This window comes from Culex pipiens, chromosome 3, assembly GCF_016801865.2.
Source record: "Culex pipiens pallens isolate TS chromosome 3, TS_CPP_V2, whole genome shotgun sequence".
Taxonomy (NCBI): Eukaryota; Metazoa; Arthropoda; class Insecta; order Diptera; family Culicidae; genus Culex; species Culex pipiens.
Genome location: NC_068939.1, coordinates 164,847,801 through 164,968,484, shown reverse-complemented (window position 1 = coordinate 164,968,484; position 120,684 = coordinate 164,847,801). Strand labels below are relative to the sequence as shown.

Here is a 120,684-nt window from a genome sequence, read left to right as displayed (position 1 = left end):
ACACCTACTAGACACATATAACAATTGATGAGGGCGCGATTAGTGCATTCTGGCCCCGTGCTGTCCTCACGTGAGAAGGTGTGCGGTGGCTTTTTGTAGGGGATATTGGTTCTTTTTAAGGATTTTTTACTTTAAGAGATTGAAAAATTAATATTCTAGTTAGTAAAATCATCAGAAAACACAGATTGGCCCGGTTTACTTCATTTTAAAGCGTCCAAATTCCTGGGGTTACCACATTCGGAAATATTACAATAAAAAATAAGTTTTGAAAATAACTTGACATGACACGATTGTGGTAACAAGTATTTGACAGTCCATGTTGAAGGTATAGGAAAACCACCCTTTTTACAATCTTCCGGACTTTAGTTCGTTTTTTAGCAATACTTTTGAAGTACCGTAAACTGGGGTCAATCGGGACACTTGGGGCGAATTGGGACAGCAGTTTTAACCATGTTGGAGCACAATAACGTCATGATTCGAAATCCGGACACTTAGTAGCATATCATTTTTGTTATAGCTCACAAAAAATCATGCAATAAGTTGGAAATGAAGAAATATCATCAGGATGTAGTATAAACAGTCAGTTTCAAGAAAATACATGCAAAATATGTCTTTTCTAACAATTTTTCCTCAGAATTTTAAAATTAAAATCACTTGTTGTGCTTCGAATCCCGGACACTGATAAAAGCTGATTCGAAATCCGGACACTTTTGCTTCGAATTCCGGACACTTGATTTTACTTATAAATCGCACAAATTTGGACTGAAATGTTAGTGAATGGCATTCTTTAGGTCTCAAATAAGCTGTTAACATCAAAACAATCGATAGTTTAAATAAAAATTTGCTAGAATTTAAGGAAATCGAAACCATAAATTTCTGCTTTGCCTTCTCGGTGCTTCGAACGCCTATGAAATATTTCAAGTGAAATGTTTCGCATTTTTGGTAAACTTATAATTTTATTGTATTTAATTGTTTTGGCATTAACAACAGCGTTCAAACAAACTTGAAATGAAAGTTGATGTTAGAATTCATCAAATAACACAGTTTTGACATTCATAATGCAAACTTACATCTAAATAATTGATAAAACAAGATGAAGTGTCCGGGTTTCGAAGCGTCCGGGAATTCGAATCATGACGTTATTTTGATTTTTATTGTTGGTTTCGGTTAGAACAGACTCAGGCCAACCAAATGTGTACATCCATTTCCAAATTTAAAAGCTTTAAGTTGTCTAAAAACTGCTGTCCCTATTCAGACTGTAGTCCCAATTCACCCCAGATTACGGTACTTAACTAAGCTTCATAATTTTTAAAAGCAACTGAGTCCGAAACCAGTTCAACATCCCACCACATGCACAGATGTTTGCTCAGCATTTGATTCTGAGTCGATTTGTATACGAGAAGGTGGATTTTGGAGGTTCATTTTTCAAGTGATTTTATAGCCTTTCCTCAGTAGGGGAGCTGGGGGTAAGACGGCCAGGCGGGGTAAGACGGCCACCCCACTGTTTTATTAAGTATACTTATGAATATTACTAAAATGTTTAGCAATACTGTTCCTCATGCTAAATAATGCATATGGAGTCACCTTTGCCAGAAATATTGTTTGAAATAGTATAAAAATAGCTCAAAATAAACATATAATTTTTGAACTTGAAACTGGATGTAATTTTCATGAATTACAACTTAGGCATTTTTGTTAAATAACAATATGTTTTCCTGTCTTCAAATATTTTTTCATGTTAAATTGAAGTTTTCCCTAGATTATGTCCCTCGAAAAAGTTCAAAAAGTGCGATGAGCTGTTTACAAAAAATGTTTAAAAAAATAATTTATTTGGGGGCAAGACGGCCACCTCCTCCGGGGGTAAGACGGCCACCCGTAATTTGTAGATTTTATTTGATAAGGGTTATATTTTTGACGGTTTTTGACTATTAAGACATATTTGTAGATAAAGGAAAAGCATTTTCAATAAAACTATCCATTTTTAATCAAAATGCTGTTAACTACCGTTTCGACAACATTCTTTACTGTGATATAGCAAAACTCATTGAATAGTATGAAATCCTATCAAACTTTTCATAAAAATCGCTAATTTAATATTGTTTACATAATTTTGGTTTACTTATTCTAATCGAAATACACAAACTAATTTTTTTTGTATCAAATTGTGTTTGTTTTGTAGTAAAGATTCATAGTTTTTCATAAAATGTGGTCGCAATAATATGAAATTCACTGAGCCAAAATATGAAATTTTTTAAACAGCATTTTTCTTCACATTTGAAACCTGATTTTTTTCAACCAAAATAGTTATGATGTTCAGAGAAGTCTGTTGAACCAACCATGTAGGTGTTTGGGTGGATTTAGCAAAGTTATTAAGTTAATTCATAGCACTGGCCGTCTTACCCCACATGGGTGGCCGTCTTACCCCGCGTATTCCATATATATACGATTTCAATTATTTTTTTAAAATTGCTGAAAAGTATTGAAAATTGATTTTTAGACCAACTAATTTATGTCATTTCTATAATGGACTAGTAGTAGAACAATATGTACGTAATTTGAGATCAAAATAATCTGTTGTGTAAATTTTATTAGACTTCTCCCTTAGGGTGGCCGTCTTACCCCCATCCCCCCTAAGGTTGGGAAGGCAAAAATGGTAGTCATATTGTTATTACACGGAATTAAGCTAGTAATCGAACAAAAGCCGATTAAATACAAAAATAATTGCATTGTTTACTAATTTTTTTTAAGTTTTTTTTTAATTTTTTTTGTTTTTCCTTCTTGAATGTTAAGGCCAATTAAGAGGGGGTGATTTAAATACTTAAAACATAATTGCAGTGGCCTACAATAGAATAAAAAATATGAGCAATTTTTTATACACCAGTAGTTTTTAAAGAAATTTGTCATTGGTTTGGATTGACAGAATTTAAAATTTTAAATTAGGCCTAAAGATTGAACTCACCTTGCAAATTAAGAATTGTATAGAATTCTACGAATTTAAAATTATTTTTTAAAGAAATTGGGCAAGAATAAATATTAATGATTCTTTTTTTTCCAATATTTCGGTATGAATATTTTGGGTTTGTTGAAGAATAATCAAGTTAAAAGATAAATTCCTTCAAGCTGTGAGTTATATTCTATTCCATTTTGGAGCATCTTTTGCTGTTCACTGAGGCATCTTAAAAAGTGAGAAATGAAATATAAAAAAAAAACTTACTAAAATTAGGAAAAAACTAAAAAATTCTATATCAATGTTTGTTTTAGTTTAAAATTGTCATGATTTTGAACTGAAAATGGATTGAACATTAAAATCTTTACAAATTATAAGCTGTCCGAGAAATCTTGGAAATTCATTAACCCTACTGGTAAGATATCCCAAGACCTAAGGAGCCTTTTAATTTAAGTGCACTAGTGATATGCTGAATTGAGTATTTTTTAAAATGTTTATTAAATAGCTGTTGCTGTTTTCTCATAAAAAAATACATCACATTCTTTTTTTTTTGAAATTTAAGAATATTGCTTGAAAGAAAAGCAACTCTAGAAAAAATATTTTTGAATAGCTGAGAAAATACTGAGCCATTCCAGCTCAAATCAAAAATTTTTCTGGTACTTTTGTACCCGACCCTCTCCGTTTTCAATGGAACTTTTTAGACATGTTATCCTGTGGCAGTGCGTGGCCGAATGGTTACGCTGTCCGCTTTGAAAGCGGATGATTCTGGGTTCGATTCCCATCTGCTCGAACCTTCCATCGGATGAGGAAGTAAAATGTCGGTCCCGGCCTTGGTTGTTAGGCCGTTAAGTCTTTCCAGGTGTAGGAGTCGTCTTCATGCCATAAGTACAAACAACACACCAAACCAAGCCTACTCCGGTGGAATCGCTGGCGGCGGTTGGACTCGCAATCCAAAGGTCGTCAGTTCAAACACTGGGGTGGAAGGTTCCTTGGAGTAAAAAGAGGTTTGGGTGCTCTCCCCATTCAAGCCTTCGGACTCCTAGGTTCGAGCAGAAACTTGCAATAGAGACCACAAAAGACCTGGGGGTCGTTAATGTGGATGGCTTGATTGATCCTAGGCCTATATTAGCCATTTTTGTGTATATGGAGCCAGTTGCACTCGAAAATGACATTAAGAAGTTCTTAAGTTATTTTAATATTTTTGAATTTTGTAATTTAAAAATTACTGTAACTCAAGGCTGTTGCATCGTATCAAAAAGTGGTCAATGACAAATTTGTAGGAAATTGAACGGGCTTTCTGAAAAAAATACACTGAAAGAATAATACACGTCATTTCTATAAGATTTTTCAATTTTGACAAAGAACTTTGTCCTAAGGGCACTGTCTACGGGTGTCAATCCAAAATTTCGCGAAGCGAAAGTTTAACGATTTGTCTAATTGTTTAAACGCTTATACAGTGGACTCTCTGGCTGTCGATCTTCTCGATATCAATATTGCTCCAGCTGTCAATAAATTTTTCAGTCCCTTTAAATAGATTGCTTTGATTTTCCGTTCTATAATTTGATCACTCCCGCTCTCGACGGTCCCTTCAATATCGACAACGAGAGAGTCCACTGTATCTTCCACCCAATTCAAGCAATCTGCATGCTTTATCCACCAAACGAAAGGGGAAGTCTTAAATTGCAAGTAGACTGCCTCACAAAGTTGATAAAACTTTGTTAAAGTATTCAAAAGTTAAGATGAAAATAAAAAAATGAATGCAGGAAAAATCCCGGCTGCTGATTGGCTGACAGCACTTAGCAAATTTTGCCTTTTCTGCTGCTTTCGTGGAACTGTCACGCGAGGATGTTGCACCACTGTCGCCACATTTCATGCAAACTATTTAAGCTAGCACTTTTTCCTCAGAAAATTTCAGTGCCTATGGAGGTTTCGTCAAAGACGGATCCACGGTGGTATTTTTATTGCTCACACACACACACGCACACATTGAGAGACACAGTTTGTGCACCAAATTGGGAGGAATTCTGTTCTAATGAAGATTGTTAGGACGGTCACCGGAAAACCAGAATGATTTTGGGCAATGGGGTTGGGACCACATTGGTAGGATATTGGCCACACCCTGAGTGGCCGGTGCCCTGCGGAAGGTTCTACCGGGGGGACATTAATCGAACCATATGACTTGGGGCAATATGGGTATCAAAATTCATGGTTTTTGAAACTGGTAATGAAAATGGCCATTTTGATAGTGGTGGCCACAACCTAGAGTGGCCGGTTCCCTCTGGGAGGTTCTCCCGGGGGGACATTTTCCGAACCATACTTGTTTTGGCAATATTTTCGTGTTTTGGCAATTTATTTCCTCAGAGGTGCCAAAGATTGAAAACATTTAATTGGAATAAATTATTTAGGATTAAATAAATAGGCAATGATTTAAAAATATATACAGTGGACTCTCTGGCTGTCGATCTTCTCGATATCAATATTGCTCCAGCTGTCAATAAATTTTTCAGTCCCTTTAAATAGATTGCTTTGATTTTCCGTTCTATAATTTGATCACTCCCGCTCTCGACGGTCCCTTCAATATCGACAACGAGAGAGTCCACTGTATAAAAAAAGCATAATTTTTTAGGAGTTTTGTATAAAGTTCTTTGTCATATTGGTCATGTAGAACATAACCACCTGCACCTTTTTGAGTATAAAAGTTAAATTCAAAGGTGATGTCACGATTTTTTTCCGTTCAAATTTTTTGAGGAAATAGCCTAAAATGTAACAAAAAGACTCACGAAAAATGCAGGATGGTATGTCTTTCCTAAAAAAAATCCAAAAATCATTTACTAAAACTATTTTTTGGAAAAGTGGTCAAAACGTCAAAATTTTCAAAAATCGATTGCAGGAATCGATTTCCCAGACAATTTTACATAAAAGTCTCCATATTGACCATTGTCCTATGTCCAATCCTTGTGAAGATACAGCGGTTTAAAAAAAATGTTGAAAAAATAGTTTTTTTTTTGTGGTTTTTGGCAATTTCTATATGACAGACTTGATTTTTCAGTCTCGAAAATATTTTTAATCATAAAGCGCGTCCAATTTCCTATAAGTCCTTTAAGTTTTACAAAAATCGTGACAGCACCTTTAAATTTAACTTTTATACTTAAACATTGAAAAATCTCATAGATATGGCGTGTATTTTTCTTTCAGTGTATTTTTTTCAGAAAGCCCGTTCAATTTCCTACAAGTTTGTCATTGACCACTTTTTGATACGATGCAACGGCCTTGAGTTGAAGTAATTTTGAAACTATAAATTACAAAAATATTAAAATAACATACGCCCTTCTCCAATGTCATTTAAAAAAAAAATTGGCTTAGGGGGTGAGGGGGTAATATGCACCCCCGGGGCAAAATGCACCCCCTGCTTGTCTCGGTATTTGGAAGAATTTTCCGGGGAAAAATCATAGAAATTGGAAGCTTAACATTACTAAACCATGCTGGAAAAATTTGAGCATCGCAGTATAAAAACAGCTCAAGTTATTTGCAAAACTTAAAAATGTTGTGTTTTCATCTAATTTTCTTTGCACTTTCATTATGATTTTTGGACAATATAAAAAGCCTTTATTGATATTGTAAGTTTTGAGGTAAATAGTTTTTGCCATAATCTTCATTATTCTGTAGATAGATGAGTCCAAAAACATAAAAAATGCATTTTTAATTAAATTTTCTGCAAAAAGCGTGGTCGGGGCAAAATGCACCGCTGTGAAGCTCCTTAGTAAAAACAGCGGTGTCATCTAGTGGTGACTAGTGAAAACTGATTTTACTCGGTGCATTTTGCCCCATGTTGTGGTGCATTTTGCCCCGTTGTTGTAGTGCATTTTGCCCCAATATTGCGGTGCATATTGCCCCGCATGGTTGTTTGAAATGAATCAAAAATGTTTTTAGAAATTTGATATTTTCGAACAATTTTGAGGTTTTTTAAGTCTTTTTTCACATAGATGACGAAGAATTATAGTTGTTTTAGAACATCGAACAAAATTCTTCCACAGTAATGCTATAATGGTTGAGAAATCACAGTTTTCCCTTAGGGGGTGCATATTACCCCCTCTCCCCCTATATAGGCCTAGGATAACATGTCTAAAAAGTTTCATTGAAAATGGAGAGGGTCGGGTACAAAAGTACCAGAAAAATTCCTGATTTGAACTGGAATTGCTCTACTACAATTATCAATCTGAGACTTTGAAAATTGGAACTTTAGTTTTTGAATTTCACAAAGAATTCGAATCTATGAAAATAAGTTCTTTTTAAGGGGTTACATACATGTAAAAAATCACAAAATTTCATATTTCAGAAAATTTATTAAATCATCTTAAAAGATGATTTTCAATCACTCCTAAAAGTTTCGTGAAGATATTTTATGATTTAAGTAAGTTAAAGACGATTTAAGCTGAAAATTTTGCCATGCGCAAAGAGAACTGTTAAACTTCGCGAGCGGTTTTTTCTGAACATAGAGTTGATTTACGGGTGCCACGATATCTCGAGATGGGATGGACCAAATTGGTTGAAATTTGGGGTGAAGACTCGCAAGACAGATCCCGTGTGCATGACGAAGCCCAATTTTGAAATTTTGCATTTTAAAAAAATACAAAAATCGAAAACTTTCGATTTTTTATATGAAAAACATAAAAATATTTTTATCTTTTTTTAAAATAAACTTTTTGAAAATCGGCCTTCGTCATGCACACAGGACCGGTTTAACGAGTCTTCACCAAAATTTTGAGCCAATTTGGTCAATGCAGTGTTGAGATATCGTGGCACCCGTTTTTTGAAAATGCTAACTTCATATAGCTGTATCTCGGCAATGATACAACCAAATGTCTTCAAATTTATTTTGTTAATAGTTGAAAATGTATATTTTAATGTCCTGAAAACAGATTTAAAAAAAAGTTTAAGTTTGTGCTCAAACCAACCTCTGACATTTTTGCCGATTTACATGTATGTAACCCCTTAAGTATCAACTAATCAGCATATAATTTTCAACTGACGATATCTCAAAAACTATTGGTTCTATTTTAGTTTTTAATTTTTTTTTGTCATGATTCGATTATCCGAAGTCCCATACAAACCTACGGATAATCGAACTTCGTATAATCGAAACTTCGGATAAGCGAGTCTGGACTGTACTCAATGACAGAAAAAGTAAGTATTTTCTTACCGGAATTGCAAGAATATGTTTACTGAATTTTATTTATATAATTTCACCTTCCTCCAAACAAAGATTTCTTCGCTGGTTGCTACTCATAAAAAGCAACAGTGTAATAATAGAATCTTGTGCAAATGAAAATTCATAGTGAATGATTCTCTTTTTGTTCGATCCACTAAAATGTGTATGGAATGAATCACATATAACAGGATGGAAAAAAAAGTCAAAGTGTTGGTCGCCATCCTGTGGCGCAGACAGAATTGTATCTCCCTCTATTTCAATCTATGGTCAATGGCTAGTCCTGCGAAGTATGTTTTCCCCGGAACAGGTGGGCGATGCATTTCTGTACTCTATTACTCGGTTCCGGAGCATTCCGGTGCAGAACGAGCAAACGTCCAGCATGCGACCACATTTGCACAGTGTTGACGTTATTTCCTGTCCAGTGAATAAATCTTCAAAAGTCGAACGTGAATGCGATTACTCGGTCATTTGTGGTTTGCTTTGTGTGGTTCTTTCCATTTGGAATTGACTTTTTATTCTTTTGAAACGTCATTAAATGTATTTCTGCTATTTGATTCAACTTATCGAGCAAAATATGAAGGCTTTGCTGTTTAATGATTATATTTAACATTTTAGGGTTAGGCCATTATCCATGAAATTATTGTTTTAGTATGTGTACAGATTGCAGATTGAGATAGCGTTCCGGATGATTATTCTGTAAACATCACTTGCAATAACTTTGCAAATCAAAGTACCGTACCACAGGGTGTCTTTGGAGTATTTTGACAAACTTCGAACTTGTGTTATTTTGCTGCATAAACCTTCCCCAGCGGCACGGTTTATAATTGACAGTTAAACGAATCAGTCGATCTGCAAAATTACTAACATATTGTGAGCCACCGCATAATAATTACTGTCATTTGCTTCTATATCGTTGGACACCAGCAGAGAGTGGTATTTGGATGCACTTTAGACAGGTAGCTTTGTCTGTGATATTTTGTATTTTTATTCCGCCTTTTAATGTTTATAGACAAATGATTTTGAAAATTCTGAGTAACATTTCGAAATTCTATAAATTTGGCAACCTTAGTCGTGAGTCGTGAGTTTGATGTTAACCACAACTTTGTAGGTGTACCCAATTCATCGGACAGACTGAAACGGATGAATTTATCATATTGTTTGGGCTGTGGACAACACATATTTCAGTAGTTACATGACACATCCTGTTGTTAAGGTACCAATCGTGTGCAGCGATAATATCGATACAGAAAGAGGGGGAGGAAAAATGATTAAATGTTGTTTGTCAGAAAAGTTTATATCAATGGTGTTGCACGTGGGAGCTTCTCGTTACAGTCAGAAACACGATTTGATTCGGTTGATGGGGGACAAACGAGTAAAAAATAATCCCGAAAATAGAGTTTTGTTGAAGAAACTATTCTGTGGCTCTGTGGGAAGGAAAGGAATCTTAGTAAACATCATTGACTTAGGTTTTAGCAAGACCAAAAATTATAAACATATTTTTATTTTTATGAAGTATGAATTTTCATCCTTTGAATTTGAATTTAAAACTAACAGGCCACTGTGAACTTGACTTAAAGCTCAAAACAAATTAATCAGTTTCAAACTTCAAGTTCACAGTGACATGTTTCTTTATACAAATAAAAAAAAATAAGTTGCTAAGAATTAATGGCGAAAACTTTTATCATTTCTAATGATACCAATTTGATACACAAAAGTATGACATAAAAAGTTTGTTTCCAGATTGCATTAAATACATATGATAGTGGGCCGTCCATAAATAGAGTGAAAATAATAACTTAATTTTCAGTAAATTTTTGTTAATTTTCGGTTTAAAAACATGCCAAAATCAGTGAGAAGCATTTAAACAAGAATCACATTGTTTCGTGGGTTTTAGAGAATGTAAATTTATAATCTAATCATCAGCTCAGCAATATTTTTAAAACGTGGAGCATATTTAATTCTTAAATATTTATTTTCAACTCATATATGGGTAATTCTCTACCAACCCACACGAAATCGGGCAAAGTTGCCCCGACCCCTCTTCGATTTGCGTGAAACTTTGTCCTAAGGGGCAACTTTTGTCCCTGATCACGAATCCGAGGTCCGTTTTTTGATATCTCGTGACGGAGGGGCGGTACGACCCCTTCCATTTTTGAACATGCGAAAAAAGAGGTGTTTTTCAATAATTTGCAGCCTGAAACGGTGATGAGATGGAAATTTGGTGTCAAAGGGACTTTTATGTAAAATTGGACGCCCGATTTGATGGCGTACTCAAAATTCCGAAAAAACGTATTTTTCATCGAAAAAAACACTAAAAAAGTTTTAAAAACTCTGCCATTTTCCGTTACTCAACCGTAGAAATTTTTTGCAACATGTCATTTTAAGGGAAATTTAATATTCTTTTCAAATCTACATTAACTCAGAGGGGTCGTTTTTCATTATTTTAATTTCGTGTTTTTACTAACTTTGCAGGGTTATTTTTCAGAGTAAAACAATGTTGTATAAAATTGTAGAGCAGACAATAAAAAAAAATTATACACAAACATAAGGGTTTGCTTATAAACATCACGAGTTATTGCGATTTTACGAAAATAAAGTTTTGAAAAAGTTAATTGTTGCGTTTTTCTTCGTTTAGTCATCCGTGTCTGTCCATAAACGGCCATGATCAACGACGACCAACTTTTTCACAAAAAAAAAAAAAAAAAAAAAAAAAAAAAAAAAAAAAAAAAAAAAAAAAAAAAAAAAAAAAAAAAAAAAAAAAAACCTAAAATCGCGATAACTTGTGATTTTTATTAGCAAACTCTTTTTCGTAATTATATGTTCTACAACTTTGTACAACATTGTTAAACTCTAAAAAATAACCCTGCACAGTTCAAAAAACACGAAATTTTTAAATGAAAAATTTGTTCTAAATGAAAAATGACCCTTCTGGGTTTATGCAGATTTGAAAAGTACATTAATTTTCCCTTAAAATGACATGTTCCTAGAAAAATTTACAATTGGGTAACGGAAAAAGGCAGAGTTTTAAAACTATTCTAGTGTTCAAAAATTAAATGGGTCGTACCGCTCCTCCGTCACGAGATATCAAAAAACGAACCACGGATTCGTGATCAGGGACAAAAGTTACCCCTTAGGACAAAGTTTCACGTAAATCGAAGAGGGGTTTGGGCAATTTTTCCCGATTTCGTGTGAGTTGGTGGAGAATTACCCATATCATTTCCACGTGAGAACAATGGATAGTGACGTAAATAGCTCTGAACATCTAAATTCAAATAATATTTCACCTGTGACATTTTTAAAAATTGTCGAGAGAATGCGAAAACAGAAAATTAGTTGTTAAAGTTAAATCGTCATTATTTGCATTGAAGCTTCGTTTTTTTTTTAAAACGCATTAAATTAAAAAAAAACTTCATCATCCCGGTACGAGAATCGAACTCACAACCTCTGAATTGGAAACCCAGCACGCCGCTAGTCGAAACCCATCCCCTACCGGTCAGTATTCCCAGTGAGCATATTTACTCTTTTAAGGGATCTGACTTTGCCGAGCCAGACAGGAATCGAACCCATCACCTTCCGCTTACAAGGCGAAACCCGTAACCTCACGGCCACGGAAGCTCGGCAATTTTATTTTTCACTTAGATGAACTTATGGGATGTGGGCTACACTAAATCCCCTAAATACGCTCCCCCCGATTGCGCCTCCCCCGATTTGCGCCCCCCGAATTGCGCTCAAACCCCGAAATAACGCTCTAATAAAATGGGGTTTTCTTTTTAAATGTACCGTAAACTGGGGTGACTTTGATAGCCCGGGGTGACTTTGATAGGTTTTTCAAAAGCCCGTCAAATTAATTTCTAAACATTTTTGAGAATTTTGAGTATGTAAGCATAAAGGGATAGCTTATTATCGAACATATATGCAAAAATGTGACTGTTACATTGGATGTATCAAAATTAGTGGCCAAATCAAATTTCTATCAATGTCACCCCGTGCTATCAAAGTCACCCCAGTTTACGGTACTTTATTAACATATAAATGAAACATTTGTATAAGGGGTCATCCACAAGGTAGCTTCACTGAACCACGAAGGATACTCTGAGGTACGTTGGATTGCTATAGGTCGTCCAGGAACTATTGGTCATAAACTTTGAAAAATATTTGCAACGGCCTAAATAAAATTTCAAAATAAAAGAAAATTACCGATTATTTGATACGCATATTATAGAAAAGTTATAATTTCAGTACATTCCCAAAAATACATAGTTATCAGAAATGTTTAAGTATTTTCAATAAAGTTTTTTGCTTTCGAATGGTTCGAGTACTTTTTCGAAACAAAATTGAGTAGTTAAAAAAATCGAAAATTGTTCAGCGAAACATTTTTAAAACTTGGTTTTGCAATTAGTTTTAATAAATATTTTAGGCAAGGTTTATTTTTTTTCAAAATGAGATTTTTGCGAAAAAATATTTTTTTATGCCCTGTTCCTGAGGTAAAATATACTTGTTTTATTATTTGGGAAAGTGAAACATTACCCAGTTTTGAGCATAATCCGAACACCTTTAGTTATTTTTCTTGACCCTAATGAGGAATTGAAGACTGAAATTTCTTCACTCTCTTCTGGCAACACTTGCTGCTCCTGCAGAAAAGATTGAGGCAGGCGTCGCGACGTTCATGCAACCAAGCAAGCTGATGCACAGTGGGAAAAAAGGGCCCAAAAAATTACCGCAACATGATTTCGCGCAAACCATCGATTGCTATACACCAAAAGCTTCGTTTTTGCATCAGGAACAATAATCCGATGAAAAATCGCACTGCACGGACCGGTGGCCGGAATACAGGCCACCGGAAGATCCGGATTTTTGGAAAAAGTGTCAGATTTTTCCAAACGTAATCTTTTTTCTACCATGAATAGTCATGCAAAACAATCCTAGAATAATATTAAATACCATAGGACCCATCGGAACCGGTTCCACCAATTTCCGGTGGCCACATCCGGAACCGCATTAGGAAACAGCGTAAACTAGTCATGCGACGTATCAAACTTCTTGATTTTGGATGGAGAGTATCCTCGAAATGTATTTTTGCCTCCGGTGACCGGTTCCCAGCTTCTCCGGTGGCCACATCCGAAGATCATATTTGGCAAATTCCTGAAACCACTCTTGTGACATATCAAACTTCATGTTTTTAAAAGAGGAGTGTATAACTCATGTCCCCATCCAAAATCAAGAAGTTTGATACGTCGCATGACTAGTTTACGTTGTTTCCTAATGCGGTTCCGGATGTGGCCACCGGAGATCGGTGGAACCGGTTCCGATGGGTCCTATGGTATTTAATATTATTCTAGGATTGTTTTGCATGACTATTCATGGTAGAAAATAGCTTATCAGTTCACATTTGGAAAAATCTGACACTTTTTCCAAAAATCCGGATCTTCCGGTGGCCTGTACTCCGGCCACCGGTTCGTGCAGTGCGATTTTTCATCGGATTATTGTTCCTGATGCAAAAACGAAGCTTTTGGTGTATAGCAATCGATGGTTTGCGCGAAATCATGTTGCGGTAATTTTTTGGGCCCTTTTTTCCCACTGTGTGATGGTGCTGCACAGAAAAAAAAACATGGTAATATTACATCTGGAAAGGGGTACATCTTTTATGTCAGAAAAAATGTGTAATTTTACCTCTGAAAATATGTAATTTTACCTCTATTCTGGTGTAATGTCGCATTTTCAGTCAAAATTGAGGTAAAATTACATCATAAAAGAGGTAATATTGAAACTTCTAAAATTACACCTTCCAAATTTATACTTTTTTTTTGCTTTGTGCCAAATGAGCTTGAAGAAAAAGTTGATGTTTTCAGCGACGGTGTTATGAATTCTGTAACATTTTAAATAGTGGACGAATCTTTTCGCACCCTTCGGCAAAGTTGTTCCCTGGAACACAGACTATGAGCTCATAAGGTTTTTGAAAAATCCAAAAATCTGTAAGGGACTCAAAACTGGCAAAAACCAAAACGCACCGATTTTACGGGTAAAATCCCATTTAAAATTTAAAGTCAAAGCGCCAGGTCCGGTCGCAACCAATCGGGCTCATAATTGGGATTCGGGCTCAGTACACCTAGGGGATCATGCCCTGAAGTGCCCGCAAAAATGACCCGTTATGTTACATCCTAAGATACATATTTTTTACTGTTAATACTATTTGGCACAATGAAACAAATTGTCTTTATCGAAATTTTGAAAAGATAATTAAATGACTTTTTTTTTAGATTTTTTATTTGGTTTTATATGATTTTTGTTCAGCAAAGTCGCTGAAATCGATGGATTCATGTAAATATCCATGAAATTTCTTATGAATTTGCCATATTTCACCAATATTTGACCCGCAATTAAAAGTGTCCGAAACCAAATTAACCAGATTTCTTGCATTCTTTGAAATTACCCAAAAATCTAAGGGGGAAGAACCAAGTGAAATATTTTATTTTACCTGGAAACAAATTTGAGATTCAAACTTTGCTCAAAGCAAGGGCTCGGTCCACAGTCTTCAGATCCCCAATCAACACAGCTGAGCAGTTCTCTAGGATTTCGGTCATTTGATTTTTTTTGTATTTTTTAATCCGACTGAAACTTTTTTGGTGCCTCCGGTATGCCCAAAGAAACCATTTTGCATCATTAGTTTGTTCATATAATTTTCCATACAAATTTGGCAGCTGTCCATGTCCATACAAAAATGATGTATGAAAATTCAAAAATCTGTATCTTTTGAAGGAATTTTTTGATCGATTTGGTGTCTTCGGCAAAGTTATAGGTATGGATACGGACTACACTGGAAAAAAATGATACACGGTAAAAAAAAAATTGGTGATTTTTTATTTAACTTTTTATCACTAAAACTTAATTTGCAAAAAAACACTATTTTTAATTTTTTTTTATTTTTTGATATGTTTTAGAGGACATAAAATGCCAACTTTTCAGAAATTTCCAGGTTGTGCAAAAAATTATTGACTGAGTTATGAATTTTTTAATCAATACTGATTTTTTCAAAAAATCGAAATTTTGATCGCAAACATTTTTCAACTTCATTTTTCGATGTAAAATCAAATTTGCAATCAAAAAGTACTTTAGTGAAATTTTGATAAAGTGCACCGTTTTCAAGTTAAATCCATATTTAAGTGACTTTTTTGAAAATAGTCGCAGTTTTTCATTTTTTAAATTAGTGCACATGTTTGCCCACTTTTGAAAAAAATATTTTTGAAAAGTTGAGAAAATTCTCTATATATTGCTTCTTCAGACTTTGTTGATACGACCCTTAGTTGCTGAGATATTGCAATGCAAATGTTTAAAAACAGGAAAATTGATGTTTTCTAAGTCTCATCCAAACAACCCACCATTTTTCAATGTCGATATCTCAGCAACTAATGGTCCGATTTTCAATGTTAAAATATGACACATTTGTGAAATTTTCCGATCAAAAAAACAATATTTTGAAAATTTTCAAATCAAGACTAACATTTTAAAAAGGCCAAACATTCAATATTACGCAGTCGAAGGTCATGAATTTGGTTGAACTGTTTTGTTCACATAAATGATTGCTATACGATATTGAGAAACTTTTTTGTTTCAGGAATTGAGGTTATAATTTTCAAAATACCAGTCACAATAACAAATCGCCGGAAAACCCAATAGAAGAAACATCGAAAAAGGGTTATCCCAGGACGAGGTTTCCCCCTTTTTTCCGTTAATTGGCTCGTCGGAAGAAGTTTCCCCTTGACGACGGAAGCAACAAGCAGTCCCTAGCCCCTTGCAAGAAAGTACCGCGTTGATTGCGATTGAAAAGTGAAAAATGTACCGGGGCGATAATGAGGAAACTTGAACGGTTGACTGGACCGCGTGGACGCAGAAAGGAAAAAGGGAAATAAAATTAAGGAAATTGTGGGGTGGGACAACTCAATGTGGTTTTCAAGTCAAGTGATTTTGAAGAAAAGAAAAAGTTTATAGTTTTTCGACTGAGACAATGATTTAGTTGTTTGAAAGGATCCACTCCACTTGGACTGTCTGCTTTGTCCGAAAGGATTAATTACATCATTAGGTTGGCTGGCGTCCTCACAGCAGCGGTGATTAATTTTGCGTAGGACAGTGATTAATGGTTGGCTTCTGGGAGTTTCAGTGGCTCAATTGCTTTCAAATTAACGATATTTATTCCGTGATAAGGAGTTCAGTCACTTTTGTCGGAAAATTTGGTTCATCAAATAGCAGGGACATTTCTTCCCAATCCCAATCTCAGCGATGGATCGCAATCGTTACGATCTGTATTTTTTTGTGCACTATGCAATCTTATTCCCAGAAGCAATACCTGGTGACACTAAGGCACATGAATCATGGATGGAAAATTGGAAAAGCCGATTCATTTCCTAGTACGTACCAATTTGGCCACACGTGGAATGATAGATTGCCTTCGGATGAATGTATTCCGAAGGAGCAAAAAACCCAGTGATGTCGAAATCAATCACTTTTTTTGTGTGCTGTAGCTTCCGCTCTGGCTCTGTATTGGAGTGCAAGTGGCTTGAATCGCCAGGCGCAGGCAGGTGGCACATTGTGGAGTATTAGGCAAATCAAAAGGCTGAACAAATATAACGAAATTAGTGCCGTTTTATGTGACACGAGGGAAATCGGTGGTGGTGATGAATCTCTGTTGATTTTTGCTTTGCGTTTATGTTTGAATCCTCAGGACGACAGTTTGTACAAAGTTTTTAATCAAATCCCTGTCGCAAATTGAGGAGCTTTCAAGAAATATGACGCTATGGAAATTAAAATCAGCTCTCAAAATTCGTTTTCACTCGGCAACAATTAATAGATCAGTCGATGCAAGTGAACGAAATTACCAAACTAACACTTATGTTTGAATTTTTATTGAAAAAGGGCAGTTTTTGAAATTTTGTATTTTTGAACCGCAGATCAGAAAAAAACATTAAACATTAGGAAAAAAATATTTTTGCAATTCAACTGTGAAACTGTCAACTTTTCCTGCCCTTCTGGAGAAACGAAACGGCCTACTTTTCACTACCAAAAATAACAGAATGGAAAATTAATACCTTTCAATAACAGTGCTGAAAAGTTCTACTTTTCAGCACTGAAATGGGTGCTAAAAAGTTGAACTTTTCAGCACTAGTATCGAAAAGTAACATTTTTCAATATTGTTTTGTTTTGAACGATGAATTTACTAAACACATGAATGTTTGACATAAAATTCCATTAAATAAGCGTTTTTCGGAATTGCAAAAAATGTTGTAAGCAACTCGTTGCAAAACTTGATTTTTTCAGCACTCGTCGTATTTATCCAACTCGGTAAACCTCGTTGGATAAATGTACAACTCGTGCTGAAAAAATCTTCTTTTTGCAACTTGTTGCATAAACTACTATTTTGCAACTCCGTCGTGAAACTACTTACTTTTCCTGTCATTCTTGAACGACGAAATAGCCTACTTTTCTGTACCAAAAATAACAGAATCGAATAGCAACACTTTTCAAAATAAATGCTGAAAAGTTCTACTTTTCAGCACTGAAATGAGTGCTGAAAAGTTGAACTTTTCAGCACTTGTTTCGAAAAGTAACACTTTTCAACATTTTTTTGATTTAAACGATTTATTGACAAAATACATGAAAATTCGACTTGAAATTTCACTCAATGGGTGTTTTTCGAAATTGCAAAAAATGTTGTATGGAACTCGTTGCAAAACTTGATTTTTTCAGCACTCGTCGTATTTATCCAACTCGGTGAACCTCGTTGGATAAATGTACGACTCGTGCTGAAAAAATCCTCTTTTTGCAACTTGTTGCATAAACTACTATTTCACGTTATTCATTGCTATTTTGCAAATTTTTGGCAGTTCCGTAAATGTAACGATGTATTAAGCATTTTTTGATACTTTTTGCTTTAATATTTTTCAATAAGTATCAATTTTAAATCACCCTCCCAAATATATCACATCCACAACAACCTTAATCCATCATTATTCCAAACACCACTTGATTATAAGAAATTCAAACGAACTTTTTACGATTAAAATCGCGCTACTCAAAGCTCCATATACACAAAAAACCCCACCCCCCCCTTACCAACATCATAAAATAATCACCAAAAAACCAAAACCACCAAATCCCCCAAAAACAAACCTTCCAAAACAACACCACCAAATATCCCCCCAATCAAAAAAATACCAAATCCCCACACCTTACATCCTTAATAAACAACATAAAACCCAACACAACATAATAACCACAAAACCTTCCCCCCTAATTATACTAAACAATAATTAAAAAAAAACCCAAACTTACATCCACCACACACCACACAATTAATACTTCACCACACCATAAAACTCACTCCACACTCATACCAATACCATTTACCAAATATTAACAACAAACAAACACAAAATAACCTCCCTAACTCAACACCTCATTACTCACAAAAAACACCCAAACCCAAACACCTCTACTATTAAATACCTTCACCTTTAAAATAATCCTTAAACAATCACTCAAACAATACCATCAAATACTTTTACAAAAAAACATATCCAATATATTAACTTATTTAACTTAATAACAATTAATTTTAAAATTTTAAATATTTAAAAATTAAAATATTTTATTACATCTTACATAAATTAATTTTTAAAAAAAAAATTAATTCAAAAATACAATAAAATATAAATAACCTTTTACAAAAATAAATTTAACACTTTTTATATTAATAATTAATTCTTAAATTACTAAAAATAACAATCGTTAATATAACTTTTTATCTACTATACTACACCACTTTTTCACTTTAATCTACCCATTTAATATACTTTTTCAACATAATTACACTTTTATAATAATTTACATTATATTTTATATTTACAAATTTTTACTAATAATTTAAAAACATTTAATAATAAATATTACCCCATTTTTTTGGCAAATATTTTTGAAAACAAAACTAGCCTTAAAATAGTGTTGCCTATTTTGCAAACCAAACCAGTATCCGAAAGGCCTGAAAAAAAAAACTTAACAATAAATCCACGGTGAGTTTTTTCTACCAAACTAAAAGATAACAATTCGGTAAGTCTGATATTTGGCACCGTGCCCGCAGGGCTCTTATTCCCAGACAAAATGCGGGTAATACGAAATCAATCGTCGGGGCCTCTAGGAGCACAACATATTTTTTTTTGACGATATCTTATTTTATTTTGGCTTATAATCTGGAAATTTGGTCAAAAAAAGTCACAGAAAATCAGTGCAATATTCATGTAAAAATCACTCACATTTTCTTATGAATTATCCTTGGGGGACTCTAAACCACAACCATATTTGACAATATTTGACCTCCAATAAAAAAAAAATAATCGAACCAATTTTTTTATTTATACCCAGATTTCCTTTCCCTAGCTTTCTTGAAATTTATAAAAAAACCACCCTACCCCGAATTCCAAGCTGGAAATATCCCGATACGGAAGAGGCGACGGGAAGACACGAAAATCAATCTTTTCTTTGTATAATAATTGGCCCTGAAAATACAGCCACCACATGCCCGGGAATACGAATTGAGCAATAAACAAAGCAAAAACAAAACATGGATTATTAAATAAATAAAGCTGTTTATTACCCAATAGGATCCGAAAATTATTTTTTTTCATTTCCCTTTTCACAAAAAAAAAAAAAAATTTCAACCCTCTGCCCCAACATTAACAAACACCATTACATTTTCAAAAAACAGATTTAGAAATCAATCACAATGTAGAGAAAAAACAGTTTTTCTGAACAAGTTTTCCAATAAAATAGAATCCAAGTTTTGGTTTCAATAATAAGCCAGATTTTGCCCAATTTTCTACTGAAATAAAATATTGTGCCTTTCCCCTCCTCCCAAAATTTCTTAATTTAGTTACCTTTCACATGATGGGCACTGCCTACTAAGATATTTTTTATGATGATAATATTTTATTGAAACATTAAAATTATAACAAGTTTTGACGAAATTCATGAAAATCATTCTATAGTATTCATTACAAAACTCAGTAGGCAGTGCCCATCATGTGAAAGCTAATTAAATTAAGAAATTTTGGAGAAAGGCACTATTTATTTCAGGAAATTGGGCATATCTCTGCTTATATTGAACCAAAAGTGATACTTTTTTATGGAACTTGCTCAAAAAACTGTTTTCTACAATGTGATTGATTCTAAAATGTTTTAAAATTTAATAGTGTGATGTGGCAGAGAATTGAAAAAAATAATTTTCAGAACCTATTGGGTAATAAACAGCTTATTTATTAAATAATCCATGTTTTGCATTGTTTGATGCTCAAATTCGTATCCGGGCAATGTGTTGTTGTATTTTCATGCCAAATTGTACGAAGAAAAGATTTATTTTCGGTCGTATCGGGATTTCCAGCTTGGATTTTGGAGTAATTTCAAAGAAAGCTAGAAATCTGGTAAATCTGGTTCGTTTTTTTTATTGGAGGTCAAATATTAGTCAAATATGGTTGGTTAGAGTCCCCAAGGCATATTCATAAGAAATGTGAGTGATATCAACATGAATGCACTGATTTTCTGTGACTTTTTCGAACATATATCTTATAAAATCGAAAAATAATCTTCAAAAAAAAAGTTGCTCTAGATCCCCCGACGAAATTTTTCGGTATACCCCGCAAAATGTCGGGAAAGAGCCCTTCTTTCACGGTGCCAAATATCAGACATACCGAATTTTTTATCTTTGAGGTCTCGAAAAAATACACCGTGTTATGCTTTTTCAAACTTTGTTGATACGGCTTTTGGTTGCTAAGGAAAAATGAGATTTCCTCAGTGTTACCCAATTAGCCCTTGTTGTTTGATCACCGATATCTCGGGAACTAGTGGTCCGATGTTCAACCTGAAAAAAGGAAAATTTGTGCAATCTTCAAAAAAAAAAAAAAAAGGTTTGAATATTTTGGAAGCAGATTCATTCAAACTGGCGCATTATAGAATATAACTTGAAAACGTTGCACTTTATCCAAATTTCACTTTACAGCATTTCTCTGCATACAAGTCTCCATACAAATTTGGTAACTGTCCAAAGAAAAGTGCTGTGAGAACATATCGTGTCTTAAAAATGAATTTTCTGATCAATCAATGTGTTGGGCAAAGTTGTAGGTTATGTTAGGCACTTAAAAAAATATTACACTCTTAAAAATTATCGATTTATTTGTAAAACTTTTTTCACAAAAACTAGATTTTGTCAAACTCTTTCCATTTTTTTTTTCGATATGTTTCAGTAGTCAAAAAGTACCAACTTTTGAGCGTGTGTAGACGTTTTGTTTTTGACCAAGCTATTATTTTCAAAAAGTGTTTTTTGAAAAGCATTGAAAATGTGAAATTTAATTCCATACAAATTTTTTGAAAGTGCACCATTTATTGCCATTGAATTTTTTAATCAAAATGACATTTTTGATTTAAAAAAAGGTTTATTTTTGGTATTTTTTTTTTAATTCCATATCTCAGAAACCAAAGGTCGGTTCAACAGTATCTAATAAAGTATATTGTAGAGAGCTTTTAAAATTTACTAATATATTTAAGGGGTTACATACATGTAGAAAATCACAAAATTTCATTTTTCAGAAATTCACTAAATTCACTTAAAAGATGATTTTCAACCACCCCTGAAGTTTCATTAAGATATTTCTTGACTGAACTGAGTAAGAGACGATTTAGGTTCACATTTTTGCCATGCGTAAAGCGAACTATCAAAATTTGTGAACGTTTTTCTCTAAACACCGAGTTGATTTATGGGTGCCACGATATCTCGAGTTGAGATGGACCAAATTGGATGAAATTTGGAGTGAAGACTCCCAAGATATATCCCGTGTGCATGGCGAAGCCCGATTTTAAAATTAAAAAAAAACGACGATTTACATGTATGTAACCTTTTAAGACGGATAAGGATTGACACTATTTTTTTTAAATTATAAATAGTCAACGAAAAGTGTATTTTCAGAATTTGTATTTTTCAATAGGTTGTTAATTGAAACGTTGAAACGCCAAGAGTCAAGGGACAAACCATTGAAAAATATTTGCATCGGCCCAATCATGACCTAAAACTAGGGCGATAATCGGTCATAAAATTCCTTCGAATAAAACATATTTTTGAATTTTCACTACCATTTGTGTATGGACACTGCACAGCTGTCAAATTTGTAAGGAAAATGGCATTCAAAAAAATTTGCGATAGCTTCATGTGTAGGGAATTGTGATTTTCGCAAAACTGAAACAGATTTTCGGAAATTCAACATCTTTAATTAAACATAACATAACATAACTTCAGCAAGACTGTCCTCATTAGCAGGTGCTCGGCAGTGATTTGAAGCGTGTAATAAAAACAAAACAAAAAACCAGCATAGATAACCATACAGAGACAGTAAAATAGCTTGAAGATGAAATTCATATCCTGAGAACGCACTCTCTTCTTATCGCTCGGTCATCATCATTATCATCTATGAAGGGGGCGCATGGGGTCAGTACGATCTTTGGCAAACCATTGTCCTCGTTCGTGGCCTTAATTTACCATCCGTGGTATCCTTCGAATCCGTGATATCCACCGTATCCACCATAACCTCCATAACCTCCAAGTCCGTACTTGACGACCGGTGCCGGGGCAGCGTGGACGTAGGTCGGAGCAGCGGCCACCTTGACCACCGGAGCTGGCGCGGCCTGGACGTACTGCACTACCGGAGCGGGCGCGGCGTACTTGACCACGGCTGGGGCGGCGGCCACGTGGACGGGCGTGTGCACCTGGTGGATGGTGGCGTAGCTGGTGGCCGCCGGAACGGCAGCCTTCACGATGGTCGGAGCCGGAGCGGCATGAACGGCGTGGACGGCCGGGGCCGCGTGGACATAGGAAACCACCGGAGCGGGCGCGGCGGCATACTTGACCACCGGAGCTGGAGCGGCCACGGCGTACGAGAGGCCATGGTCGTCACCGAAGTAACCTCCGATGGGAGCGGGCTTAGGGGCGGCACAGGCAGCGGCCACCAAGCAGGTTAGTACGATCTGGGGGGAAAAGCATTAATTTTAGTATTTTTTTTTAATATGACCGTTTTACTTATAATTGTCCAATTTTCAAAAAGTTGCATGTGAGAAAGCGGTTTAAAATTATTCATTAGGATGTTTCAGCTAACAAAAAAAGTTCTAAGATTACGGCAAACCGAGGTTCCCCTTTGGTTGAGAATTGGCCTGGCAACTGTACACAGAAAAAAAAATGATGATAATATTCATCAGGAAATGGTGACAGATTTTGTGGCAAAAAAAATATTTATTTTACCCCAGAAAATGATGAATTTTCATCAGTTTTTGATGAATATTCATCAGGTTCACATTTTAAAAACATTTTTTATGAAATATTACTCAAAAAAAAGAGGAAATATTCAACCTACAAAATTTTCAACATTCCAAAATTCAACTTTTTTTCTCTGTGTAGGTAAAAGTTTACATGGAAATTACTAAGGGATTTTCTTGATTTTCGTTTACTGATCCTACAGGTCTGGTGACAACATGAATTCACTCGGAATAAAGACAGGTGAGTATATGACAGAAGGTCGAAAGACATGAGGTCGAATGGACAAAAGGTCGAATGGACAAAATGTCGAATTAAAAAAAAAACATTATACAAAACAAAACTTTTGATGTGAGCCTAAATCCACAAATATTGAAAGGTGATTTGAACATTTTTCTTTAATTTCACTTCTATATTCTTTAAAATTCAGAGGTCTTCTGAATAAAAACTTTCCCCTGAATTGATGGAGAATTTTTGAAGGGGAGGTAAGAGGGGGTTTATCTTTAAAAATATAAATAAACACGATCGAGCTATGTTTTTGAAGTCGGATTTTCTTCGGATCTATTGTGACCATGAGGATAGATTAAAAAAGGAGAGAAAACTTGCAACAATTTTTAAGAAGCAAAACTTTTTAATTTTTCGAAACTATTTTAATTTGAAAGAATGTAAAAGTCTCTAAAATATTCCAACGATTTTTATAAATAAAATAAAAACTTACAAAATATTTAAGAAGTCGTATTTGAGCAGTTCTCTACGGAATCCGTATTTTTCTTTAATTTTAATTTTTGTATTTTTTAATCCGGCTGAAACTTTTTTGGTGGTATGCCCAAAGAAGCCATTTTGCATTTGCATTTTAATTGATGTCAAACGGGCGCAATATTGAATTTTGGTCCTTTTGAAATGTTAGTCTTGATTTAAAATTTTAGAAAAAATTTTTTTCGAAAAGGTTAGAAAATTTCACGAATGTTTCATATTTTAACATTGTGAATCGCAGGGCTGCGGAGTCGGGTCATATTTCAAGCGACTCCGACTCCGACTCCGACTCCGGCTTTCTGAGATTAGACGACTCCAACTCCGACTCCGGCTCCGGCTTTCAGTCCCAACCGACTCCGACTCCGACTCCAACTCCGGCCTACCAACTCTAGCCGACTCCGACTCCGACTCCGACTCCAGCTTTCTTCAAATTGTTGGCTCCGACTCCGACTCCGACTCCACATATTTTGAAATGTTTCAAAAGTTTGTTAACTATTATTTTGAAAACATTAATAAATAGGTTTATTCAAATACTCTCTAAGTGCTATGTTTTTCTCAAGGAAGATTCATCGGAAAAAAGTTTCTAGGTTACAAGTTTTATACGTTGTTGAAACAGAATTCAAAAACTATCTCCAGTTTTGAAGGCATTTTCAGAAGAACAGTTTTGTAATTAAATTGGGTTTTATTTACTTAACCTCAAATTAGCTTGTTTGTTTTATTTACATTTATTTTAATATTAAATATATATTTTATTTTATTTATATTTAAATATATATTTTTTAATGAATCATTAAAAGAAACCTGGCCTTAATGATCGATTTAACAAATAAATTCAATTTGCACACTTTTAAGCTGACATTTATAAGAAGCACATTGACTATCAAAGTCACCTTGTTTTTTAAATAACAATTTTAAACGAAACTGTTTTTTTTTTTTGCAATTCCGCTGTGAAACTGTCAACTTTTCCTGTCCTTCTGGAGAAACGAAACGGCCTACTTTTCCCTACCAAAAATAACAAAATGGAAAATTTATACCTTTCAACACCAGTGCTGAAAAGTTCCACTTGAAATGGGTGCTGAAAAGTTGAACTTTTCAGCACTAGTATCGAAAAGTAACATTTTTCAATATTTTTTTGTTTTGAACGGTGAGTTTACTTAACACATGAATAATTGACATAAAATTCCATTCAAAAAGCGTTTTTCGGAATTGCAAAAAATGTTGTAAACGACTCGTTGCAGAACTTGTTTTTTGCAGCACTCATCGTATTTGTCCAACTCGGTAAACCTCGTTGGATAAATGTACGACTCGTGCTTAAAACAACTTCTTTTTGCAACTTGTTGCATAAACTACTATTTAAAGATTATGATCGCAAATCAAGGTATCTAAAAAATGTCTTCGTGGAAAAGATAATTAAGGGGTCCTTTTCAAATATCCGTGACCTAGAAAATATGTTACCTGGGAATTATTGATTTATTTTTATTTTAAAATTTTCAATATACATAGAAGGAGGCGCGCAATACTTCTTGAATCTTCACCTAAAACGAAGCTTTATGAATGATCGTGCGCCTCCTTCAAAATATATGAAATATCAAAATATTGGATAAAAACCGAAATCCACAGGTAAAATATTTTCTAGGTCATTTTAAAAGGACCTATAAGAAAACTATCCAAAAAACATTTTTTTAGGCACATTGATTTGCAATGATAATCACCTTCCAAAATATTGGCGTGGGACATACAATATGAGAAAATTATTACCGGTTGAATAATATTTTAATTTTGTGTACTTTTTGGTACTGAAATCTTGAGATTTGTTCAACGATTTTTTGCAACGATATCAAAATAGTTTGTCAAGGATCAACATGCTCATATTTTAGTAGAAAAATAGTAAACATTAAGATAATCGATATATTTAACATATTTAATGATTATTTCAAAATAAGTTGCAACTGTATTGATAATTTTTGTCAGTTTCAATTATTTGAAATGCAACACTTTGATTTTTTTGTACTTAGTTTAAAACAAAATGCACATGTTGATTTCTTAGAAATAGATTGTTATAACGATTGAATATTTGTTGGAAGAGTTATACTGTCAGTGACTTTTTCCGATTTCCAAAAACAGCAATTGTTATTTTGAATTTTTTTTGTACCTCGTATTTTTTCCCTGAAAAGTGATTTACTTAAAACCTCCAAGACATTCGCTATCAGGGTAAAAGATGACTGTGTGTGTACTTTTTCAGAGAGAACAAGATTAAATTTGGTCAAATTTGAATTGAAAGGGATGCAGACAAGAATCAATTAAATATTTCTGAGTTATAATACTAAATACTTGGGTAAGAGGGAATAAACAGGTTATCATTTAGTATAATAACACAATAAGAGTTTTCCAATCACAATAAAAAGCTTCAAAAACATAATGGCATCTGATAAATCTTTTAAAAAAAATGGCAATTCAGTGCATACGACTTAAAAAAACAGTTAAAAATATAAGAAGTTTTGTAAATTAAGCTGTTTTATAGCAAATACTGAACAACAAGAATTTTTTTTGCATTTAAGATGACTCCGACTCCGCATCCGGCTCCGGGTTATCAGAAATTGTCGGCTCCGACTCCGACTCCGACTCCAGCTCATAAAATTTAGCCGACTCCGGCTCCGACTCCGACTCCAGCTGTTCGAGTTTTGACGACTCCGACTCCGACTCCGACTACAGGTCCCCAAAAAGACCCGACTCCACCGACTCCGGCTCCGACTCCGACTCCGACTCCACAGCCCTGGTGAATCGGACCATTAGTTGCTGAGATATTGACATTAGAAAATGGTGGGTTGTTTGGGTGAGACTTAGAAAACATCAATTTTCTTGTTTTTAAACCTTTGCATGGCAATATCTCAGCAACTAAGGGTCGTATCAACAAAGTCCGAAAAAGCAAAATATAGAGAATTTTCTCAGCTTTTCAAAAATATTTTTTTCATAAGAGGGCAAACATGGGCACTGTTTTTAAAAATCAATAACTGCGACTATGTTGAAAAAAGTTACATAAAAATGGCTATAACTTGAAAACGTAGCACTTTATCAAAATTTCACTAAAGTACTTTTTGATTGCAAATTCAATTAAACGTCGAAAAATGAAATTGAAAAATTTTTGCGACCGATATTTCGCTTTTTTGAAAAAAATTGTATTGATTCAAAAAATCATAACTCGTTCAAAGATTTTTTGCCCATTCTGAAAATTTCTGAAAAGTTGGCATTTGATGTCCTTTAAAACATTTCAAAAAATAAAAAAAATAAAAAAAAGTGTTTTTTTGGATAACAAGTTTTAGAGACAAAAAGTGAAATTAAAAATCACCAAAAATTTTTTTACCGTGTATCATTTTTTTCCAGTGTAGTCCGTACCCATACCTACAACTTTGCCGAAGACACCAAATCGATCAAAAAATTTCTTCAAAAGATACAGATTTTTGAATTTTCACATATCATTTTTGTATGGACAGCTGCCAAATTTGTATGGAATATTATATGGACAAACTAATGATGCAAAATGGCTTCTTTGGGCATACCAAAGGCACCAAAAAAGTTTCAGCCGAATCGAATCGAATGACCGAAATCTCAGAGAATTGCTCATTTTTAAAGAGAACCGCTAATATATGAAAGAATGGAAAAATTCACCAAATCATTACGACAGCCAAAAATAGGTTATTTAATTTAAATAAAAATATTAAAGAGGTCAACCTTTTTTTTAAAAGAATGGCTCATATTTGAAAAAAATGGAAAAAATCACAAAAATATTATGATAGTCAAGAACAGGCTGTTTTTAAAATTAAAAATAAACTTCCAAAATATTTTAGAAGTCGAACATTTATTGGAAGAACTGCTCATGTTTGAAAGAATAGAAAAACTTACCAAAATATGTGACAATCAAGAATAGGTTGTTTTTAAAAATAAAAATAAACTTCCAATATATTTTAGAAGTCGAACTCTTTTTTAAGAGAACTGCTCATGTTTGAAAAAATGGCAATCTTCTCAAAAATGGTTTGGAAGTTATTTTGTTTATTTGAAAAAAAAAAAAAGATCATTACAAAATGGATGGATAACCCAAGGATAAACTTACAGAAAAAAGAATAAGATTTGTTTGAAAGAAAGTATTTATTTCAAGCATTTTTTTAAGAAGTTTATAACTTCACATTAACCTTTTGTCCTTTTAACGTTTTATCCATTCGACCTTTTGTCCACTTTCGACCTTTTGTCCATTCGACCTTACGTCTTTTGACCTTTTGTCATTAGAAAAATGAATCAAATGTAAACTCAGTTGATGTAAACTTGAGATTCGACGTTATTACGTATAATTTGCTGAAAATTTACATCAAATTGCATTTAAATTGAAATGTGCAATGACGTGCAAATATGTTACATCATAATTGATGTAACATTCGTAAATATTTTTTTTGTGTGTAGGTCGAGTACGGATAAAAACTTTTTTTTAAATTTCTTGAGAAATTGTCTGCTCTTTTCAACATTAATATTTTTATATTAAATATCAACCAAGTTTAACATTAAAAAATTTGCAAATAATTGTTTTCTCTGCCTAAAAATGTTATGCATGATAAAAAAATATTGGAAAATATCACAAAAGTTTCGTTATTTAAACGTAGAAAATTATACTAATAGTTTCCAAGATATCGTCAGTTAAAAAATGTAGACTGTTTAAGTCCAAAAAAAAACGAAGTCTAAACTTTTCAAAATATTTGCATCGGCTAAGCTAATTAAAAATCTGTTTGGGGGGTAACAGATTCCCAAAAAAGTGTCCACGTGGTTTATGAATGGTCCCATCGTGGGAAAAAGTTTTCTGATTGATTAGGTGTCTTCCGCGAAGTTGTAGGTGAGGATTAATAAGGATAGACAGTTGATCTCTTTAAAAAAATCAATTATTAATATTAACTTTTTAGCACTTACAGTCAAATTTCTAAAATCAGTACTTTTGATATTCGATTATGATTTTTGTTATTTTTTTGGGCATATTTTAGGGGACCAAAAATGCCAATTTTGAGCCACAGTTCAGTATGAGCTTGATTAGAATTTTCAAGGAATATAAGTCTTTGGGATAATCGAATTTAAGTTAATGTCACTTTCAGTTCATTTTGAGAAACAAATCTTTTTTAAATAGTGCTCATGAGTGCCCATTTCTGAATGTTTTTTTTTTCCAAAATACTGATAAATTTTCGTATAAATTTGTTTTTTAAACTTTTAAGATTGACTTTTCCGTTCCTTAGTTTTTTAGGTGTCACCAAAAAGGACTCAATTTTTAAATGCCGATATTTCTGAAAAAAAATGATCCAATTTACAAAACATAAAAAATTAAAATTTAACCTAGTTTTTGAGAAATACAGGTTCTGAAGAAAAAACCTCATCAAAGCATACAAATCATCAAAATTTTTATTTTGTCTTCTGATTCAAAATGTCAAAAAATGTATCACACGTAAAATTTTCCGATATCCACGAAAAAAAGTTTGAATGATTTTGATTTTGAAAGAAATATACAAATCCAAGATTAAAAAGTCAAAGGGTAAAAAATTCAATGCAACGCCATTTTAAAATGTTAGTCTTCATTTTTAAATTTTAAAATATTTGCGAGACACTTCACAGTAAAATCAAATTGAATTTTGGAGGGAAAAGAATCGGTTGGTTGAATGTTTTTCTGTTTTCTATAAGTAATTTTACCTAAAATAATGTTTAAAAATGTGAAATTTATCAGAAACTGATGAAAATTTCACCAGTTCTTGATATAAAATAACACATTTTTTTCTGACACGAAATTTGTTAACATTCCCCGATGTAATATCATCATATTAACTTTGTTGGAAAACTTAAATTTTATTGTTTCTTTATTTTATACTTGGGAGACAATAATAAAGAAAGAGGCAATATTCAGTTTTTAGACGAACTTGCATGAAAAAAAATATTTTTCGAAATAGACACTTATGGACTCTTGCCGAAAAAAATATGATTTTTTCTCAAAATTTAATTTTAACTTTAAAATGATACACAGAAAAAAAAATATGGTTATATTACATCTGGGAAGGGGTACAACTTTTATGTCAGAAAAAAGGTGTTATTTTACCTCTGGAAATGTGTAATTTTACCACTTTTCTGGTGTAATGTCACTTTTTCAGTCTAAATTGAGGTGAATTGAGGTTGTACTGTGTAGGCTTTGTTTCTAAAAACATTTTTTTATAGCATTATTTTTATTAAGTCCTTTTTGTACTGAGACCTTGTTATTATCGAGTAGGATTTAGTAATTACTGTTATAAAGCTACGAGTAATAACAGAGGATATTTAGTATAAAATTTTAGTGGTAAGCAATATTAAAGTTTTGGTATTAATTTTGATTTTGCATAAAAAAATTGTTTAACTTAGAACAGTTAGAAAATTTATAACATGTCTCAAGATGCCTTTTTAGTATCAAACAATTCCAGAAGCCGAAAAAAATCTCAAAAGATATTAAAATTTCGCTGGAAATAGGAGTCTAACTAACATTCAACAATTTGCAATGCATATTCCTGCGTTGGAAGTCAATTACACATATTTAGATTTTTTTTTGTTTAATTCGAATTTACAGTACCGAAAAAGTTTTTTTTGCGAAAACTTTGTTTCGTCAATACATGCATTATTTAAAAATTTCTGACTGCAAAGCAACAGGGCTGGGTCATTAATTTTTTTCCCTCCCTCGAATTTGGCCAGAGTCAAATATCCAAACGGCCTCAATAAGAATAAGAAAAACAAGTATATTTTATAGTATCCCTCTTCATTCCCAAAATGCAAAAAAAAAAACAAAAAATTGGCTGATTTCTGAATTGAATCTCAAATTACAAAAAATCAAACAAAAAATCACAAATGATTACTTTCCTTGATTTCCTTTGCTTTGCTTTTCAAATTTGATTCAGCAATAAATAATTTATTCCTTGGATTAACTAGTTTTTATTTTCACCACAAACCCATCACCACAGCTTGAACTGCAACTGTTGGCACAGCGACTGCAACACTCACCAGAAATTTCATTTTGAGAGAAACGGTTTAGTTGAGATCTAGGTAGAGAACAGCTTAAGCCTAAGTTGATAAATTGCACTACAAACCACTACTGCCACTGTTTGCGGCTAGTCGAAGCCATTTTATAGCTGCTCCGTGTTTTTCTTTTTTCCGAAACCCAGATCCGTGTGTCCCTTTACAGCATCAGAACCTCGTTTGCCGGCCTCCCCAAATGTTGGGGACCGCTAGAACCGCACGTACGCACATGTACGAACCATCCAAGTAAGCATGTCAAGTTAGATGGAAGTCGTCGCCGACCAGCGCTGCAATGAATGCAGCCTACCTCGCGATGACCTAATGGGGAGAATTAGTGCGAAATTTTCTTCTTCAGTGACGACCGGTCGAGGCCAACTGCGATCGGATCAACCTAGAGCAATCATGAGTGGCGGACTCCAAAAGAAGCACGCGCACGCAGGCAATAAATCTTTGAGTCAATGAATTCGAGCCTCGGCTCGGTGGTTGAGCATGCGGTCACTAGGGATTACCGCCGCCACGTGGGCTGAAACGAAGAATGTTGGGCATTCGAGAGCGGTCCACTTCTAAGGGTGAATTCTTGCTGGGACGGAATGATATCAAGCATCCCTAGAACAGTTCTCGAGAGCTGCTCTATGGTGAAATCCACAGCCCTGACATGAGCTTAGTTTGCAGTTTTTCCTTGGTTTTTTTTTGTTACAATCGAAAAAGAAGAAAAGTGCAGAGGTCCAAAGTCGTTGTAACATCTTGAAGTGACTCATGTTAAAAGTTTGATCAAAAAGTGAAGAAAGTTGACGACAACTGTCAGAAGTCGGATCATCGAGGGATTACTGTAGAGGTCGATACGCCACTTTGTAGAAATTCAACATTGCTGCACTTGTACCGGTGCAATTTATTTACATTCCACTCGGACGATTGACAGTAATTCCTGCTGGGTATAAAACTTATTTTACTCTTCTCTTTATTACTTACAAGTGAACTATTCAGTATACAAAGAGGGCAAGGGTACGTTTGTTTGACGGGTTTAATTCTTTTTTCATATATTTTGTCGATTTTCACAAATATTTATTCTGAACTTATTCTATTGGTTATAGTTAAATCCTCTTTCTAGAAGCTGAGCTTTATATACCAGTTGGAAATACATGCTTTTACCCTACTTTGTATCTTGCTTTGTCGTTTCAACAGTTTGAATTGCTCCATCATGTTCAGCAAAGCTGCAATTCTTATTCCTGTTTTTTAGGTAGAGAGCATTTATATTGAAGATGCGAAATTTGTCCCACTGATTCCAACTCCGTTTGCCGCTCCAATGTAGGTTCCCTAATCTTACAGGGGATCTTCAAATCTAACTTGGCCACGTATGGACGAGGAAAAGTGTTCTCTTCAAAGTGTATGCGTGTGAGTGGTTCCTTTGAACTCGTTAAACATTCATAGCAAGATTCATATTCGTTGCTCGGGACAACCTTGACAATTGCAACCGTTGAAGAATTGCAATATCAAGTGCGTGTATAGGGAAAAGCTACCGATTCGAAAAATGGCCTAAAAACTACCTTTTCAATCTTTGGAAAGTGATTTCATTGATACCAACACCAGGCTCGTCAATAGTGTGGAGCAGGGACCTGGGCTGGGCGAGCTAGCTCAGAAAATTTTAACTAATATCAATGTAATCTTATCGATTGATTTTTTAGACGTTCAAAAACAATTACAAACTTTTTCAAAAACAATTACAAACTTTTGTTTTGACTGATTGTTGTCTCGAAATTTGGGTGAGATTTTTTAACTTCCAAACTATTTTTCTCCTGAAGCTCAATAAATCACCTTCCATTTAGGACAGCTTAAGGGTGCACAGCAACGAAGGAAGTTGTTGTCTTCTTATTCCAAAATTGTCAAACTTACGGACCCAATCCTGCAATAACGGGATTGTTAAATTAATCAAACTTTGTTGTAAATTGCTTTGTGGACAGTATTTTAGGGGATGAATAAAAAAATATTTCGATAGTACCCGTAGTTTTGAAGATACTAAAATGTCTGTAACAAAAATCTGGGTGCAAAAGCTCTGGTTGATGTGCACCGTTAAATCGGTTGAAATGGCGCGGAGTTATGATTTTTTGAAAAATGTGTTTTTTTACGAAAATCGACGAAAATTTACATTTTTTGGACCACCCTAACAAGGCGTAGGTCACCATAAGGGCCAAACAAAACGGGTCTCATTATTTCAGCCAAGGAACCCCCGGAAAAAAATTGAGACCGATCGGACAACTTTTTTTTTCATATCATGCTGTTTTCGTGAGGAATAAAGGAGGAAAGCTCGGAACTTAACCTCAATGGTAAATAAACCAAATGAACTTTTTTGACAGGTGTCAGTAGGGTTACCAGGCCAAAATTTTAAAAATCTGGTAAAGTATCGATAAAAGATCTGGAAAAATCTGGTAGACCAAACGCTAACCATTCAGAATGGTGAATTCAGATGGCGTAACTGATTGTAAGGCCTCAAAAATAATGAATTTACATTTTATTTAAGAAAAAAACATTCTTAATTTTATGATTTTCAATTACATTCGTTCAAAAAGATGTTCAAAATGAGCATAAAGTGAAAATACTGGCAAAATCTGTCAATATCTGGCAAAGAATCTTTATTCTTGAAAAAATGAAAAATCTTGCGTTCCCAGATGTTTCTGGCAAACTGGCAACCCTGGGTGTCAGTGCCGGGAATTTGAATTTAAAATAAAAAAAATGTTCCGTTTCTCATGGACACAAAGGTCAAGAGCACGACAAGGACACGGCCACGGGAATGGGCAGGAACAGGAACCTACACGGCCAGGGACCCCGCCTCCATTTTATTAATTTTATTTATTTAAAAATATTTAAATTTTTTTTATTCATTCGTAATAAAAATTGACATTGGGCCCGGGGGTGAGATTGGGACATACAAATTTCAGCGTTTTTATATGACCTTATCTCATCCCCCAGACCCAATGTCACCCCTTATGACGGTATTTGGAAAACAAATGATAGCAAAACAGAATTACTGGTTAAGTGTGAGTTGGATAAGCTGCTTTTACATTCAAGGTTACTAGTGCGTCCATCCTGGGAATTCCCGGGATTTTTCCCAAACCGGGAATTCCCGAATCCCGGAAATTTACATAATTTGTCCCGGGAATTCCCGAAACCGAAAAAATCAATTTTTTGTCTGTAAATTCAGATTTTGTTGTAGAAATAGATGAACAGTTGAATACATAGGGGAAAATACCCATTTTAAGCCTAATAAGCGGTCGTGTTTGAATGATGCTGGATAATCTGGAGTGTTCCTTGAAATTTACTAAAACCAAGTACAGCAACGAGTAGAGCAACTTTTTGAGAACATTTCTGTTTATTTTCACTTTTATTAAAAGTTAGGCTATTCCTTTTACAAGCATTTGAAAAAAATATTTCCCAAATGCATTCTAAACAGTCGAGTGCATTGGGCCACGCCCATTTTCCTATTTTCAGCTTAGTTCTTTTTTTCTTCCAGCGCTCTTTTGGGTCTGCTTAGTGCTGCCAAAATTGATGAAATTTTAAGCGAACACTCATGAAAAATTGCATTCATGGAGAAAGTTTCCTGGCATCACTGGCTTACTCCAACAGGCTCTGCTGGTGGTATTGGTGGCCACCGTTTGTTCTTTTTTTGCCTTCGCTTCTCGCTCGGTTTTCTTCAGCCTTCGATTGGAATGGGTCGTCAAAAGGCAAACGTCAAAAGACTTGGCGCGTTTGTTTTTTTGATGGTGCTTGCTTATTATTTACATGTTTCGGGATTATTTTTCAAGTGAGTGACTAACTAATGTGCAAAAGAACATGATGCCGGTAGTTGGAAGCAATTTCTTATCTTAAGAGCTTTGAAAACGTTTGCGCAAGTGAACAGATTTTGATAGCGACTTTTGTTAAGCAGTTAAGCTGTGTGTGTGCCGTGTGCTTATTAGGGAAAATTTTAGTTCAGAGATCCGCAAATTTGTATTCAATTGTATGTATTTTTTTTAAGATTGAGTATTATATTTAATATCATCTTAAATTATTTTTCAGCAAACACCGGAATCTGGGGCAAATCACGACAAATGTAACGAACAGCTATTTAAGTCAATTTTGCATCGTGTTTTGAATAATTTCGGTTAAAACAGGAACAGAACAAAACAAAACAATACTTACACCGATTTCCAAATTTATTGCTCTGAAATCTCCTGTACCTTTTTAGCCTGTAGTCCTGATTCTCCCCAGTTGGCGGTAGTAACTTGAAGATAATTTTTAAAATATGTTTATTTAAAATAAGGCATTCAAAATTTATCTAAAATTTTACATTGACTGGTATCATTTTATTTCAAAAGTTTTTTAAAAAGTCTTTAAATATATGCAAGACAATAGCTTATAGGACCTTTTGAAAAAACACTGGCTTTGTTGTCGCTCTTCGTTTTTTCAACATTTTAAAGACATTTTTCAAGCTTTTCTAGTTATGGCATATAAAAAATATATAAAAGAAATATATTTATCAAACACTTATTTAATTTCAATAACATTGAAATTGAAATTTGTAGTTTTTTGAAATCCAAAGTACAGCAAAGAACATAAAAAATCAATTTTTAATTTATTTTCATTTATTTAAAAACTTTCGTCCTTGTTTAGATTGAAGTTTAGATTGTCATCAATTATTATTATTGAGCTAATTCTATGATTTTAAGCTTGAAAACATATTAAATATTATGAAAACATAGGTTTTATGATTGCTTCCAAAATTTTCCGGGATCCCGGGAATTCCCGGGATTTCAAAAATATTTTTCCCGTTTCCCGGGAAATTCAAAACCCGGGAAATTTGACGTCCTAGGTTACGCCCTTTGAAAATTTACTACGGGCATTAGATTGGATTTTTCTTCTATTTATTTTAGCTTTGAAAAATATTTGCAAGGCCTAATTAAAAGAACAAACAACTCATGAAAGCATAATAAACCTGTATTGCATTAGTTCCAGCGCTTTAAGTCATTTAATTTATTATTTTTGAAAAATATTCACTCCTGAGAGAACCAAAGTTTGTTAACATCTGAAAAAAGTGTTCCTAATTTGAGGACACTGTCAAAACACTGATCGATCTCTAAACTATTCCGAATATGAGTGGTGACAGTAATATTATCTTTCGATTTCTACGCAATGGAAGACCATCAAGGTTGTTGAAATTGGAAAATTACTGATTTGTACTATACCTTATATTTCAACAGAATGTAAAAAAAATCATGCAACTTCAATTTCCTGAAGTAAGTTTCTTAAGCCGGATAATTAATGCGACTGGTACTGTTTCACGCTCAAAGTTTAAATTTTTCATTTAGGGCGGAAAAATTCAATTCCCAAAGTAGGGCGCGGGGTTTTCCCGCTGTCCACGGTCAGCAGCCCAAGGGGGCCTTAATTAAAGTCTTGAACCTGATCGCTCGCACAGCCAATTAGTGACAATATTGCCACCAGAAACATCAAGCTATCTAGTTTGCTTTGGATTTCCATATCCAATGCAGCATCCTACGATTCAGTTTCGTCAGTAAACCAGGTGATCTGGTGATTCGGGTAATTTGGCGGTGGGTGAAAATTTTCGGTGAACTTTAAAAGAAATCGTTCATTTTTGATTTCAGCTTGTTTTTTTTTTGAGAAAAATTGGAATAAATTCTTTAATTCTTTATTTTCAAAACTGAATAAAACTCACCCTTTTTGACTCCAACCGTCCAGCGTGGACTTGTTATCCGCTCAGAAAGGGGGAGGCCATCATTTAATTTGGACATAACGAGCAAAATTTCAGCAAAGCAAGAAACAAAGGTAGCAAACTGGACTACCTTTTCGAGCGCCCAGCAAAGGACACAAAACTTGAAGTTTTTGAGCAAAATTTTTGCCCCGCCGCCGCCGCCGGCTACTGTGTGTAATTTATTCAACAACTCAAATTTAATTAGTCGCGCACGGTGAAGCACTAATTGAGGCATTTCTTGCAAAAGCAAGATCCAGTCCCCACCTTCCCCCCGTCTTCTGAAGTAAAGTGCTACTTTGTGTCGGGTTGTGAATTTAGATGGTTGATTTTTTTTCCCTCCGTTTTGTGGTAGTTCTGGGTCGGAAAAGCTTGTTTTACAGTTGGAAAATGACAGTGTCGCATCGGGTTTTGGTTTTTTTTCAGCTGCCTCATGTGTGCTCAGAGTTAAATGGGACCTTTTTATGGTTTTGAACCATGAATTTTAATGCATTTTTGGTTAGGGGCACCCAGGTTGAAATTATAAGTACTGATTTAGCTAAAAATATAGTTTTAATCTTAATTTTCCACTTTTGATCAAAACATAATTTCAAAAGTTTGAAGCAATCCGTTTTTTATGTCCATCACAGAATTCTCGGGGTTTTTTTTTTATTTCATGGTGTCTCTAATTCATTTATTTTTGTTTGAAAAAATGCTTATTTAATTTAGGATATTTTTCACTGTAATCCAGTAAATATTATCCAAAGCTTGTAGTAAATCTCATCACGAATATTTTCTCTTTAAAAAAGTTTAATTTGTTACTCCAAGGCCGAGTTATTTGATTTTAAAATTTAAAAAAATAATCAATTTTCAAAAATTTCTCAAAATTTACAAGCATAACCTACTAATTACACGAAGTTTAAAGCTTATGTCTCAGAGGGCAGGATATTTTTTCGTGTGGTAATTTTGGGTGATCAAATTTTCATGAAATTAGTGAATATTTGAAGGCTCGACTCAGGGTTACTAGGTTGCCAGATAAATTGCCAGATTTTTCAAGTGTATGCCAGAAAAAAGATTCACTCTTCTCTATGCCAGATTTTGCCAGATTTTTCATTTTATGCGCATTTTGAACAACTGTTTCTTTAAAATTAACGAATTTAAATGAAAATTAAAAATAAAGAATATGTATTTCTTAAAGAAAATGCAAATTTATCATTTTTTAAGGCCAAAATTGATAAACCATCTGAATTCTATAAACTTTTTTAACTAATTTATATATTCCCTACCCTACACCATTCAGAATTGTTAGATTTTCGTCTGCCAGATTATTCCAGATTTTCAATCGATACTTTGCCAGATTTTTCAAATTTTGACCTTGTAACCCTCGACTGTTTGTGGTGCTCCAAACAAAAGGAAAACATGTATTTTTTCTCGAGGAAATCAGTAACTGAAATTTCATAGTGTTGACTTCAATTTATTTTCAAAAATTTGTTCAAATATGAGAAAGTTTTTTTTAACTTGTCTATGAAAACATTGATTCTGACATCGTGGACATTGAACAAAAAATTTAAAAGATCAGAAAATACTCAACACTTTATTTTATTTTTTTACATTCTTAATCCGACTTTTTGTTGATGAGGTATGGCCTTGCAAACATTAAAAATTGTGAAAAAAGAGCTTCCTAGGTTTTATTATATTGTAAACTGTAGATTGAATTTTCAATGTTTAGTAATGAAAATTTATGAATTAATCTCTGTTATCAATTAAAAATATTTTAATACCCGAAAAATTATAACAAGCAAATGGAAATGCACTAAATCCTATAATTTTGCCTTTCTAAATTGGTTTCATCCATAAAGTACGTCACGCTAAAATCAGCCAAAATAAACTCCCCCCCGCTCACCCTTTGTCACTTTTATCCTATACTTATAACATGTAATGTCACGGTTGCTCGGAACTTGATTGAGCAATTCTCTTAGATTTCAGTCATTCGATTTGTTTTGTATTTTGTTATCCAGCTGAAACTTTTTTGGTGCCTTCGGTATGCTCAAATAGGCCATTTTGCCTCATTGCACAGTGGGCGAAATGGAACCCAAAATCGGACTTAATTGAACGCGGCTGGTTCCCTGGTATGAAAAATAGTGTTTCTTATGTAAAAAAATCCGGGGAATCGATTGGTGATGGTTTCATCCACCGCACGAAACGGCAAAGGGTCCATTTTGCCCCAATTCCCCATTTTTTTTACATTTTTTCTTGAAAATCGGTCTGTATTTAGAGCGGAGGCTTTATGCGGCCATCCAAAATGCACTTAACTTATGTGAAAATGTCCCAGGAATCCAGTAAAAATAACCACTTGCACCGCAAAAATCATCTAGGGTCCATTTAACCCCAATTCCGCTATAAAAGCATTTTTGGCCATTTTCAAATTTTAGGTCAGATTTTACAAATCTGAAAATATTTTTATCGTAAAGATCGGACAATTTTACATAAGAATTAGGAGTTGGACTTGATAGTTTGACACATTTATGTTGATAAAAATAAAAATTATTTAAAAGGCAGTTTATTCTGCGTTTGGGAAAATTGGCCCAAAACTGATTCTTCAATCTTTTTATTTAGTTTAATTTCTATATCAACATAAATGTGTCAAACAATCAAGTGCAAATTGTCATTCTTATGTAAAATTGTCTGATCTTTACGATAAAAATATTTTCAGATTTGCAAAATCTGACCTAACATTTGAAAATGGCCAAAAATGGTTTCATAGCGGAATTGGGGTTAAATGGACCCTAGATGATTTTTTCGGTGCAAGTGGTTATTTTTACTAAATCCCTGGGACATTTTCACATAAGTTAAGTGCATTTTGGATGGCCGCATAAAGCCTCCGCTCTAAATACAGACCGATTTTCAAGAAAAAGTGTAAAAATATGGGGAATTGGGGCAAAATGGACCCTTTGCCGTTTCGTGCGGTGGATGAAACCGTCACCAATCGATTCCCCGGATTTTTTTACATAAGAAACACTATTTTTCATACCAGGGAACCAGCCGCGTTCAATTAAGTCCGATTTTGGGTTCCATTTCGCCCACTGTGCATTGGTTTGTCCATATAATTTTCCATACAAATTTGGCAGCTGTCCATACAAAAATGATGTGTGAAAATTCAAAAATCTGTATCTTTTGAAGGAATTTTTTGATCGATTTGGTGTCTTTGGCTAAGTTGTAGGTATGGATAAGGACTACACTGAAAAAAATGATACACGGTAAAAAAAAATGGTGATTTTTAATTTACATTTTTACAATTTACAACTTGATTTGCAAAAAACACACTATTTTTATATTTTTTTAAATTTTGTTATATGTTTTAGGGGACATCAAATGCCAACTTTTCAGAAATTTCCAGGTTGTGCAAAAAATCTTTGACCAAGTTATGAATTTTTGAATCAATATTGATTTTTTTCAAAAAATCGAAATATCGGTCTCAAAAATTTGTGAACTTTATTTTTCGATGTAAAATATATGTAAATTTGCAATCAAAAAGTTATTTAGTGAAATTTTGATAAAGTGCACCGTTTTCAAGTTATGGCCATTTTTGTAACTTTTTTGAAAATAGCCGCAGTTTTTCATTTTTAAAAATTAGTGCACAGGTTTGACCACTTTTGAAAGAAATATTTTTGGGATGCTGAAAATAGGAAAATTGATGTTTTCTTAGTCTTACTCAAACAACCCACCATTTGCGAATGTCGATATCTTAGCAACTAATGGTCAATAAATCAATGTTAAAATATGAAACAATCGTGAAATTTTTCTATTTTTTTTAATCAAGACTGACATTTCAAAAGGGCCAAAGTCTTGGTTTCAATATTGAAAATATTGTTTTCGGAAAGATCGGAAAATTTCACGAATGTTTCATATTTTAACATTGTAAATCGGACCATTAGTTGCTGAGATATTGACATTAGAAAATGGTCAAACATGTTCACTTATTTTTAAAAATAAATAAATGCGACTATTTAAAAAAAAGTTACCTAAAAATGGCGCTAACATGAAAACCGTGTACTTTATCAAAATTTTACTAAAGTACTTTTTGATTGCAAATTCGAATTTACACTGAAAAATTATATTGAATAATTTTTGCGACCAACTCCTCGAGTTTAAAAAAAATCAGTATTGATTCAAAAATTCAAAACTCGGTCCAAGGATTTTTGCACATTCTGCAATCTCTGAAAAGTTGGCATATAATGTCTCCTTAAGGTGGTAGATGGTGTCTTTCACTTTTGAGGCAATGACTGTCAATGATGATTCTGAATTCAGATTTTTTGCTTTAAAATAATTTCAATTTTTTGGCGCGCAAAAATGTGTGAACAGATGTGTTAAAGTGTATTCAACTATTTTTATTGATTTTTAACAGACTTTCTTGCCAAATAGTCCAAATTACCATCTTTTTCTCAATTTACAGTTTTTTCATAGAAAAATCAAACAAAGATTGGAAAGTTGTACACCAAATTGTTGAAAATATTTTTTCTCATCCGAATCCGGCATAAGTTTTATAAAAATGTTAATTATGAAGTTAATTATTTGTTTATAGGTGGCGACATGTGTCTTTTAGCTTTGCTGCAAATCCTCTATACCGAAGGCCCCAAAAAAGTTTCAGCAGGATTAAAAATACAAAAATTAAAATAAAAAAAAGACCGAATTCGTAGAGAACTGCTCAGAAGTAAAATATTTGTATTTCTGTAAAAACACCTTTAAATATTGATTTTATCGTGAATCGATTATTTTCCCGCTTGAGTTTTATTTGCCGTCAAGATATAAGGCAAGCTACAAAAGTGGAATATTCAGCATACATTTGAGTGTTTTTTTTGTTGAATGTTTTGAATGTGCTGGGAAATAGTTTTACGTCTGTTTGTCTATGAGTTTACAGACACAACTTAATAACGATTTATCGTTCCTCTTTTTACAGATAAACAAATTTCTCGCTCACTTCTTATCGACTTCTAAAATAAATCAGGTCAACAGTACCGGTTACCCGGGCAGACGGTAATAACAAAATTCATGCCATTTCAGTAACAAATACTGTTAAAATAACAGAAAGTGTTATGGAATCTTCTTGAAAAATCCATTTTTGCATAAGGGTTTAATAACAGTTTATGTTGTCATAACAAAATTTGGTATTGGTCTGATATTGGTTGAAAGTCAAAACAACTTCGAAATAACATTTTTTGTTATGGAAGAATACCTCCAACTGTTATTGGGATGATCGGATTAGTTGTTAAAATAACAAAAATAATGACAAAGATTTGTTCGAAAAATAACTTAAAGTGTTATTAGTCTGTTATTACAATAACAATCCAATAACAAAAAAAAATCATAACGACGAATAACAAAGTTTGTTATAAATAACATAAATTGTTATTGGCCTAGTATTTTAAAATGTCAAAAACTGTTATTCCCAAGTTATTTCCGTCTGCTCGGGATACAAAAATCATACATCTTAGAATGTTAACAGATTTTGTGTTAGCTCTTAAAGATTGCGAAAAAACAAAATCAAACATCCCTAGTAACATTTTTAAACTTACAGGTTTTATCATGGTTCTGAAAACCCTCATACGGCCTAAATAAGCTTTTATGGCCTACTTAAAACCTAAAATGTTACTTGGGATAAAAGGATTAACTCGTTTTAAACAGTTACTTTATAACTTTTCAAAAATTATTTTTTTATGCTGTGATATTGTTTTAAACTGTGATGGAAATACCGTAAAGGAGTTGTGTTGATTTCAACACTGCTGAGGTGAGCTTCAAATAATTCATCATCAGCTTGTCTGTGCTCTTTCCAACCTATATAAAGTACAAGTTCATGTTTCTTTCCTTTCTATATGCTTGTTAATACAACAGCTGGAATCCTACATCCAGAATCTACATCGAATCACAGTTTTGTGTTGCTGCTGAAGTATTGGCCAAATGTCAGCTCAATATGTGTCTACTTGTCGTGAGCCATGTGACACCTTCCGGATCAAGGTGGGCTTGGACGGGGGAGGAAAGGGGTCATTTCCTATTTCTTTTCCGCACCCAAACCAATGACACGACAGGTAGGTGAGTTGGTGACAGGTGAAGGAACGGAACAAATTGGTTGTTTATTTTAAATTGTAAATAATTAACCTGGAATAAGTAAGTAAGTAATATTTTGGTCAGGTTAAAAATCAAACAATCCGTTCTGATTATCTTTGATCGGTTGATGTTATTTTTTATAAATTTTATTTCAGCTTTCATTCTGACTGATGATTTGAGAAAACAAATGGTTTAAATTTATCGACCAAACTGGATCGTAATAGCTGCTTCATTCCATTCAAGCCATTCAACGGGATTGTCACAGCTTTTTGAATTATTCGTGATCTGCATTGCTTTATTGACTGACCATTATTCCAGTGCAATCATATCAAATAATAAACCCCGGGTGCAACATCAGCACTTGCATGAATGGACAGTCCCATAAACGATAACCTTCGCAGAAATTGTTCACTCGGAAGATAAAGGTAGTAGTTCTGTAGCGACCCTCACATTTATCATTGTTTTTATGACGGTGGAAAAAGAGTTACATTGAAATCCCAGGAAGACACAAATTACATTTATTGTTCACAACTTCAGTTGAGAACAGAAGAATGGTATTTGGTGTTCTTAGAATTTTAACCGATGTACCTTTCTCCCACGTAACAAAAATAAAAATTCGTTATTAAACAAAAGAGAAGCCACCTAGGGCACTCGAGGCCACAAATATTTATGGCCATAGGAGATAGGGATCACGAAGGAAAACAAACATAACGAGAGGGACATCCTTCCATATCTGATTAGTTCAGATGTGGAAGGTGAGAAAAATGGAATAAAATAATAATAATAAAACGTGAAGGAATGCCAGCTAGGAATAAAAACCGTGGGAGCAGGAAGACAGAAAAAAATAATCAAGTAGAGACCTCTAGGAGGTGATACAAGAATTAACAAAAAACTTGAGGGCGAAAAGCTCACAGAAAAAAGAAAGAGAGAGAAGACAATGAAATTAATCGGGGCGAATAATAGATTGATATAAAACTAGAAGTAAGATCGGAGCTCGGGGTCAGTCCTGAATGGTCTCGAGTTCGTTTAGATTGTGTATCTGAATAGGAATAATATAATTGTCTTTATATTTAAACTATTCCATGCTTACAATTTAAATGAAAGAAAGATTCCATTTCGGGCAAGGCAGTACAGTTCTACCTCATTTGTGTATGTTATTGTGGTGTAAACAATTTCAAATAATTGACACATGCTTATAATTAGCTAAGATATAATTTCGAAAATTCAAACTAACCGTAATTTTCCAAATGCAAAAGTAACTTTTTTTTTTCTTTTTGTCTGTGCAGGTACTAGAGGTAGGAGAGTAGAAATTCAAACCGATTATTTTGCAGAACTGTTGATGGAAACTTGCTTGCTCGCTTCCTCATTTACTATTTACAACTCGATTTCAGGTTAAAGCAGTTAATTAACGTCAAAGTGCTGCCAAATGAGAACATTCAGTGCTTTTGCATACTGTTGTACTGCTCACTTGGGAGGAAGAATCTCTGAGACCAAAAGGCAAAAGGAGCTAAATGATGACATTTAATTGATCGATTCCATACCTCACGTTACGGTAAGGGAGCGTTCTTTTATTATGTAACGCAAAAATTTGGATTTTTGGACCCCCTCCCCCTCGTAATAACATTTTATAACAAATTAAAACAATTTTTTTTAAATTCGCGTGAAAATTTAACTGAAAATTTATCTTTATAATTGTAATAAAAAAATCATTTTGCATTCATGCGATTTTTTAACAGCTCTTAATGTTCCGGTAACGTCAGAAATACACTATTTTTAACTTGAGAATTAAATTATAACCAACAAGAACTCAATTTTTGTTTTCTTGTTGAATTCACTTAAAAATGATTGTTTGAATAGAATGTGACTCACATTAACATCAGAACTCGTTTGTTTTTTTTTAAAGATCTAAAATTTCCTATAAATTTTAAACTACAATTTATATGAAACTAAAAATTATTTATGTTTTATTTTGATATTGAAATTTAAGTTTTCAACATGCTTTGATGGACATTTCACTGTAAGAAGTTCAGGAAACCGTTTATAAATCACATTGACCCTTTTTTGCAATCTCAACTGCCCCCTCATCTAGTAGACAATTGTCCATACAAAAACAAACAAAAAAAAACAAACAAAAACAAAAACAAAAACAAAAACAAAAACAAAAACAAAAACAAAAACAAAAACAAAAACAAAAACAAAAACAAAAACAAAAACAAAAACAAAAACAAAAACAAAAACAAAAACAAAAACAAAAACAAAAACAAAAACAAAAACAAAAACAAAAACAAAAACAAAAACAAAAACAAAAACAAAAACAAAAACAAAAACAAAAACAAAAACAAAAACAAAAACAAAAACAAAAACAAAAACAAAAACAAAAACAAAAACAAAAACAAAAACAAAAACAAAAACAAAAACAAACAAAAAAAAACAAACAAAAACAAAAACAAAAACAAAAACAAAAACAAAAACAAAAACAAAAACAAAAACAAAAACAAAAACAAAAACAAAAACAAAAACAAAAACAAAAACAAAAACAAAAACAAAAACAAAAACAAAAACAAAAACAAAAACAAAAACAAAAACAAAAACAAAAACAAAAACAAAAACAAAAACAAAAACAAAAACAAAAACAAAAACAAAAACAAAAACAAAAACAAAAACAAAAACAAAAACAAAAACAAAAACAAAAACAAAAACAAAAACAAAAACAAAAACAAAAACAAAAACAAAAACCAAAACAAAAACAAAAACAAAAACAAAAGCAAAAGCACAAAAGCACAAAAGCACAAAAGCACAAAAGCACAAAAGCACAAAAGCACAAAAGCACAAAAGCACAAAAGCACAAAAGCACAAAAGCACAAAAGCACAAAAGCACAAAAGCACAAAAGCACAAAAGCACAAAAGCACAAAAGCACAAAAGCACAAAAGCACAAAAGCACAAAAGCACAAAAGCACAAAAGCACAAAAGCACAAAAGCACAAAAGCACAAAAGCACAAAAGCACAAAAGCACAAAAGCACAAAAGCACAAAAGCACAAAAGCACAAAAGCACAAAAGCACAAAAGCACAAAAGCACAAAAGCACAAAAGCACAAAAGCACAAAAGCACTAAAGCACAAAAGCACAAAAGCACAAAAGCACAAAAGCACAAAAGCACAAAAGCACAAAAGCACAAAAGCACAAAAGCACAAAAGCACAAAAGCACAAAAGCACAAAAGCACAAAAGCACAAAAGCACAAAAGCACAAAAGCACAAAAGCACAAAAGCACAAAAGCACAAAAGCACAAAAGCACAAAAGCACAAAAGCACAAAAGCACAAAAGCACAAAAGCACAAAAGCACAAAAGCACAAAAGCACAAAAGCACAAAAGCACAAAAGCACAAAAGCACAAAAGCACAAAAGCACAAAAGCACAAAAGCACAAAAGCACAAGAAACACAGTTGTTTCATGCAGCAAGTTTTTTTTAGTTAAGGAAAGCTGTGATATTTTAAGTGCATGAAAAGATTTTACTTTTACACTCGATTCAGTTTTATTGACTATATTGTTCAAAATAGATTCTAACTCTGCCACACATAGATTTACGATATCGGAAATTAGCTTTTTTGGACTATTTTCAAGTTTGTGTTTTTACCTTTTCATTTTTTTTGCAACACAGTCTCGAGAAGTCTCTTTGTGACTTTTCATATTTGCAAAAAAATACATTCTTAGTGCTGCTCTTTGCTTCGATACATAAATTCGTTGCGAAAAACCCTCGTAACAAACTGCTCCGGTAACTCTAGTAAATATGCACGGTCGGCTCATCTTCGTCAACTACCTCAACTCTTCGTCATCTCTGCCAATCGCAAAAAAATAGTTCTAAATAGTTTATTTTTAAGCTTGAAACAATTTAATTTACACACGACCACATGTTTCTCATCATCGTTTTTTTTCTTCTTTCTCGACCGATCGATGGCTAGAACGTTCATCCTAATCGTATCGCGTTTGGTTTTGTCCAACTTTAGTTTTTAATATCACATTTACGAGGTTTTGTTTTTAAGAGTTGGGCTACCTTTTCTGTTTTTGTTTTTCGTTATGCAATTTGCTTGGGCAAAGAATTATTATTTTTTCAATAAAACATTCAGACTCTCTGCTGGGCGGTAAAGAGTGAAACAAATCCTAGTGGCTATTATGTTTTAGTTGTTGTGACATTGATTTAAGACTATTGTAAAAATGTTAAAAGTTCATCGGAAATAATAACTTAAAAAATGTTTAAAATATTACCTTTACACATGAATTAATTTTCTTGTTTTATAATCACGGTGATATTTTCTAAAGAAAAAAATAAAAAAACAACAACAAATCAAGAAATAAACATGAAGAAACAATTAAAACATCACTTCTGTGCTAAGATGGGACGTGTCACAGGATAGCACACCAGCGACGAAAAGTTGAAATCTAAAATAAATTCGTCTTCTAACATTGTATCAACAATTCATATTTTATTTCTGTTTGCTGCTAACAATGGTTTCGTTATAACGATATCAAGAATATAGCTTTGGAGTAGTTGCATTGCAAATCAATACTTGGCTAGATCTTAAATGTAAACACAGATATAGTAACAAAATTCTATAGTTAAAAGCTCATTGTTTTGATGTTTTCGTTTCCACTCTCGGAATTTCGGAATCTTGGGCTCATTCATGAATGCAGTCCTCGAAGAAAGTGGGCTCAAACTTTCTACGATGAATAATTCTTGTTTGCCATCACGTGATTCGATTCCTAGCGTTTTTTTTTAAGGTTTTCCTAACTTCAATTCACTACTTATTGTTCCATGCATAGTTTTAAACTGCTGCAGTTCAAATGCAACATTGTTTCTCTTTTCCTAGCTAAAATTAATCATTCGTTTTTGATTTTATTTATGTTGTTAAATGAACTACTCTCTAGTACATCTATATTAAAATGTTTTATTTTTCTGCTTAGATTAAACACTGCTCACTAGTTGTAAATGCGGTTTTGTTTGTTCATCACATTTCATTGGTTTTGTAAATTGCTGATCTCCGGGTACTTTGCTGGTCCTAAAGTGATCAACCCTACAGGGAACAGTTATACCTCGCGAGAACCTGTGCTATACTGTGTTTATAAACATAATTTTGACAGCATGTGATTTTAGAATAAATGGAGGGAAATGTTGCGATGAATTGCGAACAAAAATTCAAAAATATTTTCAAGAAACCTGGGTGAAGTAAAACCACAGATAATAAATATCAGAAATCACCAAACAGCCAACTTTATGACAATGGTTGTTATTGTTTTTCAAAAATGTTTCTGGGTAATTCTCCGCCAACTCACACAGCAGTTGCCCCGACCCCTCTTCGATTTGCGTGAAACTTTGTCCTAAGGGGTAACTTTTGTCCCTGATCACGAATCCGAGGTCCGTTTTTTGATATCTCGTGACGGAGGGGCGGTACGACCCCTTCCATTTTTGAACATGTGAAAAAAGAGGTGTTTTTCAATAATTTGCAGCCTGAAACGGTGATGAGATAGAAATTTGGTGTCAAAGGGACTTTTATGTAAAATTAGACGCCCGATTTGATGGCGTACTCAGAATTCCGAAAAAACCTATTTTTCATCGAAAAAAACACTAAAAAAGTTTTAAAAATTCTCCCATTTTCCGTTACTCGACTGTAAAAATTTTTGGAACATGTCATTTTATGGGAAATTTAATGTACTTTTCGAATCTACATTGTCCCAGAAGGGTCATTTTTTCATTTAGAACAAAATTTTTCATTTTAAAATTTCGTGTTTTTTCTAACTTTGCAGGGTTATTTTTTAGAGTGTAACAATGTTCTAAAAAGTTGTAGAGCAGACAATTACAAAAATTTTGATATATAGACATAAGGGGTTTGCTTATAAACATCACGAGTTATCGCGATTTTACGAAAAAAAGTTTTGAAAAAGTTGGTCGTCATCGATCATGGCCATTCATGGTCACCCGCGACAGACACGGACGACGAAACAAAGAGAAACGCAAAAAGTAACTTTTTCAAAACTTTTTTTTCGTAAAATCGCGATAACTCGTGATGTTTATAAGCAAACCCCTTATGTCTATATATCAAAATTTTTGTAATTGTCTGCTCTACAACTTTGTAGAACATTGTTACCCTCTAAAAAATAACCCTGCAAAGTTAGAAAAAACACGAAATTTTAAAATGAAAAATTTTGTTCTAAATGAAAAAATGACCCTTCTGGGTCAATGTAGATTCGAAAAGTACATTAAATTTCCCATAAAATGACATGTTCCAAAATTTTTTACAGTCGAGTAACGGAAAATGGGAGAATTTTTAAAACTTTTTTAGTGTTTTTTTCGATGAAAAATACGTTTATTCGGAATTCTGAGTACGCCATCAAATCGGGCGTCTAATTTTACATAAAAGTCCCTTTGACACCAAATTTCTATCTCATCACCGTTTCAGGCTGCAAATTGTTGAAAAACACCTCTTTTTTCGCATGTTCAAAAATGGAAGGGGTCGTACCGCCCCTCCGTCACGAGATATCAAAAAACGGACCTCGGTTTCGTGATCAGGGACAAAAGTTACCCCTTAGGACAAAGTTTCACGCAAATCGAAGAGGGGTCGGGGCAACTTTTCCCGATTTCGTGTGAGTTGGTAGAGAATTTCCCATCTTAAAATTTTGAAAGCAATTATCTTAAAAAAAATTTATTACCTTGATTTTTTTTGATTTTCTTTATTTTTTTTGATTCTCTCGATTTTCTTGATTTACTTGATTTTCTCGATTTTCTTGATTTTCTTGATTTTCTTGATTTTCTTGATTTTCTTGATTTTCTCGATTTTCTTGATTTTCTTGATTTTCTTGATTTTCTTGATTTTCTTGATTTTCTTGATTTTCTTGATTTTCTTGATTTTCTTGATTTTCTTGATTTTCTTGATTTTCTTGATTTTCTTGATTTTCTTGATTTTCTTGATTTTCTTGATTTTCTTGATTTTCTTGATTTTCTTGATTTTCTTGATTTTCTTGATTTTCTTGATTTTCTTGATTTTCTTGATTTTCTTGATTTTCTTGATTTTCTTGATTTTCTTGATGTTCTTGATTTTCTAGATTTTCTTGATTTTCTTGATTTTCTTGATTTTCTTGATTTTCTTGATTTCCTTGATTTTCTTGATTTTCTTGATTTTCTTGATTTTCTTGATTTTCTTGATTTTCTTGATTTTCTTGATTTTCTTGATTTTCTTGATTTTCTTGATTTTCTTGATTTTCTGAATTTTCTTGATTTTCTTATATTCTTGATTTTCTTGATTTTCTTGATTTTCTTGATTTTCTTGATATTCAAATCAAATTTCAGGCTAGAGTTATATTGAATTTTCCTCTGTAGATCTTTTTCTAGAAAGAAATTAAAGATATTTTTATTTTATTTCAGAAATTCAACCAAATCCAAAGTTAAACAAAAAAACAATTTTGGAAATTTAGAACCTGAAAATTTTAAATTATTTTATTGTGTTTTATTGTGAATTCATCTTCTCAATTTCTCTGATTTTTATAATGATTTTTTTCAATTTTGTAGAATATGCTCATTACGGTGTTTTTAATTTTTAAATTCCATGATTATTTCAAGTTTTTTTTTAATAGGTCCTAAACATATGAAAGACAATAGCTTATTGGACCTTTAAAAAAAACTCTAGATTTATTCTTCATATTTGTTTTAATAAAAAAAACATAGTTTTTTAACAAACGTAATTTTTTTCTTCAATTCACAATTTTTAAGAACTAAAACACGTTGAAAAAGAATTATGAGAATTTATAGAAGTTTTAGAATGTCTAGAATTTTTAAAACCTCAAATTTCTTGATTATGAATTACTAAATTTCTAGAAATTTAGTTAGTCAATTTGATATTTTGAATTTCCTGAATTTATATTTTCATTCCCCAGGAAACAAGTGCCAGGGAAAATAGAAGGGAATTCAAGAAATTTAAGGAAGAAATTGATGATTCTGAATTCTTTGAATGAAATTTAGATCGAAAGATTGCCGTTCTCTTAAAGTTAAGTCCGATTTTGAGTGAAATTTAAGCTTAAAAAGTTGTCCAGGTTTCAAATCGTACCTATACATATAGCGTCCGATAATTGACTGAAATTGCCATTATCTTATTTTGCACACATTTTCTTAAAATTTAAAAATGCAGTTAAATGCCCAGTTTTCGACCATGACGTTATTGCTAATAAATGTTAAGGAACTAGTTTCCCGAGTGGCAAAAGATTTCGTCTGTCATCTGTGGTGTAACTTCGTGGTGGTTAAACTTTAATCGATACACTTTTTAATGATAATGATTTTCGGAATGATACACGTAAAAGGGCTTTTTAAATCTATTTCATCGAAAATTCGTCAGTTTATCGTTGTAAGACGGAGACAGTTTGGTAAGAAGAAGACGTTTCTAAATAAAGAGTATAAAAAATTATAAATACGCTGGGAATATTTTTTGCTACATTTAATAAATTTAGGAGAAGTACTTAGAATTCAACAGTAATTTAAACTACACTATGATCGATTCAGTCGACTGCCCAATCCGACCATGCGTCCTCCTATCTAACCCGAGGGATCCTGTAAGCAGCCCTTCGTTACACCAGATTCGACCGGAACGTGTTGGATTTAATAAGGATCGACTTACCGCTGTTGATAACGGACAGCTCAAAGTCGGACTTCATCAGTTTGGCCGTGCTGCCACTAATTGACCTCGAGTCAACGGTGGCGTTCAGCATGGTCTGCACCCGCGTCGATCGCTCCTGGGTGGCCCCACTGCTGCTCCGTTCGCTTTCGGAATGTGGCGACGGCGGTCGACCCGCCTTGATGGCCGCACTCCGGTGGATGCTGTTGTGTAGCTTCATCTTCAGCCGGTTCTTCTTCCGACAAAAGTCAAAACTGCAGTCCACCGCCACGTCCCGACTGCTCCGCGTCAGTTCCTTCTGGTTGGTGGTCGTGTTGGCCAAGTCGCCCGGGTCGTGGTTCCGAACCCGGTTGAATGCCGCCCGAAACTGCGTGTTCATGCCGACGTAGATGATCGGATTGTAGCAGATGCTGGACTTGGCGATCAGCGCTGGCAACACGGCCAACCCAGGTCCGATCACATCCGGTGGTCCGAACTGCTCCACCAGGGCAAACACCGAGTACGGCGTCCAGGCCACCATGAAGGCGATCACCATTACGGCCACCATCGTCGTGACTCGCTTCTCCGCCCGGTTGATCCGGCCGACGCGGGCTGCGTTCTGAAATGTATGGGAAATTGAAACCTTTTTTATTTAGCATTAAAGTGCTACAGTTATGCCCCGGTTTTGCACGCCTCGGTTTTGCACTGCCCGGTTTTGATTCGTTCAGCTGCCTTGGTTAAAGGGTTACATTAGAGTGTAACAAAAATGACTTTTTGGCGGGCATTCAGGGGTTTGTTCCGGTGGGCATACTGAGCCCAAATCCCAAATATGAGCTCGATTGGACGTAACAGGAGCTGGCGCTCCGCCCTTCAATTTTAGATGGGATTTAACCCGTAAAAAAGATTTTTTCAAAAATGTCAATTTTTGAGGCATTTTGGCCACTGAAGCGTTTACCAAAAACATCACTGGCGTGTAGGCCAGATCCTTGCGCATCTTTTGGTATATATAACATTGAAGTTTGGAGCACCCTGGAGTTCGGTACAGACCTTCAAAGTTTGGCATTTTTTCGAAAAACCGGTCCCGGCAAAAAAGATATGCGTCGCGCCTCGCGACGCCCGAGACGCCATTTGATTTTGCTGGGACCGATTTTTCGAAAAAATGCCAAACTTTGAAGGTCTGTACCGAGCTCCAGGGTGCTCCAAACTTCAATGTTATGTATACCAAACCAAATACAAAATTTCATATTACAGAAAGTTTTTTAAATCCACTTAAAATATTATTTTCAATCACTCCGGAAAGTTTCATGAAGATATTTCATGATTAAAGTGAGTAAGAGACGATTTAAGTTCACAAATTTTGCAATGCGCAAAGTGAGCTGTCAAACTTTGTGCGCGTTTTTCTCTAAACACCGAGTTGATTTACGGGTGCCACGATATCTCGAGATGGGATTGAAAAACTGACGATTTTTTATATGAAAAACATAAAAATATTTTTATCTTTTTTTAAATTACGTTTTTGAAAATCGGCCTTTCATGCACACAGGACCGGTTTAACGAGTCTTCACCAACATTTTGAGCCGATTTGGTCAAAGCAGTTTTGAGATATCTTGGCACCCGTTTTTTGAAACTGCTAACTTAAAATAGCTATATCTCGGCAATGGTACATCCAAATGTCTTCATATTTATTTTGTTAATAGATGAAAATGTATATTTTAATGCCCTGCAAAAAGATTTAAAAAAAGTTTGAATGTGTGCTCATACCAACCGCTGACATTTTTGACGATTTACATGTATGCAACCCCTTAAGCAAGGTCCAGTGCATAACTGAAAAGAAAAATCATGCAAACATAAAAAAATTACAGTGTTTTGGAATCGGCATGATGGCAGCTATCCATTGCAATTATAATCACATGAAAATTGTCACAAAAATACGTATTTTCCTGTATTTTGAAAATGTCATGTTTCTAAAAAAAATATTCAAAATAATTTTAATTGCAATATGGGTATCAAATGGTCGAAATTTTTTCATACAGTTCGAATGTAATAACAAATTTTTTGAAAATACTCAAAATTTTCACAAAATCACGTATTTTAGGAAAAATTACACAAAAAATCATTTTTTTACAATATGGGTATCAAACGATCGGGATTTTTCATACAATTCGAATGTAAAGACAACATTTTTTTTAAATACTCAAAATTTTCTCAAAACTACGTATTTTCGAAAAAATACTCAAAATTTCGGTTTTTACAATATGGGTATCAAACGATCGGGACTTTTTCATACATTTTGAATATAATAACGATTTTTAAAAAAAAAACCTGAAAATTTTCACAAAACCAATTATTTTCGAAAAAATACTCAAAATTTCAGATTTTTACAATATGGGTATCAAACGATCAGGATTTTGTCAAACATTTCGAATAAAAAAAAAACATTTTTTGAAAATTCTCAAAATTTTCACAAAACTACGTATTTTGAAAAAATACTCAAAATTTCAGTTTTTGCAATGTGGGCAACAAACGATCGGGATTTTTTCATACATTTTGTATATACTTACAATTTTGTTTGAAAATACTGAAAATTTTCACAAAACTACGTTATTTTTAAATAATACTCCAATTTTCAGTTATTACAATGCGGGTATCAAACGATCGGGATTCTTTCCTAAATTTTGAATATAACAACAATATTTTTTGGAAATACACAAAAAAATCACAAAACTACGTATTTTAGAAAAAATACTCAAAATTTCAGTTTTTTACAATATGGATATGGAGCTCGAAATTTTGAAAATACTCAAAATTTTCACCAAAAGCTTTTTTTCTAAAAAAAATACTCAATCGAATGCATTTTGAAAATGCCATGTTTCTCGAAAAAATATTCAAAATTATTTTAGTTGCAATATGGGTATCAAATGATCGGAATTTTTTCATATATTTCGAATGTAATAACAACATTTTTGAAAATACTCAAAATATTCACAAAACTACGTATTTTCGAAAAAATACTCCAATTTTTAGTTATTGCTACCCATGTCGTGAAAACTAAAATTTTGAGAATTTTTTCGATAATACGCAGTTTTGTGAAAATTTTGAGTATTTGAAAAAAAAATGTTGTAATTACATTCTAAATGTATGAAAAAATCCCAATCATTTGATACCCATATTATGAAAAACTGAAACTTTGAGTATTTTTTCAAAAATACGTAGTTTTTTGAAAAAATTTAGTATTTTCAAAATAAGTTGTTATTACATTTAAAATGTATGAAAAATCCCGATCATTTGATACCAATTTTGTAAAAAACTGAAATTCAGTATATTTTTTGGAAAATACGTAGTTTTGTGAAAATGTTGAGTATCTTCAATAAAAAATGGTATTACATTCGAAATGTAAGGAGAAAAATCCAATCATTTGATACCCATATTGCAATAACAATTATTTTTAGGTGTTTTTTAGAGATTAAAATTGCATTTTCAAAATGCAGGAAAATTACGTATTTTTGAAATTGGCTTGTAATTATAATTGCCATCATCCCGATTCCAAAACACTATAATTTTATGATGTTTGCATGATTTTTCATATGATTATATTCAATGTCTCCCATATAGCCAAAATCTCATAAACTCAGTGCTCGGTTTTGCATGACTGTACTTTTTTTTTTAATTGATTTTTTTTTCTCTTCAGCAAACTCATGCAAAATTGGTCCTCTTACCTTTTTCATGTTGACAATGATGTTGGTGTAGCTGTACACGATGATCGTCAGGGGCACCACCAGGCCAAACACAAACAGATAGATGATGTAGGTGGTGGCGTTTAGGGTTTGCGTTTCCCAGTTGACGGAACAGCTGTCGGAGTGGAAGAGAATGAGGGTTAAAATTGGTGTTAACCCTTGATTGTTTGTATTGTTATGTTTACAAGAAATGTTTGTTCTCGATTTTTTAACATTCAAATAAATTGGCTTCCCAATGTTTCAAAATTTTAGTGCTGAGGGTTAAAACAGCAGAGATTCATTCCATCATAACACATCTATAGCGCTGGAATCTGCAGAGAGCTGTAAAATACACTTTCAACCACTCCGTCATAACAAAGTTGGCAGCAACAGGACGTGCCAGCCGCTACAAGTTATGCTCACATTTTCCTCGAAATTCTACTGGGCGTATAATCGTAAAGTGACGAAACTTGTTGCCGTTCACAACCTAACAAAAAAAAAAGTGTCTCCATTATGCAAATATTGAAGTACCTTTTCCAATTTTCTCGTCGCGCCCTAATCAGATTAGGGCTGTGCTTTTTACCTGAATAAACAAAGTCATTTTGAATTCTTCCTTCTCGCCTAAAAATTTAGTCAAAATCATCAAATTTTTACCCGCAACATAATTAATGCCCAATTTGCTTCACTTTCGCAAAAGAGACGCGAATTTAGAAGTGGCACGCTTCATTTTCCTCCAAATTAAACCCTATATTATTGGCGGTTGTGAAAGATGCTCGCAGATTTTTAACGACTTCATTACTGTCGAAATAGAAAAAAAACGTCAGCTCACTGCAATCGAGCCAGCTGTGAAAGAGCTCGATTACACGCCCACCCACTGCAACCTTGATGTAGAATTTGGCACGCTGGCGTTCAACAAGTGAAATTTTATTATTTGCGTTTCGCGGGTGGAAATTCGTGGAAATATTCATTTCTCAGACCATTAATTTTTGAACGTACGTATTGTATGGTGACAATTATTTTACTTTAAAATTGATACTTAAAAAAATATTACAGATTTTAAGCAAATTAAAAAGAAAAAATAGAATGAGGTTAATTTAAAAAAAAACATCACGTTTCGTGATATGTCCGCAAAATTTCAAGTTTTACAATGTTTGAGCACTTAGCCTAAGTACGAGTATCAATTGATCGGATTTTTTTTTATGTTTTCAATAGTATGACTATCAAAAAAACCTAAAAACAATTTTTGTAGACCACATATCAAAAAAGATAAACGTTTAATGTTTTGTAACATTTCAAAGTGATCGGGAATTTCTCATAGATATCGATAGAAATTGCGTAAAGTACTCACAATATTCACAAAAATGTTTTTAAAGTACTTATATTTTAAGTTTCCTTAATATGGTTTTCAAATGATTGGGAATGTTTTATAGATATTGATAGCAAATGCAATGTTTTTGGAAAATACTAAAGCTTTCATTAAACTAGGTTTTTTTGAAAAATTTAAAATTTTGTTTTATTGCAACATGAGTAGGCTTAGTGCAAATTTCACGGGGACCTCAATTTCACTAAATTTCACGGAACGTGAAAAATGTTAAAACAACTCTTTAAATCTTATGTTTAAATCACAGAAACTATTTTTTATGCTTCATTATATGTATTATTCTTTAATAAACTTAAAAAATCTTCACTAAATTTGAACGTGACCCAAAAAATCTCCTCAGTATCAAAAAAGTTGCCACCTGTTTTATGAATTGGCTCTATTATGTTTCGAAACAAATGTAGGGCATGCGTAGTCTCATTTACTGAACTGCTTTTTTTTTATATTCGACTAATGAAGCTAAAAAGTTTTCGTTGGTTTGCTTCTGTTTTATCATTTTACATTTTATTTCATGAATGTCAAAGCAAGATTTTACAATCTTGTCCAGCCAAAATGAGTAAAAAATATGAATTTCCTGCTATATTTAGCCCATTGAAAACATGTTTTTAGGTTATTATCTCACTTTTCACTAACTAAATTTAAAATCAGTAGGCAAAAACAATATTATTTGTAGCTAAATCGAAATTTGTATTCATAATGGGAACAGAAAGCAAAAAAAAGTAGTATTTTTATCTTTCACGGGAATCATCCTCCCAAATAATCAAATATCGTTAAAATTAAACAGCACTCAGAGAAAAATCTGAAATGTTTTTGAAAGGTGATTTCAATGATAAAAAATACTCTTCATTTTATTTCGAATAAAAAAAAATTGATCCTTTTTATTTCTTTTGAAATTATACTATTAAACCTTTCAAATAAAAAAGCAGTAAAATTTGTATTACAGCGAATGAAAATATTACTGAATTTAGTTTCTTAACATACTGAAAAAATCGGAACAATTCTTCAAATGGTTTACATCAAGCTTTTCAATTGAAATCTAATAAAATTTAGTCTTTAGTCTTTTTGGACGATATATTTATTATTTTGCTATTAAAAAAAATATTTGAAAAAAAAAGATAAATTTCACGAAATTCACGCCGTCCACGAAATCGTCAAAATCCCTAACCCTATATTAGTAATTAAACCAGGGTATTACCTCGCTTAATTCTACAGTAGTTCATAAAATTATTACTATTCCTATTTGAGTTTGATAAATAATTTTGAGAAATATCATTACAGTTTCATACAAACATAAAATTTCGCGGATTTTACGCTGTCCGCGAAATCGTGAAATTTCACTAACCCTAAATATGAGTATCAATCGTACAATAATTTTTTCCTTAATTTCGACAGCAAGTGATTTTTTTTTTCAAAATACTCAAAATTTCCAAAAAAGTGTCAACGTGTTTTATGGATGGTCCCCGAGCAGACGGAAATAACTTGGGAAGGTCAGTTTTTGATTTTGTGAGAAGATCGAAATATGTTATTGGGATGATCGGATTAGTTGTTAAAATAACAAAAATCAATAACAAAGATTTGTTCGAAGAATAACTTAAACTGTTATTATGTTGTTATTGCAATAACAAACCAATAACACAGACGGAATCATGAAGGAATAACAAGATTTGTTATTTTGTGCGGAGAGGTGGAGCAGCATAATAACAAAAAATGTTATTGAACTGGTATGTCTCCATAACAAAAAAAGTTATTGTTTTGGTTTATTTGTAATTTGCAAATAAACCTGCAGTTGCCATAACTCCTCTGTACTAGTCAGGGCTGCAGAGTTGGGTACCTCCAAGCGACTTTGAATCCATACTTTGAAGACAACTCCGACTCTGGATGCAGGATATGACGTCAACGACGACTTTAGCTCTCCAAAAATACCCGACTTCACAGATTCCGACTCCAAGTAAAAGTTGCTGAAAAATAGATGAATCCGATGCAGTCTCCGAGGTCACACTCCAGCTCGAACTTCAACGTCAGCTCCGACTTCCTGGCTCTGTGAAAATAATAACAGTTTTTGTTATTCACACTTCAAAAATTCTCAATAAATAAATCAATTCCGTTAGGGAATATAACAAACTAAAAAAAAAGAACTCTCAAAAGTTAATTTATCGGATTAATTTTAGCTTGAAACCCCATTTCATGGTGAAATAATGACCCCGATGAAATTGGTCAAAATTATTTCATAGTTCTAGCCAATTTTAGTAAAATCCCTTAGGGGGTATATCAAATAATTAAAAAAATCAACTTTCAAAATTTCAACTTTTTAGAATAATTTTAGCTTAAGGACCCCATTTCATGGCCAAAATAATGACCCCGACGAAATTGGTCAAAATTATCCCATAGTTCTAGCCAATTTTAACAAAGTCCCTTAGGGGGTATATCAAATAATTTAAAAAAATCAACTTTCAAAATTTCAACTTTTTAGAATAATTTTAGCTTTTGGACCCCATTTCATGGCCAAAACAATGACCCCGACGAAATTGGTCAAAATTATCCCATAGTTCTAGCCAATTTTAGCAATGTCCCTTAGGGGGTATATCAAATAATTTAAAAAATCAACTTCCAAAATTTCAACTTTTTAGAATAATTTTAGCTTAAGGACCCCATTTCATGGCCAAAATAATGACCCCGACGAAATTGGTCAAAATTATCCCATAGTTCTAGCCAATTTTAACAAAGTCCCTTAGGGGGTATATCAAATAATTAAAAAAAATCAACTTTCAAAATTTCAACTTTTTAGAATAATTTTAGCTTTTGGACCCCATTTCATGGCCAAAACAATGACCCCGACGAAATTGGTCAAAATTATCCCATAGTTCTAGCCAATTTTAGCAAAGTCCCTTAGGGGGTATATCAAATAATTAAAAAAATCAACTTTCAAAATTTCAACTTTTTAGAATAATTTTAGCTTAAGGACCCCATTTCATAACCAAAATAATGTCCCCGACGAAATTGGTCAAAATTATCCCATAGTTCTAGCCAATTTTAACAAAGTCCCTTAGGGGGTATATCAAATAATTAAAAAAAATCAACTTTCAAAATTTCAACTTTTTAGAATAATTTTAGCTTTTGGACCCCATTTCATGGCCAAAACAATGACCCCGACGAAATTGGTCAAAATTATCCCATAGTTCTAGCCAATTTTAGCAAAGTCCCTTAGGGGGTATATCAAATAATTAAAAAAATCAACTTTCAAAATTTCAACTTTTTAGAATAATTTTAGCTTAAGGACCCCATTTCATGACCAAAATAATGACCCCGACGAAATTGGTCAAAATTATCCCATAGTTCTAGCCAATTTTAACAAAGTCCCTTAGGGGGTATATCAAATAATTAAAAAAAATCAACTTTCAAAATTTCAACTTTTTAGAATAATTTTAGCTTTTGGACCCCATTTCATGGCCAAAACAATGACCCCGACGAAATTGGTCAAAATTATCCCATAGTTCTAGCCAATTTTAGCAAAGTCCCTTAGGGGGTATATCAAATAATTTAAAAAATCAACTTCCAAAATTTCAACTTTTTAGAATAATTTTAGCTTTTGGACCCCATTTCATGGCCAAAATAATGACCCCGACGAAATTGGTCAAAATTATCCCATAGTTCTAGCCAATTTTAACAAAGTCCCTTAGGGGGTATATCAAATAATTAAAAAAAATCAAGTTTCAAAATTTCAACTTTTTAGAATAATTTTAGCTTAAGGACCCCATTTCATGACCAAAATAATGACCCCGACGAAATTGGTCAAAATTATCCCATAGTTCTAGCCAATTTTAACAAAGTCCCTTAGGGGGTATATCAAATAATTAAAAAAAATCAACTTTCAAAATTTCAACTTTTTAGAATAATTTTAGCTTTTGGACCCCATTTCATGGCCAAAACAATGACCCCGACGAAATTGGTCAAAATTATCCCATAGTTCTAGCCAATTTTAGCAAAGTCCCTTAGGGGGTATATCAAATAATTTAAAAAATCAACTTCCAAAATTTCAACTTTTTAGAATAATTTTAGCTTTTGGACCCCATTTCATGGCCAAAATAATGACCCCGACGAAATTGGTCAAAATTATCCCATAGTTCTAGCCAATTTTAACAAAGTCCCTTAGGGGGTATATCAAATAATTAAAAAAAATCAACTTTCAAAATTTCAACTTTTTAGAATAATTTTAGCTTAAGGACCCCATTTCATGACCAAAATAATGACCCCGACGAAATTGGTCAAAATTATCCCATAGTTCTAGCCAATTTTAACAAAGTCCCTTAGGGGGTATATCAAATAATTAAAAAAAATCAACTTTCAAAATTTCAACTTTTTAGAATAATTTTAGCTTTTGGACCCCATTTCATGGCCAAAACAATGACCCCGACGAAATTGGTCAAAATTATCCCATAGTTCTAGCCAATTTTAGCAAAGTCCCTTAGGGGGTATATCAAATAATTTAAAAAATCAACTTCCAAAATTTCAACTTTTTAGAATAATTTTAGCTTTTGGACCCCATTTCATGGCCAAAATAATGACCCCGACGAAATTGGTCAAAATTATCCCATAGTTCTAGCCAATTTTAACAAAGTCCCTTAGGGGGTATATCAAATAATTAAAAAAAATCAACTTTCAAAATTTCAACTTTTTAGAATAATTTTAGCTTTTGGACCCCATTTCATGGCCAAAACAATGACCCCGACGAAATTGGTCAAAATTATCCCATTGTTCTAGCCAATTTTAACAAAGTCCCTTAGGGGGTATATCAAATAATTTAAAAAATCAACTTCCAAAATTTCAACTTTTTAGAATAATTTTAGCTTTTGGACCCCATTTCATGGCCAAAATAATGACCCCGACGAAATTGGTCAAAATTATCCCATAGTTCTAGCCAATTTTAGCAAAGTCCCTTAGGGGGTATATCAAATAATTTAAAAAATCAACTTCCAAAATTTCAACTTTTTAGAATAATTTTAGCTTAAGGACCCCATTTCATGGCCAAAATATTGACCCCGACGAAATTAGACAAAATTATCCCAAAGATCTAAACATATTTAACAAAAGAAAAAATAATAACAGATTGTGTTATGGACACTTAGAAACTTTTCCATTTGTGCGATTTGTGGTAATTTTATTTCTAAGTCAGTATACCGAACGAATAACAAATTTTGTTATTAGGAGAGTTTTTGAAATGTATAACATTTCCTCTTATTGGCGTGTTATTAAACATTTTCAATATAATATCACTTCAATACCAAATTTGGTTATTTTATCAGAAACTGTTATTATTTTTTCTTCTTGAAGTTGAACTTCAGGTTAAAATAATAACACTTTTTGTTATTTTAACAGGATTTGTTATTGAAATATTATTAATTTTGTTATTACCGTCTGCCCGGGTCCCTTTACAAAGGAAACAATTAATCTAGACCGACGGAGTGATTTATTCAAAAAATGGTTTCTTGACAGTGGAGCTTCTGGTAAATGAGATTTTGGAAATGTGGACCGAAAACGAGATAAAATTTTAGTATTTCTGCAGTTTCCGTTGTGACAAAGCTCTTTGTCATGAATTTAAAATTTTGAAATAGAAACAAAACTGCTGATAATTGGGTAACTCTCCGCCAATTCACACGAAATTGGAAAAAGTTGTCCCGACCACCCTTCGATTTGCATGAAACTTTGTCTTAAGGGGTAATTTTTGTCCCAGATCTCGATACCTCGTGACTCCGAAAAAACGTATTTTCCATCGAAAAAAAAATCAAATATAGTTTCAAAAATTCTGCCATTTTTCGTTAGCTGACTGGAATTTATGTTATGACATGCTATTTTATCTGCATGAACACAGAAGAGAAGTTTGTTTTTCATTTTTAAGTTTCTTATTTTTTTCTTGCTTTGCAGGGTTATTTTAAGAGTGTCTGTTCTACAAGTTTACAATTACACACTCTAAATGCAAAGTTAGAAGAAATACGAAATTTTGAAATAAAAAAAAACAGTTCTAAATGAAAAAGTGACCTTTCTACGTTATTGCAGATTGGAAACGTACATTAAATTTCTTTTAAAATGAAATTGAAGTAAAAAAAGGAGCAAAAAAATTTACAAAAATGGCTGAATTTTTGAAAATATTTGTGTATATTTTCGATGAAAAATACTTTTTTTTCGAAATTCTGAGTACGCCATCAAATCGGGCTGCAAATTATTGAAAACATGTCTTTTTATACAATGTTTCAAAATAACAAAAGGCTACGATTTCTCGTAATTTATGTTAATTAAAAAAAAGCATCTGAAATATCAAAATATGTACAATCAGTGACAAAATCATAAACATACCCCGTTCAAAAAGAAGTTCAAAAAATTTCTTATGCAAATTGTTCAAGGAAAATCTTCAGTCAGTGTTATAATACCTTCACGAACAACCCACATTCCTACGAATTCGGAGATTCCGGATCTCAACCCGCCGCCTGCCAATATCTGTGTGGCACGTGCATCAACAGCCAGCAACTTCTCACACGCTGCGTACGTGAGCTCGAAATTCCAATTAAGAATCCTGAAATGTTCCCACCCATAATCCGCTTCCCTTTCTTCGCCGAAACGATTGTTGGGACTGTAAAAAGCAGCGCACAATGTATAAACCATGTCGTAAAACACGTGTTGCACATGTCAAAAAGAGTTTTCGTTTTGGAGGGAGCAGAACAATGGCTCGTTACGGTTGTAACTTTTTATTTGCTAAACTAACTTTTTATTTGCTAAAATTGAACAGCTCGTTACTTCCTGGAAAATTGAAAACTTTAAGCTACAGTTTTAAAACCATCCCTATTGAATCCTTATGTTTACCTTCTACCATTCGTCTGTGGCCAAAGAATGCTAAAAAAACCATTTCTAGTCACTAAATTATTTCCAATGGGGGATTTTTAACGATGGACTTTAAATTGTGGCCAAACGATGCATCGTAAAATTGACACCAACTGGGGGTGTTTTCCGATGTTGTTCGTGGAGCCTCTTTGGATGGATGCTTAAAAGCTTTGCCACAAGGATTAATAAACGATTAAAAGGGCTTACGTGGAAGTTGGTGTAGCTCGAAAGGGACGTTTTCACTCGAAAATGCCTTTGATGGGGAATTAATGATCGTTCATCGAATGAAAGCAATCAGCTTGATTCCGGAAACATTCAAATCAATCAATTTAAGGTTAATCTTAATTTAAATCTTTAAATCTTTAAATCTTTAAATCTTTAAATCTTTAAATCTTTAAATCTTTAAATCTTTAAATCTTTAAATCTTTAAATCTTTAAATCTTTAAATCTTTAAATCTTTAAATCTTTAAATCTTTAAATCTTTAAATCTTTAAATCTTTAAATCTTTAAATCTTTAAATCTTTAAATCTTTAAATCTTTAAATCTTTAAATCTTTAAATCTTTAAATCTTTAAATCTTTAAATCTTTAAATCTTTAAATCTTTAAATCTTTAAATCTTTAAATCTTTAAATCTTTAAATCTTTAAATCTTTAAATCTTTAAATCTTTAAATCTTTAAATCTTTAAATCTTTAAATCTTTAAATCTTTAAATCTTTAAATCTTTAAATCTTTAAATCTTTAAATCTTTAAATCTTTAAATCTTTAAATCTTTAAATCTTTAAATCTTTAAATCTTTAAATCTTTAAATCTTTAAATCTTTAAATCTTTAAATCTTTAAATCTTTAAATCTTTAAATCTTTAAATCTTTAAATCTTTAAATCTTTAAATCTTTAAATCTTTAAATCTTTAAATCTTTAAATCTTTAAATCTTTAAATCTTTAAATCTTTAAATCTTTAAATCTTTAAATCTTTAAATCTTTAAATCTTTAAATCTTTAAATCTTTAAATCTTTAAATCTTTAAATCTTTAAATCTTTTAAATCTTTAAATCTTTAAATCTTTAAATCTTTAAATCTTTAAATCTTTAAATCTTTAAATCTTTAAATCTTTAAATCTTTAAATCTTTAAATCTTTAAATCTTTAAATCTTTAAATCTTTAAATCTTTAAATCTTTAAATCTTTAAATCTTTAAATCTTTAAATCTTTAAATCTTTAAATCTTTAAATCTTTAAATCTTTAAATCTTTAAATCTTTAAATCTTTAAATCTTTAAATCTTTAAATCTTTAAATCTTTAAATCTTTAAATCTTTAAATCTTTAAATCTTTAAATCTTTAAATCTTTAAATCTTTAAATCTTTAAATCTTTAAATCTTTAAATCTTTAAATCTTTAAATCTTTAAATCTTTAAATCTTTAAATCTTTAAATCTTTAAATCTTTAAATCTTTAAATCTTTAAATCTTTAAATCTTTAAATCTTTAAATCTTTAAATCTTTAAATCTTTAAATCTTTAAATCTTTAAATCTTTAAATCTTTAAATCTTTAAATCTTTAAATCTTTAAATCTTTAAATCTTTAAATCTTTAAATCTTTAAATCTTTAAATCTTTAAATCTTTAAATCTTTAAATCTTTAAATCTTTAAATCTTTAAATCTTTAAATCTTTTAATCTTTAAATCTTTAAATCTTTAAATCTTTAAATCTTTAAATCTTTAAATCTTTAAATCTTTAAATCTTTAAATCTTTAAATCTTTAAATCTTTAAATCTTTAAATCTTTAAATCTTTAAATCTTTAAATCTTTAAATCTTTAAATCTTTAAATAGGGTGATGGTCCACGATACATAAAACAAGTTTTTTTTGTATGGACAATTGTCCACGAGGGGGGGGGGGGAGGGGGGTAACAGATCCCTAAAAAAGTGTCCACGTGGTTTATGGATGGTCCCTTATATCGATTTTTGAATATTTTTTTTTTACAAAAACAAAAAAAAAGGAGTATTTGCATAGTTTGATATAAAAAAATGATATGCTTCATGGGACAAAAAAACGCTGCTTTGGAACTATAGAGAACAAAAAGAAAATTGAAGTTTTTTAGGTTTCATTCAAACATTCCCACATTTTCTAATGCAAAAATCTCAGCAAATAATGGACCAATTTTCAATGATGAAAAATGATTTTTTAAAAATATTTTCTAAAAAAAGATTATGTTTTTTTGGAATCATGCTTAATATTTTAAAAGGGTCAAGCATTCAATATTAAATTCTCATATTAATCGACTGTTAATTTGATTTAATATCTTTGTATTGAAATATTGACCCACAATTTTATCGATTTTTCCAACAGAGCAATTCCATGTCAAATAGGGAATCGGTTGTACCCGACCCTCTCCGATTTCAGTGAAACTTTGTAGACATGTTATCCTACGCTTATATAAGCCATTTTTGTCTATATGGAGCCAGTTACACTCGATAATGACATTTGAAAAGGGCGCTAGTGTTTTAAATATTTTGGTTTTTCGTAATTTAAATATTGCTGTATCTCGAAGCCGTTGCATCGTATCGAAAAGTGGTCAAAGACAAACTCGTAGGAAATTTGACGGGCTTTTCGGAAAAATACACTGAAAGAAAAAAACACTCCACTTTTATGAGATTTTTTGTTTTTTAAGTTTAAAAGTCAAATATTTTTTCGTTCAAAATTTTTGTGAAAATAGCCTAAGATGTTACAAAAAGACTAACGAAAAATGCAGGATGGAGCAACTCACCTAAAAAAATACAAAAATCATTTAAGGAAACTGTTTTTTTTTCAAAAGTGCTCTAAACATCAAAATTTTCAAAAACCGAACGCGAGAGTCGATTCTCCAGACAATTTTACATAAAAGTCTCTATATTGACCTTTGTCATAAGTCCAATCCTTGTGAAGTTACAGCGGTTTAAAAAATAAAAATGTTGAAAAAATAGGTTTTTTGATGGTTTTTGGCAATTTATATATGACAGATTTGATTTGTCATCAGTCTCGAAAATATTTTTACCGGAAAGCTCGTCCTATTTCCCATAAGTTTGAATTTGACCACATTTCAATTTGATGTATGGGCTGTAAGAGCCCATACAGCAATATTTAAATTACGAAAAACAAAAATATTTAAAACACTTACGCCCTTCTCAAATGCCATTCTCGAGTGTTACTGGCTCCATATACACAAAAATGGCTTATATAAGCGTAGGATAACATGTCTACAAAGTTTCATTGAAATCGGAGAGGGTCGAGAAAAAAGTACCTGAAAAATTCATGTTTGGGCTGGATTTGCTCAACAACTTAAATTTATTTTAAAAATTATACCTCTGTTACTAGATTTTAAATCCTCCAAGGCTGGTACACATTTTATTTAAAGTTTTGTCAATTTTGTTTCCGTGTAGGTGCAATCCATAAACCACGTGGAAACTTAGCCGAATTGATGTCTTCGATCAGAAATTACCATTTTGTATAAGTAGAAAAAAAAAACTTTTTTTTAAATGTCCTGCACCAAATGCACTAAATTTAAAACCTTCAAATCAAATAGGGTATTTTAACCATTAGTGGACTCCTTAGTAGAGCCGTATGACATTTTTCACAAATTTTTAAAATGTTAATCACTTTTTCATAACCCTTTGTACAAAACAATGAAATCTGAAGTCTTTTGAACAATTTTTACTATTTGTTTCATCAGTTATTTGTTTTGAGCAGAAAAAAAGCCATATGAAAAAAAAAGGTTTTTTTGCCTGTTATGGACCCCCTATAGTGGACCCGGGTTCATAATCCGATTGGGGACCCGGGTTCACTATAGGCAAACTGGTATTGTTATACCAAATTTAAGCGATATTTGATGTTTTGATGCATGGTGTAGGTCTAATGATAGATATGATGAATAAAATATGGATTTTGCTCACTTTTCATCTTTGTTAACAAATTTGGCTTTAAACAACAACAAAAACCTAACAAACATTTAAACACAACGTTTCAAAAACCACTGTAAACGTAAAAACAATTCAAAAAAGTAATTTTAATGCAAATTTTTCCAAATTAATTAAATAAATGGTTGACCGAAACTAAACCATAGATTTGTTTACAGTTGCTGATAAAACTTTACATGTTTATTTAAAAAAAATGTATTGTTATTGATTTATTATTTTAAAATATCGTTTCAAACTGCAATTATGGTGCTTCAGTTAAGTACAATTAACTACAGTTTTGATTAATTATAAATTCTTACGGCTTCAGCATTTTTGGTACTTTTAACATGAAAACAGCTATATTTATACTCATAATTGAAAAAAATATGCGTTTAGGTTGATTACAACAAGCATTTATTGTATGTTTAAGAGAAACTTTTGCTTAAATACACAGTTTTCTTCATTTTTGAAGGTTAAATTAACAGGGGTCCACTTTTGGAAAAGTTTGGATTTTCATTGCCCTATATTGGACCCCCATAATTTTTGCTCGAAAATGAGCAGTTCTTCGCTTTATTTTAGTAAAGTTCCTTAAACTTACATTATTTCGACTTGCTGAAGTTAAATAATCAGTCAAAAAATGATTGGATAGTTAATTCAATCATAAAATATAAATGCAGTTTTGTTGTGAAAATGCTAGTGGCCATGGCTGATTTCAGATGTCGAACTCAAAACACTTATTTTGGTGAAAAGGACAATTCAATGTCAGTCAACATTGTTTTAAATGATGCTGAACATGCCAAATAAAAGATTTGTAGACAACAACACGCTTGAAATTGTGATTTTATTGAATTTTTCATCAAAAACCCTTCAGAGGGTCCACTATAGGAAAGGGGTCCACTAATGGATAACGTACCCTAGATTACTCAAAATTCTGTCACATGTCGAGGCAGCACACACTCTCTCGTTCGCAAAAGCTCGCGTACGTCTAAGGAACAGCAAACAGCATCACTTAGGCACAACTTTGACAATGTAATCCTTGGTGTAATCCTATCCGTTGGCGGTAGAATTGCAATCTGATGTTGTATGCATCGCAACGAGGTGAATCCAGAGACAAATGGACGTATCAGGATTTTTTCTGATTTTAACTGAAATTTTTTAGATGAAAGTGTATTTTTTTCCTATTTGAAGTTAAACAACTTCCTTAAACAGAATGTGAAAGTCTGTTTGTCATAAACTCGCGAAAAGCTAATAACTTGGAGGACTCTAGCCCGTAGAAAAGGCAAGTACCACGTTGCGCAATATGATGAACAGAACACGACGGAGGGCAAGTTTCGCTCGGTAGGATGTCCTAATTAAATTTGCTTTCAGCAACCCTGATTGGGGGGTGGGCTAAGCGTAAACAACAACTGTTAAGTGCACCTACAGCTACAGAATCATAAAAACATATGTTTCAGCCCGAAATCAGCAAATTTAAATCAAATGAGAAATTCTTTGTTAAATTACTCGAAAAGTTTTTTTCCGTCCAAATTAATTTTCCAAATCGATGCCTCGCTCCGTCCTGCAGATTTTGATTAAATTGGCAAAAATGGAAAAAGCCGTGACCTGCCAAACTTTTGCCTAATTAACGACATCCATAAACTTGACGAAGCACAACGGTCCCTTTGACCCTTCCCCCCCCCCCCTTGACCCCAATAATCTGGCCCACGGGACCCCCTAATTGATATCTTCGTCGTCATCGTTTCTTACCTGATGTTGGCCGCTTCGCTGACGTACGCACCCCACCCGAAGAGGGGCGGCGAGGTTAAGGCAAACGAGTAACACCAGATGAGCAGGACGGCCCCGAGCGCCCCCCGCCGGGACAGGCTCCGGGACGAGAACGGCCGACTGATGAGGTAGAACCGCTCGTACGACAGCACCGTCAGCGTCGTGATCGACGTTATGCCTGCAAATCGGAGAGAGAGAGAGAGAGAAAAACGTAATGATAATTTTTGGTTCAGTGAGTTTTGGTGTGATTTTTTGATAACTTTCAGTAAAGCAATCATGGTGATATTACATCTGGGTAATTCTCTACCAACTCACACGAAATCGGGAAAAGTTGCCCCGACCCCTCTTCGATTTGCGTGAAACTTTGTCTTAAAGGGTAACTTTAGTCTCTGATCAAAATTCGAGGTCCCTTTTTAGATATCTCGTGACGGAGGGGTGGTACGCCCTCTTTCATAATTGAACATGCGAAAAAACAGGTGTTTTTCAATAATTTGCAGCCTGAAACGGTTTTGAGATAGAAATTTGGTGTCAAAGAGACTTTTATGTAAAATTGGATGTCAGATATGATGGCGTACTCAGAATTCCGAAAAAATGTATCTTTCATCAAAAAAAAACACCAAAAAAGTTTTAAAAACTCTGCCCTTTTCCGTTACGCAACTTTACATTTTTTTTGAACATGTCATTTTAAGGGAAATTTAATGTACTTTTCGAATCTAACCCATAATAACCCAGAATGGTCATTTTTTCATTTAGAACAAAAATTATCATTTAAAAAAAAATATATTTTTTTTCTAACTTTGCAGGGTTATTTTTTGAGTGTAACAATGTTTTACAAAGTTGTAGAGCAGACAATTACAAAAAATTAAATATGTTGACATAAGGAGTTTGCTTGTAACCATCAGAAGTTATCATTAAGTTATAGCGATTTTACGAAATAGCTTTCACCAAATACTCCAGAAGGCATTTTCGTAAAGCATAAAACTTAGTTGATTGGACTGCTGTTTGCTGAGATTCAGCTCTCTAACATTTCAAAAGGGCGTAATATTAAATAATCTTATTTTTAAAATGATGGTAATCAGCGCCGTACCTAGGGGTTGGCGCGGTTGGCGACCGCCAAGGGCGCCGAAATCGATGATAGCTCGATTAAATTTTCAAAAGGTCCTATCTGCATAGGAAACCCATGAGGGATAGGTTGTTTTGAAAATTTAATCTAGATAGTACAAAATTGTCATATCAGCTATAACATCCTCAATAGATATTTGTAACAGAAAGGGCGCCGGATTATAAAATAGAGTTACAAATAACTAGATAATTTGGTTTAAAAAATAAAAAAAATATATTTAGGGGCGCCAAAGTCAATTGTATGAATATTTCTACTGAAGTGTTTTTGAAAATTCATACTTAATGCTAAATTTATTTTTTCATCAAAGAAGGGGGCGCTCAAGTGGCAGAAAGTTAAAGGAGTTCTAGAACAGCTTCTCAAAAAAAAAAAAACATTTTTAAGTTTGGACCGTTGTAAAATGAAGATTAAGTCATACCTTCCAGACTAAAAAAATGTCCAACTATAAGTAATTTTCACGTTAATTTGGCTGTAAATCACAATCAGCCAAATTGTGAAAAAAAATATTGTCATATTTTGAGCTTATTTGAAATAGGAATTATTTTAACATTAAAACGTATACCTTTCTTTTGAAATTTTTACATTCTTGAGTTAAAAAAATGGCCTTTGGAATATTTTCAGCTCGATTTCCCCTTTTCACGGCTTGTCTAAAGGTTATTTTTATAAAACTTGATTGAACCTCGGTAATTCTTTCTGGAGCTTGTTGGGGAGACTGTCCCGAGTCAGGGAAACTGTTTTTCAAAAAAATCTATCGGTAAAAATTGGGTTTATCTGATTTTGAAGTTTTTATACTTTATATTTGAGCTAAAATCATGAAAAAGTATTGAATAAATTGATGAAAATATGATGTTTTTTTCATTTCGTTTCATCAAAACTTCGGTTTCGAGTACCCTAAACATGTCTTCAATATCCTACATCATGGAAAAATGTTAATCTTTGTCGTCAGGTTCAATAATAGCTGCAAAATATGTTTTTTCCAAATTTTTTTCAAATTCTTCTTGAAACATCAACTTTATTCGTGTTTATCAAAACTGTTTACCTGTTTTTTTAGCAATAACATCCAGAATAAATTTGCACAATAAACATGTTATGACATCAAATCTCTGAAAAGCTACAACAATTTTAGTGTAGAGAAATTGCAAATTTAAAAATTCTGTGATATTTATTCCATTTTCTTCCTACTACTACTTAAAGTAATTTCAGGATGACAAATCAAAGTCCTGAGTTGGTTTCTAATCTTAGTTTATATGTAGAAAAAAATACGTTAAAAAATTATTGAACATCTCACAAAATTCTGCTAAGCGACTCAAGTGTATTGTCGAATAAAAATTTTATATTTACGGTGTTCCAATACAACAATTTCCTACGTAAACGGCATGGCCAAACTCTTAAGTGCTCGGATCGGCTTAAAATTTTCGGGATTCTCTACCCAATATAGTTTTATTATATAAATAATTTTTGTTAGGTTATTAGGGTGGTTCCTGCCGCGTCAAGGTGGTTCAAAGATGACAATTTTGAGTATTTTTTTAAATCATTGTCAAATGCCGTTTCGACTGAACTCATGCGTATTTTTCCTTGAAAGCCTAATTAGTCGCTTTTATTTTACAAACCGGATGACTTTAATTGGTTGAAACAATGCCAATTTATGGCTTTGGAAAAATGTTTTTATTGCAAAATCGTTAAAATTGCCATTTTATGGCCCACCCTAACGTGGCAGGAACCACCCAAATAACCTAACAAAAATTATTTATAAAATAAAACTATATTGGGTAGAGAAATCCCGGAATCCCGAAAATTTTAAGCCGATCCGAGCACTTAAGAGTTTGGCCATGCCGTTTACGTAGGAAATTGTTGTATTGGAACACCGTAAATACAAAATTTTTATTCGACAATACACTTGAGTCGCTTAGCAAAATTTTGTGAAATGTTCAATAATTTTTCAACGTATTTTTTTCTACATATAAACTAAGATTAGAAACCAACTCAAGACTTTTGATTTGTCATCCTGAAATTACTTTAAGTAGTAGTAGGAAGAAAATGGATTAAATATCACAGAATTTTTAAATTTGCAATTTCTCTACACTAAAATTGTTGTAACTTTTCAGAGATTTGATGTAATAACATGTTTATTGTGCAAATTTATTCTGGATGTTATTTGCTAAAAAAACAGGTAAACAGTTTTGATAAACACGTAATAAGTTGATGTTTCAAGAAGAATTCAAAAAAAATAGGAAAAAACATATTTTGCAGCTATTATTGAACCTGACGACCAAAATTAACATTTTGAATTTGAAGACATGTTTAGAGTACTCAAAACTGATGTTTTGATGAAAAGAAATGAAAAAACATCATATTTTCATCAATTTATTTAATACTTTTTCATGATTTTAGCTCAAATATAAAGTATAAAAACATCAAAATGAGATAAAATCAATTTTTACCGATAGATTTTTTTGAAAAACAGTTTCTCTGACTCGGGACAGTCCCCCCAACAAGCTCCAGAAAGAATTACCGAGGTTCAATCAAGTTTTATAAAAATAACCTTTAGACAAGCCGTGCTTTTATAATCAACTCCGTGTAAAAAAATTTGCATACTCTTTTTCAAAATACTAGAGTTTTGAAATTGGAAAACTGCTGTAAATTTTCATCAATAAGACCAACATTCTATTTTCAAGAAAAAAATGTTTTTCAGAGCACATCACTTTTTCAGTTTTAGCTTAACCGGTGTTGTTTACTATTTAAATCGTCTAAAAAGCTTTGGTAATAAAAAACAATTTAATTTTTTTTCAGTCAAAAAAATATTTAACAAGTTTTGCGCAAAAAATATTTGTCTAGAATATATATATATAAAAAAAACTTAACTTAACTTTACGCATTAAAAATAACAAATCAATACAGTCCAGACTCGATTATCCGAAGGCCTCGGAAAAATTTCACTTCGGATAATCGAATCACGATTTTTTTTTGTTGCCTAATTTTTTATTGTTGAGCTTAAGTATGACCCCTAAACTATGTTAAAGTAATTTAAAACTTGTAAATCCAAGATGGCGGCCAATCCAGCTTTTTAAGCGAAAATGGCGTTCGAATGGTGAACGCCCGAAATGTCAAAATCACGCAGTGGTACCAACATTACGAAAAAAGTGTGCCATGGCATGACAGCCGCATTTTTTTTTTCTAATGTTGGTGCTACTGCGCGATTTTGACATTTCGGACGTTCAACATTCGAACGCCATCTTCGCTTAAAAACCTGGATTTTATTATTTCTAGATTAAATTTTCAAAAGGTCCTATCTGCATAGGAAACCCATGAGGGATAGGTTGTTTTGAAAATTTAATCTAGATTTAATAGGCTATCAACTATTCAAATTTGACTAAAATGGGGTTGCAGAACTCGAATGTAATGTTTAAAACAAGAAAAAGAAAAAAAATGTTCGTGATTCGATTATCCGAAGTCCCATACAAACCTTCGGATAATCGAACTTCGGATAATCGAAACTTCGGATAATCGAGTCTGGACTTTACTGATGAAAAAAAAAATCAATGCAAAACATAATTAAAAATAAAATGAAATTATTAAATGAATTATCAAATATCGTATGGGCAAATCACTAAACATTTATAAAAATTTGTTATCTTTATATTTTTTAAACTTTTTTTTCCAACAAAAAACATTTCATCAATACTTAGAAATTTTGGAAACATATGATTGCAAAACAACTGGACAAGTGTATAATGCATTTTAAAACACTTTTTTCATTCAAATGTTAAAACCATGGCCTGTAATTTAAAATTGAAGCTTCGCCAAGGGCGCCGTGGAACCCAGGTACGGCTCTGATGGTAATGATTTCGACATTTTCGAAAATTCCATTTGAAAAGGGCACAAACCGAAAAATCGACTTTTTTCACTAAAACTGCGATAACTTTAAAATTTCGGCGATGACCTATGCATGTTTGGGTACTAAAAGTTGCGTCTTTTAATTGCACAAATTTTGGTTAAAAAAGTTATCGCATTTTTAGTGAAAAAAGTTGATATTTTCCTGTTTTCTTCATCTTTTTGATGTCCCACTTTTCTATTTTCAAAAAAATCTTATCTCGGAATCCTGTTAATGAACACCTCCAGTTTTTGAGTATGTTTCGTAAAATTTTCCGAGGAATTCGATAAAAATATGTTCAGACATAGGCTCCTTGGTCCAACCACGGTCAAAACGCCATTTTAAGTTTTCATACAACTTTTTTAAATATTTGGCTTTTTTCAAATTATTTTTCCTTGAAAGGCCAAATAACCACCTTTTATTTTTTACAACTAAAATCGGTTGAAATTGTAAAAAAATAAAAAATAAAGAAACGTTGAAATTACAGGCTATGGTAGTAACATTTGAATGAAAAAAGTGTATCAAAATGCATTTTACACCAGCCCAGTTGTTTTGCTATCATTACTTTTTTAAATATTAAATTTCTAGAATTCTATATTTTTTTTGAAGTTCTTGATTACTTCAAACTTCTTAAAATTAATTTAAAAATTTGAATTTTTTTTATTATTTTTTTTATTTCTTGGATTTTTCAAATTTTACTTTGTAGCTTCCTAAAATACTTCGATTTCATTAAAATCCTCATTTTTTATTTATTTTCTATTTCTCAATATATTTTTTTTTGTATTCAGCTCACATTTTTCATGAAACTAGGTTACTTTTAAATAACGGAATTAGCTTCTAATGTTTCTTGTCACCGCCAGCAAACATAAATTTGTACGCTTGAATTACTTTTTGTTGAAATTTCCAGAATTTCTTCGTTTTTTTATGTTTCATTGTAATTTCTCAAATTTTCATAAATTACTATCATTTTCTGAATTTACAAACAAAATTAACACTTCTTTACAAAGTACGCTTGAATTACTTTTTTCATTTTTCAAATTTTTTAAGTTGGTTTTTGAATTTCTCGAATTTTATTGAGTTTTATGAATTATTTGTTTTTTTTTAATCAAAATATTTAAATTTCTAAAATATCGTCAATTCCTAGAAATTATAAATTTCTTAAATTTTACTAAATAATGAAAATTTCTTGATTTTTTTAATTTCTTCAATTTATAAGTTTTTTAAGTTCTGTGGCACTGCTTAAAAGCAAAAATTAGTTTTTTCGATAAAGTACGCTTGAATTCATTGTTTTGAATCATTTCAATTTTGCGGGTTTCTTACATGTTTATTGATTTCATTAATATTATCTGATTTGAATTTATGGAATTTTACTAAATTATTCGAATTTCTTAAATTTCTTGAACTTTAAATATTTTAAATTTTCATCAATTTCTCATAAATTTCGCATTCATTTAAATTCCTTGATTTTATAATATTCTTAAATTTTGAAGGGTTCTTGAGCGGACAATTTTTTTTTTCAAGTTCAAATGTTTAATGGAATTTTAAGTGCAATTAAATGAAATCAATTTAAAATGCATTCTCCTGCGTTTAGAATCAGTTTAGGCATGTTTGGATTAATTCAAAAATCTATGAACTTTTGTTGAATTTTCAATAACCGCAGAAAGCATTTTTTTCACTAAAATGTTAAAATTCTGGTTTGTGGAGTTCCGTGAGTACCTTGGCCGAGTGCGTGCGCGTTTGCTGGGTCCCCGAAAAACAGTGTTTTCTACGGTGTTTTATTAGTTTTGAGGCTCGAAATTAGTTACAGGTTAAACATGAAGTTACTGCTTATAAGAAAAACGTCGAGTTTTGGAGTTTTGCTAAGTTTCGGAAGGATTGTCAAAAGTTGAAATTTGGATTATGTCGCGACTCATTGGCCGCCATTCTTGTGGCGTTGCGCATTTTTTTTATAGCTCAGGAAGAGTGCTTCGTTGTGTTAGTGAAAGTGTTGCTCGGAATATAGAGATATCTACGTGCGCATGTATTGCGTGTACGCACACGAAAAAGATTGAGGTTAAATTTTGTACCCGCCAGCAAAACAAATGACGCGCTAGTGTGCGTGAGATCGGGCTTAGATAACTCTATTGTTGGCTGTGTGATGACTGGCTGAAGATGTCAGATCGGTGAGAATGTTCCTTTTCTAGGTGCTTGTTTGAATGAATCTGTGTGTCAGGGTTTGAGCGTGAAAGAGATAAAAGCGACGTGACAGTTTTCGCTTAGATGAGTTCTTGTTTTGACATTTGGTGAGTGCCTACGATCGGGTGAGTGGAGCGAGTGAGAGCGAAAGTGTGTGAGTTGTGGATGCTGTGGACTGAGTGTTGAGGTCAGTGCAGTGCTGCCGATTTAATTGGTTTATCATTTCTTAACATTTTCTCAGGATTTTTCGTGTTTTCGGTGTCATTTTGTTTAGAGATTTCTATTAATTATTTTCCGAGTTAGTTCTGTAGATGGTGGTGGTGGTTGGATATTTGTGTTCATGTTGTTTCATTTGTGGTTCCATCTGAATTATTAGTTTTTAATTAGTGTTATTTTTTACAGCTTCCTGGATTTTTTTTTTCCAATCAACTGTCTATATGTAAATGTATCTAATCACTATATGTTTTATTTAAATGTTCATATTATTTTTTATCCTATTCTTTTCCTAACATTTTTTTTTTAAGTCCGCCTTGGGATTAGTTCACCTCGACCTCGAATCTTATTGAGAAGAATCAAGCTATCTGTTTACAGTCTTTTTTTCCAATGCACATATACACTGGTAGAGTGCGCCTGAACGCAGTGCGTTGAAGCGTGGTTGTGCGAAAGGAAGAATTCTTGACTTTTTTTTGATAAGGTCCTATAAACAAATGTAAACATTGAGTGTATCCCTTTCACACCTCATGTCAAAGTCCATCGGAGTAAGCGGGATACACTCAATGTTTACATTTGTTTATAGGACCTTATCAAAAAAAAGTCAAGAATTCTCCTCTCGAGTTTTTTTGAGTCCGAACACTCATCGTATCTGTTAGCGCATCTTCGGCTAGTTGACCAGTCAACTATCTTCCGAAGTGCACAAATCAGCCGAAGCTAAGTAGTTGTAGTTAACCTAGCAAGGAGAAATAAGCAACTTTTGAAGAACTGTTGTGGCTCGCAGGCTGTTGATGTCCAACTTCAAATGATGAGGACGGACGGGGACTGGAGCGGTCCCTGTTGGCTATTTTTAGATCTCTCCCTTTGTCATCAGTTTTTTCGGCTCTCTCGTATTGACCCGACTGTCGTCAGTTGGCATTGGAGCTCTTCGCCGAGTAGTCCATTTTTGACTAACTCGAGGTTTCTCCAAAGCGAGGAGCGGCCGTGGCTGACTGGTTACGGTATTCGCTTTGTAAGCGAATGGTCCTGGGTTCGATTCCCATCTGCTCCCAACGAGAAAGTATAGGAAATATAAATCTTGAAACTCTGAACATGAACGAAAAATCAAAGTCGCTCGAGTCGGGGTTCGATCCCCCGTCCTTTGGATTGGTAAGCAAAAATGCTAACCACTAAGCCATCGCGACTTGGTGAGCTATGACAGGAATTAGGAATACTGTTACTACCAACTATATACGCGCTGGGTCCTTGTCCATTTGACAAGGGTTCGGAAGTTCTAAATAACGTTTGAACCCGATTGGTGCAAACGTTCTTCAGGGCGGGGCTTGTCGATAAAGCTGAAGTACCTCGCGCTCGGCTAGCCAGCGTAGAAATGGGTCACCGAAGCTCGGCAGAGCTAACACCTTCCAAATGCCTATGCGAGTTATTTGCATGTATAGAATGTAGATCTAAAAAAAAAATACATGGAAACAACTCAATTTGTAAGAAGCGGCCGCGTGGTCCCGTTTGGTTGGTTGCACACACACACACACACTCGAGGTTTCTCCAAAGCGCAGACAGCAGGGAAAGAAAAACCTGTACTGATTTTGCGGGATGACCAAAGCTCCAAAGCTGCCACCCGAGGATTGAACCTCTGACCTTCCGCTTGTTAGGCGGATCCCGTAACCACTCGACCACGGGAGGTTGGCATTTCCTAACATACCATCTACTCATACCTTATATGATCAAATTTCTTAAATTGACGAAACTTTCTAAAAGAGCATCGGAAATGTCTGGAGCATTTGTATTTTAAATTACTGCTACTTTTTACAGCTTCCTGGAATCAGCCTGATTATATTTATTATTTATTATTATTACAAAACTATATACTTATTAGATAATACACTACAGACTCATACTTACACTTACAAACTTCCAATACATTTAATACATTACGCATTCAACATTTTTCATCGGCCCGATGAAAGTCCCCTAACCCCCATTCCAAACCTCCCAAAAATATTCCGTTCACTTTTAAAAGTCGCATGGGTTCCCTGCACTTTTGCCACTAGTGAACAACAAAAACATCCCCTCCCAAATCCCCACGGGACTGTATGGGCGTAGCCTTGGAGCACAGTGTGGAAATTTACGTTCTTAGATATTTTTGGATGTACCGGGCAGCAATCAAATTGTCTAAGAATATTGAATTGACCATTGTGGCACCCCCTACAGCGTGGTGCGGACCCGTTATGCTATGCTATGCTATGCTAAATGTTAAAATTCTGGTTTGTAATTTAAACTTTTATATTTTTTCCCATAAATGCATTTTCAATCAATATCAGGTAATAAATAGCTAATTGGAAGCATGATTCTATTGAAACTTTTGCAATAATTGGTTTAAATAGGGAGAATTTGCAAATTAGACGGAATTAAATTTGAATCTTTAACCTTCCAAACAAACAAGAACTTCCCCAATTAACAATCTACATAGTTTGGAGTTTTTCCATCCAAAATTGATTCCAGATAATGATAATAAAATAAAATCATATCATATCGTTATTTTCGCAAAAACATGCAAATTGGGTCCTTAAATGAAGCTTAGATTGCTGATATTATTGTTTACAGCGATAAAGCTTATTTTTCTGAGTACAAAGACCCTTTGTACGACCACTAAGAGTTTAAAATGGATTTTTAAATCAATTTGGAAAAACTAACCTCGCGGTCCTTCTTGACAGAAAAGCTCCTACTTGACAGCTCGTTCCAAGGGGACCATAGTTGATCCATCGAAAAAATGTTGTCTTGTCAAAAAAAAATTGCATTTTAATATGAAAAAAAGTGATCAGAAATGTTTTTTAATCGTGTTTTTTACCGTTGTACATAAAAATTGACATAGGGCTTTAGTACCCAATTAGTAAAATTCATGAAATGAGAGAATCTTTAACATTTAAACTCCACGCCTGTCGTTTTTGGGATTTTAGGAATCAACCGTGCCCACCGACATTTTGGACTAGTCGGCGCCACTGGGTCTAATTATTTTGGCCACTGAACCTCCACAAAAATTTTGAGCCCAATCGAAGAACTTTTTTTTCGGTTTGTGCCCTTTTCAAATGGAATTTCTTTGGTAAAATATTGGTATTTCTAAATAAAAAGCGGAAACTGGAATTGTTTAGTAAAAATTAAACTTCAAGTTGACTTCAAGTGCACTTTATCAAAAATTCTGTAAAGTTCTTTTCGATTGAAAATAAGATTTTGCTTAAAAACTGAATGAACAATATATATTCGAGTAAAATTCGAGCAAAAAACTTTTCTATTACTCTAAAGTTGCGGATTTTTGTCCCCTAAAACATAGGGACCATCCATAAACCACGTGGACATTTTTAAGAAATCTCTGACTCCCCTTTCTAAAGTGATCAAATAAAAAAGGAAATACTTAATTTTAAATACGAACAATTATTTAAAATTTTAACTTACATTATTTTTGGGCTAAACATGTTTTTGTTCATGATTTTATAATGTGTGTCATAATTTTAAACATAAACAATGTATTTTCCATAAAAATCGATTAATTTACCCTTCAATTTATCGATTATTACCACGTTTTCAATGAGATTCCGCTTAAAAATTATAAATAAATTGATTAAAAACCGTCAAATTCACCGATAGACAAGGAGATATTTTCAGGAAATGTAGTTGAAGGTGTGTACTTTCAGGTGCATTGTTCGGTTTTGCGCCATAATGCGTCATTTTGAAAACATAGCAACTTGAAAATAGGCTCAAAATCACTTAAAAATGGTTATAACTCCTCAATAAAGGCTCAAAACATTTTGCTGTCTTCGGCAAAGATGTGTAATTTTATGTCATAAACAACTCATCAGAACATAGTAGGCCGCTAAAATGTTATCACCAAAAAAGTACTTTTTTGGACTATTTTTGCAAAAATGGCCTATGTCTCGAGTAGATTGAGAGCTACAAATTTGGCGCCTTCGACAAACTTTCATGAAATTTTCTCCTCTACAACTTTGCCGAAGCCACCATAGCCCTGCAACGTCATCCAACAAAGTTAGTTTTTGGTTGACACCCTGGAAGGTCATCACCCTGTATGTCAATAACTTCAAAAGATAGCCCTTATCAAGTACAATAACTCTTCCGAAGACACCATTTGGCTAGGACGTCAAATAAAGGAGTTATCAATTTATTCCACTTAATTTTGCCGTTCCGAACACTGTGCAATCTGATTTGAATTTCTGAATAGTCCTCATCAATACCTAGAATTTTGCCGAAGACACCAAATTGATCAGATTCCTTCAAACGTATCAGATTTTCGAACATTGACGAACCATTTTTGTATGGATAGCTGCCAAAATTGTATGGAGCCTTGTATGTGTGAGCCAACGACGAAAAATAGCTTCCTTAGTCATGAGAAGGCCCCCAAAAAGTTTGAATCAATTCAAAAATATAAATAAAATCCATTACCGATTTTGGTGGAGAATTACTCAGTACCGTCATCAGACACGAAAGCTTAAAACATGATAAAAAGTCTAATAAAAATGTGTAGTTCTTTTCCCGACACCGAAATTATTTCTTGGGCACGATACTGTCCATTCTCAATTTCCTAAAAATGACATGCTACGATTTTTTTCGGCCTAAAACGTAACGCCTTTTTACGTTTCCGATTTGCAAGCTCATTTTGATTTGGGTCGAAATTCAATCAATCATTCCACCGTCCATTGCTTTACTGATTTGATTTATTCCTGAATTGGGATTGAAAAGGCTATATTCAAAAATATATTGATTTTTAAAAAAGGCCAGTACTAACAAAAATATTGAAGTACTGCAATTATTTCACAGTAAATTAAATCCCCAACCTGTGGCAGTTACGTGGCATTGTTTTCCTCAATTTGTCCACCAATAAATGTGGTGAATAAATTTGCTGATTGCATTTGCTTGACAGAGAGCTCCCTTCCTCCAGATACAAAGCGACTTTCCCGTTAATTCGATTGAAAGATTTCTTCGAAATTAAATTTGCATGGAATTCGGTCCCTCCCCGCCCACAGCCACCCACTTTTATCGAGCGCGCGCTCCTTCTTGGCATCGATTCAAAATCAGTCAGCTTTTCCACAAGAGCTTACGGGCGTCTGGGCTTTGGATTTGTTGGCCGAAAAGCTGCAGAAAAACTGACAAGTTGTCAAGTGTTACAAGCTCACAAGCCTCTTGGGATTAGACCGACCGATTGGATTGGGAAAGGGCGGCTGGAAGAAAACTCGAAACCCGGGGAGCGCCTAAAGGTAGGTTAAATATTTGACATTGAGATGGAAAACGGCTCAATTTCAGCGATTCGCCTCAAAAAAGTCAACGCAACCGGCGTTGCCGGCTAATCTGTAACTTACACAATCGAGTTTTGCTCCGAGCTTTTGAAAAGAGGATTTTTCTTCAAGTTTACCGCAAATATGCTCAACAAGTTGCTGGTGGCAAAAAAAGAAGAAGTTTGTATAAAACGCGTAATGACCCCTACAACGACGGACTTTTTGAGCCGCCATTACACGGTGCGTGTAGCCCCTGCATGGTAGGCCAACAGTACGGCATGCCAAATTTAATTGATTCGGAGAAATTGTTTGTGTTTTGGATTGGTGCTTGCGGCTGCAGAGGGCAAACATGGCAGTGATGGTGAAGTCGGTTTTGAAATTTCAATTTAAAAAAATCGCACATAATTTCCAATATAATTTTAAATTAAAAGCTGATAGTGACAAACCAGTACGTGGAAAACACTAAAAATCAAAATTATAAAAAAACTTAAATAAATCTTACTTAAGATAGTTGGCGCCTGCTCACATTAATGCAGTTTATTATTTAAAAATGACCATGACCAATTTTCATCAAAATATCTGAGATCCAGCTTGAAAAAAGTGTTAATAACTGCTGAACTAAACAATATGATTTATAGATATTGACTTATTAGACTCCAAAACGGATCGAATGAGATCAAAACGGTCAACATTGGTTCAGCCAGTGCTGAGATAATCGTGTGCAATTAGTTGATCAACTTCCCACCACACACAAAGACATTTGCTCAGAATTTGATTCTGAGTCGATTTGTATACGTGTAGGTGGGTCTAGGAGGTCTAATTAAGAAGTTCACTTTCCAAGTGATTTTAAAGCCTTTCCTCAGTGAGGAAAGCAAAAACCAGCGAAGTAAAGTTTTTTGTACAACTCAATTTGCTCTCAATGGTGTTCTGAACAAAAGATAAACAAATAAATTTGAAAAGCTTGGCAGTAAAGGGTTAACTTTCAATTTATAGCAATTCTCTAGCATTTCCATTTTTTCTCGCGACTTTTAATTTTAGTGAAATAATATGTTTCAAGTCCCTTTGAAATGTTAGTCTGGAATTTAAAATAAATAAAAATCCATGAGGGGAAAAGTTGGATCAACAGTAGGATGTAACAAAAATGACATTTTGGTGGGCATTCAAGGGTTTGTTCCGGTGGGCATACTAAGCTCAAATCCAAAATATGAGCTTGATTGGACGTAATAGGAGCTGGCGCTTTGCATTTGAATTTTAAATGGGGTTTAACCCGTAAAATTCAATTCAATTTTCAATTTTTCGAAAAAATGCCAAACTTTGAAGGTCTGTATCGAGCTCCAGGGTGCTCCAAATTTCAATGTTATATATACAAAAAGATGCGTAAGGATCTGGCCTACACGCCAATGATGTTGAAAATAAACGCTTCAGTGGGCAAAATGCCTCAAAAGGGATATTTTTGCAAAATCTTTTTTTACGGGTTAAATCCCATTTAAAATTCAAATGCAAAGCGCCAGCTCCTGTTACGTCCAATCAAGCTCATATTTTGGATTTGAGCTTAGTATGCCCACCGGAACAAACCCTTGAATGCCCTCCAAAATGTCATTTTTGTTACACTCTAATCAACAGTTTCCATGATGTCGTCGTTTGATGTGTTAAAAACATGTCAGCTATTTGCAATAATAGTTTATGCAAAAATTTGCTAAAAGAAGATTTGTTCGGCACGAGTCGTACAATTATCCAACAAGGTTCACCGGATTGGAAATAAATCAAGTTTTGCCATGAGTTCAATGTAACATTTTTTTTTGAAATTCGGAAAAACAGCCTTTTAAAAAAAGTCTTGTGTGTTAAGTCAAATCACCGTTCAAATTAAAACATTATTGAAAAGTATTTCTTTTCGATGTAAGTGCTGGAAAGATCAGCTTTTCAACACCCTTTTCAGTGCTGAAAAGTGGAACTATTCAGGCCTTGTATCGAAAACTACACAGTAAAAAAAATCGTGGAATTATTACATCTTTTATGTCAGCAAGAAGGTGTAATTTTACATCTGGAAATGTGTAATTTTATCACTTTTCTGGTATAATGCCACTTTTTCAGTCTAAATTTAGGTAAGAATACATCATTAAAGAAGTTATATTCAACCTTCCAGAATAACACCTTCCAAATTTACACATTTTTTTACTGTGTATTACATATCATTTCTGTTATTTTTGGTAAAGTAAAGTAGGCTGTTTCGTAGTTCGAGAATGACAGTCATGAAAAGAAAAAAAAATCACGAAGCTGTTTTGTAAAAACAATTATTAAAGATATACACGAGGATAGATTATTTTATTTTCGAAAAATTTAAAAATCGTAAAATTAATCAAAATTTCAAAAAAAATACTTTTCGATTGCAATTTAATTGTTTCCTCCAAATATTATTTCCAAAAAACAGTCCAAGTGTTTATTAGAACATGTCAAAAATTATCTTTTTTTATTGAAAAATATAAACTTGACCGAGATAAAAACACCCGGCGCGTAGCTAAAAAGTTGGCTATTTTGGTCCACTAAAACATATACAACCATGAGAAAGTACATTGAAAAGTCGATTTGTGAAAACGTATCAAATTTTTCATTTTGATTTTTTTTATGCAAAAGCTAGGATTTTTTTTGAAGATTTATTTTATTTTTTAAATTAATTATTTCAAATCTAATTAAATTAAATCATAATAAATTTAATTTTACTCACATTCTTTTATATTTTGAAATACTTTCTGGTAGAATATTTATAATCTCGTTTTATGCACTTTTGTGATTTTAATCAACCATAATTGCGTTATAGACAATATCTTCAGAAAAACTGAAATATATTATTTAAAATTTGGACCGGTTATTTTTCAGAATAAAGCTTACGCTAAATGTTTATGTCATTGCCATAATGACTTAAAAAAGTTTCCGGTATCCGGTATCGAATACCTAAAAATTATTTAAAGAAATTATAAAATTAAAATCAAATCAAATCAAAAAAAGTTAGGGGGGAAAAAATATGTTTCCGAAAAACTTCATAATTTTAATGGAAAATTAAATCTAATCAATTGAAAACTACTCTAAATGCATTTTCCTGCTTTTATAATCATATTGAGCATGTTTGGGCTCGTTTGAAAATATTTCGATTTTTTTTGGTGATATTCCTATATACAGGTCTCTTCACTGAACTGGTGTAAAATGCATTTTCAAACACTTTCTTCAACCAAATGGCCAGTAATTTAAATTTTCGTATTTTTTTATTTTCTTGCCCCTCCCTCTCCCCTCTTCGGCAACGGCCTTAAGTGATTCGATTAAATCAAAGAAAAACCCATTTTTTGATAATGTTACAATAGCTTATCAAATCAGACAATTATTTTTACTTTATGTACATTAGGGTGGGTACGTTTTTTCAAAAAGTTCTCGGATCAAGTTTTAGTATGGTTCCCCTTGTAGGGCATGCCCATAGGGACTTTCATGCCAAATATCAGCTCATTTGGTTGTAAACTGGCTGCGTGCATCATGGTTAAAGTTTACATGGGAATTACTATGGGAAATTGGAACTTTTTGTTCAAACGCTCCTACAGGTCTGGGAAAATCACGCGCCAACTTCTGGTATGGTCAGGCCTATGGGGAATGGTCTGGAGAACACTTTTCCCGAAGAGAGCATATGGATTCGTTGTCCCTAGACCTGGCACATCGGCAAACAATCCGATGTCTCCGGAATCAACGGTTTTCCCTTAAAAAGCATCAAATTTTCCTTAGCATGCTATGAAAGCTTGATGAACACCGCGACGCCATATGTCAGACAGCTACCACGTGGGTGAGAAACGGCTGGAATATTTAATTGCAAACCTTCTTTTAACTAGAAAATGATCATTTCGAGTAATCCTGATATTATTTAGTCGAATTCAGAATCTTTGCATAGCAAATTTGTATTTTTTTGCAAATATTTTAACCACGTGGTAGCTGCCTGACGTATGGCGTCAACAAAAATATCCACAATCAACCATCTAGACCGTCATCAATTTAGTATGCAAACACGGTCCCCAATTCGAGAGTTTAGTACTTTTTCCAGAAAATCGATTTTTAAAGTTAGGTGGTAAATATTTTCTGTACTATGAATGATGGAGTCAAACTTATTGAAGAAATCGATTCGTATACTATAGCTTAACAAACGCTCCATGTTTTAACTAATTTGGTTACACCAGTTAAAATATACAGTGAATAATGTAAGCAAAAATCAGAAAAGCACGTGTATCAACATAAATTTGAAAAAAAAAATCAGCGTTTTCAAACAATTTGTATGACGTGTCACAAGACAGCACGATCATTTTTATGAGAAATTGGTGTATGAGCAATTCTCTACGAAATCGATCTTATTTTTAAAATTTTAATTTTTGTATTTTTTAATCCGGCTGAAACTTTTTTGGTGCCTTCGGTATGCCGGTTCGGTATTTTGCATCATTAGTTTGTCCATATAATTTTCCATACAAATTCTACAGCTGTCCATACAAAAATGATTTATGAAAATTAAAAAATTTGTATCTTTTGCAGGGATTTTTTGATCGATTTGGTGTCTTCGGCAAAGTTGTAGGTATGGATAAGGACTACACTGGAAAAAATGATACGCGGTAAAAAAAATTGGTGATTTTTTATTTAACTTTTTGTCAAATCTAGTAAAAAAACAATATTTTTATTATTTTTTTTTATTTGTTTTAGAGGACATCAAATGCCAACTTTTCAGAAATTTCCTGGTTGTGCAAAAAATCTTTGACCGAGTTATGATTTTTTGAATCAATGCTGATTTAAAAAAAACGAAACATTGGTCGCAAAAAATTTTCAACTTCATTTTTCGATGTAAAACCTAACTTGCAATCAAAAAGTATTTTAGTGAAGTTTTGATAAAGTGCACCGTTTTCGAGTTAAATCCATTTTCAGGTGACTTTTTTGAAAAAAGTCGCAGTTTTTCATTTTTTTTAAACTAGTTGACATGTATATATTTTTGAAAAGCTGAGAAAATTCTCTATATTTTGCATTTTGAACTTAGTTGATACGACCCTTAGTTGCTGAGATATTGCCATGCAATGGTCTAAAAACAGGAAAATTGATGTTTTCTAAGTCTCACCCAAACAACCCACCATTTTCTAATGTCGATATCTCAGCAACTAATGGTCCGATTTTCAATGTTAAAATATGAAACATTCGTGAAATTTTCCGATCTTTTCGAAAACAATATCTTCAGAATTTTTAAACCAAGAATTACATTTTAAAAGGGCGTAATATTGAATGTTTGGCCCTTTTGAAATGCTAGTCTTGGTTTAAAAATTTTGAAAATATTTTTTTCGAAAAGATCGGAAAATTTTACGAATGTTTCATATTTTAACATTGAAAATCGGACCATTAGTTGCTGAGATATTTTCCTTTCCAATTTTCCTGTTTTTAAACCTTTGCATGGCAATATCGCAGCAACTAAAGATCGTATCAACAAAGTCCGAAGAAGCAAAATATAGAGAATTTTCTAAGCTTTTCAAAAATATTTTTTTCAAAAGTGAGCAAACATGCGCACTAATTTACAAAAAGGAAAAACTGCGACTATTTTCAAAAAAAAGTCACCTTAAAATGGATTTGACTTGAAAACGTGGCACATTATCAAAATTTCACTGAAGTACTCTTTGATTTTAAATTTGATTTTACATCGAAAAATGAAGTTGAAAAATTTTTGCGATCAATTTTTCGATTTTTTGAAATAATCAGTATTGATTTAAAAATTCATAACTCGGTCAAAGATTTTTTGCACAACCTGGAAATTTCTGAAAAGTTTGGCATTTGATGTCCTCTAAAACATATCAAAAAACAAAAAAAAAATAAAAATAGTGTTTTTTTGCAAATCAAGTTTTAGTGACAAAAAGTTAAATAAAAAATCACCAAAATTTTTTTTGCCGTGTATCATTTTTTTTTCAGTGTGGTCCGTATCCATACCTACAACTTTGCCGAAGACACCAAATCGATCAAAAAATCCCTTCAAAAGATACAGATTTTTGAATTTTCATACATCGTTTTTGTATGGACAGCTGCCAAATTCGTATGGAATATTATATGGACAAACTGATGATGCAAAATGGCTTCTTTGGGCATACTGAAGGCACCAAAAAAGTTTCACCCGGATAAAAAAATACAAAAATTAAAAAATTTAAGAAAAAGACCGATTTCGTAGAGAACTCCTCAATAAATGAAATCAAACTAATTGACTGATAGCTTGAAGCTTCGGCAGGATTTTTGGTGTTCAGGAGGTCATTTTGAGCAACTTTTGTTCTACGAAAAACTTTACTTCTCTTGTTTTATGTTTTTCTTGTTTTATTTTTTGTTTTTTAATTTGCATTTATCTTGCTTAGTTTATGCTTGTTTTTGGTATTATTTGGCATACTCTTACAACTATTATATTTACATTTTGTCTATCTAATTTTTTCACGTTACTAAGTCACTTTTCCAATTTTTTGCTTGTTTTCCACATTTTCTGCCATCATTATTTAAATTGTAATAAAATGCGTAGAGGCAAAGTCAGGGGCACTACACAGCTAAAAAAGTAGTAATCCAGTTGCGTGTAAAAGGCCTGAATGTAAAATAAATATTGCATTTTTTATGCAATTTTATGTGATTTTACACACTGAAATATGTAGCTCATCAGTATGGGAAACCTACTTGACCGAAATGTCAAGCTCATATATGCGCTTATCCTTACATTTTTTCATCTGTCTGATGGCCGAGTGGGCTAAGGCGCCAGTCATTACTGTTGGGGCTGAGTTTGAATCCCGTCGGTTTCAACTTTTTTTTGCGTTGAAAAAAAATGTACGTGCAGTGTGTAATATTAAGTGTTTATTTTGACATAGGTGATGTGCATGCTTTTGCATGCGATTTTACCATCGGATTTTTTGCTGTGTACAAAAATTACTGCATACTTATTTTTACTGAAAATATTGGAAATGCTAGTAAAAAAGCCAAAGCCAAAGCCAAAGTTGACCCCTGAAAAAGGACATTTTTAAAAACATTGGCAAAGTCACATAAAACAAGTTAAACTTTCGACCCTGAATTTTTTTTAAATTTTAAGAGTTCTTCATTGCAATGCCTTTTAAAGATCAAAAATTGGTTGAAAAATTGATTTTTGGCGATTTTTTTAGATCGAAGGCCGTCTAAAGGCGGGATTAGGTTGTAGAGGGTCAAAAAACGTCATCATTGACTTATTTCCGCCAAAAATGTTCGTTGTCATCAAGATAGCACACAACAGACGATTTATTAAAACTGTACCGAAGCCGGTCCTTGTCAATTATTATGCGTTGATATTGTGGGTGGGCCGGGGGAGCCAATGCCACCCACCCTCTGGGTTCTTGGAAATCGACCCAAGCGCTGTCCAAATAGATTGCGCATTTTCACTCAAGGTTGTTAACGATAAAATTATCGAGGTTCGATAACGCTAACGATAGTTCTATCGTTATCGTCGGGATGATAATTCTATCGGCGATAATTTTATCTACGATGATGGACGATAACTTATATTTAATATATTTCTAAAATTGACAAAAACCAATTAAATTATGTTGAATTTTCTAGCTTCCTCTTAGTGAATATTTGTTTGATAATATGGCAAGTTTCAAAGTAAAACGAACTTAATCCACCTATGTGGTTGGAGCCTTCCTCACTCATTACCAACAATGACTGTACATAAATTTCATCTATTTTTTAGATCCGGAATAAAAAAGTTCATAAATGTCACTTAAGTGACCATATCTCGAGACAGGGTTGCCAGATCTTCAATGTTTTGGACTTGTTGGAAAGGTCTTTTGATAACCTTACCAACAATGGGTCGGATGGTGGATCCGTACACAGTTTACATACATTTAAGTGAGATCCGGCTGCCAAAAAGTACATCAATATCACTTAAGTGGCCATATCTCGAACCAGGGTTGCCAGATCTTCAATGTTTTGGACTCGTTGGAAAGTTCTTTTGATAACCTAACCAATGATGTGTCGGATGATGGACCCGGACATAGTTTACATACATTTAAGTGAGATCTGAATATATGTGAAAACACATTTTTATACATAACTTTTGAACTACTTATTGAAACTTCAATCTGTATAAAACTCGATCTATGGGACCCTAAACCAAGTCGAATGCAACAGGTTCGGGTCAAATTGGTTCAGCCAGTGCCGAGAAACATGAGCTAGTTTGTTGGTCACATACATACATACACACACACACACACATACACACCCGTGAACCGTGGGGAAAGGTGAGGGTCCCTGCGGAGCTTAGCTGCCAGCTACCGGGCGGGTTGCAGTAGGCGGATAGCTGTCGGCGATTGCATACATTCATTGCATCGCCCCCGGACCAGCAGCGGGAGGATGTCTAGGACGTGGCGGAATTCAACAAGGGCTCTGTTTAATTTCTTCGAAAAAACCACATGGGTCCGTAAACACCTCTGTCAAGCGATCGAACGCCGCTATAAGTGTTTTAGCCCAAAACCTCACCAAACCCCGAATCCAAGATGTGACGCGACCCGTGTCGAGGGATGCATGGCTGGGGGGGTTCAACAAATTCCCAGTCGATAACGGAGCCTGTGGGGCACAGGGGCGCACCCCACACGTAATTTGCCCTTACTGCGTCACGGCAGGGCACTGGCGCAGCGGACCGTATTTCCCTAGCGACTCGTGGGATTCAAAATGAAGACAAGTGAAACAAACCAACAAAAGGGTCCCGATGCGCCCCAAGCATCGGAAAACACGGAGGTAGAGGAGGACGCAAACGTCGAAATGGCAGGAGGCGAGTCAAACGGCGGCGACACAGCAAGCGGAGGAGCGAGCGCGTTCCGTGGAAGCGGGAAGGTGATGAGATCCCCAGTGTTGAACCAGGCGGCTGCTTCGAGTCAGCAGATAGGAGTTATTGGAGGGGAAACTCCCAAGTCTTCCGTATTGAACTTCGCCGGCGGTACCCCTCAGGATGGAGTCCTGCTCGGAAGGACCGCGTTGCAGGAGGTCAGGAGGAGGGTCAACGAACTCTTTGATTTCATCAAAGACAAAAACAACGTCCACACCAGAATCAAGCAGATGGTGAATGGAGTCAAGGCAGCCATGATTGCCGCAGAGCGCGAAAACAGTTCGCTTGTGGTGACGAGAACTTCACTGAAGCTGAGAGCTGAAAAAGCCGAAAAAGCGCTGGAGGCTAAACTGGAGGAGGAAGCGCTACGGGAGAAAGCACCTAAAACGCCGCCCGGCCCAAGCACAAAAAGGGACAGGGAAACGCCTGGAGAGGAGGAGGATGCAAAGAAGCAGAAGCAGGGGAATGGAGACAGTCCGGACCCAGCGAAGGAGCCAGAACCAGACCCAGGGAAGGAGGAGGAATGGGAGAAGGTCAAGAAAAAGAAGCGGAAGAAAAAAGGGAAGCAGAACGAGGACACCCAAAAACCCAAGTTTCGCAGGGAGCGTAACAAAGGCGAGGCTTTGGTGGTCGAGGTGAAGGAAGGTGTTTCGTACGCAGACCTCCTCCGGAAAGTACGAACAGATCCGGAACTCAAGGAGCTTGGCGAGAAAGTGGTTAAAACCAGGCGCACCCAGACCGGCGCGATGCTTTTTGAGCTGAAGAATGATCCCGCGGTCAAGAGCTCAGCTTTTAAGTCCCTCGTCGAGAAAGCCGTAGGCTACGAGTCGAAGGTAAGGGCGCTATCGCCGGAGACAACGATCGAGTGCAGGAACCTGGACGAGATCACGACGGAGGAAGAGCTAGAAGATGCGCTGATCGTTCTTCTGGATGACCGTACGACACCGATGGCAATCCGGTTGAGGAAAGCCTACGGCGGCACGCAAATTGCGTCGATCCGACTATCGACGCCTTCGGCGTCTAAGCTGCTGGAAACCGGCAAGGTCAAAGTAGGGTGGTCGGTATGCCCACTGAGGCCTGTTCCTCGAGTGACCCAGCAGATGACGAGGTGTTTCCGCTGTATGGGCTTCGGCCACCAGGCGAGAAATTGCGACGGTCCCGATCGATCCAGCAGTTGCAGAAGGTGTGGTAGAGAAGGCCACATGGCAAGAGACTGCAAAAATAAGCCGAAGTGCATGCTCTGTAAAGAAGGAGATGGCAATAGTCACACGACGGGTGGCTTTAATTGCCCGGTATATCAGAAGCTGGCCTCGGGCAAAAAGTAATGGAGGTGTCCCAGGTGAACCTCAATCACTGCGACACTGCACAGCAACTGCTGTGGCAGTCGACCGCGGAGACGGGTTGCGACGTGGCAATTATTGCAGAACCGTACCGAGTTCCCCACGACAATGGAAACTGGGTAGCGGATACAGCAAGAATGGCGGCGATACACGTAATGGGGCGGTACCCCATACAGGAAGTGGTCTCGAGAGCATTTGAAGGGTTCGTGATCGCCAAAGTAAGCGGAACCTTCTTCTGTAGCTGCTATGCTCCCCCAAGATGGACCTTGGAGCAGTTTCAGCAGATGCTGGATAGTCTGACCGACGAACTGATCGGACGAAGCCCGATTGTCATCGGAGGTGACTTCAACGCGTGGGCAGTCGAGTGGGGTAGCAGATGCACCAATGCTAGGGGGCATAGCCTAATGGAAGCTCTGGCAAAGCTGGACGTTAGGCTGGCGAATCGCGGAACCAGCAGTACCTTCCGCAAAGACGGTCGTGAGTCCATTATCGACGTTACGTTCTGTAGCCCGCGGCTGGCGGCCGACATGAACTGGAGGGTAAGTGAAGACTATACCCATAGCGATCACCAAGCGATCCAGTACAGCATCGGGAGACGAGCCCCTGTACCAGAAAGGAGCAGCCGGTCCTACGGGAGGAAATGGAAGCTGCAGTACTTCGACGAGGGCCTCTTCGTGGAAGCGCTCCATTGGTGTGAAGGTCCCCAAAACTTGAGTGCCGACGTGCTAACAGCACAACTAGTGACAGCATGCGACACAACCATGCCGCGGAGACTGGAGCCAAGGAACTGTCGTCGTCCAGCCTACTGGTGGAATGAAGAACTCGGTACCCTTCGGGCAAGTTGCCTTAGCGCCAGAAGAAGAGTCCAGAGAGCAAGATCCGAAGCAACTAGAGAGGAGTGCAGAGAGGAGTACCGGTCTGCAAAAGCCGCGCTCAAGAAAGCGATCAAATGCAGCAAGACAAACTGCTTCAAGGAGTTATGCCAAGACGCTGATGCAAACCCTTGGGGGAGCGCATATCGTGTCGCGATGGCGAAGATCAGAGGCCCATCGATGGTGGCTGAAACGTGTCCCGACAAGCTGAAGGTCATTGTGGAAGGGCTCTTCCCAAGACATGACCCAACGACATGGCCTCCTACACCGTACAACGACGAAGGGGGTAGCAACGCCGAAGGTCATCTGATCACCAACGAAGAACTTGTGGCAGTAGCGAAGAGATTGAAGGTGAAGAAAGCTCCCGGCCCGGATGGAATCCCGAATTTTGCCCTGAAATCGGCGGTTCAAGCATTCCCGGACAGGTTTCGAACAGTCCTGCAGAAATGCCTGGACGAAGGACACTTCCCCGACCCGTGGAAGGTTCAAAAGCTCGTGTTGCTGCCAAAGCCAGGCAAACCACCGGGGGACCCATCATCCTATAGGCCTATATGTTTGCTGGACACCCTCGGAAAGCTTCTGGAACGGATCATCCTTAACCGGCTGACCAAGTACACGGAGAGCGAGCATGGCTTAGCAGCGAGGCAGTTCGGCTTCCGTAAAGGGAGATCCACGGTGGACGCCATCCGGAAAGTGGTCGAGAAAGCCGACGAAGCGCGGAAGAAAAAACGCAGAGGGGACCGTTGCTGCGCAATAGTCACGATTGACGTCAAGAACGCGTTCAACAGTGCGAGCTGGGCGGCCATAGCAGCAGCGCTGCACAAAATGAAGGTGCCTGACTATTTGTGCATGATCTTGAAGAGCTACTTCGAGAACCGCGTGCTGGTCTACGACACTGCCGATGGACAAAAAACCGTTGTTGTTACCGCGGGAGTTCCGCAGGGATCCATTCTGGGTTCAGCACTGTGGAACGGAATGTATGACGGAGTGTTGACACTGGGGCTACCCAACGGCGTAAAGATTGTTGGCTTTGCAGACGACATAGTGCTGACGGTAACCGGCGAAAATGTCGAGGAGGTCGAAGTACTGGCTATGGAGGCAATCGCCATGATCGAGAACTGGATGCTCGAGATGAAGCTGCGGATCGCTCACCACAAGACGGAGATGATACTGGTTAGTAACCACAAAAAGGTGCAGCAGGCCCAGATACACGTTGGGGAACACGTAGTGCACTCGAAGAGAGCGCTCAAGTACCTCGGTGTGATGGTGGATGACCGGCTGAACTTCAACAGCCACGTCGATTACGCCTGCGAGAAGGCGGCTAAGGCGATCATGGCACTGTCGAGGATTATGCCGAACAACGCTGGACCCAGGAGCAGTAGGCGCCGCCTCTTGGCAAGTGTCGCGACGTCCATACTTAGGTACGGCGGACCGGTATGGTGGACGGCGCTGGGGACGAAGCGAAATCGGGCGCTGCTCGACAGAACGCAGAGACTGATGGCCATGCGGGTTGCAAGCGCGTACAGGACCATCTCATCGGAAGCAGTTGGTGTCATAGCCGGAATGATCCCCATCGGAATCACACTAGAAGAGGACACCGTGTGCTACACCCGAAGAGGCACGAGAGGTATCCGGGAAGCCGCGAGAGCCGAATCGCTGACAAGGTGGCAACGCGAGTGGGACACTACGGAGAAAGGCAGATGGACGCATCGGCTGATCCCGTCTGTATCCGCGTGGGTGAACAGAAGGCACGGAGAGGTCACCTTCCACCTCACACAGTTCCTGTCGGGCCATGGCTGCTTCAGGAAGTACCTGCACAGGTTCGGACATGCAGAGTCTCCGCTCTGTCCGGACTGCGTCGATTGCGAGGAAACACCGGAGCACGTGGTGTTCGGCTGCCCTCGTTTCGAGGCAGCGCGAAGCGAAATGCTGGCCATTATCGGAGCAGACACCAGCCCGGATAATGTGGTGCGAAGAATGTGCAGCGACATCGCCAAGTGGAATGCGGTCGTCGGAGCGGTAACGCAGATCACTTCGGCTCTCCAGCGGAGATGGAGAGACGATCAGAGGAGGAACGACTAGGAGCCTAGTCGAAAAACCACGAGTGTGGCTGTGAAGGAGAGCACGTTATGATGGCCGGCTCTACCAAATCGGTACACGTCTCGATGGTCACAGGAGTCGAGAACCCACGAGTGTGGCTGTGAAGGAGAGCACGTTATGACGGTTGGCTCTACCAAATCGGTACACGTCTCGATGGTCCAAGGAGAGGGCTGCATATGACTAGCCGATCAAAAGCAACGCGATTCTTGGGCGCGGTTAAACCCTCGCATGGACTCATATGTATGTGGAACAGGAAATGGTTCTAGTACCCGGCATGGATCCTGTAAGTAGACTAGTGCAGAAAATGCAACGCCTCCCCCCGAAGTTATACCGAAAGGTGGTCCCGGGGGGAAAAGGGCACGGCGTTCAAGGACTGGTTTAGTGGGTCGGGAAATCTTTTTTTGATTTCCCAACCCCACACTACCTGAGAAATGAATTCTCAGGTGTCTGGTAGCAGATTCCGACCTTGTAAAAAAAAAAAAAAAAAAAAAAAAAAAACACACACATACACACATACACACACACATACACACACACATACACACACACACATACACACAGACATTTGTTCAGTTTTTGATTCTGAGTCGATATGTATACATGAAGGTAGGTCTACGACGTTTTTATACAAAGTTCATTTTTAGAGCAGGATTATAGCCTTACCTCAGTGAGAAAGGCAAAAATACTAAAAAAAATCACAGAATACCGTTATTTTTTTTAAAGTACAAACATTTTTGTAATTTGCAATACCCGTTTTGAAATTTTGCATGCATTTTCACTGTTTTTGAATGAAATACTAAAATTTCCACAAAATACCGTATTTTCTCGAAAATACTCAAAATTTTATAATTCGCAATATGGGTATCAAACAATTCAGAATTTTGCATGCATTTTAACTGTTTTAGAGTTTGTTTTAATAAAATACTCAAAGTTTCACAAAATACCGTATTTTTCGAAAATATTTAAATTTATAGAACTCGCAATATGGTAATCAAACGATTCGAAATTTTAAATGGATTTTAACTGTTTTAGAGTTTGTTTTAATGAAATACAAAAATTTTCACAAAATACCGTATTTTCTCGAAAATACTCAAATTTTAGAATTCGCAGCATGAGTATCAAGCGATACAAAATTTTGCAAGTATTTGAACTGTTTTAGAGTTTTTGAATGAAAAAGCATGTAAAATTTTGCTTCGTTTGATACTCATATTGCGAATTCTAAAATTTGAGTATTTTCGAGAAAATACGGTATTTTGTGAAAATTTGTGTATTTCATTAAAACAAACTCTAAAACAGTTAAAATCCATTTAAAATTTCGAATCGTTTGATTACCATATTGCGAGTTCTATAAATTTAAATATTTTCGAAAAATACGGTATTTTGTGAAACTTTGAGTATTTTATTAAAAAAACTCAAAAACAGTGAAAATGTATGCAAAATTTCAAATCGTTTGATACCCATATTGAAAATTACAAAAAATTTAGTACTTTCAAAAGAAATACGGTATTTTGTGATTTTTTTTAGTATTTTTAATTTGAAACTTGCCATTTTATCAAACAAATATTAACAAAGAGGAAGCTTGAAAATTCAACATAATTTGGTTGGTTTTAGTCAATTTTAGAAATATATTGTCGTCCATTATCGTCGATAAAATTATCGCCGATAGAATTATCGGAATAACGATAACGATAGATTATCGTTATCGTCCCGACGATAACGATAACCATTATCGTTATCGTTAGACGATAATATTATCGACGATAATTCTATCGATTAACAACCTTGATTTTCACGACTCGCTCTGGAATTGGCAGTGACAATGTTTCCATTGTTGGAGGACAAGCGACCGCTAAGAGGATTTTTTCGGTAGTTACACAACCGGAAGTAAGGATTCTTCCTTTTGTTGTGGGGTTGAACTGGTTAATGAGGTTTTAATTCATCAATTGGATCCTTTGAGAAATGGATGACAGCTCGTTTCTGAGATTTTAAAGAATTGGAAAAACATATTTAAAGTTAAGACGACATTTTGAAACAACTTCAAGCCAATCCAGATGAAATTCACGGTCATGTTACAGTCACAGCCGGTGTTCTTCTGCTGTCGCTCAAGCAAACATTCCAATTTCCGGAAGACACCTCAACGAATCGATCCTAGGAGATTCCGGGAAAAAAAAGAAAGAATGAAATCGAAGTAGCAGTTTGCGCGTAAGGACAAGGTCAGATGGGCAATCTCTGTTTGAGTTTGACCCAGAGACTGCCTTCCGGGAAGCGTGTGTCCCCTTGATGGGTTCCCGATCTCGTCGTCACGTATTGTTAGACTATGCTCAGTTAATTTCGCCAACTTGAACAATGCCACCCACCACTTTTTTTGTTTTTTGCCCTTCTTTCCCCAGTGGGAGGAACCTATACGAGAAATTTCTGTGATTTATTGATTTCCTGGAAACTTTGCCGGCGTTTTTTTTTTCTGAAAGTCATCTCCCGTTATCGTTATCTGGGAAATGAGCCGAAAACTGAACGAAATTCTATACCAACGAGAAGAAAAGTTCGACGGTACGAAATTAGTCAAGAATAAATTGATTTCATTTCGGAGAACCAAAGCTGCTTACGTTTGGTTGTGTGTTTTTTTGTTGCTAATTTAATTCGTGTTTAATTTTGTGGACTCTCCCCGTGGAGCAAACTTAGCAATGCTATATTTTCATTTTAAATATTTACGTTGCAAATAAAAGGTTACATGTCCTTCTTTTATGAAAACAACCCCTTGCGAAAAGTCGTGACTTGTCAGCCATCTCGGGCTGGGGTTTTATGGCACATTATGTGGTCGTTTAAGTGGCATATTTCACGTGGTTCTTGGAAACCAGCAACGAGAATTTTATTGCGGTGTGTTATTTGTTTCCACAGGGGGGTAGTCACCCTAAAGGTGTAATACTTATTTGGGACTTAATAAACCTCGAAGAAATTTGAACTTTCGAAAGAACCGACTTTTCCAAAATCTTAATTAAGATTTTAAAATTATAAACTCTACAAGTATTCAATATTTAAAAGCCCAATAATAGGATATCTACCTTAATACAAGATTAATTTCGGCAGGAATAAAATATTACAGTTCTGGGAATTGGTTGTGGTTGCCTGTTTGTTGCAGAAGTGAGGGTAAACAGCAACCTCGCCACGTCCATGAGAAAATGTTATTCGAAATACTCACAATTACGCGATGGAAAATAAACACCACTCTTTACTCTGACAACGACGACTGTTTACCCTGAATTTGAAATGTAGCTCCTTTCTTCCTCGCAGTTGTCACCAATCAAACTAAAAAAAACATCAAAACATTCAACTCACCCAGCAGGGACATGAAGAAGCCGTACGCGACGCACAGCTTCCGGCCAAACAGCCACCGGTGCGAGATGGCCGACGACAGCGTGAACGGATTGCCGACGATCGAGACGGAAAAGTCCGAGCACACCAGGTTCAGCAGGATGATGTTCATCGGGGTCCAAAGCTGGTTGGGGAAAGGGGAGAAATATTTGCTGGGTGTTAATCACGTCGGGCGTATTGTATGCTATGCTGCATAATATTCACGATGGTATGGACGATATAGAGTCCAATTAAGGCTGCATATTGGGTCATATTCACCCAGATATTGGCCAGAAAACATATGTGCATAAATAACACAGTCCAACAAGATTTTGTCTCTGAGACGAGAATATGTGTTCCTAGTAGATTTTTGCCTGCTGAATCCGAATCCGGGTCCAGAATTGCTCCAAATGGTCCCAATTTTGAGATACACTCGTTTGAAATGTTAGTTTAGGCCAAAATTAGCTGCTTTGTTGACTATTTTACAAAAGAACTATTGAATAAACAACTAAACCAATACATGTATCTTAAAGTTCACGTTTTCCCCTTTCTGAAACACCCCTGGTTTTTAAAATTTGATTGTTTCTACGCATATTTATAGCCATTTTAAAATTATATTTTCAGTTGGTTCTCATTCAAGTTTTTCCAACTTGCATGCAAGTCAAATTCTAATTTTAAAAGGGCTATGAATATGCGTAGAAACAATCAAATTATAAAAACCAGGGGTGTTTCAGAAAGCGGAAAAAGTGAACTTTAAGATACATTTATTGGTTTAATTGTTTATTCAATAGTTTTTTTTGTAAAATTGTCGACAAAGTAGCTAATTTTGGCCTAAACTAACATTTCAAACGAGTGTATCTCAAAATTGGGACCATTTGGAGCAATTCTGGACCCGGATTCGGATTCAGCAGGCAAAAATCTACTAGGAACACATATTCTCGTCTCAGAGACAAGAAATATTTGATTTTTTGTTGAACTGTGTAATATTCACTTAGTATGCCTAGGCTGCATACCATATGGACTCCTATATTGACTGCATATATGAGGTGCGATATAAGAAGTGATTTGCATTTTGGGAAATTGAGATGAATGTTTGCCAAGCTTATACAAAATTGTAACATTTTTGACGAGAATAAAAACGAAACGATGCAATCATTTGAGCTTTCAAAGATCATGACACATATATTTAAAAATAACTGTGGGTACGTCGGTGCGGAGTCGAATAGTTTTCAAAGCGACTTCGACTCCGATTTGCTAATTTGAAAACTTACCTAAATCTAGTTTTCTTCAAAAATGTAGCTTCAAAATACTCACTCTTCTATTGAAATTGAATTGGTATTTATCATTGAAAAACAATTATAATTTTCTAAAAATTCCAAATGAAATGTCTGGAAATGGAAGCACATCTGTTTCTCCACATGTGTTTAATAAAAAAAATGGAATCATGTTTCGAAATCTGCAATTTAGCTAACTGTTGAGACTTAGTTATCATAAACAGCATAACCTATAACTATGCTTTATAAGACAATAAATATTATCGAGATTATTCGATAAACCAATGATGCAAAATGACTTTTTTGTCAAAGAGAAGCCCCTTAAAAAGTCTTTATCTTAAAAAATACAAACAAATAATGTCATAAAATCGGTCGATTTAATGAAAAAAATTTCAACTTTTTTACATGATCGTGTAAAAAACAAGCAATATCGTTTCTTCACTACAGAATGGTAAAACATCATTAAAAAACTTCTCAGAACTTCTAAAAAGCCATCAAGATATCTCTAAAACAGCTTGATTCAGAATCAAATTTTGAGCAAATGTTTTTTTTGTCATTGTCTCGAAACTGGCATTCGATAAGTCTTGAGGCACCATAAGTCCTGGATGGCAATTCGAATTCCAATTTTAAATTCCCAACATCCAGAACCTCATGTACATTTTATACTTAAAAATAAATAAAAATGTCAATTTTAACCACCGAAAAAATATAAATAAAAAAATAAACAATTGTTAAACTAATAAAAATAACCCTGAAGGTTTGACAGCAGTCAGTGCCGATTGGGTCAGTTGGGGTTTTAGTGTAATAATTTTACGCTGGTGATATTTGGGTTTAGTGACATTTCACGTTCAAAAGTTGCAATTTTTACGGGGACCATAATTCCAAAACACCACATGAGCAATTCTCTACCAAAACCGGAAATGGATTTTATTTGTATTTTTTTATTTGGTTCAAACTTTGTGGGGGCCTTCCCTATGACCAAAGAAATACAAGTCTCCATACAATTTTGGCTGCTGTCCATACAAAAATGGTACGTAAAAATTCAAACAGCTGTAACTTTTGAGTGAATTTTCTGATCAATTTGGCGTCTTCAGCAAAGTTGTAGGTATTGTTGAGGACTATTGAGAAAAAATAGGTACAAGGGAAAAAAATTGCAGATTTTTCATCAACTTTTTTTTTCACAAAAACTCAATTTCTCAAAATACGTATTTTTTGATTTTCGAGATTTTTTGATATGTTTTAGGGGACAAAAAACCGCAACTTTTGAGCCATAGAGAAACATGGTTAGAAAAACTGCCACCGAGTTATGATTTTTTGAAAAAAATCGAAATTTCATGCAAAAACAAATTGGAAGTCATTTTTTAATGTAAAATTGAATTTCCAATCGAAAAGAACTTTACAGATTTTTTGATAAAGGGCTCCGTTTGCAAGATATATCCACCGAAAGTTTGATTTTAGCGAAATATTTGCAGTTTTTCAATTTTTAAAAATAGTGACCATGAGCGACCATTTCTTTTTTATTTTGAAAAGTTCAAAAAATTTGCTATAAATTGTCTAAGAGACATTGAAAATTGGACCTCTGGTTGCTGAGATACTTAAAGAAATAGAAACAGGAAAATTGAAGTTTTCTAAGTCTCACCCAAATAGCCCACCATTTTCTAATGTCGATATCTCAGCAACTTAAGATCCGATTTTCAATGTTAAAACATAAAACATTCTTGAAATTTTTCGATCTTTTCGAAAAAAATATTTTGAACAATTTTAAATCAAGACTAACATTTAAAATCGGCGTAATATTCAATGTTTGGCCCTTTTTAAATGTTAGTCTTGATTTATAATTGTTCAAAATATTTTTTTCGAAAAGATCGGAAAATTTCACGAATGTTTCATGTTTTATCATTGAAAATCGAATCTTAAGTTGCTGAGATATCGACATTAGAAAATGGTGGGTTGTTTGGGTGAGACTTAGAAAACTTCAATTTTCGTGTTTCTTTTTCTCAAAGCGACTGTATCTCAGCAACCCGATGTCCAATCTTCAATGTCTATTAGACAATTTTATAGCAAATTTGCTGAACTCTTCAAAAAACAGATTTTTAGAAATGGTCACTATTTTTAAACATCGAAAAACTGCAAATATTTCGCTAAAATCAAACTTACGGTGGATATATCTTGAAAACGGAGCCCTTTATAGAAAAATCTGTACAATTCTTTTCAACTGGAAATTCAATTTAACATTAAAAAATTACGTCCAATTTGTTTTTGCATGGATCACTATTTTTTTTCAAAAATTTATAACTCGGTGGCAGATTTTTTGACCATGTTTCTCTATGGCTCAAAAGTTACGGTTTTTTGTCCCCTAAAACATATCAAAAAATCTCGAAAATCCAAAAATACGTATTTCTGGATATTGAGCTTTTGTGAAAAAAAAGTTTATTAGAAAATGTGCAATTTTTTTATTCCGTGTACTTATTTTTTCTCAATAGTCCTCAACAATAACTACAACTTTGCCGAAGACACCAAATTGATCAGAAAATTCAATCAAAAGTTACAGCTGTTTGAATATTTACGTACCATTTTTGTATGGACAGCTGCCTAAATTGTATGGAGAGTTGTATGGGTGAATCAATGACACAAAATAGCTTATTTGGTCATAGGAAAGGCCCCCACAAAGTTTGAGCCAAATCAAAAAATACAAAAATTAAAAATGGTCGAAATCGGCCGATTTCGTAGAGAGTTGCTTACATTTAAAATAACCTAGAAAATCTAATATGTAGCAAATATCTAGAGTAACTTTTCACAACAACCTATGAGTCATGAGTGAAATTGCAAAATCTGTCATTTTTGAGACCACCCTAGTAGCACAGTGTAGGTCCCCCGTAATAGCCAAACTAAAAAATACAGGTCTAATTAATTTGGCCAAGGGATCCCCCGAATTTGTTTAGTCCGATCGGGGATTTATTTTTCGGTTTTTCAAAAGGAATTGCTGTCTGTATACTGGTTGCTTTCTCCTACCACAGTCCCTGTATTACCGACTCAAATAAAATGATCCAGAGGTGCTTGACAGACATATGAAGCAAAATCCATCATTATCTCGAAATGCATATTCTTTAAAGGACTGAAAATCGGATGTAACATCTTAAAAGGTCTGTATCTTGAAAACTACATAAGAGCAATTTTCTGAGATTTCGGTCATGCGATTTTTTGTATTTTTTTATCCGGCTGAAACTTTTTTGGTGCCCAAAGAAGCCATTTTGCATCATTAGATTGTCCATATTATTTTCCATACAAATTTGGCAGCTGTCCATACAACAATGATTTATGAAAATTCGAAAATCTGTATCTTAGGAAGAATTTTTTTGAGCGATTTGGTATCTTCGGCAAAGTTGTAGGTATGGTTAAGGACTACACTGAAAAAATATGATACATGGTAATTTTTTTTTGGTGATTTTTGATTTCACTTTTAGTCACTAAAACTTGATTTGCAGAAAAACACAATTTTCATTTTTTTTTATAAGCTGATAAGTTTTAGGGGACTACAAATGCCAACTTTTCAGAAATTCTGGCATGGGCAAAAATCTTTGACCGAGTTATGAACTTTTAAATCAACACTGATTTTTTCAAAAAATCAAAATATTGGTCGCATAAATTTTTGAACTTCATTTTTCAATGTAACATCAAATTTGCAATGAAAAAGTACTGAAGTGAAATTTTGAGAAAGTGCACCGTTTTCAAGTTATAGCAATTTTGAAGGTAACTTTTTGAAATTAGTAGCAGTTATTTATTTTTTTTAATTAGTGCCCATGTTTGCCAAAAAATTCCTTGAAAAGTTACAGATTTTCGAATATTTACATATCATTTTTGTAGGAACAGCTGCCAAAATTGTATGGAGATTTTTTTTTGTCGTCACTTGATCATCTCGGAACTGGCTTAATTGATTTTGTCCTGAACACTGTCATTCGGTCATTATTGAGGTCCCATAAGTCTCTATGAAGATTATTTAGTTTGGTTAAGTCCGTAAATAGTTTACCTTAGAAAAACAATTGAAGTGAATGCAAAAAAGGCAATCGATTTTTAACCCACCGGTAGTCACGTACGTGTACTTTGTACACACATTGTAACGACACTTTTAAGAAATGCCAAAAACACGTATCCCGAAGGGTAAAAGTAACAATAGATGCCAGCACTAGTAGTCGAGGCACAAAACCCGAAAACAGCGATACAAGAAGCAAATGAAACCGAATATGCCTGTTGATTTTCTCGAATCTCAAAGGGATCAGATATATCCAAGATGGTGTCCAGTATGGCGGCTGAAAACCCAACATTACAAGTTCAATTAACAAATCAAATTTAACTACTTTGGAGTTGGTGGTAGTATAATGTTGGATTATTTATACAGAAATGTAACAGGCAAGTAACAGCTCACTTGTAAACAGGAAAAATTGGCACCTTCTTTGAAATCGTGCCATGACTCTGTAATCGAATGCGTTCGTTCAAGTTATGTGAAAGTGTTTGGCTGCTATGAGGACCACCTGCTGGTAACGTTTTGCCTTGCTCACTTTACTGGAGCAGTTCTCTATGGAATCGGTATTTTTTCTTTAATTTTAATTTTTGTATTTTTTAATCCGGCTGAAACTTTTTTGGTGCCTTCGGTATGCTCAAAGAAGCCATTTTGCATCATTCGTTTGTCCATATCATTTTCCATACAAATTTGATATGTGAAAATTCAAAAATCTGTATCTTTTGAAGGAATTTTTTAATCGATTTGGTGTCTTCGGCAAAGTTGTAGGTATGGATATGGACTACACTGAAAAAAAATGACACACGGTAAAAAAAAAATTGTTGATTTTTAATTTCATTTTTTGTCACTAAAATTTGATTCGCAAAAAAACACTATTTTTATATTTTTTTATTTTGTGATATGTTTTAGAGGACATAAAATGCCAACTTTTCTGAAATTTCCAGAATGGGCAAAAAAGTTTTGACCGAGTTATGATTTTTTTAATCAATACTGATTTTTTCAAAAAATCGAAATATTGGTCGCAAAAGTATTTCAACTTCATTTTTCGATGTAAAATCGAATTTTCAATCAAAAAGTACTTAAGTGAATTTTTGATAAAGTGCACCGTTTTCAAGTTAAAGCCATTTTTAGGTAACTTTTTTGAAAATAGTCACAGTGTTTCATTTTTCAAAATTAGTGCCCATGTTTGCCCACCTTCGAAAAAAATATTTTTGAAAAGCTGAGAAAACTCTCTATATTTTGCTTTAATGAACTTTGTTGATACGACCCTTAGTTGCTGAGATACAGTATGGCCCATAAAAAAATGCGACATTGTTATTAGGTGAATATCGGGACTATTTTTACTATTTATGATGCATGCAGCATGTGTACATGTTAAATAGGTTCAAAACAAATAATAAATGCATTCAAAACCATTCCCTTAGCATAAAGTAAGTTACAGCCCATTGAAATTTATAATTTTCCAATTTGCTCCACGCCCAGGCCATATAAAGAAAAACATACTTTTTCATGTTGGTCGATCTGGATAGCCAATTATGGTATTTTTATGGACTAAAAAGTAAACAGCCTTCAAGGTTACTGTTTTTGAGAGCTGTAAGAATTAGTTCCACTGAATTTTACGCTTTCTTTTTACCAGTTATAGCAAAATAGTGAACTTTTCGAAAATATGCCGATTCTAAAAATGCATCAATTTTTGGGTTTTTTTTGAGCCTGCAATGTTTCAACGAAAAAAACAAATGCCACTAATGATGGTAATTGATACTAACAGATGCACTAATGTGACTTTTAACAATATAGAGCTGCTAGGCACGCTTTTGAGCCATACTGTATTGCCATGCAAAAGTAAAAAAAAACAGGAAAATTGATGTTTTCTAAGTCTCACCCAAAAAACCCACCATTTTCTAATGTCGATATCTCAGCAATTAATGGTCCAATTTACAATGTTAAAATATGAAACATTCGTGAAATTTTCCGATCTTTTCGAAAAAAATATTTTAATTTTAAAATCAAGACTAACATTTTAAACGGGCCAAACTTTCAATATTACGCCCGTTTAAAATGTTAGTCTTGATTTTAAATTTTTGAAAATATTTTTTTCGAAAAGATCGGAAAATTTTCATATTTTAACATTGTAAATCGGACCATTAATTGCTGAGATATCGACATTAGAAAATGGTGGGTTTTTTGGGTGAGACTTAGAAAACAACAATTTTCTTGTTTTTAAACCTTTGCATGGCAATATCTCAGCAACTATGGGTCGTATCAACAAAGTTTAATAAAGCAAAATATAGAGAATTTTTTCAGCTTTTCAAAAATATTTTTTTCAAAGGTGGGCAATCATGGGCACTTATTTAAAAAAATAAAAAACTGCGACTAAAAAAAGTTGAAAAATTTTTGCGACCGATATTTCGATTTTTTTAAAAATTCAGTATTGGTTCAAAAAATCATAACTCGGTAAAAGATTTTTTGCCCATTCTGGAAATTTCAGAAAAGTTGGCATTTTATGTCCTCTAAAACATATCAAAAAATAAAAAAAATTAAAAATAGTGTTTTTTTTGCAAATCAAGTTTTAGTGACAAAAAGTGAAATTAAAAATCACCAAATTTTTTTTTTACCGTGTATAATTTTTTTTCAGTGTAGTTCATATCCATACCTACAACTTTGCCCAAGACACCAAATCGATCAAAAAATTCCTTCAAAAGATACAGATTTTTGAATTTTCATATATCATTTTTGTATGGACAGCTGCCAAATTTGTATGGAAAATTAAATGGACAAACTAATGATGCAAAATGGCTTCTTTGGGCATACCGAAAGCACCAAAAAAGTTTCAGCCGGATTAAAAAATACAAAAAAAAAATCGAATGACCGAAATCTCAGAGAATTGCTCACTGAGGAAATATAAAATCTATAAAATCACACGAAAAATGAGCTTCCAAGCTCGACCCCTAGGAATCACCCATTGTGATTTCTGCTATTTATTTTAATAAAGTAAATACAAAATTTCGTAACAACAACGCTCACCTGCACCTCCTTGCACATGAGTGCTATCACAAACAGGTTCAGGAAGAACCCGAAAAATCCGATGAAAAAGAGCACGACGGCGGTGGCGACGTACGCCCACGGGGGCATCAGGTCCCCCGGTGGCCACTGGTCTGGTCCCGGGACGATCGTCGTTGTCGTTCCCGTGGCCACGATGATGACCGGCATGAGGAACCCGCCGACATTGTGGCCGCTGACGTTGCTCGGGGAGGTGGCGGACGTCGCCGCTGAGCTAGTGCCGGTCGGGCTGCTGCCCGTGGGACTCGCGGTCGTCACGGCGGTCGCCACGCCCAGGTTGGCCAACATTACTCCGACGGGGTGGAGCGGTGGACAAGGTGGTGGGGCATTTTCGGCAGGCTGCTTCCATTGGCCATTGACTAGTGTTGCACCATAAGCGGTTTTGGAAGTTGTGTCCCTTAGCTAATCAATTGAGTCTGAAATTGAAGGTTGGAAAAGGTAACAACAATTAGCTAAACTGAGATTTCGATGTTCTTCTTCTAAATAATTGTAGTCAGTCAAAGAATTTATAATTTCATCAGGAGAGTAATCAGCTAGAATTAATCCAAACCAACAAATGCAGCAATTAGTTCCACCTGATACTAATTGAATTTCAAAACCAGAAAAAAACGCAATTACAAATTCTCTCAGTTGTCTGGCAATTTGCAGTGCCAACGTGCTTTGAAACTGCAAGTAACCAACAAACTTTTCAGCTTCACTCCTTGACGTCAAGCGAAAAGTTTTGCATTCAAGCACGATAACTGGGTTACGAGCTTAAGGTTTCAATCAACTTTTTGCAACTTTTACGTAATCTCACCCGAAGCAACTCGCCCAAACGAAGGTGCGATTGCAATCAATTAATGGTTATCCCAAACTTGACACCGGATTTGCTTTTTCCACGAAAATCTGGCAGACGTCAAGCGACAAATCGTCTAGCAAACACTAATCTGATGCCATTGGCATGTGGGGGGTATTACTTTTGTGACATCCCGTCGATTGGCCGTCACATTTTCACTTGTCCAAAATGTAACGATTGGAGAGGATTACAGTTCTGGCAATCCTGAGTGGGGGAAAGAGACAAACATTACTCTGAATTTAAAAAAAAAGTTGATTAAAAGTCAAATTTGCATTTTTATATATGATACTAAAAAAGCTTAACAATATTCTTAAACAAAAAATGAGCAAAATTTTAAAAATAAATTCTCAGATTTCAAAAAAGGGTTCAATTAACAACAATTTTCATCTACTCGGGGTACTAGTAATATGGCACAGCTACTAATCTGAACAAAAAATGGTCTACCAATCGGGCGTAATGGAATCGATATAAGCCTTCTTTATCATTTCTCTGGGACCCGATGCGAACAGCTGAGATTGTCAATTCTGATAGGGCAGTTTCGAATGGAACGCGCTGGAACCTAAAGGGAAAAGGGATGGAGTGTGTCATTCAACTTTATGGTTCTAATCTACTTGGGAACGCTATGACGTCCAGGTTATTGAATCAATGAACAATTCATATTAAATTGGAAAATCTGGTGAATTAGCTGAAGAATTTAATTCCCAATTTCGATCATTCAAAACATGAAAAGAGCTCCCACCCACAAACATAAAATAAAATAAGCAGCCAAAGGTGGGCGCAGCACATTGAGTAAGTTGATATTATACACCCATGATGAGAAGTGAAACGGCTGCCGATCCCGATGATGCTATGAGACGCGGGTTCGATTCCCGCCTTATCCACTGAGCTTCTATCGGATGGTGAAGTAAAACGTCGGTCCCGGTTTCTCCTGTCTCGTCAGAGGCGCTGGAGCAGAAATCCCACGTTAGAGGAAGGCCATGCCCCGGGGGGCGTAGTGCCAATAGTTTCGTTTTCGAGAAGTGAAACTAATTAATCAGAAAGTTCACCAATTTGCCTAGCTCCAGGCGCGTGTTGTTTGCAAACTGTGCGCCTCATCTGTTCTAAAAGAAATACGTGGGTAGCGTTGGTCACAGACAACCAGACGTGAAGTGCTTTGTGGCATAATATTTTTTTATTAAATACTTGGCTTTGAAACAACTTATGAAATTATAGCAATAACGTGAAAACAGTTTCAGTGATCGATCTGAAGATTTGATTGTCGATTCCAATACCAGAACTAGGCCGGTGACCAAAATTTGAGCTATATCCATATTTCTATAGGGGTCAAAACATGTTTTTTTTTTGTGAAAATTTCAGCGAAATTTGTGCCTTTTTGAATTGATAATACTGATCTCAGAACGAAAATTTGTTCTACAATGTCATCAAATCTGCTCCGAGATCGTTCAATATTCCACCAGGATCATTTTTTGACCATTTAACATTAATTTCAAATTTTTAAAATCAAGCTTCACTTATGAAAAGATCTATAAATAGATAGATAGATATTGCATATTTAAGACCAAATCAGAAATTTCGCATAAGGGCAATTATCTACGAAACCAGTCTTTTTTTATATTTAACTTTTTTATTTTTTTATACGGATAAAACTGGTGCCTTCGGTATGCCCAAAGAAGCCATATTGCAGCATTAGTTTGTCCATATAATTTTCCATACAATTTTGGCAGCTGTCCATACAAAAATGATGTATGAAAATTCAAAAATCTGTATCTTTTGAAGGAATGTTTTGATCGATTTGGTGTCTTCGGCAAAGTTGTAGGTATGGATAAGGACTACACTGAAAAAAATAAGGATACACGGTAAAATTTTTTTTGGTGATTTAAATTTAATTTTCTGTAACTAAAACTTGATTTGCAAAAAAAACACTATTTTTTTGTGGTATGATTTAGGGGACATCAAATGCCAACTTTTCAGAAATGTCCAGAATATGCAAACATTTTTGACCGAGCTAGAATTTTCGAATCAATATTGATTTTATCAAAAAATCGAAATATTGGTCGCAAAAAAAATTCAACTTTGTTTTTCGATGTAAAATCGAACATTCAATATTACGCAATAATTCTACAAAATGTGACTATTTCAAAAAAGTTACATAAAAAAAAGCTATAACTTGAAAACGGTGCACTTTATCAAAAATTTCACTTCAGTACTTTTTGATTGCAAATTTGAGTATTTCCCTTCTCTCTGATAGAAGTCTCCATATAATTCTATGGGTCATTAGGGTGTCAAGAAAAATTTAAAATTTTCGAAAATCTCTAGAGGCTCGATTTGTTAGGCAATAATAAGTAATTGTGCCAATTTTGATCCAAATCGATTAAGGTTTAAGGGTCGCTTTTTATCGTTGAAGATAATATGGGGAAAATTGCAAAAAAGGAATGGGGAAAAAAACATCGCATCAGGATTATGAAACCAGGTAGCGCAGGTCCCGCCCAAAACTGTCCCAGTGTGAGATTCTTCTAGGAAATTTAATTTCCTACAACTTTGTCCAAGGGTGCAAGAAGATCCGACCCGGGCAGACGGTAATAACAAAATTCATGCCATTTCGATAACAAATACTGTTAAAACAACAAAAAGTGTTTTGGAATCTTCTTGAAAAATCCATTTTTGCATAAGAGTTTAATAAAAGTTTATACTATCATATCAAAATTTGTTATTTGTCTGATATTGGTTGAAAGCCAAAACAACTATGGAATAACATTTTTTGTTATGGAAGAATGTCTCCAACTGTTATTGGGATGATCGGATTAGTTGTTAAAATAACAAAAAATAATAACAAAGATTTGTTCGAAGAATAACTCAAAATGTTATTAGTCTGTTATTACAATAACAATCCAATAAAAAAAAAATCATAACGGCGAATAACAAATCTTGTTATAAATAACATAAAATAATATTGGCCTAGTATTTTCAAATATCAAAAATGTTATTCCCAAGTTATTTCCGTCTGCTCGGGGAGTTGATCCTGATGAGTTATTAGCAATGCGATGAAAATAAATTTGCTTATATACTTGAAAGTACAGTCCAGACTCGATCATCCAAAGGCCTTGGCAAAATTTCACTTCGGATAATCAAAACTTCGGATAATCGAATCACGAATGTTTTTTTTTCGTTGTCCTATTTTTGATTGTTGAGCTTTAATATGACCCTCTAACTACTTTTAAATGATTTAGAATTTTTAAATCCAAGATGGTGGCCAAAATGGCGATGATGAAATATTGAATAAATATATTTTTTTAATTTTACAGACATTCAATCATTCAAATTTAACTAAAATGGGGTCGCAGAACTAGAATTTGATAATTAAAATAAGAAAAATTAAAAATACGAAATTTTTTTTTTGTTCGTGATTCGAGTATCCGAAGTTTTATACAAACCTTTGGATGATCGAACTTCGGATAATCGAAACTTCGGATAATCGAGGCTTCGGATAATCGAGTCGGACTGTATATTAGGGGTATATAGGAAGCATATGAGAAAAAACTTTATGGGTAATTCTCCGCCAACTCACACAGCAGTTGCCCCGACCCCTCTTCGATTTGCGTGAAACTTTGTCCTAAGGGGTAACTTTTGTCCCTGATCACGAATCCGAGGTCCGTTTTTTGATATCTCGTGACGGAGGGGCGGTACGACCCCTTCCATTTTTGAACATGTGAAAAAAGAGGTGTTTTTCAATAATTTGCAACCTGAAACGGTGATGAGATAGAAATTTGGTGTCAAAGGGACTTTTATGTAAAATTAGACGCCCGATTTGATGTCGTATTCAGAATTCCGAAAAAACGTATTTTTCATCGAAAAAAACACTAAAAAAGTTTTAAAAAGTCTCCCTTTTTCCGTTACTCGACTGTAAATTTTTTTTGAACATGTCATTTTATGGGAAATTTAATGTACTTTTCGAATCTACATTGGCCCAGAAGGGTCATTTTTTCATTTAGAACAAAAATTTTCATTTTAAAATTTCGTGTTTTTTCTAACTTTGCAGGGTTATTTTTTAGAGTGTAACAATATTCTACAAAGTTGTAGAGCAGACAATTACAAAAATTTTAATATATAGACATAAGGGGTTTGCTTGGAAACATCACGAGTTATCGCGATTTTACGAAAAAAAGTTTTGAAAAAGTTGGTCGTCATCGATCATGGCCGTTCATGGTCACCCGCGACAGACACGGACGACAAAACAAAGAGAAACGCAAAAAGTAACTTTTTCAAAACTTTTTTTCGTAAAATCGCGATAACTCGTGATGTTTTCAAGCAAACCCCTTATGTCTATATATCAACATTTTTGTAATTGTCTGCTCTACAACTTTGTAGAACATTGTTACACTCTAAAAAATAACCCTGCAAAGTTAGAAAAAACACGAAATTTTAAAATGAAAAATTTTGTTCTAAATGAAAAAATGACCCTTCTGGGCCAATGTAGATTCGAGAAGTATATTAAATTCCCAATAAAATGACATGTTCCAAAATTTTTTTACAGTCGAGTAACGGAAAATGGGAGAATTTTTAAAAAAAATTTAGTGTTTTTTTCGGTGAAAAATACGTTTTTTCGGAATTCTGAGTACGCCATCAAATCGGGCGTCTAATTTTACATAAAAGTCCCTTTGACACCAAATTTCTATCTCACCACCGTTTCAGGCTGCAAATTATTGAAAAACACCTCTTTTTTCGCATGTTCAAAAATGGAAGGGGTCGTACCGCCCCTCCGTCACGAGATATCAAAAAACGGACCTCGGATTCGTGATCAGGGACAAAAGTTACCCCTTAGGACAAAGTTTCACGCAAATCGAAGAGGGGTCGGGGCAACTTTTCCCGATTTCGTGTGAGTTGGTAGAGAATTACCCTTATACTAAAAAAGTCACCAAAAATCAGGACCAACTCGAATCGTCTTGCACCCTTCGGCAAAGTTGAAGGGAATTGAATTGAAAACACTTGGTCAAATTTGGGCGAGACCTGCGCCACCTGCCGGCAATGTTCTGAAACGATGTTTTTCCTCATACATTTTTGCGGTTTTCCCCATATAAACTTCAACGATAAAAAGCGACCCTTAAACCTGAACCGATTTGGCTCAAAATTGACACACAAAAATGTCGATTTATTATTGCAAAAAAATAATTATTCAAAAAACTTCGAAATTTCGATTGCAATCAGCTGAAAACAATTGAAAATGCGATTCCCTCCGTTTCTAATCAATTTTAGCATCTTTAAGTTCTTTAACAATATTTCTATTTCAGTAAATTTTCAATTTACAGCACCGCAAAAACTTTCAAAAATATTTGTACTATATAAACAAACGCCTCCCTCACTCTTTTAATATTTACGTCTGATTGTCTGTGCACTGCTGTCAGCAAGGTTGATCAAATGGTGCGCTAGTGTGCGTACGCGAAACGTCATGAAGCTCTATTGAATAGAGAGCATAATAGAGCTATCTAAGGCCGATCTCACGAACACTTGCACACCATTTGTTTTGCTGGCGGGTACAAAATTTAACCTCAATCTTTTTCGTGTACGTATACGCAATACATGCGCACGTAGATAACTCTATTGAAAACAACACTATGAAAGGTAAAGAAATGTACGTTTCGATGGAAGACCTTTTTTTAGGTTGCGTTCCGCCATATTAGAACGAAATGGAATGTGTTAAAGATCTTCGAAAAAAGGATCAAATCCGGAAATTCAATTTAATGTATGACTGAACAATTTTGCTTGCAAAGGACATCGTTTTTTATAGTCCATTAGGCATTTCCAAAGCTTTTTTACAGTCAATAATATTCAAACGCGACTCAAAGTGGTTCGATATTAAAAATTCCTAAGCAAACAGCACAAATACTTTGGTTAGCAAACAAAGAACGATTGACTTCCATTCCAAAATATTGTTGAAATACAAAATACCTTGGAAAACTTGTGAGCATGCATCTTTTCCCAAGATGAAATCGAATAACTCACCAGTTTTTTTTCTTCTCCCCCCTTCCCAAAGGCGTAACACACTTTGCTGTCAGGGGAAATAGTCGAAAACATGCTAGTAGTACTGCTTGACGAACAACACAAAAGACGGCAAATATGCCCAGAAAGCACAGGCAAAACCACACGAAAGGACACGCTGGTGTATGCATAAAAGAAATTGGTCTTTTTCTGGGATTTGTCGAAAGGATCGAGAGAGAGGGTGAGAAAAAAAAATGGTTTTCACTTAAAGGGGGAGCTACTGCTTGTCAGTATCGGGGCTTTAAGATAAATAAACATCATTCTTTTAAACGTAGTATTAACTGTTTGATTGACTTAGCTTTAGAAAACAAAACGAACCTAAGAAACATAGTTTGATGATGAAATAAGGCCTGCTAGGTCGGCTGACAGTTTTGCACTTGCATAACTGCAATTTGCAGGTTTTTTTTTCCTTTCAATCACTCAAACTATGTCACTGATGGAAGTAAACATAAGCAGTGCAGTGTATTCTTTTCAAAGAATTCATTTAATATTTCTTTCAAAATTTTGTCTCATCTTCTAATTTATTGCTTTTCTATCCAACGAAAATCTCTTTGAAATAGTCCCCCCTCCCCCCACCCACGTCAGTTTTTTTCATCAAAATTCAAAACGACTTTGCGATTTTTTACTATGAAATAATCTTAAATATTCTGGAACATATCCTATAACTTTCGGTCCTCTCTTATTTGATTTTGATATAGTTTCAAAGATTCCAGTAAGGTATGAAGGTAAGTTGTTAAATGACAAATGATAAATTGTAAAAATTGTAAATATATTAAATGCTACACTTCCACGCATCCTTCCTCCCCTGTAGATTCTCCGAAATCTGATCCCTTCTCAGAATCCTCTCTGCGGTAAACATAACGTAGTAGGGCTGGCCGCTTTAGTTTTTGTAATACTTACGGCATCATCCATACATAAAAAATAAATAAAAAATAAATGATTATGGTAGAACAAGGGCCCTGATAGAAGAAACTCAAGGTATGGTCAAATTTACTAGCAATTCAAATAACAGCTAATGACAGCAAATATCATGAGAATTGTTTTTTGGAACTTGGGGAGTGAGATTGGGTCATACAAAAATGCTGAAATTTGTATGACTCAATCTCACCCCCAAGCCCAATGTCGCTCCTGATGACGGTATGCAAAAATTTTGAACATGTCAAGATAAAAAAATGTTGTTCTTTTTCGCAAAATGAATTTTTTTCTATATAAAAAAACTAAAATAAATTAGTAAAGAACTGTTCAAAACTAATTAAAAATCTGACAATGATTTAAAAATGCCAAAAAACAATCAATGATTATTCGATGAAAACTCTTGAACTTTGATTCCAAGGAACTGCTCATTTATGAAACAAACAAATCCTCAAAAAAAATGATAATTATTCTTGGAAAAGTAAATTTTGGGTCAATTAGCTCAGGTTGAAACTTAATTTCAAATTTCAAGCAAGATTATTTAAATTCCAAAACAAAATGTATCACAAAATGCTTTAAACATCGTTACAGTCATGGTACTATCGAAAAGTTGCAAAATATCAATGCATTTATGAAAAGATTTTTCTCCCGGATGTTTTATGTTCTGTATTAATATGTTGTCCAAAAATAATTATTTTCAAAGAATTTTGAAAAGTTTTTATTTATTGAAAATTTTTTAATAAGCCTTTTACAATATATTCTCAATCAGTCAAAATCGAAAGTTTTTTTCGACAAACCCTCATTTTTAGGAAAAATTATAAAGGTTCTCAGATGACTTTCACAATATTTTGGAAAAATAGTTTTGCAGGTCGTTTTTTATGTAACTTGATTTTTGACGTAAAATGAACTAATAAAACGAAATGTGAACATATTTTTTCAAACCTTTATCAAAGTTATGTTCACTATGTCATCTGAGAACCGACTCCTTGCCGACTCCATCAAATAAACCCTGAAAAAAAAGGCTATTGTCATTCTGACGATCAAAAATGCAAAATTTGAGCCAGAAAGGTTGGGCAGCCCTGGCCTGAAACATTTTTGATCCTGCAAATAAAGTAATTCAAAGAGCTGCAGATGTTTAAAAGAATGCAAAAACTAATTTTTTTTGAAGACATGATTTTCTGAAACTGCTTATGTTTGAGAAAGTATAAAACTCCTATTTGAGAATTTAATAGAAATTCAATTCTTTAAACATATTTGCAAAAATATGTAACATATTTGCGCCTGAACAGTGAACATTTTATTAAAATTTGTTCCAATATGGTATAACATAAAAATAATGATGAGTAAGAATAGTAAGTAATTTTTCTCATAAGGATAAGAATGCAGTTAATAATATTTTGTGATTTCATAAAGAAGTTTTGGAGAGTTGAATTATTTTTGAAACAGATTGGTTTTATTTATTTCTGTGAGCTTGTTTGCAAAAAAAAATGTTTTATTTGCTAAAAAAAATACAAAAAACAGTTCAGTAAAAAATGTTTTGGTGATTTTTGGAATAATTTTAAACATGAATAGGGTTTTTCCTTTCAAAAAATAATAAATGGATCATAAAAATGTTGCATACTTAAATACCTTTTTGTTAATAATTTTGGAAAACTAATGATTTACATAATTTATAAATATGAAATCCAAAGTTATAATATTGATGCGTTTCTATTAATTTGATCAAAATTATAAGGGGTAATGAAAATTAGCCAAATGAAGAAATGCACTGGAAATGTTTGAGAATCACTGCATTATTCAATTGCATATTTCATTTTTACAGTATTTTTGAAACCATCGAAAAATCACTAATTTTTGGGAAATTAATCTGTCAATCATGCACTTAAACTCAAAAGTTTGGACTTTTGATCTACTAGTTAATTTGATTAAAATAATTATTTAAAAAAAAAACTATTTTAAAAAATGAAAAAACTCACAACACATTGCAAAACGAAACAAAAATTCAAAAATAACATTTCCATAAACTCGCAGATGTTTTGTAAACTTTTAACAGAAGCATTACTCTATAATCATGTGTGAACCTTTTTTTGTCGAGCCATAATACCGCTGCGTCCAATTAAAGGAATATTGTGGTCTGGTCTGAATCTTTTGGTGTTTTGTATCAATATTGTGACAATTTGGCCTAAAATTTACAAATAAATTTTAGCGAAGTTCAAGTTAATTTACTTTCAGACCAAATCAACAGTGTTTTTTTCTACATATTTATTGAGTTAAATAAACTTACTACAAATTTATTATTTTCAGATTAAGGAACAAGTAAAAATTGATCAAATTATTTTAAAATTTATCAAAATTGGCCAATCCAACATTTAATTATGTCTTCTGGAACTTGCACAAATGGCTAGGTGCTCATTATTCATATTAAGTGAATACTTATTCACAAATTCGCAGCACATTTAAATTATATGCAAAGCATGGAAAAGCATGTCTCGTAAAAGATAGCAGTGCTTAAAATTAAGATTAGTTATTGTAGCACATTCTCCCACTCTCTTATTAATTTCAAAAAAACTTTGCAGCACTCCACCCTCCCTTCGAAATTCTCTTTGGCAACCTCTTTCAGGCGTTGAACATTTTGCTTTGGTGGCCATAAATTTTGTGTTTATTTTTTCCAAGTTTGTGTGTTCACTGCGTGCTGTAGATGGGCTGAAAAGTTTTCGGAATTTTATCATGCTTCTTTTTTTGATGCCAACAAATGGTAAACAAATACTGATATTTTGTATTTAAAATTAAATTTGCTGCTTTTTTATGAATATTTAATTTTTTTCCGTTTTTTAAATTAAAGAAATTTGCATTTACTTTCAAGTTTTCACTTTATATAAAAGGGTAAATTTTGCAAAATAGTATTTTTTCTGACAAATCACATTCATGCTGGGATAAGAATATTCAATCCCAAATTGAGTTGCATCACACAACGTATCAGGACATAATCAAAACCGGAATAATGTGGGACCGTAAAGGGCAAAATGTCAATTTGATCACAACTGATTGAAAAAGTCGTAAAAAAAATGAAATTAAATTTCCACCCACCACAATCTTACATTTCTCCGCCGAAGGCATTCGAGCTTGATTAAGTCGATGCCGAATCTGTCCTTTTGGGCACAATACCGTAATCGAATTGCCGGCTCGAATGACTACCTGCGGGCGGAATTGTGCTGAGAAATTCATAGCTTCGTTAAAAATTGCGCCCTGCGTCGGAGCGGAAAGGAGCGGAAATCAAAGTAGACCCCATATCCGTTGCATTCAATCGCAGCGGCCATCTTGGATCCTGCGTTTAATCGGAGCGAAGAAAAGGCTAGAATATCGAGCTGATTGCTCATTGCCGGGGTTGATTTTGCGGAAATTATCAGAGCAAACAAACTTCAAAAGAAGCCTGCTTTCATGAGTCTATTTCGCAGGAAGTTGGATTGTTTCGAAGCTACATTACAAGTTGAAAATGAAATTGCTTTACTGTGGAATTAAATCAGCAGTTTTTAGGAACTCGGGATTTCTTTCAACAGCAACTGAAATCATAACAATACACGATTGATTAAATTGCGTGTTCTCATTCATTTTTAAAATTCTAAGTAAACAGCAAACAAACCCGTAAACAGCACATTCAAAACCATTTGTTTTTAATTGGTGTCAATGTTAATCGCATTTATTAATTGTTTGAGCAGTTCTCAATTTCATTTATATGTTTTATTTTATCTGGCTTAAATTTTGTGGGGAACTTCCTTGTGACCAGGCTAAGTGATTTTTCACGCTCAAAAATTGCAAATTTCAGGGGGACCCTTATTTCAAAACACCAACTTTCACGGAAATGTCACGGAAAGTGAAAAGTGTTATTCAGTGTAAACATGGTGACCATGAACGGCCATGATCAACGACGACCAACATTTTCAAAACTTTTTTACGTAGATCGCGATAACTCGTGATGAATATTAGCAAACCCCTTATGATTATAAATCATTTTTTTTTGTAATTGTCTGCTCTACAACTTTGTAGAACATTGTTGCACTCTAAAAAATTACCCTTCAAAGTTGAAAAAACACGAAATTTTAAAATGAAAACTTTGTTCTAAATGAAAAAATGACCCTCCTGGGTTAATGTAGATTCGAAAAGTACATTAAATTTCCCTTAAAATAGCATGTTCCAAATTTTATTACAGTCGAGTAGAGGAAAATGGCAGAGTTTTAAAAACTTTTTTAGTGTTTTTATCGATGAAAAAAACGTTTTTTTCTGAATTTTGAGTACGCCATCAAATCGGGCGTCCAATTTTACATAAAAGTCCCTTGGACACCAAATTCCTATCTCATCACCGTATCAGGCTGCAAATTATTGAAAAACACCTCTTTTTTCGCATGATAAAAAATGAAAGGGGTCGTACCGCCCCTCCGTCACGAGATATCAAAAGACGGACCTCGGATTCGTGATCAGGGACAAAAGTTACCCTTAGGACAAAGTTTCACGCAAATCGAAGAGGGGTCGGAGCATTTCCTTCAAAGTTGGCCCGATAAATCAGGGGGCTGAATTTTTTTAAGCTTCTAAATTTTGTTTTCATCATATTTTACATTTTTTTAAAACTAATTATTGCAAAACAACTGAATTAGTGTAAAATGCATTTTAAAACACTTTTTCCATGCAAATGCTGAAATTATGGCTTGTTATTTCAATATTTATATTTTTTGAGCATAGCACATGTTGGCCAACATTAATTTTACATTGCTGCCTTTTTTTTCGAAAAAACGTGATTTTTGAAAAACGTGTGGAAAAAAAAATGAATAAGATGTAAAAATTTAATTTGCAATCAAAAAGTTTTTTGCATAGACTTTGAAATCGGGCACCGTTTTTGCATTGCATTTACTAAAAATTGAATTTTCTTTTTTTTTCAACCTGTTAAAGTCATAGCCAAGCTTGAACATCTCCGAAAAAATGTTTTTTCGAAGAGAACATGTTTTCAAAACTCTCAAATTAACCCTAACATTCGATATGGTCGAAAATAAATGTTCATGGGACTTTTCGAATGTTAGGAATGATTTGAAATTTTTGATAATAATTATTTTTCCTGAGAAGTCTTGAATTGCTAACCTAGAACTTTGCCGAAGACAGCAAACCGATCAGGAAATTTGTTCTCAACAGATACACAGCAAAATAAGTTGATTTTTGGAATGTTGAAAATGTGGTAGGTTGAATATTACCTCTTTTTTGAGTAATATTACATAAAAAAATGTGTTAAAATGTGAACTTGATGAATATTCATCAAAAACTGATGAAAATTCATCATTTTCAAATGTAAAAATAATCATTTTTTTGACACTGACATTTTTTTCATCATTTCCTGACATACAAACAGTTAATTACTAAAAAAAATTGCTCATTTTTCGGAGAATCACTCACCTAGTGATTAAAAAGTCGGAAAGGATCGGAAAATTTTACATATATTTTGTTATTGGACCTGTCATCTTTTGAAAAATGAGGTCTAATTGAAAAATAATTGAATGATCTTTAGAAAAAACATAATTTTATCAATTTACTAACTAACGATTTTTAAAAAGTTCAAAAGCAAAGAAAATACGGACAATTTTCAAAGCTATTCAAAAAAACAGAAATTCAGTGATGGACAAAGATGAAAAATCTTATCAAGAATTCAAAGTACGAAAATATTACCTTAAATTAGGCTTCTTATGTATTTCTCTTGAGAAATGATGCATTAGCACTATTCAATTGCAAATTCTATTTTAAATAATAACTGAACACAAATTATGTTTGTTTTTATTTCCAAAAACTATTTAAAAAAAAAATTGTACACTAAAACATATCGAGAAATTAAGGAATATGAATTTTTAACTTGATTTTTTTTATGAAAAAAAAAATATTCAGTAATTGGCAGACAAAATTTATGTTTACCCATGTCCTGTATACTCCTTTCAA

General features: G+C 34.1%; 2 protein-coding genes across 3 annotated transcripts; both read right to left on the bottom strand.

Annotated features, from left to right (window-relative positions):
- Positions 1 to 22,445: 22,445 nt before the first annotated feature.
- On the bottom strand, positions 22,446 to 31,474 carry LOC120419289 (cuticle protein 65-like). Its single transcript, XM_039581958.2, has 2 exons — positions 31,288 to 31,474; positions 22,446 to 23,210 (listed from the first exon to the last, which is right to left on the bottom strand). Exons 1-2 carry the CDS (start codon positions 31,297 to 31,299, stop codon positions 22,722 to 22,724), a joined length of 501 nt encoding a protein of 166 aa, XP_039437892.1. The 5' UTR covers positions 31,300 to 31,474; the 3' UTR covers positions 22,446 to 22,721.
- Positions 31,475 to 51,564: 20,090 nt separating this feature from the next.
- On the bottom strand, positions 51,565 to 107,306 carry LOC120419504 (vertebrate ancient opsin-like). Of its 2 annotated transcripts, none has more exons than XM_039582206.2 (6): positions 106,899 to 107,306; positions 98,568 to 98,727; positions 69,378 to 69,573; positions 55,468 to 55,600; positions 51,776 to 52,370; positions 51,565 to 51,720 (listed from the first exon to the last, which is right to left on the bottom strand). In XM_039582206.2, exons 1-6 carry the CDS (start codon positions 107,220 to 107,222, stop codon positions 51,641 to 51,643), a joined length of 1,488 nt encoding a protein of 495 aa, XP_039438140.1. In that variant the 5' UTR covers positions 107,223 to 107,306; the 3' UTR covers positions 51,565 to 51,640. The 2 variants fall into 2 exon arrangements, with proteins under 2 accessions (XP_039438140.1, XP_039438145.1); XM_039582211.2 differs by having other exon boundaries at positions 51,565 to 51,708.
- Between the last annotated feature and the right edge of the window lie 13,378 nt (positions 107,307 to 120,684).

What these genes read in the sequence shown, in the direction of transcription:
- LOC120419504 (XM_039582206.2), bottom strand. Translation starts at nt 107,222, where the DNA reads ATGTTGGCCAACCTGGGCGTGGCGACCGCCGTGACGACCGCGAGTCCC. An exon ending in CTTCTTCATGTCCCTGCTGG is followed by an intron (nt 69,574 to 98,567) that starts GTGAGTTGAATG and finishes TCCGATTTGCAG; the next exon opens with GCATAACGTCGATCACGACG. An exon ending in AGCGAAGCGGCCAACATCAG is followed by an intron (nt 55,601 to 69,377) that starts GTAAGAAACGAT and finishes CCACTCCGACAG; the next exon opens with CTGTTCCGTCAACTGGGAAA.